The 139,966-nt window shown below is 41.8% G+C and overlaps 2 protein-coding genes and 1 long non-coding RNA gene across 4 annotated transcripts; 1 reads left to right on the top strand and 2 right to left on the bottom strand.

Moving 5' to 3' along the window:
* Positions 1–24,389: 24,389 nt before the first annotated feature.
* On the bottom strand, positions 24,390–51,104 carry LOC133384327 (elongin-A-like). 2 transcript variants are annotated; one of them, XM_061626245.1, is made up of 11 exons: positions 50,946–51,104; positions 45,978–46,034; positions 42,906–43,018; positions 32,557–33,286; positions 31,282–31,378; positions 29,826–29,993; positions 28,664–28,761; positions 27,769–27,949; positions 27,105–27,213; positions 26,278–26,423; positions 24,390–24,805 (listed from the first exon to the last, which is right to left on the bottom strand). In XM_061626245.1, the coding sequence occupies exons 1-11, from the start codon at positions 51,021–51,023 to the stop codon at positions 24,744–24,746; spliced, it is 1,839 nt and encodes a 612-aa protein (XP_061482229.1). In that variant the 5' UTR covers positions 51,024–51,104; the 3' UTR covers positions 24,390–24,743. The 2 variants fall into 2 exon arrangements, with proteins under 2 accessions (XP_061482229.1, XP_061482230.1); XM_061626246.1 differs by lacking the exon at positions 50,946–51,104 and adding an exon at positions 50,038–50,075.
* An 8,404-nt stretch (positions 51,105–59,508) lies between these two features.
* KLHL31 (kelch like family member 31) lies at positions 59,509–78,175 on the top strand. Its single transcript, XM_061622965.1, has 3 exons — positions 59,509–59,684; positions 62,839–64,042; positions 74,166–78,175. Exons 2-3 carry the CDS (start codon positions 62,871–62,873, stop codon positions 74,896–74,898), a joined length of 1,905 nt encoding a protein of 634 aa, XP_061478949.1. The 5' UTR covers positions 59,509–59,684; positions 62,839–62,870; the 3' UTR covers positions 74,899–78,175.
* Positions 78,176–84,626: 6,451 nt separating this feature from the next.
* LOC133384326 (uncharacterized) lies at positions 84,627–112,409 on the bottom strand. Its single transcript, XR_009762506.1, has 3 exons — positions 112,247–112,409; positions 86,286–86,360; positions 84,627–85,997 (listed from the first exon to the last, which is right to left on the bottom strand). It is a non-coding gene; the product is annotated as an uncharacterized LOC133384326 (long non-coding RNA).
* Positions 112,410–139,966: the final 27,557 nt, after the last annotated feature.

The following is a 139,966-nucleotide window of genomic DNA, read 5'->3' as shown; positions in this document are numbered from 1 at the left end:
GAACTTGTCAAGGATTATCAATACCTTGGCACAGTCATTAACCAAGATGGAGACAATAGTCAAGAAATCAGGCTAGGACTGGGTAGGGCAGCTATGAGAGAACTAGAAAAGGTCCTCAAATGCAGGATCATTCAGACCATGGTATTCCCGATCTCTATGTATGGATATGAAAGCTGGACAGTGAAAAAGGCGGATAAGAGAAAAATCAACTCATTTGAAATGTGCTGCTGGAGGAGAGCTTTGCGCATACCATGGACTGTGAAAAAGACAAATAATTGGGTGTTGGAACAAATTAAACCAGTACTGTCACTAGAAGCTAAAATTATGAAACTGAGGTTATCATACTTTGGACACATCATGGGAAGACATGATTCACTAGAAAAGACAATAATGCTGGGAAAAACAGCAGGAAGTAGAAAAAGAGGAAGGCCAAACAAGAGATGGATTGATTCCATCAAGGAAGCCACAGACTTGAACGTACAAGATCTGAACAGAGTGGTTCACGACAGATGGTCTTAGAGGTCACTGATTCATAGGGTCACCATAAGTCATAATCGGCTTGAAGGCACATAACAACAACAACAAAGTAATCAGTTACTTTCAGAGCAATTGTAATTGTAACAGTAATTCCTACATTTTGGGGACAACGTAATTGTAACTGTAATTTTTACTTTCTAAAAGTAATCTTCCAAGCTCTGGAAATACTTTATGCAATTTTCTGAGAGGCAGTCCTGCTGAACTCAATGGGGCTTACTTCTGAGTATACATGTATAGGGTTGCACCATAAGTCTCACTGCGTTCCATAGGGTATGCTTCCAATTGCAGTACCAATCAGATTTTTATTGGTTTCAATCAACCAGGATAAAGTTCTGTATCTTCTTTATATTCCTAATAATATATGCATTGAAAGGTTTAAACAATAATAAAGGGAATGAAAATAAGTTTTCCCAGTGTGGTGTGCATACATTTTTTGTGCTGCTCTAAGGATTAAAAAACAAGAACAAAAGAAAATCAATCAAAAATCCTGATAGAATGAACAGATCTCATTATAGACAAAACAGGTCAGACCAATCCTCAGCTTGCTATTTGAAAGCTGTTGGAGATGAACAGGCATAATCTAAACTATCACCTGCCCTTTGTGGAAAATGAACTGCTTTCTTCTTTTCCAAGAGGGATGCAAGGAATGCTAAGCTTGTTTGTTATTTAAAGCCAGTCACATAATACAGAGAGGGAGCTTTAAAATGTGACCAGTTAACAAGAAGCAATAAATAAATAGAACTCATAGTTATCTGTTATGACGGTGTGTGTGTCTCTAAGTCAAAATAGTCTGGAAGGCAACTGAATGTAGCCCATGAAACACGTACATCAGCTGTTACTTTCTGAGGCTGTGTCCACATGATGGCTTTTCAGACGGTTTGAATTCATGGTATAGAATTTTTTTTCCTGCAACATATCTGTTCTAATAAATATTCAAACAATTTGGTAAATGTTGCTATTCTGCATGTCAGCATTAGCAATCCCAGATGAATTTTGCAAATGTCTTTGGAGACGTACACCAGTTATGGTCACTGGTCAAAGTGGCTTTGTGCTTCAGTGTGTATCTTGGAAAAGCTTATCATGGAGGATAAGGCTATCAATGGCTCCTAACCATGATGGCTATGTTCTACCTTCGCTGTCTGAGGCTGCATACCTCTGAATGCCAGTTGCTGGAAACCACAAGAGGCAAGAGTGCTCTTGCACTCAGGTCCTGCTTGTGGGCCACTGTGAGAAGAGGTTGCTGGACTAGGTGGGCCTTTGGCCTGATCCAGTAGAGCTCTTCTTATGTTAAGCTGGACCTTGCTCCCAACAGCACAGTCAGAATTGCTGCAATAGACATGTGTACATTTTTATATAATTGTCATGGGTACTTTTTACCCATGATAAGTATCACCTCACCTGTGTGCAAAGCAATAGCCTATTTATTGTTCTGACTAAAGGTCATGGCACAAGAAACTAACTATCAGCTTAGGACAAAAAACACTCTTTCATACCCAGCAGGTGTGGGGAACCTTTGACCCTCCAGATATTGCTGAACTACAACTCCCATCAGCCCTAAAAAGCATAGCCAATGGCCAAGGATGGCAGGAGTTGTAGTTCAGCAACATCTGGAGGCCAAAGGGCTTCCCCACACCTGATATACAGCTTTTCAGTTAAAGAAACATTTCCACTCTGCAGTCAACACTTGCAGAATAGATTCAGACTTAAATTTTACCCATCTCCATGGCATAGACATGCTCCAATTATTTTTTATTATTATTATTAGCAGCAGCAGCTACAACCAGGGCAAAGATTTCTTAACCTGCATGCACACTGCAGATTTGCAGCTATTCTAGAGTAGCTGCTTTGCATGGATACCTATATCATTTCTTTGTACCTACCTTTCCCCCCTCTCAGCAGTGCCCTGCAATTCAAGAACATTTCCATCCGTCTTCCTCAATCCTTAGAAGTGGAACGGAGAGGACCAAACGTTCTTTGCAATTCAGTTGTTGATTTCACTACCCTTATATAGGACCTCTGAGGCTAGAAGTAACTACAGTACATGTCGGAAGCTCCCTCCCTCCCCCAAGTATCTGAAGAGTTATCAAGCTATCAGTATGAGATCTGGCTTGCATCACTGTAGCTTTTTAAGAGGAAAGTATCTAGCACTACTCTTCCGGACTGATCCTTTATGGCAGTGGTTCCCAACCTGAGGGCCAGGACCCCCAGGGGGGCCACGAAGTAATCCAGAGGGGGCCACAAACAGTAAAGAAATGAATTATTAATTTTTTTAAAAAAGTCTTCATTCCCTCTACACTGTATGCTTTCCACTGCCGCTGCAGATGATACCTCCCACTTGCTCCAAACAAGAGGGGAAGCCTTTGGCTGAAGCGCCAGAGCATCTTTCAGGCGCAATAAGGGCAGGCATCTACCTATAAAATACATGGCAGATGCCAAAGGAGGCTGAGGGTGGAGCTACCAGGAAGAAGAGGGGATTACTATCACTGATTCCCGTCTCCTTACACTGCCGCTACTGGCAACACCCTTACTTAGAATGAGAGGAGAGGGCTTCTTGTGAAGCAAAAAGAAGCAAGCCTGCAAAGAAAGGCTGCTTTCCCCCTTCCTTCCTGGCAGCCAGCCTGCCTCCCTGGGGGGAGGAGGTCACAATTTTTGTTCAGCTTATAAAGGGGGTCCCGTGCTCATAAAGGTTGGGAACCACTGCTTTATGGTAAGCCTGACAGTTACAAAGCAGGAAAGATGACATTTTGTATATATTGTTCCCTGTGACATCATATGGTAGCAACTGTATAATAAATGTAGCATATACTGTGATTTAAAGGATTTTTACTCAGAAGTAAGCCCCACTGGATTCAGCAGGACTTACTCCCAGGATTGGGTATCCAAGCCTAGAACTGCAGTCTTAAGCATAATTTCCCTGGATGCAAATCTCATTGGGTTTAATGAGATTTACTTCTCAATAAATTCACTGTGTCGGTTGCAGAGAGGAAATAAATATAAATAGTAAATATAAAATAACCAAACCAAATGCAGCTACATTAGCACAGGTATGTATGACAGGGGAGCTAGTGACCCAATTTATACTGAAATAAAATGATTTCCTTTTTTCAGTTTCATATATCTCTGTGTCAGGTAACATGCCTGGCTGAAAGAAGCCTCTTCAGTTAGGTGAATGGAGAAGTCAATGCATTGTTCATATAGACTGGCTGTCTGACTGGAGCATAGCAGTCTTCTTTGCATAGATGAAGTGAAACTACTTTTCTTCCCAGGAAAGTGTTCTCTGTCATTGAACCACATGTATTTTCATACCCCAAGTCAGCTTCACAATATTACTTTATTTCAAACAAGTAAGTATTAATTTTGGTAGCACCATAGCAAAGGCTCAAATGTGCCTGAGTTGGTAGAACATGTGTGTGCTATATATAGCCCATTGTTCTCAAAGTGTTCCTGTATTATGAGAATGTAACCCTGCACTCAAATCTGCTGTGCTGTTTTCTGCTTATCAGCATTTGCCCATTATGTTGTTACAAGGTAAGGTGCCAGGGGTGATGGGAGACTGCAGCGGCATTTTCCTTGCTAATGGCATGTTAAGAGAGCATTATGCAGATCACAATAGTAGTTATGCACTCTTTTTAAGGATTCATATGTTGAAACAGGGACAGCCAGTTTCTGTATTCTGTGACCCTCTATTCTCCAGATCGGGGATGGAGAATCTGTGGTTCCCCAGATGCTGTTGGACTCCAACTACCATCAGTCCCAGTCAGCATATCCAGTGGTCAGGATAATGGGAGCTGTAGTCCAGCAACTTCTGGAGGGTCACTGCTCTGGGGATCCTGGCTACAGACCAATGGTCTTCCATTGATAGGTTATGACCTGCACCTGGTAGCACCCTGACCTCAGATGGGTCACACTAATTGTTTGTTGCCATTCCAAGTTTTCTTATGATGAGAAAAGGGAAGACAGAAGGGGTAGGGGGGTAAGAAGAAGAAGAGAGAGATGGGTTCCATATTGGGAGATGGGGGAAAAGTGATCCTGATTCTTAAAAGAGAGAATAGTGCTGCTCTAGACAGTGATCTTAGGATGAGAAATAGATTACATTGCACAATCAGTCTCTTTCACCAGTAAGATACTCTCTTCACATGATACTCCATAGTCATGCTAGGGTCATATAGCACTAAGGACATCCATTATCATGGAGCATATTTTCTTAGACTTGGCTAAACTGACGCACACAAAGGTCACACAGAGATTAATTTTAAAGCTATTGATTAACTTTACAATAGCTTTCTACTTCTTGAACAATTTATATATATATATATGAAACTGCCTTGATTAAGATTTGGAAGTGCCTCTGAAGATCAGGTAAAACTACATCCAGTCCACAAGCTAGTTGGCTCAAACCTGAGTTGTAAGACACCCAAAGAGATCATTCTGGGTTTATCATTCAATACATAAACCCAAAGTTAACATGAAATCAGCACATGAATGTAGCTTCACATGTTCAACTACTTGGAAGAATAGTGCAATCCCATGAACATAAACTCAGAAGTAAGCCCCTGTTAATTAATTTGGATGTATTTCCAATTAAATGCATATAGGATTGTTTATATGTCTACTCAGAAGTAAGTTCCACTGAGTGTAATGTGGCTTTCTTCCACATAAACAGGATTAGGATTGCAGCCCTAATACCTATAATTTTATACGATTTCTTTTCACACAAAGAAATATGTGTTTTAAATATTTAAGCCATGTAATGGAATATAAGTTAAAACAAATGAGGTAGAATCCAGCCAAATATAAGCACAGTCCCATTGAGACTTGAACATGCTTTATAATGCCAGGGATGCCCATGGGATGTCATTAAAAGCTCTTTATAGCAGTTTCCTTTAGTCTTCTGTGAAAAGAAACATCAACATCATCATCATGATTTCATTTGTGAATAACTTCCTATTAAGCATCTCACAGCAATTTCACTGTGCAATAAAAGCAGATATAAAACAACTGCATATATAAAAGCAATGAAAAAATACATCTCTACATAATTTCCCTTGTGTACCTGACAGCACAGTCCTGCTCATAAAAGAGAGAAAGGATGCTTCAAGAGCTTGCTCCATTCCCTGATTCTGTAATTATTCATGCCATGCAAACATATAACTGGGTCCCAGGTGCAGAACATGGCCATGCTGGCTGGGGCTGATGGGAGTTGGAGTCCAACAACATCAGAAGAGCCAGAGATTCTTCACCCCTGGCCTAACGATGTGATTGGCTAGGATTTCCAACGGCCAAATGGGAAGAGCTTCAGTGCCTGCCATAGCTCTTTGCCTCTCTCTATTGTAGACTTGAATCAATTCATACAGAAGCAAAAGATTATATGCAGATCAACTGAATTTACATGGCACATGCAGACTACACACAACCTTGCCCTATGGATGCAGAACTAGGCACAGGCATAATATGTTAGACTGCAGCCACTTCCATAATCATTTACCCATTCTTAACAGATGACGATGATGTCAGATATTATTATTATTAAAGCATTCATACCCCAACTTGTGCTTCATGGAGTCTCCAAGACAACATGGTTAAAAACTAATAAAATAAATAAATAAAGAACAGTATCACAGCAACAAAGACTGAAACAGGTTGACCTACATACGGAAAGCAAAGCAAAGAGGGCTCAGAAGGGGTACAGAAAGGGAACTAGTAGAAGAAGAGGAGCCCTAACCAATTAACTAGCTATCTACAAAAACGAATGAAGTTATTGAAAATAATCCTAGTTATGGAGATGCCAAGTCCTTCCAAACAAATTAAGTCAAAAGTGTTTCCCAAAAAAACCTAGTGATAAAATCTTGGAAGGAGCTGCAGGCCAAACTTGGCAGGTTTCCAGGATTAATTAGCAGACACAATAATCTTTCTTTTCCAGCTGACCACTGGCAAAGAAGTTCAGTCAAAACCACTTCAACCATTTTGCCCCTTTAGTGCAATATGTTGCTCCAAAAGCAGCACGTACAATGTTAATGCATTTCTCTGCTTGGTTTGCAAGCAATGCAAAAATCCACACTGCCATTTTTGTACAGAAGTAGTCCCTAAACTTTTTTCTTCATGGACCACTTGAAAACTGCTGAAGGTCAGGGATCCTGTTGAAGGAACAATGGGGAAAATGTGAATTTCAGTAGTTGCATCTTTTCTATGCTCACCTACAGCCCTATGGCACTCCAAGCTACTCTTTCCAAAAATTCCCTTTTGTATACAGCTATTATAAGTGAAGGAGCCCCGTGCACTGTTGCAACTGGTCATCCTAGGGAAAGAGAAACTCGTGCTGAACCATCCTAACCATATTTACTCAGAAGTAATACCAGTGTGTTTGATAGGGTTCGCTCCCTAATAAGCATGTGTATAGGTTTGCAACCTAAAAGCCCAATCCTGTGTTTCTTTACCCAGAAGTAAACCTCACTGAGCACATGGGGCTTACTCCCAAGTAAACATCTATAGGACTACAGCCTCAGTACAACAGCCTGGACCAGCAGAGACCTGATGACCATGTATCAGGGAAAGGAAGAGGATGGCATGGCTAAGCTACTGAAGGTCTGGGATTTCCCTGCAGGATAGGGAATGATGAAACTGCCAGATGAAGGAGCCAAGTAGGAGGATGTAATGATCAGCTGTCCAGAATGAAGTCAGAGAGGACCTGCGTATAGCTTGGGGAGAAAGGATGTTTAGGCTGCATGCACACTTATCCATTTGTAGCACAAACATGCAGCTTTCAGTCTAGGGGCCTGTCTATGCGACTGTATAACCTGCAGTGTTATAGCTTTGTGTCTGCATTAATTCACCATCGTCCATATGACATTGCAAGCTAGTATGGATTTTCGCGTTTACAAATCCACATTAGAAATACCACCAAAAACCAATATGGTTTCCTAAAGCAATAATCAATTGCATTAACATCCGTGCACTCAGATGCAATGCCACAGACATTCCTGCAATAGGCAGTCCATGGACATTCCTCCATCATATGCCAAGCCACTTGTCTCCTTCCCACCTAACAGCACATCCACAAACCTGTGCATGCGTGGGAATAAAAAAAAGATATACATTTCTGCACTGCTCCGAAAAGCAAACAACCGTTATAGACCAATCACTGAAAAGAGGGGGGACTTAGGGGAATGGCCAATGCTAAAGCAATTTATACCCAAAAAAGCCCATGTCTGGATGCTTGATAACTGGGTTTTCACAATAATCCAACCACAAACAGGTTATGTATGGATCTCGAGGCCACCAACTCATTATGGAAAATACGGGTTTTGTGGTTAGGTTTGGATAGGCCCTAGACTGATTGTAAATCTGACCATCAAGACAGCTGGATGTGGTTACTTGATATGTGTTTGAAAACCCTTCTGTTGATTACACCCACTGAGAACAACATTGGGCAGGTGTGGGTACAGCCCCCATTGCTGAGACTGCCTCCATCTGTTTTCAAATTAACACACTGTGGAATAATGCAGAATCAATCTGCAATGATCTTTTATTTTTGGAATGGAGCAAGAAGTGCTTTTCAGGGACAAAAAATATGCAACAGATCTAGATCAAATGTGGAGCAGGTAGAAATAGCAAAAACTCAGTCTAGATTCAAGGATAAAACGTTTCAGATACATAGCCTTAAAGTAGCTTAGTACTTTCCTGTGGCCTTTAATAGTTGTTTTGCAGGCAGAAACTTAATCAGCACCATTTCTCCCATCACTGCTTTATCATGCTTGGCACGGTTGCGCCTGCTGACTATCTGGCCACTAAAAGCTGAGGAATGTACAGGATTCCTACCATAAAAAAGGTACCCTGGTTGAGCAAACAGGGAAGGGTACACACAGCATAGCCTGATGTGAGGCTGACCATTTGGTCTTCAGTTGCCCAGCACAACTGATGCTGTACAGGACAGGGACTGCACAGATGACAGCAGTCGAGTGCACTTTTCTAATGGAGAATCTAAGCCTCGGTTAAAATGAGAATTTTTAAAAAAACATTCAAGGTTCCAATTTGCTACTATTTAACCTCGTCAGAAGACAGCCATAAACAACAGGTTGCTTATTCTCTTAGGTGTACAGAATAGGATTGCCAGCTGACCCTGAAAAAAACAGCCTGACTGACCCATGTGCCATTAAAAACAGCTTGGTCTGCAGAGGTGCAATATCTCCTGCTAATGTCAACAGACAGCACAGCTGTCAAAGGCACAGGAAATAAAGCCAGTAAAGCTGGCAACCTATATGAGGAGGTTTGTAGGAACAGAGGAAGCCATTTTGTACCACGTCAGACAGACCATTGGTCCATCTAGCTCCATATTGTCTTCACTGACTGGCAGCAGCTCTCTAGGGTTTCAGGCAGGGGTTCTCTCCCAGACCTACCTGGAGATGCCGGGGATTGAACCTTCTGCAGGCAAAGCAGATGATCGACTGCTGAGCCATGGCACTTCCCCATGGTTTCTGCTGCAAAGAAAATAGTTGTCTGAGGCAGAGCATAACCAGCTATATTAAATTAGGAGGTATGGACAGGTACCCTTAGATATACTGCCCCTGCCAACAAAGGTTGTTGGCTCAGGTTAAAGTTTCTGCAATAATCGCTGGTATTCCAACTGTGTGCAAGTTCAGTTTACAGTCCCTCACAAGCCTCTTCAAAAGGGGCCACATACAGTATGCACAAACCAGGCAGCACTTAATTGAACAGGTTGCGTGTGAAATGTAACAATTGTGTACACTGTCTTTCAAGAAATCCATACAGATGTCCTGGTGACATAATAAGCCCCATAGCAAAACTGGCGTGGCCAGTGCCGTTAACCGTTGCATTTAAGGCTATAAATAGGCATAGTATTGAGCTGTTGTAAGGCGTCCCTTGCCTTGCCTTCTCCATACAGGGAGCGATTGTTCATGTGCAGCCCTGGCCTTTGTGCTAAAAAAAATAATAAAAAAATATTTGTAAGTCACATCAGGTGGCTGGTCTTGGATTTATTCTGATCTTAATTTGATTCATGGAGAATGGCAAGAAGCATGCCTCGCGCCCACCCCTTCTATGCTCTGTTAAATTACATGCATTTTTAAAAGGGCCATTTCTACAGTTTAATGGCTGTAAAAGCAAAGTGGGAAAACTCAGCATTGTAACACACAGCAGTGGCGATTGCTCTGCAGGGAGTCTGAGGCACCACCTCTGCAACTCCTGAAATTTTTAGGGAAGGGCTATGGCTCAGTGGCAGAGCAACTGCATTGTATGCAGAAGGTTCCAGGCTCAATCCCCGGTATCTCGAGGTGGGGCTGGGAGAGACCCCCGCTTGAAATGCTGGAGAGCTGTTGCCAGTCAGAGTAGACCATGCTAAACTAGATGGACTGCTGGTCTGGCTCAGAATAAGGCAGCTTCCCATGTTCCTTTATCCTGAACCTCATGAGAAGGGAAGCAGATGAATGACTAAGAGTCAAGCTAAGGGTGTGCAACCATGTACACACCTACTTAGGAAGAGAGTTGGAGGAGAAGTTCAATACAGTTTGCATTTAAAGGCGAATCTATCAAATCGACACTTTCCAAATGTGAGAACTGAAACACAGCCATCCTTAGAAATTTGCACATATCCAGATTTTCCAATGCAGTTCTCCAGACAAAGAACGTTTACAAAAATGCATGTTAAGGGACAGTGTGCAAGCATATGCATGCGTGTGTGTGTGTATATATATATATATATATATATATATATATATATATATATATATATAAAGTGAAAAGAGCATACAAAATGCATTACGCTAGGAGAAATTGCCTGCAAAAATGTGTGCATTAGTTAGAACTGCATACAAAAACGTGTGTTAAGAGAAATTTGCACTAAAATACTGAAGAACTTTCATGGCTTTTTTAAAAAAAGCTAATTGCTGCAGAAAAGTGGAGAACTGAGTTTAAGAGTGGGACAATTAGAAGCTGAGAGAACCAAAATCGAAGATCCTTCCATCCCTACCTAGCAATAAGCCCCATTAAACTTAATGGTCCTGACTTAGGAACATAGAAAACTACCTTATACTGAGGCCAGGCCATGGGTCCGTCTAGCTCACTACTGTCTGCATGGACTAGCAGCAGCTCTCCAGGGGTTTCAGGCAGGACTTTCTCACAACCCTACCTGGAAATAGCATGGATTGGACTTGGGAGTTTCTGAAAGTAAGCCAGGTGCTTTACCACTGAGTTTCAGCCTCTCCCCATGGGCCAGCTCTGCCCTACAACAGAGGGGAATGGCCAGGGAGCTCAGGTGGGACAGCCAGGGGAGGTGTTGTTACTGCCTCAGCATTTCCCATTGGAGGTGGTCATGTCACTCTGCCTAATGACAGGGCTGGCCTCAGTAGGAGAAGCGCCTTTGTTTAAGAAGAGCTTTGCGGGGGTGGGGTGGGGCTTAGCACCTGTAGACACCTCCACTATTGGGTAGATGGTGATTCTGTTGGAGCCTCAGAGTCAAAGGATGGCCACACAATCTCCTGTGCTGGAGCTTCTAGAGCAGTGGGGACTGTCATGGCCAGCTCTGCAGACAATTCCCTCTCAGCTGACAATTCCTCCTGCAAGTTCACAGCCTCATTCCCCAAAGAGTATAAATCAGATCCCCAGGTTTAACATGTGGTGACCTTGGCCCATTACTGTATCTCAGCCTAACCTACATTACAGAGTTATTATGAAGCTAAAATGGTGCAGAGGAGAATCATATACACTGCCATGGTGAGAGGTGGAATATCATAACATTATATGTTTTATTTAGAGAAGTCCCAGTTCTCCAACTTACTGGGGAGCTCTATTTCTGGCCCTGCACAGGCCGTGGTGTTGTCCAGTTGTATCCCAGCTGGTTGCACATGAGATGGGGCAAGTCCCACACCCTGGGAGCCAAGGAGGTGGCTTCCTAGGAGGTGGGACCCAGAAACTAAACAGAGTGAAGATTCTGCTTGGTCTGCCCCCCCCACCTTAAATGGACAGCAAACCCACTCTCCTCACCACAGTTAGTTAACAGGAGAGGCATTGGACTGCATCCCTAGAAGGGACCGACAGGGGAGGGGCACCCTGCTTCATTCCACAGTGGGATCCCCTTAAGGGATCTTAGAAGGGGCCACTTTCAGAAGCCCAGCTCAGGGGCTAAGGACTATAGCATGCCCACCATGAAGCCTGTTGGGGACCACCTCAATCAGTCCATGCCATGGTAGAGCCCAAAATGCATCAGGACAACCCCCCTTTTCCCAGGGGACCTGGCAACTGGGTCAAACATCAACTGGCAGACCGGTTGCTCGATTAAAGGAACCATGCCCCATGCCACGCCATACTTTCTCTTAACCAAAATAAAATTGTGGCCCAATTTTACCCAACATTTATCTCATGGTTGTTTGCTACCAGACTCCATCACTGCACATGGGCCTACAATGTACACCTGTATATTTGCATCAATGACTCTAATTCTGTTCACACAAAGAGGAGCACTGGAGAATGCAACACCCTCAAATCCCGACTTCTGGAACTCCTGGTGAAATACTCTCCCCCTCTTGGCTTGACTCTCTACCCAGGCATTCCCTAGGCATTTTAAAGACTGTGTTTGCAAACATAAGGACAGAAATGTGGCCTTTTTCAAAATGAAAGCTGAAGATTCTCATGGTGAATCTGCTAATTGCCACCAATTTCAAGGGGTATGGCTTTTGTGCTAACTTGCCGGCCCATTAGAGTGAATGGAGAAATGCCCCATCAGCCTCATTCAAGCAACTGCCACCAGCCTGTCTTCTTACTTACAACCAGTCCAGGGGGTGGCACTACCTGTCAGCTTCTACACCTTAGTCTCAGTGTTGCCCTGGTAGAACTAGCAGGAAGGAGGATGGGGACAAAATTAGAATACATTGGCTCTGCCTATGGCTCCACCAATTGTTCTCCTTGCCTTCGACTCTACCGGTCTCAATGGCACCAATCTCCACCATTGCAGCTTACAGGATACACACAGCCCTGGCCAGCTCAATTTTAGCCACAACCAAGGATTGGCACAGCCCATGCTGTTTAGTAACACAGGAAAGTAAATGGCTAGTGAACCTACAACTGACTATGATAAACAGGAAAGAAGAAAAAAGCTTTAGGTTTATAACATCAGCATAAGAGAATAACATGCTTTAGGAGACCCAGTTGAGGAGTGTCTTGTTATAGACTTCAAATACAGTTCTAACCATGCTTTAAGTCCTAGTGAGCTCAGTGGGACATACCCCCAAGTGTAAGGGACTGCTGCAAGGCAAGTGTTTTATTCAAATATGTACACCCAGCAGACAAAATATTTACATCCACATGCACCAGAGAGAAACTTGCTGCATTTCATAATTCTGTTTACATCCCACCAATTTACAATGGGGAAAAATTAAGCACATGCTCCAGGGTGTAATCCTAACCACACTTCCTAGCGAATAAGACCAAGTTTTCCAATTGCTAGTGTTTTATAGCAAGGATTAGATATGATCCCCAGTCAGGCCTCCTTCCTCTGACAGATGACTGAAGAATGTCCATATTCAGGCCTCTGTGCACCTCCTGCCATAGTTAGCAAAGAGAGCCATATAGGGCTCCAAAACTGCAGTCACTGACTGCATGCCATTGACCATCTCAGTTTAAATAAGCTAAGATATGAACAAGCCTTTTGCCTGCCCACAGCCCTTTGTGCAGACTGGCAAAGCAACCATTAAGTATTCTATTAACTATAGTCTCTGATTTCATCCAAACTAGGAAATTATGGTTATACGATTTCTGAACAAGCCAGGAGATTAAGCCCACTTTAAACTGTGGCTTCACAGCCTGGCTTGTTCTGAAGCAGTGTCCTGGTTTAAATGAAATGGAGAACTATAGCTAATGGAAGACTTCTTGGGCTGTTTGCTTGTTTGTGCAAAGGGAGAAGCCAAGGGGCAAAAGGCTTATTCCTGCCCCAGTTTAGTAAAATGAGATATGATATCTGCATTCTCCCAACATTTCCAGTGCAGGCATAAGCCTTGAACATTATGTCACGTGTCAACATAATGCCACTAAAGCTATTTTCCATCCCGCTGCTCCTTCATATTCCTCAATTCCTCTGGGGGGGAAATCCCTCAATCTTATGAAAATTATGGCTGCTTTGTTGCCTTGCAGGAACTACCGTCAGCAGCATTTAAATTAGTCATGAACATATTATATGTGGAACAAAGGAGCAACCTACATAGGATTATTATCTGTCAAGTTAAATAATTCTTGAACCCATATTTAGCCATGATATGAACAGTCTTCAAAGGATGTGAGAACTGGGAGGGGGATTACATTTTTCTTGAAAAGTGTTTGTAATCACTTGGGGGTGGGGACCTGGTTGTAACCAAAAATATAGGTTAACAGCACCTAATTAGGGCCACTTCTAATGCTACATATTTGAAATGACAATGTTATACTCACTTACCTGAGAGTAAGCCCCACTGAACTCAACAGGACTTACTTTTGAATAAATATGTATAGAATTGTGCTGTAAAGTACTAAAGGCAGCTGACAGAAATAATGAAATATCTATATCATGTCACAAAAAGTGGAAATGATATATACAGTGCCTTGCAAAAGCAGTCAGACCCCTACCAATGCTTATATTACTGAATTACAAATGGTACATTGTAATTTCATTCTGTATGATTTTTTATTTTCAAACACTGACACTCAAAATCAATTATTGTAAGGTGGCATTGGTTTTATGTTGGGAAATATTTGTAAGAAACATAAAAAACTGAAACATGTTGCTTGCGTAAGTATTCAACCCCTGTGCTGTGGAAGCTCCCAGGAGGAGACTTGTGAGAGAAGCCACAGAGGCCAACAATCACTTTGAAGGGGCTACAGAGTTCAGTGGCTTGGAGTGGAGTAATGGTGCACCAGTCAGCCATATTAAGAGCTTTGCATAACATTAGCCTGTAAGGGAAGGTGGCAAAAGAGAGGCTGTTACTCAAAAAGTACCATCTGAAAGCACACCTGGAGTTTGCCAGAAAGCATGAGAGTGCCCCAGCTGTGATGTGGGTAAAGGCTTTGTGATCAGATGAGACCAAGATACAGCTTTCTGGCCAAAACTCAAAGTGCTATGTATGGCACAATCCTAACACAGCCCATGCGTCAAGAAACACCATCCCTACAATGAAGTATAGTGGTGGCAGCATTATGCTATGGGGCTGCTTCTCATCAGCAGGAACTGAGCATCTTGTTAAAATCAAAGAAAGAATGGATGGTGCAAAATACAGGGAAATACTGCAAGAGAACCTGCTTCACTTCACTAAAAAACTGAGGCTTGGGAGGAAATTCACTTTTCAGCAGGGCAATAATCCCAAGCACAAGGCCAAAGCAACACTGGAATGGCTCAAGAACAAAAAGGTGAAGGTCCTACAGTGGCCCAGTCAAAGTCCTGATCTCAATCCCATTGAGAATCTGTGGCGCTCTTTGAAAATTGCAGTCCACGAGTGACGTCCGAACAACCTGAACAACCTGGAGCAAATTCGCCAAGAAGAATGGGCCAAAATCGCTCCAACACTGTGTGCAAAGCTGGCACATACCTACCCCAAAAGACTTAAAGCTGTTATAGCAGCGAAAGTCCATTTCTGTCACCTCATTTTGATTTAGGAGACTAAAATGTCTTCCTATTGATCCACAGTGGCTGACATGTTTATAGATGGGGGGAGTTATATGATACTCTTCATCCAATCACAGATCCTGTAATAGTAGGTCCTCTATTACAAACCCAAGACTGATGAGGAAATGCCATTATTATGACTTCACTAATCGATATCCATTTATAAATAAACTAGAGAATATCCAATGGGGCATCCCAAAATAATTTAGACTTTGGAATACTCTGATTCTTTTGGGTTTTTAATAGCTAAAATGCTCCCCTCATATGGACTCTTTTCCTAAGTTGCCTGTCAATATGGAGGGGAAACTTATGTTCCCACCATGTTGCACATGTGCCAAGACAAATCATCAAGGGTAATGTACTCGCACAGATGAGGAAAGGGCTATTGAAGGGATGTGTTGTACAGTATAACTTCTGAAATCATTAAAGGGGTACAAGAAATCTTTTAGAGAGGGAACACATGTCCCCTTTGGGCCAATCTGGGGAAGGAAGCAATTGAATAAATTTTCAAGAAGTTTCTAAAAATTAAAAAAACCTCTATAACAGATTACACCATTGATTGAATGGAGAGGGAAGACCAGGCCTCGCCTTTAGTTACAGCAAGTTATATTTTAGAAAGCTACAGGGCAGGGTGACTTGGCTGAAGCTGGAGAGAAATCAGTGGGTGGATTTCATTAATGTCCCCTTCCCTCCAAGCAGTGGAGGCCTGAAATAGGATGTGGAAGCCAATCACCCCAAACCTTCATTCCATCTGGAGTAATCAATCAGTTACCTTATAACAGCAAAGGGGGGAGGTTAACTTTTGCTGAAATCTTTAGCATTAATTGGGTTCTTCTTCCAATTATAGCATATCTTTCAGGAAGTCATCATGGTGTTACTTCTTACTATTTTTTTCTCCCTACATTGCTCTTTGCTGACTGGGAAGAAACTTCTTTTGACCTGCAACACAGTAAATGTTTGAGCCCAATCCCCACACTGAATATATTCTAAGGGTCTCAAAATGTACTACACATTCATTCACAACAGCGCTGGGCTTAAAACCAAAGAAAAATGTTTGCATGAACATTGGAGGGTTGTGTGGCTCAGTGGTAGAGCACATACTTTGCATGCACAAGGTCCCAGGATCAACTCTCCAAACAGGGCTAAGAAAGACCCATCTGAAACCCAGAAGAGCTGCAGGTGTTTAGCACAGGCAGTACTGAGCACATTCATACCATACATTTAAAGCACTCTTATACCAATTTAACAGTTATGGCTTCTGCCAAAGAATCCTGGGAGCTGTAGTTTGTTAAGGGTGCTGAGAGCTATTTGGAAACTGTAATTAATGCTTAACTCTCAACACCCTTAACTACAGTTCCCAAACAACTCTCAAAACCCTTAAAAAACTACAGCTCCCAGGATTCTTTGGGTGAAGCCACAACTGTTAAAGCACTCTTATACTAATTTAAATGTATGGTGTGGATGTGACCTTGAAATGGTGTGAATTAAGGCAGCTTCCCATGTTTCTTTGCATGAGGAAGTGCCAGATTCATAAAGTGATTCAAGAACATGGATTCTATATGGCAGGCTAACCCATCTCAAGTCTCCCAATCAAATCTTTCTACTCCCTAAGAGTCTAATGATTTTGGCAGCGACAACCAATATATATTTTAAAGTAATATCTTACTTTAAATAATCTTCCTCCCAAAAGGAGCCCAGGAAGACAAGATACAAGTGATACAACAATACAAACATCTTTTTAAAGTTTTTTAAAACAACTTACAAACAATTCCAATACAGATGCAGATTAGGATAAAGGTATCAATTTAAAAGGCTTGGTGAAAGAGGAAGGTCTTCAATAGGTGATGAAAAGACAGAGACAATGCATGTCTAATATTTATGGGGAGGGAATTCCAAATAGTAGGTGCCACCACAACACAATACTAAAGGCCCAATTCCTATGTTGTGTGGAACAGACCTTCTAATGAAATGGTATCTGCAGGAAGCACCAGCTGCATCTTCCAGACCAACCTCAAGGGCAGCCACACATCACAGTAATTCAGTCTGGAAGTTACCAGAACATGGACAACAGTAGTCAGACTATCCCAGTCCAGAAACAGCTGCTGCTGACTCACCAGCTGAAGTTGGTAAAAGGCACTCCTAGCCACGTAGGTCACCTGGGTCTCTACTGGCAAAGATGGAACATCCCTAGAACAGACCTGGTCTTTCTGACGAGTACGACCCCACCCAAAGCAAGCAATTAACCAATTATCCATACTCAGGAACTACCTACCTACTCACAGTCTCTCTGTCTTGCTAGGATTCGGAGTCTGGTTTTTGGCCCTCATCCAGCCCACCACTGAGTCCAGGCACTGATCCAGTGCTTGTATAGCCTCTCCCAATTCAGATGTTACAGAGAAGTAAAGCTAGGTATCATCAGCACACTGCTGACACCTTGCCCCAAATCTCCTGGTGACTGCTCCCAATGGTTTCATATAGATGTTAAACAGCATTGGGGACAAGATGGTACCCTGCGGCACCCTACAGAACAACTTCCAGGGGGAAGAAAGACAATCACCTAATGCTATTCTCTGAAACCGATCCTGGAGATAGAAACAGAACCATAGTAAAAAATTGCCTCCAATACCCATCTTGCTATATTGGCTCAGAATAATACCCTGGTCAATGGCATCAATAGCTATGGAGAGATCAAGTAAGATTAACAGGGTTGCACTCCCCCTGTCCTTCTCCTGATAAAGATCATCCATCAAGATGATCAAGACTAATTCAGTCCCATAAACCAGACAGTGTTGGGGTGGGCAAAGCCTAGCTCCCTGATGCAGATGCAGTTTGCTCCCGTCCCAGTCATCAGATTGAGCATTTGGTGAGTGGGGAAGGGGAGATATCCCCCCTCAGCTGAGGAGGGATGCTGTGTGTATGTGTGCACCTCAAAACATTTGCAGGGGCAAAGAGGACTGAAAGCAGGATCACGTATAGCTGCCCCAGTATCATGAGCTCAAATCATCATGAATGCACAATGAAAAGGACTTCTAGAGAGCCCTAAATGACTCCAATAGTCCATAGTTTAACATGCCCTCCCATCACAGATCTGGTTGCTGCAGGCCCTGAGGGGTTTTAGGCATCTTTTTTATTTGCTCAGGCATTTGGTTGATTTATTGGGAAGCAATGCATTTTTCAATTTTACTTAACTGTTTTGCATTCTACTGTTCCAGTTTGTTTTAAAACTGTTTTCTTATGATTACATAATATGTTTCGATATTGTTTCCTACTCAGGGGTTTATTTTAATCAGGCTAAAAGTGCCAAAAATAAAAAAGGGCTTGCTTAAATTTTGCTAATTTTTGGCATTATGGATCTTTTCAAATTAATAACCATTATGGAGAGGAGTGCATATAGAAGTTCACAATAAATCAACTTTGATAATCCTTGGAAATGGCAACATCTAGTGGCAAAATGTGGGAAGCGTTCAGATATCCAGTAGTGGCCTTTCTGAGAGACAGATACATACACCACCAGAAAACTTGCACTAAGTTCCCTACACCACATAATCTTGACCCCAGCTTCTCTCTATGAATTATATGGGCAGACTGAGAAATGGGCTTTGTCCCCCCATCATAGGAATGACTATTTAAAGATCTGCTTAGGTGGAAATAAGATAGCTTCTTATGAAAGTTGATTTGCATTTCTACTTTTGGAGTCAAAAAGGTTATCCAAACAGAGCGGGATAATCCACTGTTTCCTATTCGGGTTGTCAGCTGATAGTCCTCACTTTGCCTTTCCCCCCCGCTGTTTCCCATTGGAAAAAATGCTTTTTTTGTGGCACAGCGAGATTCCCAATTTCAAACAGCAAATCGCATTTTTGCCGGTATTGGAAGGAGCGGATTTAACCCGGGGAAATGTGTAACACCACACGACATCATTTGGACAACCGGAAAATAATAAACACACATAGCGCGCGTGTCACACATTTTGCGGTCGTCTGGATGAGCCCAAATATTCTGGAAGTAAAGCAGCCCTGTAGCTATAAATTACTAAGATCAAAGATTAAGCCATTCCATATATTCTTTTTTTATTATTTTTTATAATTAATTTTATTCAAATTTTCCAACAAAACAAAACAAAACAAAAAAAACAAATTAAACAATAAAATAAAATGTTGACTTCCGATTTGTCGCAGATCAGTTATAGGTCTATGATATATAACAAACCTGTCTCTTAATATATTACAAAATCACTTTCCTCCAGTAGTTATCTTAATTAATCATCAAATCTCATTAACATCACTTTATTCTTTCCGCAAAAAGTCAAAGAGAGGTTTCCACTCCTTGAGAAATATATCCCTCGATTTTTCTTCAAATAAACATGTCAATTAATCCATCTTATCAAGTCTACTAGGACCAATAATTTCAATAGCCATTTTTCCATTATCAGTGTTAATTCCATCTTCCAACTTCCATCCTTGCACCCATAATAATCTTGCTGTCATAGTCATATAGTAAGAGTCTGATGGGAATTTCCTTCATCACAAATATTTCCTTGCCATCATTTCTGAATGTGTTGGTGAAATATTGTTGTAAAGTCATATCTCTGTTCCTCTTTTTTACGAAATGCACTAGCACATCTCTTGAGAGTTTTTCCATTGTCACATATCTGGAATTAATTCTATAAATTTTCTCTATTTCAAGTTCCATCAAATCATTCCAGTCCAGAAATTCCATCGAAACATTGATAGCTTTATCTCTGATATCTTCATCAATTTCTCCAGGGACAACGCCGAATTCCAAACAGTAATCTTTATCTCCAGGATCCACAAACTCCAAATATTTTTCCAGTTCCACACTTGATAAATCTGTTCCAATCTCCAGGACTTGCATCCTCCCTTCAATTTTTGCCATAAAGTCCAAATCTTTTTCCAATTCCATATTTGATATATCTGATCCAATCTCCAGAATTTGCTCCTTCCCTTTAATTTCTTTTTCATATTCTATTGCTTGTCCATCTGCTTCTTTTCTCATATAATCCTTTATTTCTTTCAACTCCTGTTTCACTTTACCAAATTCAGTTGCCATCTCTTGTCTACTCTGTCCCAGTTCTTGTTTCGTTATCTTAATCTCATCCATTATCTTCTGAAACATATCCAGAGGGGAAAACCCTTCCAGGGGTACATCCAGGGTCTCTGCCACTTCTTTGATTGTCATTCTTAAAGCCAAAAAAAACCCCCTTCAAATTTCCATTATAGCCACAATTCCCAAGCAAAGAGTAATTTGCTTCTTTTTCCAGCAATAAGGGAGTTAATATTCCAGGCCTGTTGACATCTGGCCAGCACAGTTCTTATCTCCCGCACCTCCAAGAATGCAAAACAAATTTGGTTCACAGCGCCGAACAATTAGTAACATACACGAACAGCAGATTCGTCTAAAGAAAGTAGTCCAAGAAAAAGTAGTCCCAGACATATATCAATCAAATAATCATCTAAATCATATTTTCTCTTCGGATAAGTTGCCCCTCATCCATTTTAATCTTTATAGTTTCCAAATTCAGGCCTGCTTTTTGCCATAAAAAATAAGATAAGCTTTTTAAATTTTCTTTCCTCCTCCTTAATTCCTTGTATAAAAGAGAGAAGTGTAACTCACCCAGGTATCTTAATTGCTGATTCTTAAACAAATCCCTTTTACTGTAGTAATTTAAGCCAAATGATAAGATTAGACAGAAGAAAGCTTGCCCGTTGTGGATCGTTTAAAAGAAAAAAAGTCTCGCTTTTTTTCAGCCCAGCTTGCTGGAAGTCCTAACTCCGTCCTCGGCTGCTAGGTATGCCTTCCTTTCCCAGGGAATTCCTGATCAATTCCAGCCACCGACAGCCCAACGAAGTTTCTGTGGATAATCTATTCGGTTCACCCTTGCCTGGGAGAACATTTACACCAGTCAAAGTTCCATTTTGACTGATTTTAAACTGAAAAAAGCTTCCTCTGAGACAGAGCTCTCTCAGAGGCAGCCACAGGCGGAGCAATCTTCCGGGAAGTCAAGCCATTCCATATATTCAAGCTATGTATAAATTTTTTATTATTCTGCTCTGGAGCCCAAGGGCCTCTAGATGAGGGTACAATAAACAAGCAACTACAACACTTTTAAAAGTAGAATAGCATAAGCATTCCAATTCTAAAAGGCTTGGGGGCAGGAAGAAAAGAGAGAGGAGAGAAGTGTTCACCTGTCACTGAAAGGAAAAAGAGATTCAGCATCAAGCAAACCTATCTAGGTAGTGCATTCAAAACTCATGGTTCTAATTCACCACCCAGCATGTGCTGTACCTCCGTCACGCTGAACCACACATTTGTTCCTGAGCTAGTGAAAGGCACTGTATGTACTGATGAAGGTCACAGAAAAATGTACTTGTCTTCAAGAAATTTATTTGAAGATTCAGGAGAGAGAAAAGGAATTATTTCTTCACACAGCGCATAGCTAAACTCAGAGCTTGGAAGTAACTAGTTACAAGTAACGAATTGAAAATCATGTGCCTCAAACTGGGCTTCTGTGCAGTGTCGCTCTTTCCTTATGCTCTGTGGATGGGTAGGAGGGAAAAAGGAGCCGGAGGGCAAGGACATGGATAAAGGAGGAGGAGGAGGCAGCAGCAGAGTGGAGATAAAGAACTGTGGAGGTGAAAGATGACAACGTGTGTGTGTGTGTGTGTGTGTGTGTGTGTGTGTGTGTGTGTGTGTGTGTGTGTGTGTGTGTGTGTGTGTGTGTGTGTGTGTGTGTGTGTGTGTGTGTGTGTGTGTGTGTATACTGTGTTTGCACATGGCACACAAAGTGGCCTCCACCACCCTCTCTGGCTACTGTGCTGCATTTGCAGTATTTTAACTTTTTTGCATCTCATGTTTGCTTGAGTGAATGTCCCTTAGTTGGTGGCAAATTGGGGTCTGGGAGGTGGTTAAGTGAGAGAGATTGTGCTGGCTGGCTGAGTGGGAGAGGGGGTTGCACTTGGTTTGACGTGCAAAGATCTGAGTAGTGGCCTCAGCCTCCCTCCCCACCACCCTTACCAGTGGAGAGACCACCATTGTTATCTTATGAATAAAAATAATTATTCAACTACCTCTGTATGTGTTTGTTTATTTTTAATGTTGTTTTAGGCAGCAGCCAAGGCCAGCACCTTGTAGGCTTTTTTTTAAGTAACTGAAATGTAATTGTAGTGATTACTTTGGAGGAAAAGTAAAGTAATCAGTTACTTTCAGAGCAATTGTAATTGTAACAGTAATTACTACTTTTTTGGGGCCATGTAACTGTAACGGTAATTTATTACTTTTTAAAAGTAATATTCCAAGCTCTGGCTAAACTCTGGGACAAGCTATCACAAGGTGTAGTAATGGCTAAGTTGGTAGTAATGGCTACCAACTTAGATTGCTTTGAAAGGGGATTAGACAAATTCATGGAGGATACGGCTATTAATGGCTACTAGCCACATTGGCTACATTCTATCTTCTCTGTCCAAGGCATTATGTCTCTGCACACTAATTGCTGAGGTTCACAAGTAAGGAGAAAGTGTTGTTGCACCCAGGTTCTGCTTGCAGGCTTCCCATAGACATCTGGTTGGCCACTTTGAGAATAGAGAGAGGTCTAGATGGGCCTCAGCCCTGATCCAGCAGGGCTCTTATGCTCATTCAGTGTTTAAACTTTTCTTGTTGTTGGAACTCGCAGCCATCCTTTTGGCAGGTGTGGAAATACTCAAGCCCAGTGACATCTTTTGCTGCATGTGAAATTCTGGGTTGAAGCCAATATATATTTAAGTTTAAAGAAAGGGAATTATCCTCTGTCTTATCTGCTCCTTAGTCTTGATTAGGTTTGACAGCCAGCGCTAACCTTCCAGTAGCAAATCACCCTTGTGGTAAGATGGAGCGACTCCCTTACGAGGAAAGGTTGCAGCATTTGGGGCTTTTTAGTTTAGAGAAAAGGCGGGTCAGAGGAGACATGATAGAAGTGTATAAAATTATGCATGGCATTGAGAAAGTGGATAGAGAAAAGTTCTTCTCCCTCTCTCATAATACTAGAACTCGTGGACATTCAAAGAAGCTGAATGTTGGAAGATTCAGGACAGACAAAAGGAAGTACTTCTTTACTCAGCGCATAGTTAAACTATGGAATTTGCTTCCACAAGATGCAGTAATGGCCACCAGCTTGGATGGCTTTAAAAGAAGATTAGACAAATTCATGGAGGACAGGGCTATCAATGGCTACTAGCCATGATGGCTGTGCTCTGCCACCCTAGTCAGAGGCAGCATGCTTCTGAAAACCAGTTGCCGGAAGCCTCAGGAGGGGAGAGTGTTCTTGCACTCGGGTCCTGCTTGCGGGCTTCCCCCAGGCACCTGGTAGGCCACTGTGAGAACAGGATGCTGGACTAGATGGGCCACTGGCCTGATCCAGCAGGCTCTTCTTATGTTCTTATGCAATTTTGCCCCAGCAAACATGTTTTCTAATTGTATGGCTTAACAGTAACTGAAGGCAAGAGAACTTAACCCTTCCCCCATCCATCCATCCATGACCCCTTTTCCCAAGCCCCCCCTTTCACAGAGCTTATTTCAGCCTTTGAACCAGCTGGGAAAACAGGGGCAGGATAGGGCACTTTTTTATAAAGAATAAAAATTGAAACAAATTACCATCGTTGATTTCAGGAGACCATCTTCACATTGGATGTCTGGGATCTCTTATACCTTCAAACATTTCATACTGATTTAATTTGAATGAAACATTAAACTTCAGCTTAGTGTACCTGAAGGAGCCTCTGGTACATGTTCTCTCCTCTTCTTTCTCCTCCTCTGGCAAGGCCACGAGGAGAAGCTGCAAGCCTTCACTTCCATTTTAGTCTTAGTTAGTCTTAACCATGGTTTAGGGAAAGCAAGCCAATTTCAGACTGTGGTTTGTGATTCCAGCTTATTTCGGGTTCAGATGTAATGATAAAATGCAATTAATTGAAAACAGAAGTGAACGCTTCCAACCTCCTCTTCACAGATGCACTGGAAGGAAGTGAGTTACTCTTCTTTCTTCTAGGGCAGAATTGTAAGGGCCACATGTGGGAAATGTTGGGGAGAGGGTGTGGCAGTACATGCCATCTCATACCTTATGCATGAGTTGGGGAATACCACATTCAGGAATAACACCTGAGCAGGGGGGAAATGGTCACTGGCAGTAGAAAGCATGCCACTGAGGTCAGACAATATTTGCCACAAAGACCTTGAAATGTTATGTTTATTCCTTGCATTGCACTTGATGCTTTCCAGGTATCTTACAAAGTAGGTTTAGCAAATCTCAAAACTGTACATATACCACAGTTTTGAATTAGCAAAAAAAAAGAGGGGTAGGGGAAGATTTACTATACAATATTGAAGAAAAATCAGGTCAAAATATTCATAATTTTAAACAAAAACCTACTCAAAAAATTAATACTTACAGAGTGATATTTTATGTGCTCAGTTATTTCAAAATGTTATTACAATACGCAAAAAAAACCCCTTCACTACACAGGATATTGCAGTGTTCATTTAAATCTGGCGTAGCTATGTTCATCATGTTGTAAATATTCATTTACCATGGTCCAACTCGGTTTTTGAAGGCTCTCACTGATTTTCTCATCATTGGAGCAATTTCTGAGATAAACAAGAAGAAGAATTTATTTAGAAATGTTATGATCAACAAAATTGGAATGAACTAATCCATAAATAGTAGGCTAAATAACAAACTGAAAACTTAAGGGTGGTACTCAATTACTGGGGTAGGATGGGGAGAAAAAAGACTTACTCCCATTTTGGATCACTTGAAGCAATACATTTCATGTGGGTCTGTCTTTGATTCAGTCTTCACCCACATCTGAAGGGCTCCAGGTTGCGGGACTACAACTCCCATCAGCCCCAGCCAGCACAGGCAATCTCAAGGGCACCAGGTTGGGGAATGCTGGCCCAGAACCTCAAGCAGAACTTGTCATGAACTTGTCAGATTGGTTCAATGTAACATGGCTGTGATGCAGTGAATTGTGGGGGACTTCATCTTGTGCAGAGATGGGCCACTGAGTGAGTGGAAAAACCCAAGTTTCATTTCTCAGCTACAGTTAAATAGGAGGCCTGAGAAGATACCCCTTTTTATCTGATGAGAGTCTGGTACCAAGGTCAAGCAGGCCTGAGAACAGAGGGGAGGATGGGCCTGTTAGGCATGAAGACTGGAGAAGCCTCGAGAACCATTACCTCATTAGAAAGCTCCCTGATTGGCTAAGATAGGATGGTCTGTTGCTAGGATCTTTTCCTTAAGTATAGAGGGGTGAAACCTATAGCTTTTGTTCCCCTGGGTTCCATTTAGACAGGTGGTCACCTGAGTGGGGTTTCACTGCCTTTCACTACCCAACTTATGCTTCTCCGGGGAGAGGCGAGACTTTCAACGACTACGTCTTCAAGTAAGTAGAACAGGCTAGTAAGTTTTGTTATTTTGGTTTGTATCGGAACTCTCTTGTATGTTTTACCTAAGCCCCTGTTTGGGTATGGGTTTTAAGGAATTATTTTGCTGCTATTAATTGTGCACTTATATTTTATTCAATAAAGCTACTTCTTATTTACCCATGTGTGTTCTTTGCAGGAGGGGAAATCTGGCTCTGAACCTGGTACCTTGGCCACTGACCACTGACTGCCATGTTTTGGGGTTGCTTGGGGCTTCAGGATGAGGAGTGCCTGTTTGGCTCTTGTCCTTGGAAATCCCTGGCAAACCTATTTCTGGCCTCTGGGTTTCCCCTGCCTCAGAGTGGTTATTCAGATTAAGGGATGGTGGCAGCTTAGTTCCTACCTTGCAGGGTTGGTGTTGGTTTGCTCAACCTTGACAAGGAGAGATAGTATGCCAGGATCAATTGCCCTGGGTTGGGAATTGGGTCCTGGGGATCCACCTAGCACCTGTTGGGTGGCACTAGGGCATGACAGAACTAGTATCTATTGTTATTTGTCTTAAAATGTATAAGCTACCACACATGAGTTGCACAAAACAGCTTATAGCAATTATAATCACAGTAGACACAACTAACCAATATCAGCAGTATCTAGTTCTGTTTTAATTAAGCAAGTTAAGCAATGATTTTTCTTACTTTTAGAAGATTTCTTCAGATCTGGATTTGGTCCAGTACTAGTACAGTATATGGAAGAACTAGAAGATGTTACATTGATGTCTTTGTTGGCACTCAAGCCTGAAGAAGTGTTACTTGTTCTCTCTTGGTTTTCTGTATTTTTGGACCTAGCCAAAAAGAAAGACAGACAATTATTTGCAAACACAATGGCCTAAAGTAGTGACTATGCGAGTACTTATGAACAGAAATAGCGTTTTTTGTGTTGAGGAGGAGAAAGACTGGCAATCTACACAGGTATGTTTTAACACACTCTCAGCCACAAGGTATATTCACAGAAGTCAACATAATGCCCATTTTGCTTAACATGCATTCATTTCCTCAGACTGCAAGTAAATTATTAAGTGAAGGAAATGGAACTACGGAAGTACCCTTTTGTGTTGGAGAATACGAACATTCTGCAGCATCATTGGCACTTCTTCAGGATGCATCTTCAGCTTCATTTTTCCTAGGCATTCTTGGCAAATAAATGGTAGTCCCACACATATTTGCCAAGATTCAGGAAATTTAGAGGAGGATCAGTAGAAAGAAATCTTAACCACTCCCACACCGAATTCTCCCCAGCAAATGCCCCTCCTCAAGACACTGTTTCTGTTCATAAATATCAAAATCAATGTTGTTACCTGTTTTGTAATTTTCAAGCCATTTGCTGATAGCTGCTGAAGGTTTCTCTGCAATGCATAACTGCAGGAAGTGTTGGGCATGTTCCAAGATGTATTCTTGGTTCACACAGATGCGCCCATCATGTCCAGCTCTGCCCAAGTAGGGCATATATTGTAAGCAGTACTCACTCAGACTGAAGTTGAACAACAAGCCCTGATGTCCCATGGATTCCTTGCTTGGGGCGAATATTTCTGGGTGCCTTTATGCCATGTGCAAGTGCAATTTTAACTTGGCGGCCTAACAAAAAAAAAAACTTCAAAAGTTTGGAACATTTGAAAGGGCTACTACCCTTCCCATGATTTAGCTCCAAGTTTCTACAGACAACATCCAACTACTACTAGCACTGAAATCTTATTCTCAAAAAAAGAGGAAAGTTTAGGAAGACAGTGAGATGGCGCAGATATAATGAGAAACCATGGGTGGCAGCAATGGCTGAGCCAACACCATCAGACAAACCAAGAATTGTGAGTGACCATCAAACCAGGATCTCAAACCATGGTTAGAAGTTGATTTCTAAACACTTTGAGCAAACTGATCTGGCATGGTATCCAAACTGACAAAACCATGGTTTGATACATTATTCCATCCTCAGAGACCACTGTTGGGAGAATGTCTGGGATTTACTAGGAAAGGAGGAAAAGGTAAAAAAAATGGTTTGATGGCTGGAACACAAGTCATGGTTTGCAGTCTAAACTACAGTTAGCACAAACCATAGTTTGGTGGTACATCTGAACCAACAGAAGTGTCTTCAGTTGATTAAACTAATTGTGTTGGAGTTCATGCATACCTTACCTTTAGGTTTTTCAGACTGAGCTGAAAGAATGCTTTTGGTGAGAGACTTCAACTTCTCTTCCCACTGATTGGAAACCCTTAAATACATTTGACGCCATGATTCATATTCCAAGAGCTGCTCATTTCTAAAGTCTTTTTGACAATGCCTCTTCCATAAGTGGTCAGACTCTTCTACAAAAGTCTATTTTAGGCAAAGAAAAATGCATTAAGACATTCCAGCATGAACAGACACAATATAGGATAGGGCCCATGTACTGTCTAGAAGTGAGACTCTCCATATAGGGATGGTTACAAAATTCATCCAAGACTGATACACTCTTGCTCCCTATACAGTCAATGTATACAATATTCTGCAGTCAACCTTGTGAAGATTCCTAGAGTTCTTTGCTGTGGGATCTATGCAAGACAACTAGCACGCAGTAGGGACATACTCAGTGGTAAAGTATCTGCTCTGCATGGAGAAGGCCCCAGGTTTAATCCCCAACTTCTCCAAATAGGGCTGGGAGAGACCCCTCCTTGAAACTCTAGAGAGCTACTGCCTGCTATTGTAGACAATCCTGAGCTAGATAGACCAATGGTTTGACTCAGCATAAGGCTGCCATCATTGGAAGAGAAAAACAGATCCTACTCATGTAACATTCAAAGTAGTAGGGCAGGAATTGGGCTATTGCTCTTTTTCAGAGTTCTGTTACTTCCTCTTAGCAGGAGCATTGCAGAAACTACAGAGAGCAACATTAAGGACTGCATCCTTCACTACATTGTAACTAACAAACGCACTGCAACTGTACTTCTTAACAGAGCCTTAAGCATCATCGTCCTATGGATAACCAGAATTAACTTTAAAAGCACAGAGATGCATGACATTTTAAAAGCGGGACGGAAGAGAAGAGTTTACCGGATTGCAGCCCTCTATTTGAAACAATTGTGCTGGGGTACAACGTGCCAGAACAGGCTCCAGGATTTCAAAAGGGACTCCTCCGACTTCATGTAGTGCTACAAAGAAAGAATATCTTCATGACTGGTTTGTTCCATCATCCCACTCCTGCTACAGCACAAATCAAATGGTAATCTGAAGCATGTTTACTTAGAAACACATCCTTAGAAACACATTCGGACTTATTTTCATTTATTATTTCCATAGCACTATTAGCATGCATGGCTCTTCTTCACAAGGCTTCCAGGAAGGAGCTTAATATTACAAATGGGTCATTCAGTAGACTAGTCATGACAACAGAGGGTGCATGGTGCTTTCTGTAGAAAATCGTAGCTCCAGATTAAATGAAGCAGTGGAGAAAATTCATGGTGGAGTTTACAGTATTTAAGTCAACACAGGGAAAACCAACAGAAGAAGTGAAGTGGAGGCAGGGGTACAGAGGGATGAAATATGGGGTTGTTTTTAGTTGCATGTGCCTCTAATAAGAGCATTTGGAATTGCAGCCTAAATGTGGCACCCACCAGTCATTAAAATCAGTGGGACTTTGCCATTGTTCAAACAGAAACGGGCTGCAGGCTTATTTGCACATAAGAAATAAATGGACATCACCAAGATTTTTGTTCCCTGTACTTTCGGTTTAATTTATACTGTGTAGCTAAAACCAGTGGTTTTCTTCTGAAGACTTAACCATGGTGCTATGGCCTGCTGCCTAATAGAAGGCTTTTGGAAGGTAAATCCTGGGCTGTTAAACCAACAATGGTTGACTGATGAAAGCCAGTGGCTAGAAGATGGGAGAGATCTCTTGTATTTGAACGAAATATCAATTGGCATTTGGAGAAGGTGACACATACCACAGCAAAGGGGAGATGGAGTATGGGAGCAGAGAGACGCAATCTGATGCCTTGCAGAATGCCTACTGTTTTGTCTCCACTCGCGCTGTACTGGTATATTTGTAACTAAAAGCAAGTGCAAGAGGCACACCACAAAGAATGCAAACCCAAGTAGCGTGATCCTCTGAACTTTTCACTATGGGGGTCATACAATATTGTAGAAGGCGAAGCAGCAACATGCTACTCACCCAGCTAAATCCCAATTCAACTGTAAAGGCAATTCCAGTACTTACAGTCAATATGATTTTGAAGCACACGGATACACTGTTCATACAGTGTCAGCATTTCTGAAAGATAGACCATTTTAGAGCCAGAGTACACTTGCATCTTGGAGTTCGACCTGCGTCCTGTGAACTGAGTGGTTTCAGTTTTTTGCTTGGGTACTTCCAAGTCAGGTGGAGCTACAGAAATATGCAAACACAGGTGTTTCTAATAGGCTTTAAAGTAAGAAAGGCTGGCCCTTCTACAGTCTGGCTGTCACACATCAGCCTAATTTCAGGCACAGCACATACATTTAGTTTTATGATAATTTGGTTCAATATATTATTTATTTATTTATTTATTTATTGCACTTGTATACTGCCCCATAGCTGAAGCTCCCTGGGTGGTTTACAGCAATCGAAAACATTAAAACAAATACACAATTTAAAAACATATTTTAAAAACAATTTAAAACACAATTTTAAAATTCAAAACAATATAAAAACAATTTTAAAACAGATGCTAAAATGCCTGGGAGGAGAGGAAAGTCTTGACCTGGCGCCGAAAAGATAACAGTGTTGGCGCCAGGTGCATCTCGTAAGGAGATCATTCCATAATTTTGGGGCCACCGAGAAGGCCCTCTCCCTTGTTGCCACCCTCCGAGCTTCCCTTGGAGTAGGCACCCGGAGGATGAATGTCCCATTCCTCAGTGTCCTAGTTTTTAAGAGGCACTGAACTTTTTCTAGTAAGAAATTTAAGATTACTTATATTCTAAGGTTTTTTGGAAGCTTTAAAACAAATAAAAAAGAAAAACCCTGTGATATATTCCAGGTCATAAAGTCTACTGAGAAGTAACCAATCTTCCAGAGCAATTGCCAATAAATTATGGATGTTTCGAACAGTGTAATTTTACTTTTCTGTCACTTTACTTGGAACAATCCCCTACCGAAAAGATACTCCAGATCACCTCATGACCACAAGGGCATCAATCATCATCAAATCATCAAGCATTAAATTACCGTTGCCTTGAAGGTGCACTCCATTAGTGCCAAAGATACATGAGGAACATAGGAGATTGCTTTATACAAAGTCAGATTATTTGACAGCCTAGCCTAGTATTGTATATTCCGATTGGCAATGGTGCTCTCTTATTGCCTGGTTCCAAATCTCTTATCTTTTTTTCCTGGAGAATCCAAGGATCAAACCTGGGACATTCTGTATGCAAAGCATGGGCTCTTCCACTAAGCTGTGGTCCATTTCCTAATTATTGGATGCAATGTGATCACAATAGCTAGTAGCAGCTCCTTCAGACACTTCTCTCATTCACTTTCTCAAGGACTGCTGAGGTAAGGCGGACCCCCCACCCCAAGGAATCAACCAAGGTAGTGCTTTGGCTGGTGAATCTCATAAACTCCTGGAATGACACACAATTACTGTGTTAACAACTTCTACTATTCTAATCACCCCTAAGCAATGCTGTTCAGTTACCTTTAGTTTCTGCTGCATAGTGAGGAAAAGATATTGTTAACTCTGGCAAAACTTTAGGAAGTGGAATATTCAGTAGATCCTGGAGTGATATCTTGGCCTGTTTGTGATCACAGACATGTTACAATGCCCATTATTCATGCTTCCAAAAACTTTGTGTTAAGAAATACAGAAACTTCAAGAAGTAACACAATCATATTAGACACATTTGGATGCCATGCTAAGTCATTGGGCACAGCTCCTCATTTTAATTGTTTTGTAAAAAATTAACAATAAAATATGATTTAACATGGTCATTTTTCTTTTTATACCATGTAGTTCAAATCCTGCCATTTTCCCAGGAAGTAAACGCTGCCCTACTAGAAGAAACAAAGAACATTTTACCTAGTCCAACATTCCATGTCCACTAGTGGCCAGCGAGCTGCCTCTTACGTGTACACAAGGCAATAGCTTTTTCCTGCTACACAGAGATAGACTGTCTTTGTAAATGCAAGTTCCATTCAGCTATTATGGGTGATAGCTATTGAGAGATCTATGCTCACAACCCTTAAAAGTGCAGCCTAAACTGGTGCTCATTACTACATCTCGTAGTAGACCCAGGGGTTAGCTAGATTTCTAAACCAGATCTATTCCACTAGACGGGGTGGGGAGTATGGAGAGAGAGAGGGCACTTTTCCTCTCTGCCCACTCTGCGCTACATACCTCCAGTGATAGTGGACATCCACACATGGGTTTAATGTATTATCTGTCTACAAATGTTATGCTCAAATGGGTTTTAGTCTGTAGCATCTAAAGTGGAAACAGAGGTACCAGATGGGCAAGAAAAGAAAGTTTGCTTTTGCTCCTAACCATATAAGGATCCAGATAAAGAAATTCTCTAATCCAGCCACAGACATAGCTGTGGCCACAAGGTCAGTTTCCCTGGCTAATGTACTTGTCTTTAAGAAAGATATCTGTATAAAGTCAGAAAAATGTATATGTACTGCCTTCAAGTTGATTCCGACTTATGGCGACCCTATGAATAGGGTTTTCATGAGGCTGAGAGGCAGTGACTGGCTCAAGGTCACCCAGTGAGCTTCATGGCTATGTGGGGATTCGAACCCTGGTCTCCCAGGTCGTAGTCCAACACCTTAACCACTACACCACACTGGCTCTCATAAGTGTGCACTAGCAATAATTTCTGCTGATGGCCTATCTTTCTCAAAACTTGGACAGAGGATACTGAAGTGAATTTTAAAAACTCAAATGCCTGCTGTACACAACAGTACAATAGCTTACCTTTTTCCTGGGCGTCTCTAAGTGCTTCTCCAGTTTTAATTTCTTTCTTTCTTTTTCATCAGTGGCCAATGCAACACTTTTCTGAGATGCATTTGCCACTTGCTGGTCTGCAGGGCAAGTCTTCCTCTTCCTTCTACATAAAGAAGACCGGTCATCATAATTAAGGTATGATTCAAAAGACATTGTGGGAAGCTCAAAATCTTCCCCAGTGGCAGTAGGTGACTTGGCTGGGCTTTTGAGCCTCGAATTAGTTTCCAATGATGCTTTCAGCCCAGTGTCCACTTGCATGGTTGTGGGATCCTTTCCACATTTCTCCCTTTTTAAAGATGAGGAGATTTTCCTGCTGGATGTAGAGGCACAGCTCTGTTTGAAACTTTTGTCAGTAGCTGGGGAGAAGCTGTGGCTTTCTAAAGATTTCTGTCCATCATCACTCCCTTTGTAGATGCACTTGGACTTACTGATTACTTGTCCACTAGATGAATCCTTATGCACACATTGGCTTTTTGCTTCACTTTTGTGACCACTAAAGGAGCCAAACTCTTCATTTCTTTGCTTATCTTTTAAGCTCTGTGCTTTCTTCTGCTTATCAGATGAAAAAGACATTTTGCAACTCAATTCAGAGGACCAGGACTTCTCAGAGAGTTTATTTGGTTTTGAGCTCAATGTTCTTATCTTTTTATTTGAAGTTTCTTTTTCAGTTTTGGACTGGCTTTTTCTTTTGCGGGGCTCACTATAAGGCAAAGAACAAAAACCACAAACAATTTCTTTCTGTATGAAATGCTTATATCGGCCTTTGCCCAAAGGCCACAAGATGGTTTACAGCTTAACAGCAATATATCTACATAACATAATATCCACAAAATGCAAAAATTAAAAACAGTTCTATAAATACAGTTCATAGTAAAGCAGCAATTGCCCCATGATCACTTGCTGTCTGTATCAAAACCATCCAAACTTTTAATAAACTTCTCCATTGCTTCTAAATAAGCAAGAGCCTTCTATATAAAGTATAATCCACTGATCCATTATCAAGATTGAAGAGGCAGAATATGAAAGCAAGGCTTACAGCTTCCTACCAGTGGTGGCTCCATGTCAGTGGGGCAACTGAATCCACTCTGGGTTCTAGTCCAAATTTCAAGGAGCTGAAGCACCTTGGACTGCTTCTTGAAAGTTCAGACTAAAACCTGAAACAGATTCCATTGCTCAACTGACATGGAAGCACCACCCACCACTGCTTCTTACTATATGCCAATTGGGAAGAAGCACTCTAGATCACTGCAACATATCTGCAGCTTCATTTTGACATATTCAAAACAGCAACCCTATCATTCATAGAAGATCGTCATTATGTTCCCTCTCTGTGCCTGAAGAATGTGTCCCTCATCTGATGTCTACATTCATCACTGCCTGTACAAAATGGTTTAACTAAGCTGCTCAACAATAAATTCTCTTGAATAGTGGGATATTGGAATGAAATACTACAGAAGGGGAGGGAAAATGTACAACATGTTGCAAGTATTGATGTTTGGTATGTATATATTGCAGTGGAGTGCAGGAATGAGTATTCTGGTAAGACTAGTGGCTGAAAACAAAGAAACTTAAGGTTTATTACTACTGGGAAATGAAGTCATTGTGAGTACAGATATACATGTGGCCATTATAGAGTCATGAGGCTAGAACTCGCACACACAGACACACACCACCACTAACTGGGCTCCTGCTGGGAGGAAGGGCAGGCTATAAATCAAATAATAAATAAATACAAGGAAAATGAAGGAAGATGAAATAAACCCCGGAAAAAAAACCAAATACATGGTTTCTACAGAAGGAATCAGTGAGAGAAGAATAGGTTACCTTTCTATCTATTCCTCCCACCCCGCAATTCAGGTAATTTGTTAAACATTGGTGTTTTATTCCCAACCACAAGAAGATGTCTGCCTTGAAGACTGAGATATAGCAATTAAGTATGTACAATTAAGAAATAATGCTCTATTTTGAAGACCTGCTCAACCCCTGCATCCATTTCAAGGCAAGAAGATGCAACATGGATTGTAATATAGTAGCTGAAATGGTAAGTCATTAACCCTGCATTCTTCTAAATCAGTGTGGTCTTCTCTGGCTTAAATTCAAATCTAATCAAGTTCCCTTCCAAGCACGTCATATGTAGAGAGAATAAAAACACATTTGTGAAAAAAGGAAACAAGTGTATTTTTTTTATTTCAACCATTCAGCAGACAGATGGCATATCATTCCAGAATGGCACACTGTCTTTACTCAGATACCGTAACACCACACTGAACTGAAAAAATATAGGATAGAATCTGCAGGGCTCCACAAGGAAATCCTCAAGAGAAAGTGAGCAGCCACTGATTTAATTTCATTTAAAATATTTTTAATTCACTGTTCCTTTGTTTGAAGTGGCTTACAACAAAAACTAGCATACACAAGACAATTAGGATCACCAGCTCATGACCTCTCTCTGGAAAGGTTGCCCAATATAGATGAGCTAGTACATCCAATGGTTGTCCTAAAATACTAACCAAGTCCTACAACTACGGCATCAACATCTATCAATTGTATCAAAAACAAGCCAAAGTTTTAATACAACTTTTGATAATGTCTTCGTGTATAGAGATAGTCAACCTATGCTCCCAGGCTATGGTCTGAAGGCACATGAGGCCACCACCTTGCTGAAGCTAAGCAGGTCTGGGTCTGGTCGGTGCCTGGATGGAAAACCACCTCAGAACCATATGTATACCTCCTTGGGTTCTATGATGAAAGAAAGGTTGGGTATAAATGTAACAAATAAATCCAAGTCCAAACATGTAGTGTGCATCCTGTCCAAGACAGGGGAGGTGCACAGTGAACAGATTACAATTTACTTTATGTAAGGTTTCCTTACAATTCCCTATAATCCCTGACCATTGATCATGCTGGCAGGGCCTGATGGGAGGTGGAGTCCAACAACATTTGGAGGGCTACAGGTTCCCCAGTCTTGGTATTAAGATATGGACATATTCCACAAAGTTTTATCTACAAAAGGGAAGGTTACACATAAGGCCGCAACTATTTGAATTATTGAGCTGCAGCCAGACCTCCCAAATGGAGGCCCCACAGTGCAGGAGAGGATTGTGATGTTCCTATATTAATGTATATATGGTAAGTGTTGTTGTTTTAGAAGATACATGGTAAGTGGAGTGAAAGAGGAGGGGGAGTGAATGGGCAGTAGAATGCGAGATGATTGGCTGAGTGTTTAAAATGGCTGAATGTATAAAAGGAAGAGTGAGAGTGGAATCAGGTGGGGGGAGAAGAGAAAGAGTGGATTGCTTGGTGGGGTTTAGAGAGTTGTTTGCCAGGAGAGATTGGAGAAGGAGGGAGGTGGAGTTCGGATTAGTATTGGGTAAAACCATATGCTTATGTGCCTTAAGAAGAAATCTTGTTAATCTTGTTAGCTTTGTTATCTTTAATAAATACTTAATTTGGTTTACCAAAGGCCTGATCCTTGGCTAGGGTTTCACAGACCAGAAGGGAGGGTAAGGTAATGACCAAGGCTGAAGGGGAACTGTAACAAATGGTGGCAGCGGTGAAGAGAATAACAATACCAGTATTCTGAGTCTCTGGGAATACTAGTATTGGGACGTTACTGGTGGTTGCCTAGCAGGGGGATCTGTTGAGATCTGTGCTAGAGCGGATAGGTAAACCATAAGAGAGTGCGGTCCGGACTGGTGGAGTCCCTGGTGGTGCCTAGAGACAGGCAGTAACCACGAGCAGGCAGGAACCTGACAGGGAGAGCCAGGGAAGGACGCCTCACATGTGGTGTCAGTAGCGGTGGGATACGAACAACAGAGAATCCCTAATAGTTGTGTGGCAAACAGAAATAACAAAACAAGATTACTTGTGAGAGTGAGTGGCAAAGAGTGTGTGGCAAAGAGTGAGTGAACTCAAACACCATGGCTGAATACATAAAAATGAAAAGAGAGGAGCTGGTGGAGAAGTGCATGACATTCAATTTACCTCACGAGGGTAAAGGGGTAGATGAATTGAGGGTAGCACTTATAGGATTTGCAACTGCCCAGCAAAAACAACCTGTCAGGGAAGAGACCCCAGAAGGATATTTAAGCAATCCCGCTTATATAGAGTACTTGAGAGAGAAGTTAAGATGGGAGGCTGAGGAAAAAGACAAGCAGAGGGAGTTGGAAGCTGAGAGATTGAAGATGGAAGCTGAGAGAATGAGATTGGGGTTTGAGGAGAGGGAGAAGCAACGAGCAGTGGATGCCGAATTACAAGTAGAAAAGTTAAAATTTGAAAGAGAGAAGTTTCATTCTGATGAAACAAGAAAGGACAGAGATGGAGCAAAAATAAAAATTACTCCAAAGGACTTTGCTGTCTATGAGCCTGGTCAAGATCCTCAAATTTACCTCAGCACCTTTGAAAAAGCAGCTCAGTTGTGGGGGCTACCTGAAGATAAATACATGCAGTATTTATCAAATCTGATTAAAGGGGAATTGGCTGAGGTATACCAATATTTCCCCTCAGACAGGCCCGTCACCTATGCTAAATTCAAAGAAGCAGTGTTTAAAAGATTCAGACGGGGGCCTGATCATTTTAGAAAGCTTTTCAGAAATTGCCAGATACAGACAGGGAGGTCTTTTGTGGAACTGGGAGCAAAGTTGATGGATATATTTGGAAAGTGGATGAGTAGTGCCAAAGCTCAGTCAGTGGAAGAGATGAAAAGCCTCATGATACTGGATCAATTATACCATCAGTTACCATCAAAAATAAGGCTCCTGGTCAAAGACCGTTCCCCTACATCTGTGCAGGAGGCCGCAGAGCTGGCGGATCACTTCGCCTCCAATAGAACTGGCTGGGTGGGGAAAACTTCAAGAGAGTTTAAACCCAGACCATATAGTGCTGGCAGAAGGGATGTGGTACCACAGCGAGTGAGTCCTCCATTAAAATCTGAAGGGCACAGGACACCCCAGAGTGGATCTGTGTACCCTAAAAGTGAGGAGAAATTATGCTACAAATGTGGTAGACCGGGGCACCTACGTTTTCAATGTGAGGTTGCCAACCCCATTAGTAATCCTGCTCAGACAAGGGCAGTGAAAACAGAGCCCAAGGCTTTAGAAACAGCGAAAAAGGTTCAGTTTTGCCAGATAAACTGGACAGAAGTAACAGACCTTGATTCAAGTCTGAGAGAGGAAGCGAGTGTACAAGGGGCAAATTATTGGGCATTGCTTGACACTGGTGCCGCTCAGACGTTACTGAGGCCAGATTTAATAAAATCTGAAGAAATATTACCTCAGGAAACAGTGACTATCCAAGGAGTGAGGGGTCAACCAGAAAGTTTGCCTGTGGCCCTGGTGGATATGACTTGGAGAGGCCGAGAGGGCTGATATAAAGTAGGCATTAATGCCCAGCAACAAGAACCAGTAATACTGGGAAGGGATGTAATGGGCGCCCAAGGAAAGATCTATGTAGTGACCAGACAGCAAATTGGCAGAGAAAAAGAAGCCATATTAAGGGGGGCTGAAACAAACAGGGTGGAATCTGTTAACCAGCCTCAGGTCACCATAGCAACCACTAGCAGGCCTGCTGAAGAAGACAAACTGTATCAAGTGGTCTCTGGGGAAGAAGCAGATCAATTCAGGGAAGAGCTGCATAAAGATATAAGTTTGAAGCAGATAAAGGAACAAGCCCTGACCCAACAGATTCCTTTCACTGACAAACTGAGGAATCAAATTGTGTGTGAGAATGGGATTTTATATAGACTGTGGATGCCTGCTGAGAGAAAGGATGAATGTGAACCACTGAAGCAATTGATAGTACCTAGCAAATACAGAGCCAGATTGCTAGAGGTAGCCCACGATGTCCCATGTGCAGGACATCTGGGAATAAAAAAGACCAAGAGGAGATTGGCTGCACATTATTATTGGCCAAATATCTCCAAGGATGTAAAACAACATTGTCTATCTTGTGGAATATGCCAAAAGGTGGGAAAAAGTGGAGTAAAGACTAAGGCACCCTTAAAGCCCCTTCCTATAATTGGACAACCCTTTTATAGAGTGGGAATAGATTTGGTGGGCCCTTTTTCCAAACCCACAAGGCATGGCAAGAAATATCTAGTGGTGGTGGTGGATTTTGCCACCAGGTACCCAGACGCAGAAGCACTGAGATCTGTAGAAGCCCCTGTAGTGGCAGAGGCTTTATTAAAAATCTTTATGAGGCTGGGTTTCCCTCATGAAGTGCTGACAGATCAAGGCAGTGTATTCATGGGAGAAGTGATGCAATGTATGTGGAAATGTTGTGGTCTAAAACATCTAAAGACCACTACTTACCATCCCGCCACTAATGGGCTAACTGAGAGATTCAATGGAGTTTTGAAGGGCATGATCAGAAGCTATGTTCAAGATCACCCACAAGACTGGGATGAACGTTTGGGATGCTTCTTATTTGCATACAGAGAAGTCCCTCAGGAGTCAACAGGCTTCTCACCCTTTGAACTAATGTTTACTAGAAAAGTGAGGGGACCTTTGGAACTGCTAAAAAATCCATGGGAAGGAACTCTGGGAGAGTACAAACTTCTGTAGTAGATTTTGTATTGGAATTCCGCAATAAATTAACATCAATGATGGAAGTAGTGAAAGAGAATTTGAGTCATGCACAGGAGAAGCAAAGTTACTGGTATGACAGAACAGCCAGAGAACGTGTGTATGATGTGGGAGATATGGTTATGGCGTTCATACCCAGGAAACATGACAAATTACAGGCTAACTGGGAAGGACCATATACCATCAGAGAAAGGCTTGACACAGTGACGTATGTAATTACCACAGACCAATTAAACAAAAGCAAAGTGGTTCATGTAAATATGTTGAAGCCTTACCATACCAGGGATGCACAGGTGTTGCAAGTTACCTTATTCCCTGAGGGAAGTGGGCCTGAACTTCCAGATTTGGTACAAGAAAGCAAAGACAAAGGAGGGGTAGATCAAGTGGAATGGTCAGAGGAGGTGAAGGAGGAAGTAAAAGAGGAGATTCTGAGAGTTCTGAAAACCTATAGGAATCTCTTTAGCAACAAACCTGGCCGAACCAGTATAGTTATACATTCCATTGATACTGGAGATCATGCCCCAATCAGATCTGTTCCGTACCATGTGAATGGGAAAGTTTTGAATGAGATCAAAAAGGAGGTGGAAGAGATGCTGGAATTAGGAGTGATCAGGGAATCCATCAGTCCCTGGGCCTCAAGTATTGTCCTGGTTCCGAAAAAAGATGGAATGACCAGGTTTTGCATTGATTATCGGCTAATCAATAAAATTACTGTCCCAGATGCGTATCCTATGCCTAGGGTAGACGCTATGTTAGAGTTATTGGGGGCAGCAACCATTATCTCTACACTAGATCTCTGTAAAGGATTTTGGCAAATGGAACTAGACGAGCAATCCAGAGCCAAAACTGCCTTTAGTACACCAGATGGGTTATATGAGTTTGTGACCTTACCCATGGGACTAAGGAACTCACCAAGTTCATTTCAGAGGCTAATCAATACTGTGTTGCGAAGCATGTCAGATTTTGCAGTGGCCTATATCGATGACGTGGCCATTTTTAGCAAGTCGGTGCCTGAGCATGTCCAACACCTGACAACAGTATTGGAGGCCTTAAGAAAAGCAGGCCTCACAATAAAAGCTAAGAAATGCCAGTTTGGACTAAAGGAAGTAATCTATTTAGGACATAAGGTGGGGAGTGGGAAAATCACCCCCTTATGGAGTAAGGTGGAGGCAATACAAGCGTGGCCGATCCCCTTAACCAAAAAACAAGTAAGGGCATTTCTGGGTGTGGCTGGATTTTATAGGAAGTTTGTGAGAAATTTTGGGAAAATAGCAACCCCCTTGCATGAATTAACAAAGAAGAAGTGTTCTGAGCATGTGGTATGGACGGATGAATGTCAGAAGGCTTTTGATCTACTGAAGCAAGCCTTGTGCCAAGGACCCATATTAATAGCACCAGACTATGAGAAACCATTCATCGTGGCTACAGATGCGTCGGACCTCGCGCTGGGAGTCGTCTTGCTACAGGAGAGAGAAGGCACCAGACATCCAGTGGCGTACCTGAGTCGCAAGCTGACGCCGAGGGAGAAAAACTATTCGTCGGTCCAGAAGGAGTGCCTAGCGGTCGTGTGGGGACTGAACAAGTTGCGCCCATACGTGTGGGGACGAAGATTCACAGTGACTACGGATCATCGGGCCTTGTTATGGTTGCAGACTATGAAAAACCATAATACTATGCTGCAGAGGTGGTCCTGGGCCCTACAGGACTATCAAGTGGACTTCCAGTTCATAAAAGGCAAGGACAATGTACTGGTCGATGGACTTTCCAGGCAAGTGGCTGGGACTGCAGTGACGTGACCAGACAGAGGAACAAAGAAAGACATTTTCCCCATAGAGACTTTTATTTGTTAACGCGACGTATAAATCCTGGAAAAGGAATAATACTCTGCTGTTGTTTAAGGGGGGGCGGAAATGTGATGTTCCTATATTAATGTATATATGGTAAGTGTTGTTGTTTTAGAAGATACATGGTAAGTGGAGTGAAAGAGGAGGGGGAGTGAATGGGCAGTAGAATGCGAGATGATTGGCTGAGTGTTTAAAATGGCTGAATGTATAAAAGGAAGAGTGAGAGTGGAATCGGGAGGGGGGAGAAGAGAAAGAGTGGATTGCTTGGTGGGGTTTAGAGAGTTGTTTGCCAGGAGAGAGTGGAGAAGGAGGGAGGTGGAGTTCGGATTAGTATTGAGTAAAACCATATGCTTATGTGCCTTAAGAAGAAATCTTGTTAATCTTGTTAGCTTTGTTATCTTTAATAAATACTTAATTTGGTTTACCAAAGGCCTGATCCTTGGCTGGGGTTTCACAGACCAGAAGGGAGGGTAAGGTAATGACCAAGGCTGAAGGGGAACTGTAACAAATGGTGGCAGCGGTGAAGAGAATAACAATACCAGTATTCAGAGTCTCTGGGAATACTAGTATTGGGACATTACTGGTGGTTGCCTAGCAGGGGGATCTGTTGAGATCTGTGCTAGAGCGGATAGGTAAACCATAAGAGAGTGCGGTCCGGACTGGTGGAGTCCCTGGTGGTGCCTAGAGACAGGCAGTAACCACGAGCAGGTAGGAACCTGACAGGGAGAGCCAGGGAAGGACGCCTCACAAGGATGTTTAAGGAAAGCATTAAAAAAAAGGTATTTCCCACAGAGGGCAGCAGTGACCAAGTAGTATCTGCTATTCATTATAGCCGCAGTTCTGTGGGATTAGTAGCCAAATTCCTCCTATTCTCTGGCTCATTTCTCTGGCATGTACTGATCAGTGTTTATACACTAAAGCTTTGTAGACACCATACAGTTGTGACATACTCTAACATCTAACCAGGTAGTCCCAGACAACTGTATCTTATGACAAAGAAGCAAGGGAGAAATCCATTATTTATATATGAAAGTCTAAAGTTACAAGCCTATTGAGAGAGAGAGTACACACTTAAACAGCAGGAATGAACTAAGTGATGATTGATCTAGACTTCCCATTGTAGAGTATGCCTTGAAGATGTAATAGACAGACCAGATGGAGTTATTCTGTGCAAAGGTATTTATGACAAATTATTGCCATCATCTTTTATTTCTGTCAGAATAAGCTTCTCACAACAGAGCAGTTGTTTAATAAACTTTTCCATGACCTTCAATAATAAAAGAGAAATAAATACAACACATGCTGGAAAAACAAATATTTTATATCTGAGTGGTACAAAAATATCCAGAGAAATGAAGCTCCTCATAATTAAATTATATCCTTTCCTATAGCTATTTACAAACCCAATCTGGTCTTTGTCTTGACCTGAGCAAGTCAGTGCAAGCCTAACCATGTTTATTCAGAAATAGATCCTACTGAATTCCATGGGGCTTATTCCCAAGTAAATGGGGTTAGGTCTGCAGCCTAAGGATACTTCCAGTTGATTATTTATTATGGGATTGCTTGTGTTCATGCTTCAAATGCCAGCCCAGATTCCACTCCCACACCTCAAATAGAATCTGGTTTTTCCTTTCCAAGGAAAATTCAATAAAGTTTGAAAAAGTTATCATTTTCAATATTAAGCCCCAATTCTGGAAGCACCCTTTAATAAGGAGTAAGAGTTTATAGCTTTAGGGTTCTATAGTAACAAATTTGCAAAAAAACTATTTATTATTTACTGACTTACAAAACATATAAATTCAGAACATATTTAAACCAAACTAATAGAGAAAGGATCCATTAGATAATAGTTTCAGCAACTTTAATGAAATTGCTATGCTTAGATTTCACTTACCTTGCATTATCCAGATGAACAAGTTTTTTCCAATGACTTATCAAGGACTTAGCTAGATTACCCACACTGGGATGTTTTCTAAAACTGTTCACCGTTTTCCCCACTCCCGTTTCCTATTTGAAAACAATGGAGAGGACAGCCATCTCAATATACCATTTTCTTTCATTTGTCTTATAAAGCTTTTTCAAAGCTCCTTGCAAGATATTATGCACAAATTAATAAGGAAAAGCAAGCTTTTGTCAGAATATCCACCTTTGGACATCTCACTTCCAAGTTCCATTTGAAATTCTATCAGAGAGCTAAGCCAAGATTTAATTATCTGCTATATTTTTCAGTAAGTTAACTAGAAAAGTTGGGAAGTGTTGGGAAGGAGAAAAGGAGGAATAGAGAGTCCCTTGCTATGCTGAGCAGCTATTGCCATGGAGAAAGGTAAAGGCTTGTCCACCCACCCCTTCCTTGCTCTGTGGCAGTAGCACTGATGTCAGAAGGGACCCTACAAAAGGAAGCAGCAAGAGACAGAGTGTGGAGGGAGTGCAAAGAGACAAATGACCTCCTTACTATCTCTTGGACAGACTCGGGGACAAACTAGATGAGATTTGTCATGTAGCTTGCCCCTTGTGTGGTGGATTTGAAAAATATAAATAGGCATTGGTGTCACCAGGAGCTGTTGTCCCATTGTGAATAGGATACACAGAAGGGCCAATTCCGATCAGGACTATGGTGCAGGCAAAGGGTTAAAAAAACCCATCTCCGCACCATGTTTCTGATCCAGCTCCACACACACTTTTTAGAAATCAGTTATGAGTGTCACATCTAGTTTGACCTGAGGATTCTATTGTGTGGATGCCCACTAGATATCAGTGAGCACACTACACAAGAGTGCAAACCTGAACAAGAGACCAAATGAATATAAAATAATTTACTTATGGGTGGCACACATGAGTTGTTGTTTTTTTGTACTTTGTGGTAGTTGAAAACAATAGTACAAAATACATGTGTGTTGTATTCTTGCTCTGTGTATGTGCCACACACAAACACAATTGGGAAAGAACTGGATTTCTGTATCAATGGCTACTAGCCATGATGGCTGTGCTCTGCCACCCTAGTCAGAGGCAGCATGCTTCTGAAAACCAGTTGCCAGAAGCCTCAGGAGGGGAGAGTGTTCTTGCACTCGGGTCCTGCTTGCGGGCTTCCCCCAGGCACCTGGTTGGCCACTGTGAGAACAGGATGCTGGACTAGATGGGCCACTGGCCTGATCCAGCAGGCTCTTCTTATGTTCTTATGCAGCTAAAGATGCACCTATGCACAGTTCAAATATGGTGCATGTCTTTTGTACGCAAGTCCAATACCAGAGTACAAAAGATTGCATTTGAAGCAGCCCCCCAGAAATAGAAACTTTGTCTTATAGTTTGATAATCTTACCTCATGTTCCACATAATCACACATAATCAGTGTTCCTCCCTCCAAAAAAAAGCCTCTTTGGGAGGGGGAGATTTTGAGTGGAGAAACAGCAACAAGGTGATAGGGGGTGGCCGCATGGGGCTTAGTTCAGGAAGTAGATTTTGGTGACTTTACTAAAAGAAAAAGTCAATTTTTCTCTTCAGATCACTTGAAATGAGAGCCATTGTACTCTGGCATCAGTGCTTAATTGTTGCCTTACCTACCATCTCTCTGCTATACATAATGCAAACTGTGATAGGAACTAAAGCCTTCAAGATTGAGGCTGCTTAAAAATACAGACCACCAGCTTAAAAACACAGCTAGGTCATTCTTTTTCTCAATTCAGATTGAAGTTGGTTTGGGGAAAAACACACCAAAATGCAGTATTTCATAAGAAACAAGAGGATAAATACAGGATAATATTTTACCAACTATGGCCGGTATGTCAACTATGGCCATTCTTGGACAGGGATAGTCCAGGCATAGCAATTCTTCACTGGTAACCTCAAGACTCAATTATTGCAATGCGCTCGATGTGGGGCTAACTTCGAGCCTGGTCTAGAGGCTCCAGCTGGTGCAAAATGCTGCAGCTAGACTGTTGGTGGGGACAGACTATCACTAGCTTACAACTCTAGTGCTCAAAAGCTTCTACTGACTGCCCATATGCTATCGGGCCAGATTCAACATTCTTGTATCCATTTACAAGACCCTTAACGACTTGGATCCAGATACCTTGAGGACCACCTGATCCCTTGTATGCCCACTCGATCACTTCAAAGGAATCACTTTTAGTGGTCCCCCATGGCTCAGATGGTCCCCCATGGCTCATATCCACTAGGAGCCATGCATTTAATACTGTGGGTCTAATTTTACAGAACTCTCTTTTAGTTGATGTCAGACAGGGCCCCTCCCTGTTAAATTCCAGTGCCTACCAGTAGTGTAGTGGCAAATTCAGAAGTGCAGTGTCCTTTCATAATAGTCACAGCTATGCCCCCTCACAGCCATGCCCCTTCTAAGATTATACAACCCAATATTATAGAATAACCTGAATACAGAATACAGCTTTCTGCTTCTCTGTCCTTGTTAATGTCTTCTCCCACAACAACAGTCCCTAGGAGCTAATCAGTATGAAAGGGGAGTGTGTTAGATGCTGAGAAGAGAGGCTTTTCACTAGCTGACTCACCTCCTTTTACTCCAATTGGCTCCAACCAGCAGGAAAGGACAAGGAAGCATGTTAGAAGATTCTTCTCCGTGGCTAACACACTTTCCTTTCATGCTGATGATAGGATGTTGGAGACATAGGGACCCTGCTCCCCAAAAAGTAAAGGGTCTAAGACCCCCAAAACCCTGGATGACTGCACCCTTGGTGCCTACTGAATATTTTTTTTATTCCAGCAGGCATTTTAACTGAAGTCTGATTCTATAATTTTGATTTATTTTTACTTCCTTTGTATTTTATTTCTTGTACAGCACTTAGAGATAACTGTAGTTTAGTATATGAATTGTCTAAATAAATATGGATTATGGCTGACATCATGTGTACACCATTTCCCAAACCAGCCGTGGGCAAGCACTGAATGCAGAGTAAACACTACAGCCAAGGTGACAACACAGGCTTGTTTAATCACTTACCACAAGGATGTCTAGGGATATTTCCAAATCCTGAAGTCCCTTAAATGTTTTAATTATCTGAAAATAGAAACAATCCATGTACATATTATTACTGAATTGTTTGATGCTTCAGGGCAGCTTTACTAAGTTTGTTTACTCATCAAGAGAGAGAGAACACTGGAGTCTTACATGGCATTTCACATTCTCTCTCTGCAATTTTATGTGTTGAACAGGTAATGGCAAACTGGTATAAGGGCAGAGAGAGAGAGAGAGAGAGAGAGAGAAGGAGGGAGGAGAGAGCTAGACAAAGCACAAGTTGGGCCTGAAAGCAAAACACGAAGTCAAGCATCCAAAATCCTTGGGTCAGCCTGAAACCTCTAAGCAAATTTCAGGGGGGGAAATCCAACTTTTCTCTCCCCCTCCTCAAATTTAAAACTTCACCAACTTAATTCCAGTTCACATTCTAGATAGGTGCATGATGCAACACATTCCAAGAATGCACAATAGCTACCACCCATGAGAACGTAATGCCGATCAGAGTCAAGTGCAGGATGTTCCAAAACCTATGGAAAGCAGCCATTTTGCCTATTCAGGTTGTCAGCTTGCAACAGAATTATTCAAAAACGGCAACTTGGTATAGTAAAGGCAGACTTAAAAGACTTATTTTCCCCATTTTAAAAACATTTGTTAAAGATCCAGAGGAGAGCTTTGTGCATACCATGGACTGCAAAAAAGACAAATAATTAGGTGTTAGAACAAATTAAACCAGAACTATTACTAGAAGCTAAAATGATGAAACTGAGGTTATCATACTTTGGACACATCATGAGAAGACATGATTCACTAGAAAAGACAATAATGCTGGGAAAAACAGAAAGGAGTAGAAAAAGAGGAAGGCCAAAGAAGAGATGGATTGATTCCATAAAGAAAGCCACAGACCTGAACTTACAAGATCTGAACAGGGCGATTTATAACAGATGCTGTTGGAGATTGCCGATTCATAGGGTCGCCATAAATCATAATCGACTTGAAGGCACATAACAAGAGATCTCAGTGACATGGTAAAGTGTAATCATGTGGGCGTTCAACCCATATTCCAAATTCTAAAGGATCATGCATGATGTAGAGCAATGGTAGAGGCTCCAGGTTCAATCATTACTTCCTCTTCAACCTTCAGGCACTAACCCCTACAGACCATTCCTGTGAAGAATATCCCACTCCTCTAAGCACCCCTAACCCCCTCAACCATCCCCGCAGGAGCCAAACAGGGGAAGGCTCCATTGTTTGAACTAGGCTTATTGCATTGTGTGCTTATTCTCTAGCTAGGTAATAATATAATACAAAACAAAACTATCAATTACTTAAAGCCGCATCATATTGTAACCTCCTCAATGTTAAGCTGCTGCCATCCTTTCCTTTTTCCTTCCATTTCTTGGGAATGGATCTTTCCATTTTTGTGTAGCACCTCATAAAATTATAGGCTTTTTATTAAAAAGCATATATTTTCTGAAGGGGGGAACAGCAGGAAATGACACTGCTGCCCTCCCCCTCCCTCAAATAACCAGCTGCCTTTTTGTGAGTTCTTTGCTAAGCTTAAAAAAAATAGTGCTACAGCGTTTGTCCTTTTCCTCTCTCCTGTGGTGGAATGCTCATCTAGCATGCACTCTAATATAAAACTGTATGAGGGGAAGATTTATGTCACATCCATTCCAAATAATCTTCGGAACTATAGTTTGTTAAGGATTTTGGGAATTCTAGCTCTTTGAGGGGTAGGTACAGTTCCCAGGATTCTTTGGGGCAAGCCATGTACTTTCAATATATGGCATGGATGTACTCTTAAGGACTTATTTCAAAGTAAGAGTGCATAATGTTACAACTAATTTGGGTTGAAGAAAGCAATATACGGCTTCCTCTTTGACCAATAAGCAGCAATCCTATGTAGTTTTCTGAGTAAACATATGCAAAGGATCAGGCTGTGAGCATTTGCTCTATTAAAAAAACTTGCCTTGTGGGGTTGTTGCTGTTTTTAAAAGCGGTTATGAGTAATTTGCTTCTGAAACCACGGTAAGGTAAATGGCAATCTACAATTGCATGATAACCTTCCAGTAGAGAAGAGACTTAGCAATTTGTAATGAAAGGACAGGTGGCAGTAATCCTTGCTGTGAGGACAGAGATTTCAAACACACATGTCCCTATTTTCAACTCTGAAATGTTAGGAATATGTTCAGGACCAGGGTCAGCACCTGGCATCCTTGGATAGCTGCCAGGGCCCCAACAGTGTTGATCCTGCCCTAGATCCCCTAACAAAAGAAATCTGGCCTGACACTCAGATACAGCCACAGAATGCTACTTAAAGCACTCTTTTGAATTCCCACAATGTTCCCATCAGCCCCTGGGAGTTGTAGTCCCAAACACCTAGAGAGTACCACGTTAGGCAACATCAGCACTAGGTTGGGGGCACTATGGGAAATTAAAAGGGTGGCTAAACACAGCCATTTAGCACTGCTTTGGGCACTGCTGCCATCACTAGGTAAGCCCACCAGGACCCTGGAAGGGGCCCCACCCAGAGAACAATTTGCTCAGTGATCCCTCAGACCAGTCTTGGGTATGGTTGTGGGTGTGTGTAAAGCAGGGCTATTGTCACCACCATCCAATGGACCTAATTCATCCAGAGCTTGAGCTTGTCTTTTCTACATATCTCATGGTTGAAAACAAGAGAATTCTAGTTTGCACAATCTAAATGGCAAAAACCTGCTCTCTGTTAAGAACAATGCCCCCAAACATTAACACCAATGTGCTGAAATTAAGTTTATTGATTGGTTGCCAAAATTTAAAAACAGAAACTCACAAAGCTCCACGTAGCCATATTTCTGGTTAGAATAGCAATTTCCATGTAGAATATTAGGAAACATTCTCCATCATTTGCAGCTTGCTCAATATTTCAGTCAGATTGAATTTTGCATAGCTATTTTTAAACTGGTTAACTACAGACAAGATGAAGGTTTTATGCCTAGAACTCCTCTCCCAACCCCCAACACACAATAAAGAAAGAATAAAGGGGGTGGGGAAGCAAATGAAAAAAACTTCAAGAAAATGTCAGAAGCAAGCAGCAGCCTGGGAGAAGTGAGATGCCTACATTGTTTTTAGCCTACTTAGTCAGGGCTTCTCAGAAGAACTCATACAAGGAATCAGCATTTCCTAGATGCAATTGCTTTTGCAGTGACTGCAGAAACAAAGCTGAAATTCTAATTAATTTCAGTATATAAAGACAATTTTCCTAGAGCCAACAGACCTAGATGGCATTTTAATTTTAGACCTTGAAGGTATGCAACTTGCATTCCAAAAGTAATTGGTCTCTCCACCAGCACCCTGGCACAAGGTGATTTCTTCTCCTTCTAGTTTCTGAGGAGTCAGCAAGTGTGCTGCTGACAAGATTAGTTTGAAATCCACACATCCTTTCTAAACAAATCTGGGGTCAGAATATAGAAGGAAATCAGCAACTGGGCCCCCATGTTCTTCAACCGGTCCCAAACTACCAAGCCCAGAAATAAAAACAAGTGAAGGTTGATTTGGCTCATTTAGTTCATTATATTTGTTTTATGGTCATGTGAATAAGGATTGGTTATCTTCTTGCATGTTTAAACATATCATTAAGGAACAACGACTAGCATTTTTTGCAACAGGGCTTGGTGACAGACAGTCTGGGCGGGAGTGAGGCACTGACCCCTGCCACTCCCTCCTTTTTCAAAGCACCCCTCCAGCAAAACGAGGTGTACAATGTGAATATACAACAGAGAAACCCAACCAAAGTTATTTAGAATACAAGCAATGTTTTTATTCTAGTTTTTGTCAAGACATTGATTAAATCCATAACATTGTTTGGTCACTCTCATGAAGTTCAGAGTGCCTTGGGCAAATCTTAAATCCCATGATAATCAGACCCCCACATATCTCCAGCAGTTACATTAGGGGTGGGCCAGGAAAAACTATCCCCACTATTATTAACAGTTGGCTAGTTACTCACATGGATTTTCTAGTTGAATTAGTAAGCTCCACACAGAATAAAACAAGATTCCCTCACCATCCTTTTATGGAAAGTGCCTCCTGCGCACTCTCTAGAAAGCATGGGATAGCTGAGTCGGCAATGAGATCAGTTGCTATATATGGGAACACCACAGGACAGACATCTCCATTTACATTGTACTATAAATGGGCAGTGTAAATGCAAGTTGCTAGACTGGGCAAAAAAGGCTGACCTCACTCTCCCAACACACAGGAGAGACCAAAACCTGAACAGTACCAACAGGACACTCAAAGGCCAGGCTCACATACATTTCTCACACAGAAGGCACTTCCATGTAGAAAATCACATGGAAGCTTTGTTTGCTAAAATCCCTGAGCAGTGAGGGAGATGTAGTCAGCATCTGCTTAATGACACGTCCAGCTACTTTCATCCCATCCATCTTAGGTGTGAACCTTAGCTTTGAAAACAGATGCTAAATCTCATCCTTGGTACAAACTAAGGCCTGCTTGACCAGAAACTATGGCCACAGAAAATTGTTTTACTTAGACCAACCAAGGAAAATTAGCTGAAGGAGAATTGGGGAGAGGAAGGACAGTTAACAGAACAATCCTACATAGATCTACTTAGAAGCAAGTCCCACCAAGTTCATACTCCCATGCAAGCATACATAGATTGGAGCCTATGTTTAAGGGGCTGGCCAGTTTGAACTCTGTCAAAACATTCAGTGCAATAAGCCATCAACAAAACAACTTTACAAGTCAGAATATACAGTAAGACAGCACTTCCTACACTAAACTAGTTGCACATTCCTACCTCAGACAAATCTTCTTTTGGTTTCCTACCATATACTACCTGAACACAACTAATGTTGTCTCGTAAAGATCAAAACAGATAAACCCTTTCCAGTAAACTATATTTCTTGGACACATAAGTGGGAAGTGATGCAGTACAAAACCATTTGGTACCTTTTGTGGATCTTGAGCATAGCTGAGACATTCTTTCAGCTTTAAAACTCTTTGAAGGACACCCTCAGGGTCTGCCATAGTCACAAAGTCTCCAAGCCCAACCTAAAGAGCAGCTCACACCACGGGGACAGCTTAAGAAAACCTGCATGTCTCTGTTAAGCCTCCACCCCAGCTGACACCTCTTATAACAGAGCATTTAATTCTATATATATCTCCTTGCCCCAACCTGATGCCCTCCAGATGTTTTGGAGTCCAACACCATCATCCCTGATCATTAGCTAACAATGACCATGTAGGCTGGGGCTGATGGGAGCTGAGGTCCAAAATGTCTGGAGGGTACCAGGTTGGGGATAACAGAAATAGGGTTTTGTCTAAGCCTCTCATATCTCCTTTAAATGAAACTCGGGTGAAAGAAATAGAGGGAGCACCTGACAACTGGGGGTATTTAAGTGGTTCTGTGAAATAAATCAGTTCAGCAAAAGATACAGGAGACTCATCTACTTCATGAGTAGGGTTGCCAGGTTCAGGGCCTGAGACTGATCCTGTATCTTTAGGAGAAGAGAAAGTCAGCCAAGTGCAGGTGTTCTTGCAACACTGTAATAGGAAAAACCGCAAGGTGGAATTCTTCCTTCCCCCTGCACAACTTTTAAAGATACAGAAGACCTCTTGGTTGCCAGGTCCAGCCTCCATTTCTCTGAACAATACTTATGTAGACACTTGAATTATATGTTTGGTACCAAAAATTAGCCAAATAAAGGTACAGTAGTACTGCTTAAGCTCCTTCAAGTCTTAACCTTTTACTTTGTTGTTTTATTTTTTAATGGTTTTTTTCTGGCCATGATTGTACTTTGCAGGTATTTCACTGGATACTAGGTTACTGAAAGTTTTTGCAGGACTGAAACTTATGGATGGGCTATTACCATTGAGCTCGATGGGTAGTAAATTATTCACAGACATATCCTAGCTGCATCCAAGTTTAACCTCCCACCCCAGGTTGGGGTTAGATTCTATTCTAACATCATTGCTTGGGAGTGATTTTGGTAGACAAAACACATCCCCATCCATTGCATTTCATAATAATATGAGGCTCTGAAACTTTTGTTTCATGGTTATTCAGTTGTTCTGGAGGTGTCCTAAAGTTCCTTGTTAGAAAAAGCTATATGTTTCTGACCATGATAAAAGCATGAAAACAGACTTGATGGACTAGCCCATTGACTCAAGCAACCTGACTCCTGTTGTGCCCAATGGGGAAGCCCACAAGCCAGACACAAGGGCAATAGCATGTTGCCTCTGAACTCAGAGGTAGCATATAGTCTCCATGACCAGCAGTCACTGACAGACTTTTCCTCCATGAATTTGTCTAGCCCCTTTTTAAAGCCAACTAAACTATGGCCATCGCCACATCTTGTTACATCATGCACAGTGCACATCAGGCACTGTGTGAAATAGTTCTCCTACCGTTCAGATTTACTGGATGATCCTGGATTCTAGTATTTTGAGAGAGAAAGAAACTATTCTGTATCTTTCTCCACAACATATTTATTTATTTATTTATTTTATTTTATTTCATTTATATACCGCCCTAAACCTAACGGCTCTCTGGGCGGTGTACACAAGAGATAAAAGCAGCACAATATATAACTACAATAACACAATAAAGTCAAAAACCAAAAACAAACAAATAGCAACAAAAAGCAAACAGCATCATAATACAACATAAAAAGTACAGTTAAAATACACTTTAAAAACAGATTAAAATACACTTTAAAATGCCTGGGAGAATAAAAAGGTTTTCACCTGATGCCGAAAGGATAGCAGCGTCGGCGCCAGGCGCACCTCATTGAGGAGACTGTTCCACAATTCGGGGGCCACCACCAAAAAGGCCCTAGATCTAGTCACCACCCTCTGAGCTTCTCAATGAGATGGCACTTGGAGGAGGGCCTTAGATGTTGAGCGCAGTGTACGGGTAGGTTCATATTGGGAGAGGCGTTCCACCAGGTATTGCAGTCCCATGCCATGTAAGGCTTTATAGGTCAAAACCAGCACTTTGAATCTAGCCCGGAAACAAATAGGGAGCCAGTGCAGATGAGCCAGAACAGGTGTTATATGAGCGGACCTTCTGGTCCGCGTCAACAGTCTGGCCGCTGCATTCTGGACTAGCTGTAGTTTCCGAATTATCTTCAAGGGCAGCCCAACGTAGAGCGCATTGCAGTAGTCCAATCTAGAGGTTACAAGAGCATGAACAACAGAGGTGAGGTCATCACCGTCCAGATAGGGATGTAGCTGGGCTACCAAACGAAGATGGTAGAAAGCATTCCGTGCCACCGAGGCCACCTGGGCCTCCAGTGACAAGGAAGGATCGAAAAGAACTCCCAAGCTACGAACCTGTTCCTTCAAGGGGAGTGTAACCCCATCGAGAACAGGATGAACATCCACCATCTGGGCAGGGGAAGGACTCACCAACATCGTCTCAGTCTTGTCGGGATTGAGCTTCAGTATTCATATTCTATCTCACGCCTCTTCTTACTTGCTTTTTTCCCCATGCTAAAAAGCCACAAATGTTGTAACCTTTGGTTGTAGAAAAATTGCTCCTGTCACCATATCATTTTGATTTTCTGCCCTTTCCTTCCCCCTTCTCCCAATATCCTATTTGAGGTGTTGCAACTAGAACTGTCTGCAGTATTCTAAGTGGGATTCAGCTCTAAAATGTGCAAGAGACTACGAGAGGAAAAATAAGCGTAGTAGAAAACCTAGTTAGAAGGAAAGGGAGTTTATTTTCTATTCACAGAGCCAAGTGTGCAGTGGACACTGTAGCCAAACCAACATCTCTGTGCCAAACAACATCATTCTTACTCTGTGGACCCATTCTATAGGTGAAAAGATTCTCTGTCCATTCAGTTTGCAAAACTGTCAACGCTAAGTGTGTTTTATTTGTTTATGTTTCATTCACATGTTCACTGGAAATTAAATTCAGTTTACAACAGTTGCTGAGCAAGCAAATGGTTCTCAGTAGCTTGCAAAGAAATGGTCATAGTCTGAGTAAAAGTGCACTCGACCTGTATTGACCTATGAAAAACAAGGCATTGCCAAGACCTACTTAAGTGCTGGCTCACATCCTCTGCTACCGAGAGACCTCATGATTATATCTTGATGGTTTCTGTTAGCTGCTTAGAAACTCTTGGCATAAATGCCCCAAAGATTTGCAGCACCACAGATAATTGTCAACAAACAAACTTCTCTTTGGCTATTTACAGCCATAACCTGTTCAGAACCATTTTGTACAGAACGAAAGTGGTTTAAGGCTGAATTCTTCTTCAGTAACAAATGGAGGAGAGAAACGTTTTTACTTTAAGGACAAGATGCTGGAGAAGGGGAACTCAAAAGGGGTGCTCAAAGAAATTCCCATCAGGATTTTGCGTAAGAGAAAAGACTATATGTTTTTGACAGATAAACTCAAACAAAGTAATATCCAATTTCGATGGGACAAACTGGAAGGTGTTATTTTTATGTATAAACACCAGCGGTTCAGATTGAATACTGTACAGAAAGCAAGAGAATTTTTGGAAAGATTTAAAGATAGTATGGAGAAACAACAAATGAAAAATATTGAGTAAGCAACAGGAAGGGACTTTCTACCATATGTGGTGGACATGTAAACAAGCAAAAACGTTTTGGAGTCAAATATTTAAATTAATGCAGAGAATTTTAAAGATTAATATTCAATTTAAACCAGAACTCTTCTTGTTGGGCTTGATGGACGTACAATTGGAAAGGAATCATGGAAGAGTGATTCAATATATGGTTACTGCAGCTAGATTACTATATGCGCAAAGATGGAAGGATACAACATTACCAACAATTCAAGAATGGCTACTAAAATTAATGGACCTGGCAGAAATGGATAAGCTGACATGCCTATTGAGAGAAAAAACAATAGTCACATTTCTCAAGGACTGGGACTCCTTTTTGAGTTTTTTGCGAGACACAGAAAATGAATTGGTGATATTGGGATTTGACGATTAATTAGATTATTTAATTGAGAAAAAAAGGAGATTATGTAATTTATCAGTGAACAAGGTATCTCTATATGTATCTGTTACAGCCGATCGAAGATAGATCAGAAGTCATCTGTTTTTGCATTTTTCTTTTTTTCTTTTTCTTTTATATTTTCTTTGTATTTTATTTTCTTTTTAAAAAAATAAAAAAATTATATTGTAAAAAAAGAGAGAGAAGGGGAACTCTCTCCAGACTGTTCAGGGGTAAATGGTCTGCAGAAGCAAGGCCAGCCCCTTTAATAGGGTTTCTTTCTTTGTTAAGGACATGTATAAAATTGCTTCATATTTGAATATATTGAAACAGTATACAAAGTATGACATAAATAAACCTTAAAACATATAAGCATAAGACAGTTTTTAAAAAATCTATAAAATGTTCAATAACATGAAGCAATCCTGGTGTCCCCAACATGGTGCCCATGTACACCATGGCATCCTCAGACAACTTCTTTGGCACCTGCCCCAGCCCTCTGCCCCTCTTGATTTTTATTTAAAAATTGAGGGGTGTGTGTGGCATTTTGTTGTTTTTTGGTTGGGGAGCTTGCCTTTTTCTTTTTTTAAGGTGGCCTTTCTGCCTGTCTTTTGTTTGTTTTTGAAGTATTTTACCTATTTGGCTGGAGGGGGGTGTCTGAGTATCACGTTTTTCTTCTATGAAGTTGATATTTGTAGTGCTCATGGTAGTTTCTTAGATTTCCACATATTCTTCTGGGCTCAGAAAGGCTGAGGACCCCTGCAATAATCAGTGGTAGACAGAGCTGGTATTAACAATCCAAGAATGCCAAAAGTTTTAAGACAGCACGGAGAACACTTTGCAGTTAGTGCCTGTTGGATCTAAAGCGGAAGAACATGGTCTGCAAATGATCTATCATTAGATTATGTGTAGGAGCCCCACAAAAAGTATCTGACTAAAACTTTCTTCACATATGGGCCACACATACAACACATGTGTGGAGGTTGCATGACTGGGCATCACAGCCACATATTGAGCTTCATTAAGACATATGAAAAGGCAAGCCTACGCATATCTAGTGGTATATGCATAGGTACCTTAGTCTGCAGACTGATACATTATTACCTAAAACTAAGCCTCACTGGGCACAGCCAAACCTGCTGCTGAGGAAAGATGCATAGGTTTGGGCTGTGTGAGCCTATAATTTTATCAGCTAGGCTTTTTATTATTTATTTATTTGATTTATATCCCACCCTTCCTCTGAGGAGGAGCCCAGGGCATGTGTTCTGCTACATGCTAATTATACTGTTTGTCTATAATATTCATATTAATAGTCACATGTAGCTTTGGGAGCCCTTCAGCAGAGATGGAGTGGTGACTCTTAAATACTATTTCAAATAAATAATGATTAAAAAAGAGAAAGACATATGTAGCGATTGCCAGATCTATTTATTACTAACAGGGCTTTTGTGGCTTGAACAATTTATTTATTCAAAATATTTATACACTGCCTTTGAACTAGGAGTTAACAAGGCCATGTACAACACAAGACAATCCTCTAAAATACATTACTAACACCATGACAGACCAAACATTTACATCTGCCATATCTAAGGAACAACAAAAGTTGGTTTGACATATCAAAGGATGTCAGTATGTTTATTTATTAATTTTACTTGCTTTGCAGATTTATAGACCACTTCAGAATTAAAAGCAGCTCTGGAGATCACTGTACGAAAAGATGTTTTTAACTGTAATTGTTTTTAGAGTGTTTTAACTTTTTAAAAACCATTCTCAAAACAGTTATGTGTTTGCCGCATTGAGCTCCTTTGGGAGAAAGGGCAAGATATCAATTCAACAAACAATAAACAATAAAATAATAATAAATATCAAGATGCTAGGCATTTGCCTAATTTCAGTTAGTAACTATTCCCGGGGGCTGGAGCTACAACACTACAAGCCTGGTTTATAGTACATACTAAATATATCTCTGGGGCATACGGTACTCTCAGTAGTGCCCCACCTGAGGAGTGCAATTGCCAGGCAGAGATAAATGGGGTAAGGTGATGCCTTTAGGTAACCTGATTCAAAGTTGTTTAGGGCTTTAAATGCTAAAAGCAAAACTTTTACCTGTGCCTGTGCATTGACAGCCAGTTCAACTCTCTCAACAGATGTGCTATATTATACCAACGGGATGCCCCAGTCAACAACCTAGCTGCCAGAATTCTGCCACAGCTGCAACTTCTGGACTAAACTCAACAGAAGCCCCACAAAGAGTGGGGTAATCAAGTCTTGGGGTTACTGAAGCTATCTTGGTCCAGGAATGGCAATAGCTAGTTTACCAACAGAAGCTAGTAAAAGGCATTTCTGGTCACCCAGGCCACCTGTACTTCAAATGACAAAAATGGAACCAGGAGCATGCCCAAACTACATACCTGTTCTTTTAGAAGGAGGGCAATCCTGTCCAGAACAGGTATCTCCTGGACTCAGGAAGCACTCACCCACAGGGCCTCCATCTTGCCAGGGTTTAAACTCATTATTGGCCCTCATCCAGCTGACACTTGCACCAAACACTGGTACAGAGCCTGGGTACTTATTGTTTCATCTTTGTCACTAGAGGCTCAAGTGGCTTCAGTAGCTAGGGATGCCTTCTGCCAGCTTCAGCTGGTACACCAGCTGCAGCTGTTTCTGCATAGGGATAGTCACCGACTCAGTAGCAAATTGGCAGCCAGTGCAATTTGTGACAATTGCGCGCCTAGCAAAAATTCAGCAGGTGGCACTTTGCTCAGCAGGAAGATTGTAGTCAGTAATAGGGAAAGCACCACTTTCCGGTTGCTCAGGGCACACAGGTGCCCAGTCAGAAAAAAAAGTTGGCACATTTATATGACAACTGTGTGCATATTTTCAAAGAAGAAAGTCCCATTCAGTTCAATGGGGAGGCATCATAGCTCAGCAGCAGAACACATTCTTTGCTTATAGAAGGTCCAAAGTTCAACCCCTAGCATTTCCACTTTAAAAAGGAACCCGGTAGGAAATGATAGGAAATGCCTGAGACTCCGGATAGGATATGCCTGAGACTTTGGAGAGTTACTGCCGTTGGAACAGAGAATGCTGGGTACTGGCAGCATCAGTACCTGGCATTGTTGGGCAGCTGCCTAGGCCCCAGGACCCTAGAAGGGCTCACTGTTGAAGTCTGCTCATTTTTCTGTTGCAACACTCCAAGCAGCAATGCATGGGTATGTTTAGCCACCCTTTAAATTTCACATGCTTCCCCTGACATTGCATCATTCTAGGACATAGCAGTAAATTGTAAGGGTGGCTAGACAGAACCATCCAGCATTGCTTGAAGCACTGCCCTCATAGCTAGATAAGCCCATCAGGACACACTGACAGTAGAGGGCCCCACCAAGGACAATTTGTCTGGGTCCTCTCAAATCTGGAGATGATCTTAATGTTAGACTAGATGGACAAACAGGAGGCTAGACTACATTCCCTAATGGGGCTTGCTTTCAGGTGCACAGGATTACAGATGTAAAGGTGAAGCTAGGAGAGAGATGAAATATTGAATTGCTCAAGCCCATTTCTGTCAATGTTGCTAATTTATATTTTTTTATTTATTTATAAAATGTATATCCTGCTCCTCATCACATGTGACCTTGGGGGAGGTCACAACAAATAAGACAAAACAATTGAAAACCATAAATGTTATATTACAGTCTTTCAGTCTGGACATGAGATTATACAAAGGCTCGCCAGAAACAGGAGGGAAGCCTTCTGTAGGAGTCAACTGAAGTTCAGAGGGGTAAATTTTTAAATATGTAATTATCCCATGGAGCCTGTTTTTAGCCATTGTTTAGGGCAGGGGTTCCCAAACTGTGGTCCATGGACTTCAGGTGGTCCGCCACATGCCCACAATTCATATTGATTTTTAATTGTATTTCTGTTGCTTCTTTTCTTTCTTGTATTGTATTTAATTGTACTACCATTTGAATTCCAAAGACTTCTTAAGATATAAGACATAAAGAAGGAATAGAAATATGTTTAAATTCATACAGCACCTAGCAAAGCGCATTACAGCTATTACAACAGGCAGAAAAATCATGAAGTGGTCTGCCAAGACCCTCAGCAATTTTCAAGTGGTCCAGGGGGGAAAACGTTTGGGAACATTAATTTAGGGTAATATAATAATAGGTTGTTTATTTATTTATTTTATATCCCACCCTTTCTCCCAAAGAGAGGCCAGGAGAGCAAACAGATAATAAAGCACTAAACACATCTTTAAAACAAACCATCTTAAAAACATATTTTGAAAACATCTTAAACAATTTCAGTCAGATGCAGTCTGGGATAAAGTTCTCTAGACACTCCGGTGCAGGACTGCAGTTATGGAAAGATTGTAATTACGAGGAGTTTACCCCTCTTTTTATTTTCCATGTAGACAACCAGTTAAGTTGACTTCGGATTGAAAGCCAAGCAAAGATAGGAAACATAAGCCCTTCTGGGTGACAGGAAAGGGTGGGAGGAGGGGTCATTTCACTGCACACCAGAGCACAGGCTCCAGTCTCTCTCATCCACAGTAGCAGCAGGGTCACACTAGAAACTTCAGTTGCTAGGACTTCTCATGTGAAGTCTGAACTTCCATTTTCCCTCCCCCTGTCTTTTCTCTTTCTTTTCAAGAAATATTCTCGTAGACATTGTGTTGGTCAGCTCTGGGAAGGCTCTTTCCTGAGAAGGGTAAGGCTGTTCTAATCCTGTTCTTGTTGAGTTGATCTCTGTTAGCTTTCCTAGGGAAGGGGGTTGTGAGTTGGGGGTTCCTTGTATTTAAGAGCTGAAATGTCCTTTGAGATGAATTACCTCTAGGCTACAAACTCAACATGACCAGCTACAGCTATGGGGAGGCGGGGGGGGGGGGGAGGCCTTCAAAAAATCAAGTTAGCTAAGACTTTTCTTTAACTGCGCTTAACCCTGTAGAGTTTTTGCCATTTAACTTGTTGTAAGGTTTGTTCAAAGAAACACATCTCGTTAACCACGAAACCTTTTGCTACTAAAATTTCACGGGGCAGGCATTTCCCCACGAATGTGTCTCGATTTGTAGAAAAATAACGAATGATTAAAATATTAATAAAATTTGTATTTTTAAAAACTGAGTAATGGACCTTCAAACAGACCTCATGTTAAGTTTTAAATATGTAAAGGATACCTGGCCATATTTAACTGACCGTTATACTAGTTGCCAAAGGAAAATCAGTGTAGCAAGGCAAAAGAGAATTCAAATGCATCCAAAGAATGGGAACTATTCAACAACCTGTAACAGTGAAATAAATGGAAACTGATAATAACTGAGCTGAAATGGCTGCAAATGTGTACCTGATTTTTTTTTTAATTAAAACCTGAAGCAAGAAATGCACTTTAACTGGATGTGTCTTAAAATGGCAAGTGGCTTTGAGAGACCAGAGAGAGCATTGCTATTCTTGGAAACGATGCTGATAGATTTCAACAGATGCAGCTTGAGGAATGCAATTGGGGAGGGTGGCAAGCAGCTGACCCACCACTTTGGCAAAGCAACATTCTGGGATCTTTCCTCATTCTGGCATGCGGGCCATGCTGACACTTCTGACACACACATGGCCCCTTTGCTTGCCTGCACATAGCTGTCACTTAGCGCAGGGGGGGCAGGTAGTAATGGATACCATGCTCCTGAACGAAGAACTAACAATTCCTTTCTAAACTTAAAAAGCTGACTAGCGCATGCTTTTCTTTTCTTTTTTTTAAACTCAGTCCAAAGGGCTTCAACAAGAAAGCACTAATGCAGACCTTACTGTGCTACATAACATGTTTATCCTTGCTTCTTTCAACACTTCCTTGGGGATACATAGGTGCTTCTTCAGGGGTGCAAATGCACTAATTGTTTAACATGTTTATTAAATGTTGATCTTACTCTCTCTACAAAGAGCTCAAGGTGGCATATAAGGACCCCCTTTCACCTGCCATTTTATCATAATGACCCTACTATGCTTAGAGTGACTGGCCATAGCCATCCAGTATGCTCCAGCGTAGATTAGGACTTGGGTTCAAATCCCCTCTAGCACTTTAACCTCATACAGATCAGGGCTTCCTGCAGATACCATCTTATCAGGAGGTCCATTCTGCACAACATAGGAAGCGGACCTTTAGTGTGGCGGCACCTATCCTGTGGAATTCCCTCCCCTTAAATATTAGGCAGGCTCCATCTCTGCTATGTTTTTGGCACCTTTTGAAGACTTTCCTCTTTCAACAAGCCTTTTAAGTTGAGACCTATCCCAGTCTGTGTCTGTACTGGAATTGCTTTTTAAGATTTTTTTAATGGTTTTTTCCAAAAGATGTTTTGTTTTAATATGTTTTTAAAGATATTTTGTTTTAATATGTTTTGAAGTCTTTTGTTTTTAAGATGTTTTACAGTGTTTTGTTTGCTGCCCTGGGCTCCTTCTGGGAGGAAAGGTGGGATATAAATGTAATATAAATAAATAAATAAAATACGGAAGAGCCAAATTCCGTAGTTAATATAATTGGATACTTTAGTCTGTTATTGGTCCACTACCAATCTTGCAGGCCTGAAAAGGTGATAGAAAGACCAATGTGGGCTCTGGAGCCTGCTTAGCTTGCTTTCTGCTCTTGGCATATGGTAGATTTGTCCAGCATGGTGCCCTCAAGATGTTGTTGGACTACAATTCCCGTCCTCCCTGACCATTGGCTATGTTGGCTGGGGCTGATAGGAGTTGGAATCCAACACCATCTTGAGAGCACTAGATTGGGGAAGGCTGGCATGGGAATTCATATGACGAGGAGATGACTGGATTTTTCAGGCAAGTTTCTCATAGTTCTGGTTATGTGACAGAGTACCCAGCAGGAAGTCTGGATACATTCAGGGTGAAATTTTGAACAAAAGACTGGTTTGACAAAAAAACAGAATGCACCAATATGCCATGCTTTGGCAACAATTGGAAACTGGGCCTGTAGGTAATTTCTCAGAGATCAGTCCTGCTGGTTTCAGTGGGACGCGTGCAAATAAATCTGGAATTTAACAATAAGCATTCTCCCACCACCACCACCAGGAGGTTGTTTGTCTGCCTGCACTCCTAGTCTGTCCTTTCACATGAAGGACAGGGACAGCCTTAGAGTTAAGTGAATAAACAGGCACATTCCCAATCCCTAAACATATTGACTTTATTGAAGTTCCAAATCAATATGTTTAGGGATTGGGAATGTGCCTATTTGTTACAAATCCACTGGGATGTGTTTCAAAGTAAATGTGGTCAGGATTGGGCTAAGAATCCTGTCTATTTGTATGTTTGCCCATGCCACACCAAAACCTAGGGGCCCAAGTACAAGATATTCTTTTCTCATGTTATGCTCCTAGCACCCCTGTGATGTAAATTAGTTCAGAGGGATGTAGGTCATCTGTTCAGTATGCTTCGTAGCTAAAGAAGGATTATGAGTTTCACATATAAGACACTAGAGCTGCGTATACGCCGTACATTTTTAAAAAAACCCCAAGAATACTGGGAACTGTAGTTTGCCCACCACAGAGCTGCAGATCCCAGTACCCTTAAAAACTATATTTCCCAGGATTCTTTGGGGGGTGGGGAATGCACTTTAAATGTATGGTGTGTATGTAGCCTGAGTAGATACAGACTACCATTTACCAAGTGGCATTTATTTACTCAGCATCAGATGCCATACATGTCTGTGGCAGTGGAGTTTTCTGTATTCTCCTGCAGTTTCACGACTTCTTAATATTTTGGTTCCATTTGCTGTCTGCAAGGTTGCTTTGTGTTCATTTTCAGTGAGATGCTTAAAACTATAACACTGAAATGTGGATCTAAATATTGTCATTTTCTTCTCCTTTTAGCTAGCTCTTGGCTGTGATACTATATTGCAGTCATGGCGCCTAAGAAGAAGAATGTCAAAAAGACCAAGGCAGATATCAACGAGTTGACCATCATTGTGGACGATGGGCCACTGAGCAAGCTAAATGGTTTGAATGGCCTTTTGGAAGGAGGGAATGGCTTCAGCTGTGTTTCATCTGAGGTTTCTGATGCTTTCTATAGTCCCAATCTTTTAGAAGGACTGTGCAGAATGAGGCTGGAAAACTTTCTCTGTGATCTAGTCATTGGTACCAAAACTAAGTCCTTTGACGTCCACAAAGTGGTGATGGCTTCATGTAGTGATTACTTTCACAACATCTTAAAGAAAGATCCATCTACTCAAAGAGTGGACCTCAATGACATATCTCCACTGGGCCTAGCTACTGTTATTGCATATGCCTACACTGGGAAGCTCACTCTCTCACTGTACACTATAGGTAGCATCATCTCCACAGCCATTTATCTTCAGATCCATACCCTTGTGAAGATGTGCAGTGATTTTTTGATGCAAGAAATCAGTGTGGAGAATTGTATGTATGTTGCCAACATTGCAGAGACATATGGACTAAAGACTACCAAGGAAGCAGCACAGAAATTCATTAGAGACAACTTCATTGAGTTTTCTGAATCGGATCAGTTCTTAAAGCTTACTTTTGATCAGATCAATGAACTTCTTGCAGATGATGACTTGCAGTTGCCTTCTGAACTTGTTGCATTCCAGATTGCAATCAGATGGCTGGAATTTGACCAAAAAAGAGCAAAATATGCTTCTGATTTGTTGAGCAACATTCGGTTTGGTACCATCTCTGCTCAAGACCTGGTGAACTATGTTCAGACTGTACCAAGAATGATGCAAGATACAGATTGCCATAGACTTCTAGTGGATGCCATGAATTACCACTTACTTCCCTATCACCAGAATACATTGCAGTCTAGAAGAACAAGGATTCGTGGAGGTTTACGAGTCCTGGTTACAGTTGGGGGACGTCCAGCTTTAACAGAGAAATCTCTGAGCAGAGAAATTTTATACAGAAATCCTGACAATGGATGGAAGAGGCTTACTGAGATGCCAGCTAAAAGCTTCAACCAGTGTGTCACTGTGATGGATGGATTCCTCTACGTGGCAGGTGGAGAAGACCAGAATGATGCCAGAAATCAGGCTAAGCATGCAGTCAGCAATTTCTGCAGGTAACTGGTTATTTACAGAGGCAGTATGTTCAAGAAAGAACAGCTCCAGAAAGGGGGAGAAAGATGCAGATGCAGAATTGAAGAAAAATCTTTATTAAGGTTGCCAGTATGGTGTGGAGAGCCAGTGTGGTGTGGAGAGCCAGTGTTGTGTAGTGGTTAAGGTGTTGAACTATGACCTAGGAGACCAGGATTCGAATCCCCACATGAAACTCACTAGGTGGCCTTGGGCCAGTCACTGCCTCTCAGCCTCAGAGGAAGGGAATAGTAAACCACCTCTGAATACCGCTTACCATGAAACCCTCTTCATAGGGTCGCCATAAGTTGGAATTGACTTGAAGGCAGTCCATTTCCATTTTTTTTGTTTGCATTGTTGTTTTTCATAAGTGCCTGTGGTTCACCATCCAAGCCAGGCAAAAAGGGGATACTTGCAAGGGACTTCTTTTTTTTCTTTTTTTTGAGAAAAAAAATCAGGCAGAAAAAATTGCCATTGTGCCAAAGTTAATTTAACAGCAGTCCTATTTGGGTGTTCTTAGTGGGGCTTCTGTAGGCATGCAAAGAGGAAAGAGCATGCACAAGCATGCTAGCTCCACGCCCTGTTCCCACTGACTTCCATGTGTTCAAGGGTGACTATCTCCAGCAGGAAACCTTCTTGAACTTATGGAGGACAATGGGGACAGAATTAGCAGGCTCATGCATGCTTTCCATTCTTTGTGTGTTTAAATCCCATTATGAAAACCTGAATAGTGACAATGTCTTGGATGATACACATGTTAGATAAGGTGAGAAAGTTTCTGAATCCAAGAACTGCTGATGCCTTTAAGGAAAATATCACAATCATTGTATTCATTTTAAATAGGATTAGGCAGGCATATTTTTGTTCTGTTTCCTTTTTTTCCTTTTCATTATTGTCATAATAAGGGGGGGGGTTGCCTGTATTAAATAAGTTAAGACATATCACTTGTGCTATAAAATGTTTCTGAATAGTGGCATCAAGTGCATTTGCATCATTACCCTACAATAGAGGTGGAGAACTGGATTCACCTGGTGGGCCAGTTCCTTGTCTCTCCCCACCCTAGGTGGGCCAGATTTGACACTTGTCAATCGCCTGATGTCACAATGATGACAGGCGCCTCTGTGGATGATCAGCTGGTTGTCAAGGCTTGCATAGCACGGTGTGCACCTCTTTACGAGCCTCAATGATTAGGTGATTGTCGGGACTTGGAAAGAGACTACAACATGGGCAAGGCCACTTCTGTTCTTGGGGTTATATTGCTAACTTTAAAATAGCCAGTAGGCCATACTCAGGAGAATAGCTGTACCCCATCTTTACTGTATACACACCTGCGGGCTTCTGAAAATGATGTTAATATGGCATATGGTGGAAAGAATTCCACTGAGTGTGACCAGGCAGCCAGAGCTGGCTCAGATGCACTTGTTCCCCATCTTGCTATCCTATCTATATACATCCCTCTCCCTCTGGGCTTAATCAGCACCACCTCCAACAGAGCGAGGAAGACAGAGGAGAGCACAAAGAGTACTTGTTCCTCTCTGCTCACTTTACCAATTCTTCTCTTTGCTCCTCCCTGTTCACTTGCGTGGAGATGGCAGGCAAACCGGTAGAAGAAGCAAAGAGGAGGAGGAGCAGTGCTAGGAGGTTTCAGGGGTTGACTGTAGCCCCCTACTGGAGGTGTGGGCCTTAACAGGTGCCCAACAATGCCAACCCCTGACACCTGGAATTTGACCTCTCTTTCTCATATATGGGAAGTCAAAGGGGATGAGGAAAGGCTGTATAGGGAATTAAAATCTGGTGTGTGTGGGTGGAAGAATATGTGAGCAAAGAAGGAGTGGGCCACATCATCTTCTCCCTGTGGAGTGTTCTTCTCTTGAGCCACACTCAATAAGACAAGAGGGATCCATGATTTGATCTCATGTTGCTTTGCAATAATCTTTCATGTCGGTACTTCCTGCTCCTCTCCTAAAGAAGGAAGGAAAAAGAGAGGGGAGGAATGGGGGGGAGGGTCTACACATGTGAGAAAACTTGCTAGCAGGCCAATCTAGGAGGTGGTTGATGGCCTTGGCCCGCCACATCACCACACCCCTTTCAGAATGGTTGTCTGGCAAAATGTGACAAGTAGGCCTATGTAGTTATTAGAGAAGTTAGATTGTATGCCCTATCTAGCCTTGCACACCTTGCTCATTCCAGAAAAGTCAGCACAATTTTAATTCACAATATATTTATTTTTGCCCGTATTGCTCCAGATTTAGTCCTATCCTTAAGAAGTATCTCCCTGAGACTTCTTTCTGTTGTAAGTTGGTTTGAGCATCAAGAAGGGTGGGTTCAATAAATGCGTGACACATTTAAATTCAAACATGATAGAAATGATGGACATGGGTAATAATTCAAACTTTCCCCCCTTTTTTTCTTACTCCAAGGAGCTCAGGGTGGTATACTTGATTTTGTCTCTCCCTCCCTGCATTTTATCTTCACAACAACCCTGTGAGGTAGGTTTGGCTGATAGTGACTAGCCCCAGGTCACCCAGAGAACGTTATGGCTGAAAGGTTTGAACCAGCTTTTCTCTAGTCCAATCCATCACACTAACGTTCAGTCACATGTTTGTTCATTACGTGTATTCCATTCTTCCTCCAAAGAGCTCAGAGTGACTTACATATGGCTCCCAGGCAGGGGCAAGGTTAATTCAGTACTGGAAATGCATTGTGTACCTTTTTTGTGGCATATTCATGCAGCACATATGGAATAGAAAAATACATCCCTTCACAGCTTCCCAATGTATGTATACATAGCAAAACAGGGAACATGTGTGATCTATCCCATGTGTCAATCTGTAAATTGTTGGGGGGGGGTTACTTCACAGAAGTGCTATCCATATTTGAAGGGTCCCCTAGTTGAGTCTCTAATGGAACTTTAAAATTGGGGAGAGATTGTAGCTCAGTAGTGGAGTGCACGCTTTGTGTTAGTAGAGGTAGGCTGTGGATCAGCAGCAGCGCAACAGACTGAGTGTGAGTATGTGTGACTTTACCTGTAAGGAAGCAGACTTTAACTCTGCCACAAAAACGGAGGCTTCAGACTTTCATAAAATAAGAAATGCTTACTTTATTGAAGGAAATGCATAGCAGAAGGAGAGTTGGAATGTGTGTTCAGCTTCCCTAAGAGTATCAGTTTACAGGAAGGAAGATTAGCAGATGAGCAAAGGCCAGGTGCAGCCTAGCATCCTGGAGGACTGCTCTCTATCTCCCCTCACACATGCAAATCTCAACCCAATTTGAGGTGCATTCCCACAATTCCAACCCTTTGCAGGCAAAAGGGCCGGGTTCCATCCTTGGCACCTCGACTTCAAAGGATTGCAGAGCCCCTGCCAGAGCCATTTCCAGCTGGAGGGGACAAGGCTGGGGCAGATGGGCAAACAGTCTGACCTATAAGGCAGCTTCCTAAACGTAAATCTGTGAGGGCACATGAGGCCACTCCTTACTTCTGCAATCCATTCTGCATTGCTATGAACATTCCATCATTTCTTCCATGTATTTATAGGGATGTTAGAGGAAATTGCTCACTGAGTTCCGTGAATGGATGCCACTCTTATTTGAGGCTTATCTAGGAGAAGGTGCCCTGGTGCCCAGATTCTTATGGATTCTGGGGTGTGACAAAGGGAGCTGGTTTTAAAGTGCCCTCCTTTCTTATGTCCCACTAGTACCATAAACATGAGAGGCATTTTGTACTCTCTGATACTGTTTTCATGTGCAGACATCTGTCATTGACCTCAGTTGTGTTACCTCCAAAGTCCTCCACTCACCATAGTTGACAAAAGAGACAAATTTGCCACCCTGGGCTCCTGTTGGGAGGAAGGGCAGGATATCAATGAAATAATAAATTTTAAAAATCAGTTTCTAATAGCTATGCAGAAAGGCTTTACATTTTCTTAGCGCCAAACTAGGACTAAATGCATCATTACAACAATGTATGTGTCTTTTAAAAACCAATAGCAGGCAGCATTTGGGACTGCAGCATTTGGGGAAGGGAGGTATAACCCTTTCTTCCTGTACCATGATCCTAACAAAAAACACACCCCACCTGCTATTAATCCCTGAAGGAAAGCGCCCATTGGCATCAATGGATATTAATATTATTCTGAGTTAACTCCATAGGTTTGGCTTCTACTGTTTCATCTTCCTTTGTTTTCTTTAATGTACCAGTGAAGATCACAAACAATGTTTTTGCCTGCAGAGAGCAAGACAGTGGCTCAGTACTGCTGTGCAGAAATGGATAGATTAGTATCTTTTCCAGGTCCATATCAGTTTTGTAGGAGTTCATTCACAAATGTGTTCTATTTCTGCACCATGCTGTTTTGTTTTGTTTTACAAAAAAAATTTTTGCAACCAAAGATTACATGCATTTTACCCCAAACTAGCCACTACTGTACACATTGTTATCTAAAAATACAGACCTTTTTGATATGCATATTGGTACTTTTTTTGGAGCCAAGAACCATATTGCAAAATTCAGAGAACTACAAAAACGGAACAACTGTTTTCCAATCCATGTAATAGTTCAGGAAGTGCAAATCAGGTCAGGTTAGTTAAAAATGGCGAATGAAGCAAATTCACAAGCATCTGTAAGTATAAGAGCCTTTTACAGTTTCATTGACATGCAGTGTGGACTTCCTGGTGTCTAGGATTTGGTCAAAATGCTAGAAAATGGGGGGGGACGATGCCTAGTGCTGCTGATAATGTTAGTTCTTATAAAATGCTTTAAAAGTTACAGTTCATAATGTCCTGCTAGTAGGCCTTCTCCATCTCTTTCATCATGAGAAGTCTACGCATTGCTTAAGATAAGAGCTAGCAGAGCAGCTAGCTAAGAGCCAAACCAGCTCTGACATTCTGTAGGAGATCCTCCTTGATTAGCATCTTCTGTGATGTTTGTTTAGCTAATTAACAACCCTGCTTCTGAAGAGTTTTAATTCTCTCCTCCCATGCCATTCCCTGCCACTGTGTGTGAACTGCCCCCCCCCCCCTGCAACCTGTTATTAGCTCTGCAGGGTGGAGGGACATATGGGCAGCATCTGTACTGGAGAGACAGGGTTGAAAAGCAGGGCAACTGTGGTTCAAATTTCACTTCTGCCATGAATTCAGCGGGTCACTTTAACCAAGCTGATGTCTCTCAGCCTTGGCCATTGTTCATTTCAACAACTGCATGTTTCCAAAAGCATTGGTTGAGGCCCTGTTGCCTTGGCAACACAGCAGCATCCAAAGCTCCACAGTCCTCTTCCTGTATTGTTTTACTACTTTGATTGCTGCCCTGGGCTTCTTTGGAAGGAAGGGCAGGATAGAAATATTATCATCATTATTAAATAAATAAATAGTTCAGGTGAAAGCAACAGTGTAATCTCTCTCCGGGTGCTTCTGTGCAACCTGTTTAATGACAATTTATTCTGATTTGTTTGAGGGGAGGTTAGATGCTGCTGCGTCAAAGCAAGCATTACCTCACACTTTCCAGTGCATTTTCCAGTCACTTTCCTAATTGCAAAAAGTCAGGACTTGTTGCATGAGCAGTATTTGCCTGGTCAGCTTAGGCGTTACATAGCCTTTAAAAATCACATGTTGTTAAGTACTCCCCACTTCTCTAAGTGGTGAGAATGTCAGGGGAAGTAGTGCTGTGAGGTTTTCATTTCCTTTGTATGAAATGAAAACCTAACAGCACTACTTTTACGGTACCTTTGCAATACCAGTTTTATTTACAGATATACAGAGCATAGCACAGTAGAAGCTGCCTTCCATAAATGGGAAGCAATTGTGTGGTAGAAGCATGTTACACACACCCCCTTTTAGCAACAGGAACAACACAGGCAAACACAGACTTATGGGTGAAGTAGGGCCAGGACTTTATTGATTAGAGCGAGTAAAGTGGGGTTGGCATGGCCGTAGGGCAAGGATCCGCTTCATTCCGTCAGCCCTTGCTACAGGAATGCTAAGTCAACCAACAAGCAGTTGGGAACTACTCTTGGGAGTTGGCCCACATTAGACCCAAGTGAGGCATGAAGCCAAGGCACCTGTGGTCCCGCTGACTTACCAGTGGGGGGACTATGAACAGGATAAGGCAACAGCCCTCCTGAGCTAGGGGAGTGGCCATTGTGTGCCCCACTGGACCCTTTATGGGAGTTCCCCTTATGATTGATCCTGCCGAATGCCATTTCCGCCTAAAGTTGTGACAGAAGTTAATGAACACCTAGCAAGAGCACAGCAAACCACTGAGGGAGTGGTGAAAAAACCTGTTCAACAGTGAGGCCAGATTCGTTGAGAGGAAAAATTCTTATCCAGCCCCGTCAACCACAGCTGATTGATGCCCTAAAACTGCAGGAGGGTGGGCCTGAAAGCCAGTGTGCAATGAAAGAGGTGGCACTTGGCAGGCCGGGGCCTTTTAAAGGCCCAGGACTGGCTCTGCCCTTCAGGTGCTCTTGCAAGACTGTCTGGACACAGATGGGAAGATACTATCTCCTCCCTCCTGTCAGTGTCTGGTGGCAAGCTCCACCCCACAATTGGCACCTCAAGCCAAGGTTCATGGCTTAGTAACTGTTAATCCTGATTCAGAGTCCACAAAGCGACAGAATGGACCTCTGACCTGGCTGATTCCATTACATCTAAATTTACACCTCTTTCTTGCTCTCTGTCTCTGAGTGCTTGCAGACATCACTATTTTCAGGTGGGATTCAATTGCATACTGGGAAATTCAAGTTGTGCAAGTAAAGCTGATTTGGTGTCCTTGTGCAACAAAGCCACTCCTCCCCCCCAAATCTGAGTTTTCGTGATAAGGAAAGTGATGATAAAATGCACTGGAAAGTGTGGGATAATGACTGGTTGAAACAATGTTGTATAATCTCCCTGCAAAAAAATTTAGAATGAATGCTCAATAAATAGCTGGCAAAATTGTACAAACAAATCAGGATGCTTGACAGACAGGTTGTCTGGAAGTGGTATCTGTGTCCAAATTAAAATGATTATAAACTCTTTTTCTGTTCCTAGCTGGAGGCAGAGGAAAGAGATGTCTAAACATCAAGGAAGCATTATTATTATTATTATAGGCTGTTGCAAGGCTACGAAACAACATGGCTTCTTTTGAATTATTATAATTCTCACTTTTTATAATTTACAATACATAGTAATGCACAAATATTCATTTTCCCACATCATGGCAAATGCTAAGGGTGAAGCCATGTTAGTCTGTTTCAGAGAAAAAAAGCATACAGTACTATTTTGTGGATCCTTTAAAAATATGCAAGTTTATTGTAGCATACGATTTTGTGGACTAGGGTCTGCAACAAATTACAAATCAGACTGGCTAGCAGCAGCTGTACTGTAATTTGAAGATTCTCTTACCCCAACTCTAAACATTTGGGCTAGCATATCTGCCTGAGTTAGTATAAAATCAGAATTTTAATCCTATACTGCCTCACTGCCATTATGAGTAGTGCTACTGGATGCTTTATGATTGGGGTGAAGGAATTGTAAATATGACTCAAGAGGTCAGCCTTGTTTACATTCACAAGTTATCTGTTAACCTCAGTGGCCACAGGAATGAGCTCTTCAATCCCAGGTCTGAAATCTTGATCTCGTCAAAGTCAACAGAAAATGTTTCCTTATACTTTGGTGTGATCCAGACTACATTTTATATTTCACAGGCCAGCTAATATAATAAAATATAACAAAAACAGAATATGTTAATCCACAAAGTGCCATTTCAAAACCTTTCCAATATTAGATTTTGAGTTATGTAGTTGTGACCACATTATCAAATAGTAAGAACATTCTCCTAGGGAAAAGTTCTCTTTTTTGTATGTGTAAATATGCATAAATGTTGTTTTAGCATTCATGTACTGCAGTCACTGGCTATTTTACATGATTAAATATTTCTGTAAATAACAACCAATGACAAATGAAGTCAGTTCACTAAGAACAGTGAGATTATTTTAAATGCCAATTCAGTTTGATTTTATTAGTTAGCAAGCAGCAATTTAATTTTTCACATACCAGAATCAAAAGAATAGATACAACATACATACCAAACTCAGGTTCTATCCAGTACAAATTATTGGATGATATCAAACTTTAGTCATACTCAGAGTGGACCCATTAAAATCAGTGGTCTGAAGCCCATGGATTTCAATATGTCTTCTCTGAATATGACTTAATTGGATATCACCTACTGAAACATAATGAAAAATAAGTAGTGAAGTACATAATAAATAATTTGGAATGTGCATATTATTAAATCTAGTTTTATAACTACAGAGGTTGTTGAGCCTCAGCTCTCCGAGAAGGGACAGGAAGGGGGGGAGGCATGAGTTTCACGAGCCTCTGCTGCCAGAAGACACAGAAGACTTGGGAGTTGTTGAGTCTGAGCAGGACCTTGGGGGGGGGGTGGAAGTGAGCCTGAACTCCAGCCAGTTCCCACGGATGGCACGATCCCTGAGGAGGAGAGCACACCACCCCCAGTTGCTGCTGAGGACCTGTTGGCGGAAGCTCCAGCGAAAGTGCCAACTCCTCCCTTACCAAGCAGTTCCCAGGATGCCACCAGCGTGACGCAGCCCCCTGACCTTGAGCCCGTTACTCAGGAGCAGGTGTCTTCCGATGAGCTGTTAGAGACATGCCCCCCATCACCTTGCTCCCGCCACCACGAGAAACGGACAGGGCAGAGACAGGACTTGTGAAGAAGTCAGAGATTACGATCAAAAACGTTCCCTACTTAAGCTTGCCGCTCACAGTGGGGAGTTGCTGAGTCAACTTCCTTCATACGCCGCAGAGCATGTCTAGAGTGTAGTTAGGGACTTTTAGTGAGTTAGTGCAGGTTTTTCTATGAAGCGCAATGCCTTTGATGTATCCATTACTTTAATAAAACGAGATTTAATTGCACCCGCGTCTCAGCCTCATGGTTCCGGCTCTAGACGGGACAGAGGTGTTGCCAAGTGAGACACAAACATCTTAGGGAGCCCAGCTCTATTTCTGAGTATATCTTAACTAATTGCTGTTAATTCCACATCACAGTAATTTAACATCATCAAAGTCAAATGGATGATTTGAATCATTGCCTTTCCTCTTTTTTTCCACTGATTGACCTATGGACTAGTTGAGCCACCCCCTGTTTAGTGCAATTGTTTTGCTTTCCTTAGGACCATTCTTTCAGGCGTTAACTCCTTTTCCCATTGATTTTCATACCTATGTGCCTGGTACCAAGGTAGTGCTAGCCAACTGAGATATCATAGTTGTATTTAGAAAGGTAAAAACCACAGTAACTAGATCCAATATGGAAAGTTGTGTTCCCCAAAGGTAAATGACCACCAAATGAGACAGCTTTAAAGGGGATTAGATAAATTAATGGAGGACAAGGCTACCAACAGCTGCAAGTCATGATAGCTATATATGAGCTCCAAGATCAGAGGCAACATAACTTTGAACATCAGTTGCTGGGGAGCAACAGCAGGAGAAGGCTGTTTGCCCCATATCCTGCTTGCAGGATTCCCAGAAGTATCGGTTTTGGCTGCTGTGGGAAACAGGAAGTTGGAGTAGATAGGTCTTTGGTCTGATCCAGCAGGGCTCTTCATGTGTATATGAGGGTGGGTGGGCGGGTGTGGGACCACAGTACTGCAGATGGAAGGTTTAACCATAAGAACATAAAAAGGATCCTCTCCTGCCTGCCATTTTCTGGATCTAAATTGCCTACCCCTGCCCTGAAACTGCTGTTTGCTCCATACATTGAAACATACAGCTACCATGTGGAGCAAACCACAGCTCTGGAGCAGGTTGGGTGGGGATGATTTCAATAGAGAAAGCCGTACAGGGAAATGAGAGTTAGGCAACCCTCTCTGCCAGCAAAATGGCCCTGCTTCACTTTGGGATGGTGACTGCTTTTAGCTTTGGAAAAAGCTAAGACAGAATGATGGGTTCACATCTAGTTTCACCTTTAATAAGGGCCACTATAACAATGTTTGGGAATCTTTGATTTTTGAGAGATGTAGCAAAACAGAGAGTAGCAGCTTCAGCAACTGCCAATTTTGTAAATGACGTTATTTTTGGATTACATCAATAATCCCCTTTTCCCCTCTCTGTTCCTTTCAGGTATGATCCTCGCTTCAACACATGGGTTCACCTGGCCAATATGAATCAAAAGCGCACCCATTTCAGTCTGAATGTGTTCAATGGCCTCCTTTTCGCTATTGGTGGCCGTAACTCTGAAGGGTGTCTCTCTTCAGTTGAATGTTATGTTCCTGCAATTAATCAATGGCAAACAAAGGCCTCACTGGAGGTGGCTAGGTGCTGTCATGCTAGTGCAGTAATAGATGGTAGGATCTTAGTCACCGGAGGTTACATCAATAACGCTTACTCCCGCTCTGTTTGCATGTACGACCCTGCTAGTGACAGCTGGCAAGACAAGTCCAGCCTGAGCACCCCGAGAGGATGGCACTGTGCCATTTCCCTTGGGGAAAAGGTCTATGTCATGGGTGGGTCCCAACTGGGAGGCCGAGGTGAAAGAATCGATGTGCTCCCCGTTGAGTGTTACAGTCCTTACCCTGGCCAGTGGAATTATGCTGCTCCTCTTCCAACTGGTGTGAGCACTGCTGGTGCTTCCACCCTTAATGGGAAAATTTACTTAGTAGGAGGCTGGAACGAGATAGAAAAGAAATACAAGAAATGCATTCAGTGCTACAACCCTGATCTTAATGAATGGACCGACGAAGATGAGTTACCTGAAGCCACTGTAGGAGTGTCGTGCTGCACCATTGCCATGCCCAACACTAAGACCGGGGAATCCAGGGCTAGCTCAGTATCTTCAGTGCCAGTCAGTATTTAAGTATTTCAAAATGTAGGTTTAGAAGAGCTAGATTCAACTTTTTTTGTAATGTTTACACAGCTGTGTTGTCATCCCTTTAAAGAGCCTTACATGCCTATAGGAAGGGATTGGGGGGAAGTGGAAACATTTGCATGCCAAGTCATTTCAGTTTTGCAAAATTGGCCAATTTTCATGCCATGGAACATGCATGGTATGACCTAAGGAATTTAAAATATAATGAATTTGAAAAGTAATGAATTTGCTAAGTCAACACAAAGCCAGAGGCCTCTGACTAGTCCTCAGGCCCTTAAACCTTATTTAGAAAGACACCTAGCTTCTTCCAAGATCTATTCTCCAGGTTACACAGCTTATTTGGACGAAGTTCTTGAGATCTTGACAGGCAAATATAAGAGGGCAGGCAAATATATCAGACATATATTTGATAAATATAGTGCTAGCATGCCACATAAATCTAAAATACAATTATTCTAAAACTATTTAAAAAAATTAAAGCATTTGTAACCCGCTTAATAATTAAACATCTCTAAGGGATAATTTTTGCAATGCTCAGGGCTGTGGCAAACATTTCATAAATCAGAGTGCCCAAAACAGACTGCATACTTGCATTTTCACTAAATTTCCTTCCTTCAACTATTTTTCATGCATGTGTGAGACAGCACAACTATGGAAGTTCATAGTTCCAACTCTGGCCTTTCCAGACATTGGCCAGTTTTCTCCAATTTGGAGTGATATAAAAGGTAACATCATTCTCACATTAAAAATGCTGTTATTGGTTATTAAAGACAGTCATTATTTGGGGTTGCAAGTGACTTTTCTATAATAAGCTTTTGTGAACATGTCTCACGTTAAATATTTAAGGGAGCTTTAAAAATGTATTTCCCAACACTCAAAAAATACCCTCTGTTATAAAGCAAGCATTTTTCTCTGCATGCACAAACCCACACACCGAGTGTACTGCCTCTGTCATACCCTCTGGAGATCCATATAAACTCTCCAGATATTTGTTAAGCTCTCCTTGAGCTCTCCTTTTCCAAAGTTATGTCTTACTGGCGTAGACTTATCAGTTGGCACAGTTGACTCTGTGTGCACAGTCCACTGTTGCACAGGTATATTTCTCTTGGCTGCTTCATTATAGATGAAGAGTTTAAATTAAGTACAGACAGTGCACATCCTTAATCGATAACTCATGAAGCAGCGTTCAGCAGAATAATACTCCTGAACTTTTACTGCTTCCAGAATAGAGTCATACATCAAAGCAGCCAGCGGCGTCACTAGCAGGAGTGCGGGGGGGGGGGTGCGGACCTCCGGCACGTGCCCTCCCAGGTGCATGGATGGGGGTGGCTGGTCTTGCGTGCGCGTGTGCACACACACACACACACTCACCACGCGCTCCAGGCTGGTGGTGGAAGGCCCATCCCGGCTTCACCGCCAGCGAGCGGGCGCCTGCTGTTGGTCTCGCCTGCCCGCCTCCGAGAAGGAGTTGGCTGTGCCGACCTGGAGCACTTCTCGGCTCCTTTGCCGGCCAACGGTGTGGGGCGGGGCGGCTCTGGGTGTCACCCCCTCAGGGTGTCACCTGGGTGCGGTCCACACCCTCTGCACCCCGGTAGTGACGCCCCTGAAAGCAGCAGTTGCAATATGCATGTACCTGTGAAAAATCAAAGGAACTGCAGCTAATCTTTTTGTAACTATATTTTGGACCATATTTGGTTTAGTTTTAAGCTGAACCCCTTTTCTTGTTGGTTTTGAACTATGGGCTCCTTCTGGGAGGGAGGGCAGGATATAAATCAAATAAATAATAAGTAAATAAATTTCACTTGGACCCAGCCTTTCAGGGTTTGGAGTAGATACAGAAAGTGGTTCACATTTTCAAATGCAGCATACCAAAGAGTAGTAGTATACATTTATTTAATACAGCCTTACCCAACCTTTGGGTCCCCAAATGTTATTGGAGTACAACTCCCATCAGCTCCAGCCAGCATGGCCAGTGGTCAGGAATGGTGGGAATTGTAGTCCAACAACTTATGGGGACCCAAAGGTTGGAACAGACTATTTTAATACAGAAGAAAGCAAGGATTGATCCAGGAGTACAAAGCTTAGCTTTCCATAGGCCTGATGCATTAAGCGAATCGCCCTGTAATTGGTTCCACACCAGTCTATGCAGCTGACAGGGATCCACAGAAGAGTGTGCAGCGTGCATTCAGTGGTGCTATTTTCAAGCAGAAGAACAGGGTCCCACTCAGCAGGATGAGCAAGAGGGCCCCCAAATGCAGCAGGGCTGGTCCACCACATTTTGAAACAATTTACATTGCCATCTAAAGAGGGGAACCCTATTAATTAATACCAGAGTCTAGTGTTAGCTTACTGCACCACTGTTGCATTGTTAGACTCCTTTAGTGAACAGACACCATCCCTGAGAGGATTATAACTGACTTTCAATCATGTGTGCATGCATTCTCTTACACTGTGAAGCTCCTTTTCCCAAATTGGGGTTCTCAAGGTGTTTTGGACTACAACTCCCGTCAACCACAGCCAGCTGTGTTGTAGACAAACATATCTAAAGGAAACCAAGCTTAGGAAGGCCTCTGTATAGTATGGAGGAGAGGGGGAGTTGCCAAATAAAACTGTTTGTTGCCGAACAAAACTTCACTGTAAAGGAAACCACATCCCATTGAGTTAATGGCAAAGCTCCCATTGATGAAAGGGCTCTGGATTGTGCTCCAAGAGGTTAATCCTATGCATGCCTATTCAAAAGTAAGCTCCACTGAGCTTAATGGAATTTACTACTAAGAAAGCGTGCACAAGTTTGCAGCCTAAGTCTGCATTTAAATTCATCTTGACCATACCATGCAGCAAACTGAAAAAAAAAACTGGGAAAAATGATTGCAGCAGTTTTCTTAACATTTCTTAATTAGATCCATGGTTTGTATATTACTTTTTAAAAAAACAACATTGCCCTTCATATGGTATTCTAAAATATTACCTTTATGACTCATAGTAATAGGTAATCTGAAATTGGAAACATTCTTAAGGTAGTTTAAGTTGTGTTTAGGTTAGAATGAGAAAAAACTTTGGGGATCCAACACCTTAATGTTAATTTAATAAAGCATTACCACTTGAATTGCTTATATTCTGTAGCATGGAAAAATAGCCAGGTTTCACTAGATGAGTCTGAAAAGCTTTTTTTTTATTTATATACTTGAACAGCCCTGTCATACTTCAGTAATGTAAAAATAGAAATAATATGTTTCTTCACAATCTGCAAGAAAAATGACCCAAATTGTGTTGGATTTTTGTTTATTTATGTGTGTGCGTGAGAGAGAGAGAGAGAGAGAGAGAGAGAGAGAGAGAGAGAATGGGTAAAAAGATAAACGAGAAACTAGTCTATGGACCTTCACCAAACTAAGTACCACAGTGGGCATGGGGCTACATGTTCTAATGTGTTTAAAATCAGGGGCAGCAAGAAGACAGCTTGCAGTTCAATGGTAGACTGGTGGCCAATGTCTGGTGATCCTTCTGGTGTCTGGTGCCTGCCAGTTGCTGGGATTCTTGCGAAGTGCTGGACTAGAATCCTTGTCTAATCCAGCAATGCACTTCTTAAGCAAGAGTCATGTTCAGCAGCAGCTGACATCACTGCCCAGGCCTCCTTTTCCAATACTCTGATGAGTGCTGGGCAGCTGCCATTCTAATTTTCTCACAATGCCCCCAACAACACTATGTCACTGTGGGGTTTTGTGGGCAGTTATAGTAGCATCTGCCCCATTATTATCAGTGGTGCCCCACTGTCCTCCTGCAGTGGCAAGCCTGCCAACTTGCCCGTCCATCCAGGTGGAAATCAAACAGAAGAGGAGAGGGACAACCTTCCAACTCAAGGGACTGTGCTGACATGGGGAGCCCAGAAGGTCTCCTCAAATCTGGATCCAGCCTTGGCAAAAATGCATACTTGAGATCATGTATAAAATGTAGTTGTTCCTTAGATGAGATTGTCCTCAGTAAGTACACTTGCTTGGTATTATTGATGGATCACATGAATTCTAATTAAAAAAAGAAAAAGCAGACGATAGAAGTCACCCTGCCCTTGATCCAATGCCGTCCCCCATGTTGAGGGCTAATGATTGCATATTATTAAAAACGTTATATGCTTGTCTCTTTTTGATGTTAGACTGCATGCAAGTTGGGAAGGGGCATGGTCACCAGCCCTCCCCACATTCTGTATACTCGGGTTTCCTGAACAGGTGTGCATAGACCCTCTGTGAGTAAAGGATGTATTGAGCTAAAGTGAAAGGTAAAGAAGCTGAATTTTGCAATTAAGTCTTGAGTCTGGTGAGGCATGCAGTCATTCTTAATTTTTTGTCTTTCTGAATTTCACAGTCCAGTTTCTGATCCTATAAAACGTCCCATTTTCACTAGGTTCTTGTTTCCAGATAGCAGTTTCCTTAATATAATGATTTGTAAGTCCCTACTGAGGTCATGTTGTTGGATGCAAAATTGGAAGGTGAGAAGTCTTGAAAGAAAGGCAGGCTGGCTGGTAGCAAGAAAGTTTTATTTTACAAGGTTTTGCACAACTGCCCAACACCTCTGTTTGTAGAAAGTGGAGCCCTAGGAAAGAATGTATTCATAACAGCTTCTGTGGGCCAGAGGGCTTTTTGTCCTGTTTGAAGTTCACTAGGTTCGTGGCCTTATTCTAGGCAGGAGATGTAGTTCTCAAGCATGAAAGGAAATTCAATCAGAGAAGACACATATGGCTAACTTTGATTCTAAAATGATGAGATTCAGGACAGACAAAAGAAAGTACTTCATACCACACATAGCTAAACTGTGCCACAGTATGTGGTGATGGCCACCTAGATGGCTTTAAAATGGGATAAGACCTATAGGGGTGTTCACATATTACTCAAATCTGTGTACAGAACAGCTGAATTTTACAGATCAACAAGTGCACACTCTTCCACACAAGCACTTGTTCATGGTATATGAACAAGCCTAAAATCACAGAGAATTGGTGATTTGCCATCAGTCAATTGCTATCTGCCATGATAGATGGCTATATGAAACTTCCATGTTTAGAAGCAATATGCCACTGAACATTTGCTGGTGACTGTTGCCTTCGAGTCCTACTTGTGGGCTTCCCATGGGTATCTGGTTGGCCACTGTGGATAACAGGATGCTGGACTAATTAGACAATTAGTCTGACGCAACAGGGCTCATGTTATGTTCTTAGACTACACCTTTTCTCTCCTCATAAAGTGGCCCTTTAAAACTCCAAGCCGTTTAAGTGTCATCATGTAAGGTTTTGGAAAACAATTCATGAGAAACCTTCTGAATGCCAAAATAGAACTCAGTGATCTATTAGTGGTTCCAGAAGGTTTGTATTAAGGGCCGCTACAGATATGATGGTGGTGGTATTTTAAGCCAATACTGCACTTATGGCCACAATTTCAGTAGTCCCATCAGTTTCACCCAGGGTACATACTTCACTATCCTGGTGCCTTCCAGGTGTTTTGGACTACAACTCCCATCAGCCCCAGCCAGCATAGCCTTTAATGTGCTCTTCTGTCCTGTTCTTACCAGGCTCTTAAAGAGGCAACAGACTTCCCAGCAGAAACACATGTGAGGGCAGCACAGGGGCAGTAGCTAGGGTCAGTCCAAAGTCAGAGTCCAGAGTCTACCACAACAACAACGGGGTCAGGCACAAAGCAGGATCAGAGTACTCCCCAAGCAACACAGCTCAGAGGCAAGGCAATAGACAGGTTCAGAGTAGCCCAAGGTTGGGTCTGGCATCAACAGTCAATCCACAGACAGGGCAGGTACAAAGCTGGTGTATAGACACTGTTCTAGCAGCTCTTCCAGAAGAGCACTGGGGTTTTATGCTGGAGCTGCTGAACCACACCACAAACTTCAGCTGACTCCCATTAACCCCCTGCAACCAGACCTTTATTCCCAGACAGTCCTCTACTCCCAAGGAGAACTTTACTCCCAAGGAGCCCAGGCTTGACTCCTCCAGATGGGCCGGTGTCTTCATCTGGTGTTTGAGGTGATGCTTCAAATGTATTTATTTTATATCCCATCCTTCCTCCCAGTAGGAGCCCAGAGCGACATCTCTTGAGCTCAGGGGGCATTCAGCTTCAATGTTAGACGCCGAACTTACCTTGAGTGCCCACAGCCTGTTCTGGGCCTCGTCAAAGGGCCCTACCTCCTCATCCTCAGATGGAGCTTGAACCAGGGCTGGGTACAAGACCAGAGCCTCCTGGTCTTCCTCCGATGAGGACTCCTCTCATGGGGAGTCCCCTGGCTGGGACCTGACATCTTCCCCGTGCTGGATGGGGCTCATGGGAGTTGCAGTCCAAAACACCTAGAGGGCAGCACTTGACGACAAAGCTAACAGCTTCCAATTGTGTAGCCTTCAATCCCCATAACTCCATATTCATGTCACTGGAGTTAATAATACTTTTTCCAGTTAAATTGTCTGAGATTGTAGCATTCTTTATGAAGAATGATTGTGTAATACCATTTGCTAAGGGTTACTACCTTCTATACAGGTCCTATTTCTGTGCCACTAACAGAAACGTGACATGCAGAAATTGGGCAAAAGGTTTTCCTAGCAGCTTCAGCTGCTAATTTCTCTGGGTCTGGCAGCAGCTCAAACAGGGGTAGGAAACCTGTGGCCCTCCAGCTGTTGCTCTAGCTCCCATAATCCCTAACCACTGCCCATGCTTGCTGGGACTGATGGGAGTTGAAGTATCTGGAGAGCCACAAGTTCCCCAAATCCCCTCCTAGAGCTAGAAACACAGGAGCTGGAGGTTGGCAGGAACCCTTGTCCAGAGAGAAAAAGCCTACAACATGTTAACAGCTTTAAGCATGGTAGCAAACAATGAGGACGGATGGGTGTTATTTGCAATAAGACAGTGTGATGCTGCTTGCACCGTTATATCTGGAAGATCTAGAGAGAGTAAGGGTAAGTGAATGTTGGACAAAATACCTGGATACTTGTTGTATGATAAGAGAGAGGTTACTGTCAATGAAAATTGAAAATTACACTAATAAATCTATTGATGGTTCACTGATTTATTTATTTATTTATTGTATTTATATACCACCCCATAGCCGAAGCTCTCTGGGCAGTTTACAGTGATTTATGATTGCAGGGAATAAAATGATTGCAGGTTTCTGATAATGAGAATGTGATTGGGGAAAACATTACTGTTTGGTGCAAATTTGTTCGTTTCTTCTTTCTTCTTCATTGTAGATCTAGAACTTCCGCATAGAAATTAATGTTACTGAGTAGTATCTGATATTGTGATACCCATAGACATGCTTTTAAAACAGGGATGGGGAAACGGTGATTCTCCAGATGTTGTTGGACTCCAACTCCCATCCTCCCTGACCATTGGACATGTTGGCTGGGTCAGATGGGAGTTGGGAGCCCAACATCACCCGGAGGGCCACAGGTTTCCCATTCCTGCTGTAAAGTGATAAGTTAATAAAATAACACTTTCAGGCTGTAATGCAATAGCTATAAGGGAACACATATTTCTTTCAGAAAGATGTACACATTTAGCGTAAGAATGTTATTACTTAAAAATGTGAAGAGCTATAGTGGAACAGATGCTAGTGATAAATATGTTAGCAGCACAACAAACACAGTCTCTCTATTTACTCATAAAGCCTTCAGGGCAATATCTATCATAATGTGAAGTCAGTTGAAACAAAATCCATCTCCACGGAAGTAATACAAGTAATCTGACCATAAAAAAAAAATGTTTAATGCCCCTTGGTGATTTTTCTCCATTATGTAGTACCGGGAATGTTTGTCTCATATCTTGTGTATTTTATGGGAAGCAGTGTCAGCTGTTAAGTCCTTAATTTTTTTATTACTTGCATGAAAATACAACCCATCACTTTTATTATTTCAAGGCTTTGGGGTGTTTGGGGAACTACCAATGCAATATATCACCTGCACTGAGATATACACATCAGCAAACCTGTACCAGTAAGGTACACTGAAATTAATGGGATTTAACTTTTGAATTGCACTGTAACATTTCAATTATTTTCCTCTGTGATGCCCAAGGAAAATCTTGAATACAAAAGAAGAAATCATGTTTGAGGGTTTTTTGTTTTTGTTTCACCTTTAAGTCCTACTTCAGCTAACATTATCAGTCATGGCTTAGACCCACTGAATAGAACAATTTGGGGGTGGCTAACTGATGCTTTTTGTGGGATGTGCAATATGAAGCCTATTGATTCAGAACATCCCGTTGAGTTCAATGGATCATTCTTAGTAATTATACAATCCTAAGCATGTTTACACAAAAGTAAGACCCATAGAGTTTAATGGGGCTCACTCAATTAAGTGTGTTTCAGATTGCAGCCCTAGTCATGAATGACTTTAAATATATTTTAGGACTTTTCAAATGGTAAATACACCATTAAAAAAACAGCAATGCCAACTCCAATCCTAAACAGACTCACTTAGAAGAAATCCCCATTGATTTCAACAACACATGTTTTCAATTTAATGTGATTAGGATTCCAACATAAAAGATAGGATTTATCAAGTGCTGGGCCAAACTTACTGTTCTCATATAGATCCTCACAGGAACAAATGGCACTTTCTAAAGACAACAAAGGCATCCCATAATGAAGTTCCCAAATTCCCAGGTTATGTATTAAAAAACACATCTACTTTCATGCATTAGTCAGTCTTGCATTGACACATCATGTCTCCAACCCTGTTAATACAGTGTCAGACCTCTTGGGATTATCATATATCACATAGGACAGCTGAAGAAGCATGGTGCTCTCCAGATATTGATGGACTATAACTCCCATCATCCCTCAAAATTGGCCATGCTGGCTAGGGCTAATAGGAGTTAGAGGGCACCACAATGGCTAACCCTAGCATAAGGCATGTCTGCACTGGTGGCAATCGAAGATCAGCAGGGTCAAAACTCTTCTCTTATTACGCAGCAACAGTATTTATTTATTTATTTATCGAATTTGTTAATCGCCTATCTGGCTGACCATCCAGCCACTCTAGGCAATGTACAAAGCAAAATGATACAAAAATGACAACAGATCTAAAAAACTAAACAATGAAATAACACCTAACCAGCATTAAAAATAACAGAATACAACCAAACAAAACAGTAAGAACAAGGAATCTTCCATGATCTTCTTCTGATCTTCTTCTCCAGGTGACCGCAAGGTGACTCCAAGTGAGACGCTAAGTGAGTTGCAACCATTTGTTTTATTTATTAATCATAGGAAGCGACCTTACACTGAGCCAGACCAACAGTCCATCTAGTTCAATATTGTCTACACTGAATGGTAACGCTCTCCAGCATTTCAAACAGGTTTTCCCAGCACTATCTAGAGATGCTGGAGATTGAAGCTGGCACTTTCTGCATGCCAAGCAGATGCTGTACTACTGCGATATGGTCCTTCGCCTAAATGTATCACATTTTAAAATATCACATTTAGATCCCACAACTTCCCTGAGGAGCTCAGATTATAAATGGTTCTTTCCCCATGTCATCTCACAACAACCCTGTAAAGCAGCTTAAGCTGTGAGGGAGTACCTGATCCTGGATTGCATTTTTAAATATGTATTCAGCTTAAAGGTACCCTGTGAAGTATGGTTTGTGCATTTTTTTAAAATAAACTGTGTCTTCCTTAAAGCAAAACACAATAATGAGTAATGTGATGATATGATCATCAGATGATGTTTTCATAACAACCTTTTTGTATATTTTTTGTTTCTGTGTTATTTTTTTCAAAGAAGTAGGATAATGAAGAAGATGAGAATGAGTTATATTACAAAGGAACAAAATGATGCCAACACATTGGAAAACCTACAAATCAAGAAATGCTCTTAAAACTGAAAAATATAATATTGTATTTTTTTTAAAAAGGTCTACAGACTGTGTGGTTGAAAGGTATCAGCCAAATGCTAAAACAGCAAAAGAAAAATGTCATCCAAATTCACATGATCATGGCTAAAATAGGGTTCACACGACAAGGCTTTTCCTTTGAAAAGAACACAAACAGGGTTGCAAGCCTAAGCATGCTTTCAAGGAAGTAAGTCCCAGTGAAATCGGACCAATTAAATATGATTACTTTGTGTAAGTGATTTGCTAGTAAAAGTGCTAGCAAATCATGTGACCTATCATCTTTGCTTGACCTATGTGACCTGCTGAGCTGAACAGGCTACATCCAAGACATTCTGTAGAGCAGGGGAGGGGAACCTATGGATCTCCCAACACCATCATCTCTGACCATTGGCTATGCTGGGTAGACCCAGCAACATCTGCACTACATTTAGAGTAAATATTTCTGAGGATACAATTCCAAAAAAGTGCTTGAATTCATGAGTGATGGTACATTTGGAAAATAACTTATTAGGGGGAAAGAGGAGGGGATTCAGCACATATACAGGAGAGCACATGTATTACAGAGTGTGATTACACAGCATAAGGGAGCATAGCCCTTCCCCAATGGCTGGGCATTCAGACACCAGATTTTAAGCTGGGAACAGTAAAGGAATGTTTTCTGAGCAGAGGTGGAGTTGCACATCACCAGTGGCTACAGAACAAAGTATGCCTGTGGGATACATGATGCTATAATAACTCTGGATTTCCTTGCAGTACAAACACAAACATTTCTCAGTGAGTAGAGTATTAAGATCTTCCCTCCTTCAACCCAATTTTAAAATTGCATGTTTAGTTTATCCATCTAATTTGTGACTCTTGGAATAAGAGGGCCCTAGTATGCAAAAGGCCCCAGGTTCAATTCCAGGCATCTCCAGGTAGGGCTGGGCTAAGAGTGTCCCCTGTCTGAAGAGCTGCTGCCAGCGAACAATACAGGCTAGATTCAGTATAAGGCAGCTTCCTATAGAAGGTCAGAGGTTCCCTACCCTGTTCTAGAGAGAAAGAGAACTAATTCATAAAATGATTGTCAGGTTTAGCTGATGTTTCCTCCAACAACCATTGAATGCTCATTCCTTGACTCAACATAATAGATTTGGTTTGTGGTCATGCCGCTGCTGCATTATAAAATCCAAAAGGTGCGGTTCTTGCCTTTGATGACTGCATCCTTCTTTGCTAGGAAAAAAGATTATTTTTAAACATGTAACAAAGCCAACTGTAGCCTTCATATGTTCAAGAGCTTATTGTCAACAGCATCTCCTCTGCCTGACCTTTACATTATTAACCCCAAATAACTCTTTGTGCTGTGAATATACAAGCCACTCCTTCCTATAGAAATGGGCTACCAAATCACTACCAAAGTGAGCACTAGAGGGCAGCAATGGAATTAGAACAATCTATATGTGTTGTCACTTGTGGCAGTGAAAATGGAAATGGACTGCCTTCAAGTCGATCCTGACTTACCTTTGAAATATATTAGTTCAGCCCTTCCTGGTATGTCCAGTTGTTCAGGGAACCAAACAGTTTGAAGCCCATCTTCTATGAGGGAAGGAAAAGTTGTCAGCATAGCTAGTTGTGGGTCAGGAAGCCAAGGAAGAGTAGGATTACTAGGTCTAGATCCTAAAAGGAAATTCTGTCAGCTAAGGCTTCCACCATTAATGTAGTATTGTGGCCTGGCAACCTAAGGGGATATGATGGTGAAGAACTTGAGCAAGGGGCTGAATTTCCTACATTTCAATTCTTTGACAGAAGGCTTAATATTATATTTTGCCAAAATAGATAGTTTGGATCACATAACCCATCTTAAGTGACAAAGATAAAAATGAGTAAGGACAGAAATAAGATTAATGGATGAAGAACACATTATTTTCTGTTGTGAATTGCTTGACTCTTATAGAGAATCAAAAGACCATCCGTAGGCTCTTCAGAATACTGTTCCTTCAACAGGGGTCAATCCTGCACCCATGCCTGTGGCACTATAATCCTCACTCACCATCATGCCACCCACATCCTCTCTTCTGTTCATGGCTGGACCATGACCTTTTGCCTGTGTCCTACTTTCCTAAGCAGTTGTTTCACATTCCCAGAGACACTGGAAATGGAATCATGCACTGTAGCTCAGATGCTGGAGGCAAGGCTGTAATCTACCAAACAGAGCCTCCTTATTGGTGACTTCTCCTTTGTAAGACACCATTCCGAGAAAACCCAACACATCTGTCCTCTTGCCTTCTCGATGCTTACTGGTGTGTGTATGTGTGTGTGTGTGTGTGTACACACACATATACACACAGTTTTCCTTTTATTGCCTACAAAAGGTTGATATGCCCTCTAGTTGATATCCCCATTAGTGGGTTCCCCAGTGCTTTACTGGTGCACTTCAAGGCTTACCAGGGGACAGATGGGAACATAAAGACAATCAAAAATCAGTAATTCAATATACAAATATATGAGTTAAGATCCTGTTGTGAACCTCCTTGGTTCTCAGGTAAGTCAGTATCTCTCAGCTAAATCAGCCTCACAGACTTGTTATGAGCTTAAAAACAATGGTCTGATTTCAGGGCAGGGTGGGGGGAAGGCTAATATAGCAGATAAATAAACACTGCATGAATAAAGATCCATATCCTTTCTTTCCACAACAGCCAGCTAACTGCATATAAAGAGAAGTTCATGCTGAGAGGGAAATTCAGCATATTTCCTGTTTTATTGTGCAAAGTTCATAGTCATGAACATCACAAGCACTGTGAAGAGCAGAATTCATATCTAGCTTTTGAACCGACATGGAGATAGCCTGCCACTTCTGAGGAATGAAAACCAAACATGATTGGGTTTGGGTGTTGTCATTTTTTTGCTGTATGAGGTAAAGGACAAGACAGTAGTAGGGGGGTGCATTGGCTCTGTATGGTGAATGAATAATGAGATGAATTGAGGCCTTTCCCCTCTACCAAGCCAAAAGCATGATACCATTAACACACACTAACAGGCCCCCAAAAGCTTCATGTTGCTCTGTTGTTTCTATACCTTATAGCTCTATGTTTTCCAGTATCTCTAGATCCATGGATTTTGCAAGACTGTTCAAAATGTTACCTCGAGAGCACTGAAGTCCTCTGAGTTGTTTTATGTTAAAACACAGCAGAGGATTATTTTTTTAAAGTTAAATGCTTCAATAAGTGTGTGTGTTAAAAAAAAACTACACTGCTGTACATAGAAAAACGTCAGAACTCTGCAGGCAACATTTTGGAAAGCCTCATATTGTAAGCCCTGTTGGAGAACACAAGGATCAGAAAGACTGGTGTGAATGTTCAATTTTTTTAAAAAGTATACATCTGACTTGGCCAGCTATTTATTATTTTAAAGGTAAGAAACAGCAAGAAACAAACTCCTGTCCTCCCCATAACTGATTATGAAGGAAATTGAATCCCTTTTCCTTTCCCCACAAAAAGACCCATAACTTTGCAATTTGGCATGCATAATTCACTCTGGAGGAGCTCCTGTGCTTATAAATTTCATTCACTTTGGCACAAAAGGGAAAGAGTTATAGCTTTCCCATTATAGTGAAAGGGGAACATAGAGATTCATATTATGCACAGTGGCTCAGTATCCAAAACACAGATGGGAGTGGAGAGAGCACAGAGCGACTCAGAAACAGATCAGAATTTTAGAAAACATGCTGATACAAGATGGTGCCTCCCCCATTCTGCATATACAAGCCAACTAGTCTGGCAGCTGACTCTGCTTCAACAGTGGCGAGGGGACAGAGTTCTCCACTGTACCTGAGGGCATCAGGCTAGGTTAAGGGGGCTCAGGGAAAGCTGCATGTCTCACACAGGCCCATCCACTCTCTGCCTTTCAGCATTTGCTGCCTGAGGAGGGAGCCTAACAGTAAGGTCAGCCTTTGGTGCTTTCTCTCTTGCAGAACCAACAGAGAAGTGATAGGAGGGAACCCTTCTGTTGCTCGCCAGTTAGGTTTCCTCTGTAAACTCCTCTCTTCATCTGCTTTTATCCCTATGGGGCTTCAGAAACATGTGTGAATTGGGAATGGAACACTGGCAGCTACAAAAAGCAGCTAGTAGGAGAAGAGTTAAGAACTGCCTTCCCTTCTGATCCTTCTCCCATATAAATCTCTCCCTCTCATACCTGCTTTGTTATGGAGAAAGGACCGAGTGGACTTTGTTATACAAAGCTACCGCATAACTTCTGCCTGAATGTGTGTGTGTGTTTGTATGTGTGCACACAACACATGGTCCAAGCAAGATGAAGACCATTTAAGCAGTTTTTAATGGGCTACCACTTCTGCACATTGTGGAATCAACATGATTTAGCAAACTGCTATTTCATTGCTGAACACCTCAGGAATATTCAGATTTTGACTGAACATCAGGAAAAACTTCCTGTTAGAGCCATACGACAATGGAATCAATTACCTAGAGAGGTAGTGGGCTCTCCAACACTGGAGGCATTCAAGAGGCAGCTGGACAGCCATCTGCCGGGAATGCTTTGATTTGGATTCCTGCATTGAGCAGGGGGTTGGACTTGATGGCCTTATAGGACCCTTCCAACTCTACTATTCCATGATTCTATGAAACGAAAGAGGATCCTAGCATTCTTTCCACATAAGGAGTATGGCACAATCACCTTTGGAAAGAAGTGCAGGGGAACAGAGCTCCAACTTTGTTAAAGCCAAACAGCCCTGTTTGCATGGGGAGGCATGGGGTGGTTTTTTTGTTTGAAGTTACCCTGAAGGAATCGCTGAATTCTTCTGGTCTCCTCTGCAAAGGCAATTGCCATCTAGCACCCATTATGAGTGCTAAGCTTATGGGAAATTGTGCAGGCAGGTACACTGAACAATAGGAAATTTTACACATGTGTAATCTTTAAGTCAGAAGCAAAGTGCTTAGAAAAATAAAATGCACAATTTTTAATTTCAGTTGTTGTGGGGGCACAGGAGGGAGGAAGGGAGATCTAGATGCTTTTCTTCAAGGTGGTTTTTAGGTTGTTATCCCATCTTCCTAACAGTACAGCGACAGAGAAATATTCCATCACTGGGAAATAGTAATTCTCTCACACATGTTAATTCATTTTATTGCCATTAATGGTGCATATGTGATGGGATTGTGCAACTATTTTTGTAACACTGGTGATGTTACTTGTGGTTGTTTGCCACAACGCACATGCCATTTATTTAAAATTTGACTTTTTCATTTGACTTTTTAAAAGGTCATTTGAAGGCCCTGTACTTGCCCACTTTTACCATTTATATAACCTTTTTCTGAAGAACAGGGAACACAAGTTTACCCTTCCCCTCTCCTGCCATGCCCTGTTATTTCGTTAACATTTAAGATCTTTTAAGGGAAGAATATGCACTCTCCCATTCCAACACTTAGGCACATCAACCCTAATATTTATTATACGTACATATGTATATGTATAGTGTGAAAGTAAGTTTTAGGCTGCTATGTTTAATCAATCAATTAGTGAACAGATTTTTTTTAAAAAATACAGCACAATGTTATAAGTCCTACTGAGTTCAGTGGCACTTACTCCCAGGTAAGTGGGCACTGGACTATATTGTTAACCAAAAACAGTGTCTGTAGTTAATCAGGCAGCAGCATTTTAAAAAGACATATATTAATTTTAAAACTGCAGATGGCAAGCACCATCTTTAAAGCGGCATTCTTACTTTTCTTACACTGTCCCATCCCACATCACATTATTTTTGTTTGTTTTTGCAAACAACTGATTAGCGGACCATATGCTCACAGAAGCACACACTTTTTTAGCTGGATCAAGAACTGCATGCAGAAATGGGTGCATAATTCTCAGCCACGGCTGATCTCACATGGTCATAGTCAGAGATTTGCAATAGCACTGATCAGCTGTTCAGGTTGGGAGGCAGAGAACTGGATCTGGTTCCCCCCCCCCCGTCTACTTACAGCAGTGGTTCTCAAACGTTTTTGGTTCGCGGTGCACTGTAAAACATATAAAAATTTTCTGGCACACTTAGTGTACAAAATTAAAAATAATATATTTTAAACTATGAATAAAAATAACTTAAACTATAGAAAACTATTACTTACCCTATACAAATGGGTTTCTTCTCATTTTTAAGATATACTTTCATAATATTTGAGGCACACCTAGCCACCTCTAGGGCTGGGCGCACCATTTGAGAATCACTGACTTACAGAATGGCTCATTAGTAGTATTAGTTATATTTATTAGCTACTTTCCTCACCAAGCACAACAATAAAACATTAAATCCAATTGTAACAAATAAACCCATTAAAATCAACAAGAACACCACAAAAACCTGGAAACATACCAGTCTTGCAAGACCTGCCACATTAAAAGAGGCTGCTGATACCTGAAGCCCTTCAAATTAAAGGCCAAAAGCCTGGGTAAAAAGGAAGGTATCTGCCTGGCTCCTAAAAATAAATGACGGCAGTGCCAGGCATACCTCCCTGGGGACACCATTCCTCAAGCAGGGAGCCATCACTGAAAAGGCCTGTTTTCATGTCACCACTCTCCACACCTCCCTCAGAAAGGGCACATGGAGAAGGGCCTCAGATGAAGGAAGCAGGGTCCGGGTTGGTTCACTATTGGGCATGCCGGGCTGCAGGTGCTCATGTGCACCCCTAGCCAGCTGATGCATAGACATAGCATTAGCTCACGGCTATGTATCTTTGTAGCTACTCATAAACCTACTAGATTGTCAGTATTTTAACAAAAATATGTATTCCTTATTTGTATTCTCACTTAACAACATGTTGGCATTAAGTAAAATGTTAAAACTATTTTTATGGACTTTTGACACTTAGAAATGTTGCAGATTTGATCAAAAAAGTAAGAGCCCAAGTACTCTAGCCATGAATTCATTTCTGTCAATTTTACATGAAGTGTTCGCCCCTTTCAGATATCTGTCTATCTATCTATTTATTTATTTGTTTATTTATTTGATTGATTGATTGATTTGTATCCCGCCCTTCCTCCCAGCAGGAGCCCAGGGCGGCAAACAAAGCACTAAAACACCTTAAAACATCATAAAAACAGATCTTAAAATACATTAAAACAAAACAGCATTAAAAACATTTTTAAAAAACAACTTTAAAAAAGGGTTTAAAACATTATTAAAAAACATATTAAACAATTGTGACACAGACTGGGATAGGTCTCAACTTAAAAGGCTTGTTGAAAGAGGAAAGTCTTCAAAAGGCGCCGAAAAGATAGCACAGATGGTGCCTGCCTAATATTCTATTAGCCAAATGTGGAACCTAACCAACGTTACCTTCAACCTACATTCCAGAACTCACCCTTTGGACTTTATTTGAAGCAAGACATTCTGTTTAATTACACAAAGCCAAACTGTCCTTAAATGATTTCTCACTTGGCACCGGCTAGAAGGCCAGAAGATAAGACTATTTATGGGTTAACCTATCCAAATACCACAAGTCTCACTCAAGGGATGTGAGCTCTAAATAAACACCTATCAAAGAAAGTAAACTTCCTAGATAGGTCAACACTAACATTTATGCTTCATGGCACCCTAATTGTATTCATGTTTACTTGGAAGTTAAGTTCCACTGAGTTCAATAGCAATTGCTCCCTAACCTATATGTTGTGGATTTGCTCCCTATTTTGTAGATTGCATCCTTTGCCTTCCTGGGCTCCTTTAGGAGAAAAAGCAGGATATAAATCAAATATGAAATAATATTAATAATATGAATAAGGAATACGAGAATGGAAAGTCTATTCAAAAACGAGTCAAAAACATATTAGGCTAGAGAAACATATATAGGAGGAAGATCAGGTTTTCTTGTGAGCAAACTAGGGTGGCAAGGTACACACTGACAGAAGAGAATTTGTGTCACACACAAAAAGAGGACACCAATTAGCATATGGTAATTTATATCTACAAGGGTACACTTAGAAATAAACTATAATTCAAATAGAAATAGATATTATCAGTAGACGTGGGGTTGAACTTACCTTATTATTGCAAGGTGGTTCTGGGTGGTATGTATGCTTTTGTTTCTAGTAAGTATTTATCCAGCATTCTGCTGTTCCCCTGGCTACCTGAGCTTTGACTGAAGTGTGGGAAGATGGAAGGTTAACCCTGCACTTCATCCGTGAGTTTCACAGATATTTCCTCTTCCCTATCATGATTTTCAGAAACAATTTCTTTTCTCATACAGATGGAGAATGGGTAAACACTTTAAAGTCACCATAAAACAATCAATTGTTAAAACATATCAATGAATGACAAATATAGTAAACATTCCAATGCAATCACATGTCAGCAATAATATAACCAGGAGCCACTGCCTGACAGTACTATACCAAATGGTTCAAAAGCTAACAAAGGATATAAAAAGTTTCATAGACACTAAAAACGTAGAGTGCACATAGCTCCTAGCGGCTTGACTATATATTACAAAATGCAATAGCAGCACCTTCTTTTTCCTTTGACCCAAATGCCAGTCAGAACTCTCCCAAGAAAGTGCCCAGAGATGGCTCAAGTGTGGCTGGTCTGGAAATTGAGGGTCAGTGTCATCTCCCTTCACCTGCACTCTTGAGTTGTTAGAAAAGTTCCAAATTGTAACCCAGTCAGATAGAGTGTGGTTGCTTTATACTTCCTGCTGCCTTAGTTTTTTTTTTTAAATAAAAGCCTATTAGGTCCCTCCCATCATTTATTTATTTATTTATTTATTTATTTATTGCATTTGTATACCGCCCCATAGCTGAAGCTCTCTGGGCGGTTTACAACCATTAAAAACATTAAAAACAAATATACAAATTTAAAAACACATTTTGGTGAAGGAGGAGGGAAGTTTTAATCTTGCTGACCCAGAAGTCCTGCCTCCCCCCATCCTTCCTCCTTGCCACAGTTGATGCTGATGGCTGGTGGTGAAGATGAGTCTAGACTAGAACCTCTCAGAGCCTTTCACTATGTCTCCTTGAGAAATGAGGGGGCAGAAATGGAGCTGGCTACAGTATATACTTCAAAGTTGTTACCCATCCTGAGACTTTGAGAGAGAGAGGAGACTTCAGATCAATTCTACCTGAGGCCTAAGCCTAGGATTTCAGCACATGGACAGACACATGCGTCCTGACACACAGGAGTTATGCATGCAAAACTTTCCCCATCACTTCCTCTCCACTCCTGACAAAGGTTCACTGCTAAATATCACTGTAGAAGGCTACTGCTGCCACAGGTAGCAACCCTAATTAAACCAGGAGAGTTATCAGCGACAGTTAGCACCAAACAGAAATCTAACCCTTTCTATTGGAATGCCTCTCCTTTTATTCACTTGCCCTTTACATGGTTAGAATGAAAACTACTTAGCTGCTGTGGAAGCACCATGTTATGACTGAGACATCTGTTTTAGTTGGCTGAAGCATACAACTGAGATCTTTCAAAGAAAGGATTACAAGCAGTGAGCTACCGGGCACGAATTAATTGCTGAATGGTTTTGTGGTGCAATGAGGCATAAGTGCTGAAAGATGATTCCACTACAGTATTGAGCCAAACACACAACAGTTTTTTTTAAAAAAAGCTTTACCTGCGTCATTGGATCAATACCTGTCATTCTACCCTCTTTATCTGCTGTACAGAGCAAGACTCCAACTGTGGCAGCAGGAAGCAAAGGTTCCAGATGATAAAGAAAGCCCCATTTCTTGGCCAGGGATGGGGAACCTGTGGCCCTCCAGGTGTTGTTGGAATCCAACTCCCATTATCTCTGACTATTGGCCATGCTGAGCAACACAACAACATCTGGGGGCCATAGAATCTCCACAAGTATGTGGAATGGAGGACACTATCTTGTATTTAACCACAGTCAGCAAAATGTCTTGGGCTTGCTCTACCTGAACCTGGGGAAGTGAAATTAGCAGTAAACCACTAAGGGAATATTAGATAGAAAGGGCACACTTTGTATGTGACGAAAGAGAACTCATGGAATGGAGATCCTAGCCGTTGAGCCCAGGTAGAGAGAGTCTGAAAGGGGGCAGGTGATTTGGGAATCACGTTTGATAACCAGAATATTGTTCTTCGGGTGATTCTAATAAATGCTGGATTAAGATGTAGGGTGCATCTAAATGCTATAAACGTGAGCTGCAATCCTAACTATGTCTACTCAGATGTTAGTTCCATTGAATTTAATGGGGCTTTCTTCTAAGTAAGTGGGGTTAGGTTTGCAGCCTTTAATTTGTTTGATAGTTATTCCTCTCTTCTAGGGCTGTGCACATGCTTCCCAATCTGATTTGTGGTTCTGATTTGTAAATACAGATCAGGCCCAATCCAGCCTGGACAGATTCAGATGCGATCCAACCTGATTCAGAACTGGATATTACAAATCTCCAGAAATCCCACTGACTTACACTGCAGAACTGAAATGGCCATAACCTTTTTTTTTAACCTAGAAACATGGAATTTAGAGACATGGTAGCTGCTATACAGGGGATTAAACCTGCCAAGTTGCAGGTGAGTAGCTCCAGGGGTTTTCATGCTAGCCACCTTTGAAATTTAAAATGTTTTAAAATTAAAATGTACATAATGGCTCTGTTTTTTCACACAGGGACATACAATCTGATGACATGGTAGCCCCTATAGATGGAATTAACCCTGCCAAATTCCAGATGGGCAACTCCAGGGGTTTTCATGCTAGCCACCTTTAAAATTTGCTTTTTCCAATAAATATTTTTTTAAAGACCCTGTAGGGGCCAACAGCAGTAGTGAGGGAGGGGAAAATAAAAATTCTATTTAATGTTAATAATATTCACTGTGGTAAGCAATTAGAAATTTATTATTATTATTATTAACAACAATAATAATAAAACTCAGAATGCTGGCTAATATGCCCACAAGGTTTGGCTGGCTGGCTGGCTGACTAATAATAACAACAACAACAACAAGAATAAAGGTGTCACAACAAAAGCTGGCTGCTTCTTATTGTTTTGTGTGTAGCAACTGGAAAATAATAATATTGAATTCAGAAAAATCTGGCTAAATATGCCCACAAGGTTTAATAATAATTCTTAACAACCAGAATAGAATAAAATATATAAAAAAACAGTTTTTTAAAGCAATATGCAAATAAGGATGGGACTAGGATAGATTTGGAAAGAACAGACATACATAAGCTGAATAAATGCTACCCAACCCCCCACCAAACATTTCTAAAGACAGAACTTATAAAAAATTTCCACAATTTAAGACTTCATCTCTTCCAAGCACTGTGATTTGAGAGTGTTGGGGTGATAGCATCCTAGCCTTCCTCACTCTGTCCCCACCCTGGTGTTCTCTTTTATGGTGTTATAATTGCTTCATTTCAGAGACATCCTGTCTGGGTTCATTACAGACTGTTTTGAGCTACAGATCTGTACAAATCCCTACCAATTTATTCGGGACTAGCCAATCCATTCTGCAGCAATTTGTAGCTGCTTCAACCCTATTTGGACAGGATTAGAGTTGCCAGGTTCAGGGCCTGAGACTGATCCTGTATCTTTAGGAGAAGTCAGCCAAGTGCAGGTGTTCTTGCAACACTGTAATGAGAAAAACCACAAGGTGGAATTCTCCCTTCCCCCTGCACAACTTTTAAAGATACAGAAGACCTCTTGGTTGCCTTTAAAAGTTGTGCAGCGGGAAGGGAGAATTCCACCTTGTGGTTTTTCCCATTACAGTGTTGCAAGAACACCTGCACTTGGCTGACTTTCTCTTCTCTTAAAGATACAGGGTCATTCTCAGGCCCTGAACCTGGCAACCCTAGACAGGATAGAAATAGGCCTTAATCAGCCCTATTGGTTTGGTATTTGTGATTTGTACAAATACAGTGCACAGCCATACTCTTCTAACAACTGTGTTTCTGTGATAATGTCTAGAGATCTCTAACAAAAATTCTCAGTACCTTCACCAGAGTACATGGATGGGGAACTCTCTTCAGCCCAGGGGATGCATTCCCTTCTAGAAAACCTTCCGAGGACCACACACCAGTGGTGGGTAGGGCCAGAAACATAAGTGGGCAGAACAACAAATACAAATTTTGCCTTTGTACAACAGGCTAGTTTCTACTCACACCTCTCTCTCTATCCTTCAACAGACAAGCAGGAGACATTATGAGAATTTGAGAACACATTCTTGAAGGCAAAAACACTCAAAGAGAGTGCAAAGCATAGCCAATGGGGAGCATGTTTTGGGGCAATGAGTGGTGGCAGGGAAGAGCTCCAAGAGCCAGACAGAGAGACTTGGAGGGCCGCACTTATCCCCCAGGCCTGAGGTTCCCCACTCTTACTATAGTACAATCCCAGGATTCTTGGTGGAAACCACAATAGTCAAATTAGTAAAAAATATAAAATGGTAGTTCAACTGTTTGCAGGTAACACTGGCATCTTATCCTCAAGAAAGCACATCTGTTTCAGAAAGAATTCTATAATTTCTCATATAGAAAAGAGAAATGTTGACATTCAGAGTTTATCATGCAGGGTTTAGAAAAGTCCCACCTACCAAATCCCTTAATCTATGCAGCTATTATAAATACAGGAGCCCTGTTGTTTGGTTAATTGTAGAAAAGAACCCAGTGTCACCAGGCAAGCAATCATTTGTACCATCTTCATTGGCACAGTGACAAAGGTAAATGCAAATCCACATAAATGTTGTAATTAGCTGATGTTCATTAGGTGATGTGTTTAATTTATGGCCACAAACAAACTTTACAAGGGGAGAGGAAATTACTTTAAAGGCCGTGGGTTCCTCTATCAGAAGTCGATATAAGTTTAGGGTTGTCAACCTTTTTAATAGCCCTCTGACCTGCAAAAACTAAGCAGATAAAGCTTTCCCCACCATTTTGTCCCCTTCATAGGGGAACAAAAATAATTGCCCAATAAACGTTTATATGTTGAACTACTGTGAAAGGGATGGGAGAAGTAAACAAAGAAACAAAGCAAAGGTGGTAACTCCCATTGAAATAGGAATTTATTGAATATCGGAAGCTAAAAACCACAGGGACATGAAATCAGGGTGACCAGATGCAAAATAGAACATGTCTCCTGTACCTTCAATAGAAGAAGGAATTTCAGCAGGTGATGAGATACTTGCTGAAATTCCCTCTTCTTCATATCTATCTAGGCTGTAGGTATCCTTATATACAGGGCCGGTTCCAAAGGGCGGCCAGGTTGGGCACTGGCCCGAGGGCCCTGCAGCTCTAGGAGCCCCTGGGAGGCCCTCCGCTCCCCTTCCACGATCCCACGGATCGCAAGACGAGCTTCCAAACTGCCCGCCATCCCCAGTGCTTCACCTACTTTTCTCTGCTGTTCGCGCAGAGTTGCCATCAATAAAGATGGCGGCCAAGGTTTCCGTAAGGGACTGAAGCCTCTGCCGCCATCTTGGTTGATGGCAGCAATGCACGCGCTGCATGCCATCAACCAAGATGGTGGCAAAGGCTTCAGTCCCTTACGGAAACCTCGGCCACCATCTTTATTGATGGCAACCCTGCACGAACAGCAGAGAAAGGTAGGTGAAGCGCTGGGGACGGTGGGGGACAGCGGGCGGTTCGGAAGCTCATCTTGCGATCCACGGGATCGCAGAAGGGAAGCAGAGGGGCCCGGGGCAGGCTAATGCCCAAGGTCCCCCTATGACGCCCTTCCCTGGCTCTCCCTGTCAGGTTCCTACCTGCTCGTGGTTACTGCCTGTCTCTAGGCACCACCAGGGACTCCACCAGTCCGGACTGTCCTTTTTTATGGTTTCTCTCCCCGCTCTAGCACAGATCTCAACAGATCCCCCTGCTAGGCAGCACCACCAGTCACGTCCTATAACCAGTAGTCCCAGAGACTCGGCCTGAGTCTCCCTCAATTAGGTTACCTCTGCGACTGAGTGCTAAAGCTGTCCCAATCCCTATGATTTACTCAGACTGCTTATAATTCTGGTTTGCTCTGAATACTTGTGGTGTTATATTCTTCCCTTCACCCGCTGCCACCATTTGTCACTCTTCAGCCTTGGTTATTTACCTCACCCTCCCTTCTGGTCTGTGAAACCCCAGCCAAGGATCAGGCCTTTGGTAAACCAAATAAGTATTTTATTATATAACAGAGATAACAAGATTTCTTTAAAAGGCACTTAAGCATATGGTTACATCTATTCCTGACGTACTGGTCTTAGTATTAATCCGAACTCCACCCTCTCCTCTCAAAACCCACCAAAACAACCCTCTCAAGTCCACCAACGTCCACCCACACCCAGATTTACCTGACATTCTTCCTTTTATACTGTCAGCCATTTTAAACATTCAGCCAATCATCCAGCATTCTACTGCCCATTCACTCCCCCCTCCTCTTTCACTCCACTTACCATGTATCTTCTAAACAAACAGCACTTACCCTATTTACACTAATACAGGAACATCACACCCCCACATTCCTGGAGCCGGCCCTGCTTATATACAGTGCCTTGCAAAAATAATCAGACCCCTGACCAATGCTCTCATATTACTGGATTACAAACGGTACATTGTGCTTTTGTTCTGTATGATATTTTATTTTGAAACACTGAAACTCAAAATTAATTATTGTAAGGCAACATTGGTTTTATGTTGGAAAATGTTTGTAAGAAACATAAAAAATTGAAACATGTTGCTTGCATAAGTATTCAACCCCTGTGCTGTGGAAGCTCCCAGTTGACACAGATGAAAGAAATTGCCCTATCGAGGACACAGTTACCTTACCATTGGCCTCCACCTGTGAACCATTCAAGTTGCTGTCGAATTATCAGGATAAAAACCCCACTGTTGAAGGATTATTGGTCAGGCTGTGGATCAGAAGGAAAATGAAGACCAAAGAGCATTCTATAGAAGTGAGAGATAATGTAATACAAATGCATAGATTAGGAAAAGGGTACAAAATAATATCCAAATATCCCTACAGCTAAGTATGGTGGTGGCAGCATCATGCTGTGGGGATGCTTCTCATCAGCAGGAACTGGGCATCTAGTTAAAATTGAAGGAAGAATGGATGGAGCAAAATATAGGGAAATACAGCAAGAGAACCTGCTTCAGTCCACTCAAAAACTGAGGCTTGGGAGGAAATTCATTTTCAGCAGGACAATGATCCCAAACACAAGGCCAAAGCAAAATTGGAGTGGCTCAAGAACAAAAAGATGAATGTCCTACAGTGGCCCAGTCAAAGTCCTGATTTCAATCCCATTGAGAATCTGGGGCACTCTTTGAAAATTGTGATCCACAAGCTACGTCCAGCAAACATGAACAACCTGGAGAGAATCTGCCAGGAAGGATGGGCCAAAATCTCTCTGACACTGTGTGCAAAGCTGGTATATATGTACCCCAAAAGAATTAAAGCTGTTATTGCAGTGAAAGGTGGCTCTACCAAATATTAATGTGTGGGGGCTGAATACTTACGCAAGCAACATGTCTGTTCTTTATGTTTCTTACAAACGTTTCCCAACATAAAACAAATGTCACCTTACAATAACTGATTTTGAGTGTCAGTGTTTCAAAATGAAATATCATACAGAACAAAATTACAACGTACCATTTGTAATTCAGTAATATGAGAGCATTAGTCAGGGGTCTGATTACTTTTGCAATGCACTATATCAGCTAATGCTATGGAAATGCAGTGCTTACTTTCTCCACTATTAAGGCCAAGTGATGAGGCACAAAGATGGACAAAGCTCTGTTTTAAATGTTGTTCAGTATGTTTGCTCATTAGCCACATCTTGGGTATGTTATTCATTGTTAAAGAGTTATTTTGCAAGTTAGTTTCCCTCAGGCATGTCTGAAAATAATTAGAAAACTTAAGTTTATTTCTCAGTCAAAGGTGCTACTTGTCACATGGAAACACTTTAGTGCTAGGCCCTGTCAAAATGCTTTCCATGCCCCCTGCAGCCTAGGTTTCAGAACAGCAATTTCTTTGACTCAGCCAGGACTTACATTAAAATTAACAGCACATTGAGTAAAATTATTTGTAACAGCCATATTTGCAGGTTTCTGCACTCCATTTTGACAGATGGGAACTGTTGGGGTTTATGGGATAAAATATTTTTGTGGTTCTATCTTTAGCAGAGTAAAATAGGCAAAACAGAATGAGCAGGAAACCAGCCCACTATCACTCTCACACAGTCTAGCAGAATATAGGAAGCAAGCCTTCTATAGTAAGGTATATAAAATAGTAGTTACTCACAAGCTTTCTTGTATACAGTGATACAAGCTCAGCTTATAAATTGGAATGAAGAAATGTGGTTACTTTTGGTCCATAGTTTTCAGCTCCTACCAGAAAGCCATCTTGCTTGCTTCCTCCATGTGTTAATAGAGAATTCAAAAAGGGCAGAGCAAAGAATAAGCAGGAAGGGGAGGGCAAAACAACAACAAAACAGGAAACTACATCACTGAAAATTGAGTCTGGCTAAAGACAGCACTTCTAATTTACCATACTGTACTAAAGTATGTACACTCTGCCCTCTAGTGATAGCATGTGGCTGCCCATTTCCAATAGGAAATGGGTCTCTCACTTGCACAGGAGGTAAAAGCTTTGCCCCTTAATGTGTCTGTTTCTCTTGTCTAGGAGTTAGATGGTTCTGAGGCCCTCTCCTGGTGTTTTGCAGTATAGTTAAGCAAACCAGTGAGGAGGGGCAGTGAATGAGCATGCTAGCTTCACACATACCCATCACCCTAATCAACCTCCATGAGTTGGAGGGCTGTTGTATGAAATGGGGAGCCTCCTGTATTCATAGAGGCTCCCTGGGAGTTTTAGAGTCCTGATTCTTCAGGGTTCTAAAACACCAGTGAGCCTCTATGAGTACAGGAGGCTCCCTGCTTCATGAGACAGCCCTCCAACTCAGGGAAGTTTATTAAAATTGTGACCAGGGCTAAGCTGGCATGCTTGTCCCCTCTATCCCCCATGTGTATGTAATTCCCAATACAGACAGGGCCAACCACGGAGGCAGGGGGCAGGCGCCAGGAGGGCCATTTGTCCCGGACCTGAATCTCAAAGGGGCCCAAGTTTAGACTCTTGTCAATTTTTTGGCATTTGTGACACACTCAGCTTAGAGATGTAAATTTAAGCAAATAAGAGATGTGATTTGGTAAAATACACCATTTTTGTTAACTAATATAAATAAGTTAACTAATATAGATAATGTTTAAAAATATTAATTGAAAAAATTAATATGGCACAAGATTAGACCATGATGAGCATATCATCTCAGAACAAGTGATAATTATGCAAACAAACAACTTTTTGGTGCCTTGTTTTGTGCATTACCTCAGGTAGCTGATGCGGGGGTGGGGTGGGCAGCATCATTGAGAGCTTGGAGAGCAGAGCTGTGCATGCCATGTAGCCTACCCTCTGCTCCCTAAGCTTGCTAGCCTGCAGTCCTCAAGTGTGGTTGAGGGCACTGTCCCATAACCACTGGTGAAATCTAGAAGGGGGGGGAACCATCTTGTCCTTTGTGTCCAGCAACAACATTCCTTGAGTCTGCCCTAGGTATAAGAATTGATATCTGCCCCAATTCTCTTCCTCTACAGCAACCTTTCCCAACCAGTGTGCCTCCAGATGTTGTTGGACCACAACTCCCATCTTTCCTGACTATTGGCAATGCTGGCTGAGGCTGATGGAAGTTGTGGTCCAACAACATCTGGAGGCACACTGGTTGGGAAAGGCTGCTCTACAGGTTGGCAACAACACTAAAGTTGGAGTCAATGCTTACATTATCCATGTTTAATAATATTATATATACTTCTACATTTTCACCTTCCAGTTCTGATAAGCTTATCTTCAAATCAGTGCAAGGTCCAGTCTTGTTCATGTAAAGTAAAACCAGCAAAATACAGACATGAGATTTGCTCTTCTCTGGCTGCAAAATCTAAACATTTAATTCATTTTTAAAAGAACCACCATGCAAATCCTGTGCACGTAGGGTTGCCAGGTTCCTGGCCTGACACTGATCCTGTATCTGTAGGAGAAGAGAAGGTCAGCCAAGTGCAGGTGTTCTTGCAACACAGTAATGAGAAAAACTATAAGGTGGAATTCTCCCTTCCCCCTGCACAACTTTTAAAGATACAGAAGACCTCTTGGAGGCAGCCACCAAGAGGTCTTCTGTATCTTTAAAGCTTGTGCCGGAGGAAGTGAGAATTCCACCTTGTGGTTTTTCCCATTACAGTGTTGCAAGAACACCTGCACTTGGCTGACTTTCTCTTCTCCTAAAGATACAGGATCAGAGTCAGGGCAGGAACCTGGCAACCCTATAGGAAACTGCAGTATGAAAGAGTGATCCCACTTAATGCTGCAGCTCTTACTACAGTCAAACTCAAATACCCTAGATTTTAGTTCTCAGCTGGTATCCCCCTGAATTGCTTCCATCTACACTCCCACTCCCAGATCATATTGGTGTATTTATTTATTTATTTATTTTTAAAACTTATATACCGCCCGACTAGCAATAGCTCTCTGGGCGGTGAACATAGATACAATAAAATACAATATAATACAAAAACATCAGTCTAAAATCAAATTTCACAATCTAAAAACAGCAAAGGCTAAAATCAAATTACAAACATTACAATCATTAACAAAAAATTAAAATGCCTCGGAATAGAGAAAGGTTTTAACCTGGCGCCGAAAAGATGATAGTGTCGGCGCCAGGCGAACCTCCTCGGGGAGACTATTCCATAGTTCGGGGGCCACCACTGAGAAGGCCCTTGATCTTGTCACTGCCCTCCGGGCCTCCCTATGAGTCGGGACCTGGAGGAGGGCCTTCGTAGCAGACCGTAGTGTACGAGCCGGTTCATAGCGGGAGAGGCGTTCCGACAGATATCGAGGTCCCGCGCCGTATAAGGCTTTATAGGTTAATACCAACACTTTGAATTTGGCCCGGAAGCGTATTGAAAGCCAGTGCAAGCGGGCCAAAACAGGTGTTATATGGTCAGACCGCTTCGTTCTTGTTAGCAGTCTGGCCGCCGCATTTTGCACCAGCTGTAGCTTCCGAACCGTCTTCAGAGGTAGCCCTACGTAGAGCGCATTACAGTAATCCAAACGTGAGGTTACCAGAGCATGTACTACTGATGTAAGATCCTCCTTACTCAGATAGGGACGTAGCTGGGCTACCAATCGAAGTTGGTAGAATGCATTCTGTGCCACCGAGGCTACATGAGCCTCAAGTGACAGGGAAGAGTCTAGAATGACTCCCAGACTACGAACCTGTTCCTTTAGGGGGAGTGTAACCCCATCCAGGACAGGATATGTATCCACCATCTGATTGGAAAAACCATCCACCAACAGCATCTCAGTCTTATCAGGATTGAGTCTCAGTTTGTTAGTTCTCATCCAGTCCATTGTCGCGTCCAGGCAACGGTTCAGCACATTGACCGCCTCACCTGAGGAAGATGAAAAGGAGAAGTAGAGCTGCATGTCATCAGCGTACTGGTGACAACGCACTCCAAAACTCCTGATGACCGCACCCAACGGCTTCATATAGATGTTAAAAAGCATGGGAGACAAAACCGAACCCTGCGGGACCCCACATTGGAGTACCCACGGTGTCGAGCAATGTTCCCCAAGCACTATCTTCTGGAGACGGCCTGCCAAGTAGGAGTGGAACCACTGCCACGCAGTGCCTTCAACTCCCAACTCCGCAAGCCTCTCCAGAAGGATACCATGGTCGATGGTATCAAAAGCCGCTGAGAGATCAAGGAGAATCAACAGAGTTACACTCCCTCTGTCTCTCTCTGCCAGTCTCCAGAAGATTATCTCAATGTAAATTGAGGAGGTGTAGGATGGCATGTGTATGGCCTCTGTCCCGATTATTGCCCCAAACCCCTGATAGCTTCTGCACACTGTTATTGCTTAGCATTGGAATCTGGAGAGCTCACAGTGCAGGCTCCATGACACAGAAACAGCATTTGGGAAGTTTCCCTATGCCTGTGTTGAAAAACAACACAGTGTGAGAAACTTTGCTCAAGTAATCAAAACAATATAGCTTGTCCCACACTTCTGCTTTCCAGGTGGGATTGCTTGCAACTTTCTCAAGATTTGAAGGGATAGTGAGCTAATTGGCTTACATATGTTCTCACTTGTCTAATGTAAACAAGTAGCCTGATAGTCAAATCAAGCCATTGAGTTGGGGGGGCAGCTGTGTTCTCAGGCCAAAGCTGTACCACATGCAGAATCAGGAGAGATCACTTGATGATTAAACCTGCATGATGGGAAGATAATGACCTAATAGGTGTAAGGTACCACTCCGGGGATGGGGGGGTGGGGTTATAAGTATGGGACCCCTATATCAGAGAGATTAAGGCTTCAGGGGGCTAACACAGCCTCAAAGTATCATCAAGAAGCAACATCAAAAAGACTGAAGAATCAACATCTCCCAGGCAAGCATCCTCAGTGTGCTGTTGGGAGGTTTCCAGCCAGTGAAGAGCATAAGAGAGGGTGGGAGGCAGAGACCTGCTAGCTATTTAGTTTCATTGTAACTGCTTGTAAATGCTGTTCTAATGAACCTTTAACCTCTTCACCACCAGCAGTGTTCATTATCCCTTTGAAATCTTGAACTTATTTGTCTTGTGCTTGGCAAGGGCTGGGCATTTGGCGTTACACATAGCGATGAAGGTGGGATTTCAAAGGGGTTTGCCCTGGTGGTGTAAAAAAGGGAGGGCTAATGACCAAGAGATTAGCTGCCAAATTCCCAGTTGGCCCAGTAACAGTGTCTGGGGCCCGGTAGCTCAAGTGCTGAACAGGCTAGTGCTACCTGTGGACTGGGAGCCTGATCTGGCAAAGCCTACCCGCAGTGCCTTGTGGAAATGTTTACAGGCACTGGGCATGGGGAGAACAAATGCAACAAAAAGGCAGTAGCAGGGATTGGCTGGGTCCTGCTGACTGCATTGAGCATCATGTCAGAGAGAGTAGAAGCCAGTCAGCAGAAGGTTGAAGAAAAGGCTGAGGAAATTGCTGCACTACAGGCTCAGCAAATTCTCCTGAGGGGCACTTTGGAAATGGCCCAGGGAAGAGGAGAAGAAGCTGAGCAGAGAGCTGTAGTAATGGCTGTTAGGTTTGCTAAACTGAAACATAAAAAGCAGGCAAACCGTGGGAGCGTACCTGACCCATGGAAAGTTAGTGCTCTTATCACATTCCAGGGATGGAATCCTGAAACCTAGGATGGGAACATGTGAGGATCCTCATCGGAGGAGTCTGAGGAAGACTAGGGGGTGGAGAAGGAGGAACATCCGGTAGAAGTAAGGCCCTTAGTGACTAGTAAATCTAAGGGGCCACCTGGAAATCCCCAAGCCTCTCAGGTGACTAGAATTGTGAGGAATTTCACCCAGCAAGAACTGGCAGAGATTGCTAAATCTGTCAGACAGTCCCAGGGAGAGAGATTGAGTCAGTGGTTGTTGAGACTATGGGACCAAGGTGCTGGCAGCATCCATATGACAGCAGAAGAGTTAACTAGATTGGGAGCTTTATCAAATAACACTCTAATTAACCAGTTTCTTAGAAACCCCACTCCAGGGGCAATGGGCACACTACTGGAGTGGTGCATCCTTGCAGTGCAGGCCAGATATCTTGTGCCAATGGACTGCACAACTGATGAGGCCACAGAGCAATTGAGAGCAATTGAGAGCTATGGCCATGCAGGCAGGAATTTATTAGGCTGGGTTTCAGGGACCTGATGCTGAGCTGCTGACTGCTGGCATGAGAGTACAATTAATGAAAGGGACTCCAATTTGCATGAGGGGAGCTTTACTGGCTTTACTGGGGCCTACACAAAGGTCCAGTGTGGGGGAGATGGTTGTCCTGATTGGACAGCTAGGTGACCTCGAAAGAGAAGGAACACAAGCCTCAGGCTAGACGAGCAACTAGAGGGGGGGTAGCTATGAGATAGCCAGCCCCCTCAGAAGGATGGAGTGAACAGGAAACAAATGTTTGCAGATTTATTGAAGGCTGGGGTGTTAAAAGCTGGCATTGATGGGTTTCCCCCAGCTGAGCTGTATCAGACGTGGAAAGAAAAGTGTGCTAATAAAAAGAGTGAGGGAAGGGGTGCAACAAGACCAGGGTGTTACCCCATCAGCCCCACCCGCAGAACAGTTGTATCCTCCACTGGCTAAGGATACAGGGGGGTGGGAGATGCCCCCAGCCTTAGATTAGGGGTGTGGCAAGGCTCCAGAGGTGAGGCTAATAAAGACAGCTACCCCTGGAGACCTGTGCCCACACCTGCTTGTAAAGAGCAACACACAACAAGTGATGGCTTTGTTAAATACAGGGGCAGAAGTGAATTTAACTCATGGCAGTCCAGACAAACATAAGGGGTCTACAGTATACATCAATTCATATAAAGATGGAGAGGAGTGCACTACTATGGTGTGCTTGCATTTGGCATTAGGGCAATTGTCCCCAAGGTGGGCCATTGTCCTCATTGCACAAGTCCCAGGAGGTATTATGGAAAGGGCTTTGTTAAAGGGGCTTGCACAGCAGGTGCAGCTCCAAGGGGTGGTCTGGGAAGGATCTGTGAGACATGTATCTGAGAATGCAATTGCTGCCTTACAGGCTCCAACAGACAAAGTACAAGCCCAGTGCTTGGTGGGCCCGATGAGCTTCTGGCAACAGCATATTTCCCATCTAGCCCAGTTTCTGCAGTTCATTTGCCAAATGACACAGAACAGGGCTCAGTGTGAGAGGGGAACTGCTGTGGAGCAGGCTGCGAGAGAACTTGATAGTCATCCCTTGAGCAGGGGTCTGATACCCTTACAGCAGATGATTGGATTCACAGCACCTATACCAGTTGAACATCTGCAGGTGTGGCAGAGTCAACTAGGTGAAGTGCTTTCCCTCCAGGCAACACCTGGAGTTGATCTCATCATGCCAGAAGGGGTGGTGATACCTGCTGGAGGGCAGGTCCAGCATAGAGATCACAAGGAGCCTATGGGCAAGGTCTAGCCTAGCCCTTAAAGGCATACAGGTGTTAGGAGGGGTGATGGAGATTGCTTTCCAAAGGGAAGGGAAGGTGCTGTTGCATACCACCAATCCAGACAGTGCTAAACTGCACATTGGCCAGGGGGTGGCACAGCTACCCTGTGAGAAGCTAAGTGTACCTGTGCCTCATGAAATAATGGGCCCATGACCCCCAACAAGCAGGGGGGAAGAAGGTTGGATTTACTGGTCAAGATTTTGTTTCTGGATAAAAGGTCTGGATTGTCCACTCAAATTAGCCACATCAAATTAGGGAGATTCTAAGCAGAGGGCCAGGGGCTACCCTCTGGGTGATAACGGCCAATGACACAGTTCCAGTATGTTTGCATGTTGGGAAATTGAGGCAAAGAGAGTAATGCATTGGCATCTACTCATAAGTGGTGGGACAATGGAAAAGAGAAGCTGGGGCACAAGAAATGTGCCAAGGTTAGTAGGGATATGGATGGTATGGTATGTGAGTGAAGGTGAGCAGGAAAGTTGAAGCAGAAGGAGACCGAGGTGAGAGGCTAAGGACTGGATGTGATAAAGTTAGTGCCTTTGTTGTGCTTCTTATATTGTTAAAGCTAGGCAATGCAAACTATAACTATGTTTCTTTATGCTTTTATGTGAGGTACAATTAAAATGTATTGGATCTGGATGCAAGCCCTGATGCCTGTCTGGGTTCCCTCTGGATGCTGAAGGCCAAAGATTTGAACCAAGGACACAACTCCTGTGCTACCTGTCTCAAGGAGGAAGAGATGCAGGAATTTCAGCTGTATACTGTGTTTTGATGTATTGTGGGGAACCCAGGGCAATTATATGGATGTAATAAAGGAAAGGGGAGAACTGTGACAAATAATGATTATAATTTCTGTTGTTATTGTAAAAGCTGCAAATGCTAATTGAATTATATTTTGTATTGCTGTTGTCATTCTGTTAGTGATAAGCAGATTTTTGTATGTACAAACACTGCCTGTGTATAAAAAAGTGAAAAATCCTCCATGAACGGGGGGGGGGAATTGAGGCATGAGGACAGAATAGCCATGACACATGCTAGAGTGGAGTGTATTGCCAATCTCAGGAAGATTATCTCGATGTAAATCGAGGAAGTGTAGGATGGCGTGTGTATGGCCTCTGTCTCCTGATTATTGCCCCAAACTCCTGATTTATGGGGGTGCTGATTGCTTCTGTGCACTATTATTGCTTAGCATTAGAATCTGGAGAACTCACAATGCAGGCTCCCTGACAGAGAAACAGCATTTGAGAAGTTTTCCTATGCCTGTGTTCAAAAACACAGAGTCTGAGAAACTTTGCTCAAGTAATCAAAACAATATAGCTTGTCCCACACTCCTGCTTTCCAGGTGGGATTCCTTGCAACTTTCTCAAGCTTTGAAGGGATGGTGTGCTAATTGGCTTACACATGTTCTCACTTGGCTAATGTAAACAAGTAGCCTGATAGTCAAAACAAGCCATTGAGTTAGGGGTGCAGCTGTGTTCTCAGGCCAAAGCTGTACCACATGCAGAATCGGGAGAGATCACTTGATGATTAAACCAGCTACCTGGGTGATGGGAAGATAATGATCTAATAGGTGTAAGGCGCCCCTCCCAGGGGGGGTTGGAGTATAAGTATGGGACCTCTAGATCAGGGAGATTAAGGCTTCAGGGGGCTAACACAGCCTCAAAGTATCATCAAAAAAGCAACATCAAGAAGACTGAAGACTCAACATCTCCCAGGCAAGCATCCTCAGTGTGCTATTGGGAGGTTTCCAGCCAGTGAGGGGTGAGAGGCAGAGGTCAGCTAGCTATTTAGTTTCATTTTACCTGCTTGTAAATACTGTTCTAATGAACCTTTAACCTCTTCACTACCAGCAGTGTTCATTATCCCTTTGAAATCTCAAACTTGCCAGGCCTGGCAACCAAGAAGTCTTCTGTATCTTTAAAGGTTGTGCAGGAGGAAGGGAGAATTCCACCTTGTGGTTTTTCCCATTACAGTGTTACAAGAACACGTGCACTTGGCTGACTTTCTCTTCTCGTAAAGATACAGGATCAGTCTCAGGCCCTGAGCCTGGCAACCCTATATCCAATATATGTCTAATATCTTTTACGATAATAAAAAAGCTATAACAATCTAATTTCTAAAACAGAATCCTACACATATATAATTTAGTGGTCTGCTGAGTATTGTTCCCATGCTTTTTCCAGACCATTCTCCATCAATTAATGAGAAAACAATTGCATTCTAAAAGTATCAAGGGAGAGAGAAAGTTTTGGTGAAATTCTCATGGGTGGGATGCAGGGTTCTGATGTGCTTATTTTACTTTTGAGGTAGCTGAAGGATATTTGTCACTGTTCTTTTTTCATTCTAAACATCATCTCACCAGTGGTCTGTATTCTGCAGCCTACCTGCGTATCCATGCCTCAATTAATCCCAGGGGAAGACATGAGTTAAGTCTCCCGATGGGCTTTTTTCAGATCAGGAAGCATGGATGACCAGGGTGGCTACAGAGTGCAGATCACTGGTGAGATGATGCAGAACACTGCACAAATGTTTATGGGGGAAGAACCACAAACATCACCCATGGCCACCTCACAATGTTAAAGTAAACCTCAAGATCTTACACCAACCAAAATTCTAAAAATAAAAATCTAAAGTGCCCTGACAGACTGAAAAATTGAAGCTTCTTTAGCAGAGGAAGAAAACAAATTTTAGGAGAGATTTCAGCGCAGCGCTAATATAATTAAATACTATATTACTGTCTGGTATTCTTTATCTCCCTTCATTATTCTAAATGAGCTGTGTGGGAATTAGCCCATTCCTTTTAAACAGACAAAACTGAAGCTAGAAAACTAGCTAGATCAAACATGATCCCATGGATCTGATTAGTCAACAAAAAAACCCAATATGTCCTCTTCTATCCAGCCAATATTACAGCGGCAAGACATGTGAAAACCAAACATGGAAGAATTATGCTACTAAGGTTTTCTGTTTCACATTCAAATGAATTTAATGGTTGCCAGAAGGATACAGATTGTCATGTCTACAGGCTAGTCTAAAAAAAAACCCAGGGAAATTCCATTTGAGCAATTCCCTGAAGTTAAGGCAAGAGGGCAACAATTCGCTAGGAGGAAGTAAGGGCACTGGGTGCAAAAGGAAGCTTCAGCTCCACAAAGAAACTAAATTAAACATGCACGCACAGACAAACAAGTTGGAACTAACTGCTTTGCTAGCATTGCAGGCTAGCTCCTACAGTGGAATTTAAGCCTTAGGAAAAAATGGAAGTTGGCCAGGCCTTAGTAATCTTGGCAGATATAGGCCAGATTTCATGACAACCTCCTACAAATTATGCAGGAAAAATGGGAGGCAACGGACAGAGGGAGTCTGCTATCTACTGTATAGCAAACCATGGTTCTAGTTCCCCCCCCCATAGAATGAGGCCTAGGGGGAGAGTTGGGAAGATCTGCTGAAATAATGAAGGGGAGAAAGCCATGGTTCCTTAGTTTCCCATTTCCGCAGCATCTCTGAGTGGTGGTGTGGCAACCCTAATGAGCCACTCCCAGATGCTCAATGAATGCTTGGAGGGGAAGGGACGAGGTTGCATACAATCCCCACACTTTCATTTGAAGTTCTGCACAGAGTGTACACAATTGGGAACATATAGGCTCTCTCTGCAGACCTTCAGCTAAATGCATCAAGATTGGCAGGGGTAGCATTTGCACTCCTCTCCTCACCCTACCTGTATCCTTCCTGAGTATATGAAGAGGACATACAGTTAGTTTCATTCACTTTAGGTAAATAATCTTGGGACAATATCTAGAGCACTTTCACCTTATCATTCTTCAAAATCACAACAGGGATGCAGAGGAAAAATAGACAAAGCAGCAACTTACCCTAGTTGGCAGTTGCTTGTATGAACTGCAACTAGGGATGGGCCAATTTGTCAGCTCTGGTTTCTCTTGGTTTCTCTTTTTTTCAGTCCTAAATTCAGCTTGCTATTTCTGCATCAGTTTGTGATTTTTTAAAAGCAAGTTCATTTTAGCATGCATTTTGCTTAATATACACATTTTGCAAGCAGTTTCCCCTAATAAAATGCATTTTAATCAATATATGCATTTCTGTGCACTTTCCCCCCGAATATATGCATATTTGGTACACATTTTTGGAATGGAGAACTGCATTGCAAAATTTGGAGAAGTGTAAATTACAGAGGGTACTGTGTTTCAGTCTGCATCTGGTTTCAGAAAGTGCAAATTAGGTAAATCCAAACTGCATTTCTCCCTCACCCCGAACTGTAATAGTTAAGACCTGCAACATTTAAGAAAGTATTCAGGTACCTGAACCATTTTAGCCACTACACATTGTGCTGGGTGAACATCGAATACAAATGCTCAAGTGCTATAGATTTCTTCCCAGATTCCTCTAGACTGAATTCATTTGAAAAACTTGACTGGCTCAAGTACACATAAGCTGCAATCCAATACCTACTTACCTGAACCCAATGGAGTTTACTTCTCAGTAGACATGCATTGGACTGCAGCCTTAGAAAACAGTAAGAACCAGCAGGGGAGTTGTTACAGGTGTGAGGGTGAGAGTGGGGGTGGGCAGGGTAGCGCCTGTGGCCTGAGTCTGAGCCCCAGGTCTTTTGCAGTGGGCCTTAGTTCTCAAAAGTTTGACTTTTGTTTTTGGCCTTCGATAAGAAGGGAGAGAGGTGTATCATTCATCCAATTCCTTCTCCTCTGTGCATATTCTTCAACCAATCATTAACTTTGGTTTGACATAAAGCCTCATTTCTGGGACTAGGTAAGTGAGCTTTCTCTCCAACAGTGCAAGCAATCCAGCATAACTCTTGGCTGCAAAGGTTAGTAAACCAGAAGAAACATGCTTTTGTAAATTCAAACTGATTCCAAGTTCAGGGAGAGGCCAGGAAGTCCTTGCTTCTATGACAGAGAATTAGTAAGAGAATGAATCTAACTGTTATAAGATTTCTTCATTTCCAACATCAGTCATATCATTTATTATGTCATTTACACAGTATCCAAACAATGCATTTACATGTTTCCTATAATAAGCACATAGAGAAACTGGGGCTATGCCCCCTCCCCCAATATTCTGTAGCATTCTTGTTCTTGTGTTATATACTGCTTACATGCAAAAATGTCTTCTAAGTGGCTGCTGGCACTATGAAACTTCTGACACAAGTAGATCATCATAAATCCAAAAATACTCCCACACCATTGCATCGTCAAGTTCACCCTGTGTCCCTACCCCTACATAGTTATCACAGGCAAAACCCAACATGCAAATCCATGGAGGCAGTATCCAACAAAACTGTTCTGCTGGCACAAGGACTCTTGGCTGCACAGCAGAACTTTGCCATCCTCTCCCCCCCCCACTCTCTGAAGCAGATTTGGGGAGGGCACAGGGGACAGGTGGGGAGAGGAGATGCAAGGGAAGTTCTGTTGTGCAAGAGGAAGTCCTTGCAGTAGTGGATCTACTTAGTTGGATACCACCGCCCCCCGATTTGCATGTTGGCATTTGCCTGCGGTAACTACATAGAGACACAAGGGATTGTAAAGCTGAGTTCTCCAGTCCCATGTTTTATAACATTGACATCAGACTTCTGCAGAATGTCACAAATACAGTACTTTGCCCATAGTCGTCGTATCATCAAACTGGCACAGAGGAAGGAGGTCAAACTATTTGGCCCAGCTAGCCTAGTATGATGTGTTAGTGTTCTTGTGTATGTTTTGATTTGCTGCATTATGATCTGTGGTTACATTAGAGATGGGGGAGAAATTTGATTTAGTTCTCATCTTAAAGCCAAATTTTTCAAATTCACACTTTCTGATACGATATGAGAACTGAAACAGCCATCCTTCCAAATTTGCACTTATTTGAATTTTGTGATACAGTTCTCCAATTAAGCAGCGTTTACAAAAATGCATATATTACGGGAAATCGCTCAAAATGTATTGGTGAAAATAACATACAAAAATTACATTATATTAAGAAAAATTGCCAGTAAAAATGTGTATACCAGTTAAAACTGCATACAAAAATGTATTTATTAGGAGAAATTATCATGAGGATTTTTTTTAAAAAAATCAAAAATTGCTGCAGAAATGTGGAGAACTGAATTTCAGATTAGAAAAATGAGAAACTGAGAGAATCAAAACTGAATGATCCTTCCATCCCTAGGTTACATCATTAAACTTACTTACTAACTAACCCAGTATAATCGATTCCGATTGGCAGTAATTCCCCAGGGCCTTTTTTCCCTTTAAAGTGGCGATTCCAGGGATTGAATTTAGGACCTTCAGCACACAGGACATGTGCTCTGCTTCTAATCTATGACCTCTCCCTAACCATGGACCATCATTTTTACTATATATGCTCCAAGATTCATTCCCGTGAGTTTTGCAATATCTGAGAAGGGACGATATAAGAAAACCAGACATTGTTTTTCAGAGTCCAAATGAACCATCTTCTCTGACATAAGTAGAACACACGCTTGAGCACTTGTTGTCTTGTGCATTCAAGAGCATGTTAGGAATGTTGTTCCTAAGATGGCAGCCATCACAAAATGTAGGCTCATTTAGAACTGTGTGGCATTATTGCCACCCTGGGCCCCTGCTGGGAGGGGCGGGAGATAGATAGATAGATATACATATATATATAAATCATGTGAGCAGTCATGTTATGGAATTGCCAGCTTAAATACAAGGAGCTTATCAGCATTAATAGTCTCCAGTGTATACTATTATAAAATCGAAAACCTGGAGAGATTGTTAAATGGGAAGGGAAGGCAGGGCCCACATCTAACAAAAGCCTGTTACATAATGAACAGACAAACAAAGAGAAAACCTGCACAAATTCAATATGTCTCTGAAATATCAGATGACAAGGGAAAATATGTTGGACCCATTTCCTTTTGTTCTTAGATTAGTTGTAGGCCATGTGCTCTTGCACTACAACAATCCCAGTGAGGCAAGGTGAAATCACCCCAGGCCACACCCTGAGGTGCTACCAGCACTAAGACCTGTTAAAGTGGTTTATGATTATTATGGATACTTCCAGATGGGGGGTTAGGAGTGAAAACAGATCATGGGTAACAAGAGTTTTTTTAATGTATTGGATTTTTACTGGAGAGGGAACATATGGATGAAATGGGGGGGATGTGTCCAATCTCCATACATAAAAACATGTGTGCGTGTGGTCAAAGGGAAAGAATGAGTTGTTTATTAGCCCAGTTAACACCCTTTCTTTGTGAATTTCAACAAAGAAGCAAGGGCACCTCCACTCACTCAACAATAAGTCCTGAAGCTTGTACTGCCTTCAAGTCGAATCCGATTCATGGCGACCCTACGAATAGGGTTTTCATGAGGCTGAGGGGCAGTGACTGGCCCAAGGTCACCCAGTACGCTTCATGGCTATGTGGGGATTCAAACCCTGGTCTCCCAGGTCATAGTCCAACACCCACAAAAAAATTAACAAGACAGCTGCTTAAAAAAAGCTTTTGTTAAGCTTCCCTGTTTGGTTGATATGCAACAATTTGTAGTTGCTGGAGGCAATCAGACTATAGTCCTCTTTAAGCTTGAGTATCTGTCTTGCACAGGGAAAACACTGGAGGCTGGTGCTCTGGAGTGCTGTTGTTGAGCAGTGTGGCAAGACCAGCTTCTTCCTGGCAAGTGATGGGTTGCAAGTCACAAGGACTGGGAAGAATGTGTTTGGCTACAGCATGGAGAAATTCATCAGGAGAGCTTTATATTGAATCCTAAAGGGGAGGGAGACGTTAACTTGGTGGTAGCGAATAACAAAGTCTTGTGCACAGTAAGAGGAACTGAGAGAATGGCTCGAATGGGGTAAGAGCTTGGAAAAGTTACTTTTTTTGAACTACAACTCCCATCAGCCCCAGCCAGCATGGCCACTGGATTGGGCTGATGGGAGCTGTAGTTCACAAAAGTAACTTTTCCAAGCTCTGAATGGGACCCAGTAATAGTCTTCATCAAAATGTGGGAAGGAAACCAGGCCATAAATCACATGGTCTTCGCTGTCTGTATACTAATGCCCAAAGTGTGGTAAACAAACAGGGCGAACTTGAACTCTAAATATAGGAGAATAAATATGACTTTATAGATATAACTGAAACTTGGTGGGATGACTCCCATGACTGGAACACAGTGACTGAAGGATATAACCTGTTCAAAAGGAACAGAAGGAATAGGAAGGGAGGCGGATCTATGTTGAAAATATATATCCCTGCACAGAAATACAGGAGGATGAGCTTGGTAACTCTACTGGGAGTATCTGGATTAAAATTAATGGGAAAAGGAATAAAAGGAACGTGGTGATTAGAGTCTGCTACCAACCACACAATCAAGGAGCAGTCAAGGATGAAACCTTTGCAAAGCAAATTGCCAATGTTTCCAAGAGGCATGATGTAGTAGTAATGGGGGACTTCAGTTGCCTCAATATCTGTTGGGAGACAAATTCTGCCAAACACAGCCCCTCCAAGAAATTCCTGAGTTGTGTTGGAGATAACTTTCTCCTACAGAAAGTGGAGGAAGCAACTAGAGGATCAGCTATCCTGGACTTGATTCTAACCAACAGAGATTGGTGGATCAAGTGGCAGTTACAGGAACTCTGGGGAAAGTGACCACACTATACTTGAGTTCTTGATTTTAAAGGAAGCAAAAGCTGAGGGTAGCCAGATGTGTACCCTGGACGTCAGGAAAGTTGACTTTTTAATAAACTCAGAACAATTGTAAGTACGGTTCCATGGCAAGCCACCCTAATGAGAAAAGGAGTCCAAGATGGGTGGGAGTTTCTAAAAAAGGAAATTCTAAAAGCGCAATGGCAAGCAATTCCAACAAAGCAAAAGGGGGGAAACAACAGAAGAAGCCAATGTGGCTTCACAAAAAGCTTAGAGATGACCTGAAAACAACAAAGGACACATACAGAAAGTGGAAGGAAGGCCAGACTGCGAAGGAAGAGTATAGAAAGGTAGCATGGAATTGCAGGGGTGGCGCCAGGAAGGCTAAAGCTGAGTATGAGCTGAGGTTACCGAGAGATGCCAAAAGCAACAAAAAAGCTTTCTTCAGGGACATCAATAGTAAAAGACAGAGAAAATAAATGGTGGTATAGCTACTCAATGAGGATGGCAAAATGATAACAGATGACAAAGAAAAGGCAGAAGTGCTCAATTCCTACTTTGGCTGTCTTCTCCCAAAAGAAGGTCTATGACCATCCTTGGAAACGTGAAGTTGAAGGGGCAGGATTGCAGCTTGAGATTGATAGACAAAAGATCACAGAATAACTAATCACATTGAATGAGCTCAAATCTGCAGGGCCCAATGAACTGCATCCTAGAGTATTGAAGGAACAGTCTGAAGAACTTTCAGAACCGCTGTCAATTATCTTTGCAAAATCGTGGCAGACTGGTGAAGTGCCGGATGACTGGAGGAGGGCTAATGTTGTTCCTATCTTCAAAATGGGCAAAAAGGAGGAACCGGGGAACTACAGACCAGTCAGCCTGACATCGATCCCTGGGAAAATTCTGGAGCAGATTATAGAGCGGTCTATCTGTAAGCACCTTGAAAACCATGCAGTGATTGCTAGAAGCCAACAGGATTTATCAAGAACAAATCCTGCCAAATTATCTAATTTTTTGATTGAGTAACCTCCCTAGTAGACTGTGGGAATGCTGTGGACATAATATATCTTGACTTCAGCAAAGCTTTTGACAAAGTGCCCATGACATTCTCATTAGCAAGCTAGCTGAATGTGGACTAAATGGAACAACTACCGGAAGGATCCACAGTTGGCTACAGAATCATACTCAAAGAGCGCTTATCAAAGGTTCCTTCTCAAGCATCCTTCTCAAGTTGTCACTGGCCCGATGCATAGGGCAGGGCACACCCTCAACGTGAATAAATTTATTTCAATCAAAGATCAGTACATAGAAACATGAGTAATTAAAATCATATAGAATACATAAAATCACAAGTGAATAAAAAGTACAAAATTACAATCAGTACAAATTTCCTATATAAGACCATTTATCATTGTTTTCCGACATGCGATAGCAGCAGCACAGAAACTGGACACTCTTACTGTAACCTGTGGATTCCTATCTGCCAATAAATACATTAAGTAAAACTCGCTAGGTATGACCGGAATGCTTTGTAAAATTGGGGTAATAAAAAAGTAACGGAGATCCCTATGAAAGGTACAATACAATAAAACATGACCTATAGTTTCCACTTCCTCCATTGCACATAGACGGACCCTTTCGTGATAAGGTCTATCTTCCTTCCAGGAGGGTGGATGGAAATACATTGAGCCTGGCAGCTGTAAAAGCTCTTCTATATTTAGCGATATTCAAGTTTGTTAAATAATGCATAGGCACCAGTGCTCTCTCGTTATCCCTGAACTCCAGGAGCCTGCCAGAAAGACTCAAGTGATTTTGTAGTTCTATATCACAAATTTGCTATTGGATAGTAGTTTTTGCTTTAGCATATCCAAGAGTGAGAAGAGCATAAGGGGTAAATCCCAGATTTTGCCATTTCTCAAACAGCGAGCTTTTCCATCTTGACATCTACATCAATTAACGTCAAAGGGGCCAAACCCACAGGAGAAAAGATCAGCTTCAGCCAGTAATGAAGCCTAAGAATCCATGCACAGGTTTCAACCATAATTAGCCCCGCTTCTAAACGAAGCAACACATTAGACGCACAGCTTGGAACTCAAAGCATAGCTCTCAAAAACTTAGGCTGTGTGACTTTGACTTGGTTTTTGTTCCAGATGGAGGAAAGGGTGGTCTGGAGAGGGGGGGATGGATGTCACCCCGTTGTCATGATCAGACCACTTCTTGGTAAAGTTTTGACTTATGGCTCTGATCCTTCCCTGCAGGGGTAGTGTGGACAGATTAAGATGGTCCGCCCCGGGAGACTAATGGAATCCACTGGATTGCTGAATGCCCTGGGAGAGTTCCCAGTAGATAAAGCAGATGACCCTGTTGAAGACCTTGTCATGCTGTAGAACAGCAAGGCTCATCGGGCTGTTGACACAGTTGCTCCCAAGTGTCCTCTCCGGCACTGTGGAGCCCGGTTTGCACCTTGGTACACCAGTGAGCTAAGGGCAATGAAACAGGGTGGACGATGGCTAGAGCGCAAGTGGCAAAATACATACTGTGAGGCTGATCAGGCACCAGTAAAACATCATAACTGTGCCTAATGTGTGGCAGTGAGGGCTGCAGAGAAGGCCCACTTTTCTGCCACCATCGCATCCTCAAGTAGCCATCCAGCTGAACTTTTCTGTATTGTCAGGGATCTGTTGGCATCAACTCCAGGAAATGGAGTTTTAGACCCTTTGGAGGCCCACTGTAAATCGTTTGCAAGGCACTTTGAGGGTAAAGTTGCTCATCTCCATAGCAATCTTGATGCCCCGTCCACATCTACTATAGCCCCACTGAGGTGTTCAGTGCAATGTCTGCTGCAACTTCTTGGGAACAGTTTCCAAATCATGTGAAGTATTGGTTCCCCTCTGTTCGGCACTTGTTAGGCCTCATCTTGAGTACTGCATCCAGTTCTGGACACACTTTAAGAAGGATGCAGACAAACTGGAACAGGTTCAGAGAAGGGCAACGAGGATGATTAGGGACTAGAAACAAAGCCCTATGAGGAGAGACTGAAAGAACTGGGCATGTTTAGCCCTGAGAAGAGAAGACTGAGGGGGCATATGATAGCACTGTTCTAGTACTTGAAAGGTTGCCACACAGAGGAGAGCCAGGATCTCTTCCTGATCATCCCAGAGTACAGAACATGGAATAATGAGCTCAAATTACAGCAAGCCAGATTACAAGTGAACATCAGGAAAAAAACTCCTAAATGTTAGAGTGGTGCAGCAATGGAACCAATTACCTTGAGAGGTGGTGGGCTCTCCAACACTGGAAGCATTCAAGAGGCAGCTGGACAGCGACCTGTCGGGTATGCTTTAATCTGGATTCCTGCATTGAGCAGGGGGTTGGACTCTAGGCCTTACAGACACTTTCCAACTCTATAGTTCTGTGATTCTAAGTATAGATCATTAATTAAGCTGCCCACATCTAGCAACATTGATGGCATCACTGTTGATGGTGGATCAAGCAAGGATATTGTGAAAGTCTGCTTTGTACTCATTTACTACAAAAACATGGGTGGAGCTGGGGGAAGAGACAAGAAAAAAAATGTAGAGTTTGTTCCCCGCTCCTAGAATGGGAAACGTGTTGATACTAGCAAGTGATAGAAGCAGCCTTGTTAACACTCACCCTTGACACACCTGGCAATACACTGCATGCCACTACCTGACTGATCTTTTATGTCGTTTTCTGAATCACACATTTATTTGTTTAATCCATGACAAGCAACAGCAAACACCTTGTCGTTATATCAGTCCGATCTACAGTCCACTGCAGGAATGAGAACTTGTGACCCTCCAGTTGTTGTTACATTACAGCTCCCATCATCCCCATACTGGCTGGGGCTGATGGGACATGGAGTCCAACAATAGGTGGAGGGCCACAGGTTCCCCATTCCTGGTTCACTGCATTGAGAAACCTTTTTTTTTTTTACATTTTGTAGCAAGCAAAGGAAAACAGTTGCTACTTCTCCTTGAATTTGTTAGGCAACTAGATTTTTCTTGATGCAACCAATGTGTCTGACAAGAACAATCACACAAGAAATTCTTGCATTGGCTCATCAGAGTCAGGGCAATGGAACATATATAATGTCGTAAATCTAGAATATAGAAGATTGAGGAAAATTACATTTAAAATGGAAATGACACTTGTTATATCCTCAACATAGTAAAAGCTTTCTTTCATGTTAACCTAGTATCTTACAGTGCCACCCAAGATCACATACCACCAAGATGAAATGCGCTGCGTGAAATAATCATGCAGTCTAAATTTGAATTCCTGGTTTTGGCCTCTCCCCTCAAAAATCCACAATGCATGAGGGATTGTTTTCTCTTCCTGGTCAGTTCCTGTTTGCCCTGGCTTTGCCTCTTCTGCATTGAATGCATCTCTGTGAACATGTCCACATTTCATTGTATGCCAGGACTGGATGCCCATCTTCTCTTCTTAACAGAAAAGAGGTGCGAAGAACTCTGGGAGTGATTGGGGAGGAAGGGCATGCCCTCACCATTTAATGATCCTAATTCTGCTTTTTTAGAAGGGGAGACATTTTATATTATGTCATACAAGCAACTAGCCTTTTTGTGACTGGAACCCACAGCATTTCCTCACAATTCTAAATGTGCTCACTGTCCTAAAAAGCTTGGTGACCCCTGATAGCGTGCTTCTTCTAAAATTAATCCAGAATTCCTTGCCACATGCTAGTGATTGTTTTAGAAAGCGTATTTTGAGTAATTGTCATTTCCTATGGACTCAAGTATAACCAAATAACTGAATACTTTCTGGTGCACTTTCCTTTCAACACATACTGTATCTGTTTCAGCTATCCGTTGAAAGTTTTTAAAATCCTATACTTAGGAAAAGACTCCTTAATTCAGATTCTTACAGAAATTGAAGATACTCCAGGATTCTCAAAATGGACAAGACCTGCATACCTACATAATGACTTCTAAATCTCAGGGTACTTGATACAGAAATTGATCTATCTTTAGTGTAATTGACTCCAGGCAGGGCTCGCAGCCCAAGCTGTTTTACTACCTGAGGTGAAGGACAAGATGGAGCCCCCATTTCACATTTTTAAAAAGCTGATTGGATTGACAGTTGAATCTTATTTTGAAAATGGTAATGGGACATCCTCCACCTGAGGGCAGCATTGTAGCTTAGAGGACAAAGACAGTGAGACAGCCACTGCCTAGTGGTTAGGGTTTGCTTCTTTCTGTTAGTTCTGTGTCCATAAGTAACAAAATGATTGAATCTGTTCAATCACATGCAAATTTAGGTGGCATGTATGGGGTGTGGGTTTATTACCTCAAACAATAACTTGTGCTTTAGAATAATTATCATCCAAATAGTTTTCGGGGCAGTAACTACCTTTCCCAGTTTGCAGTCTGTGTAACTCAGTTTACAGAGTGGCCAAGATCACCACGTTATCAGCATAAAGTAAAAGGGATATTTTCTTTTTAGAGCCTGAAGGAGAGGTTTTTTTCCTCCTTTTGAATTCTGTGTAGCAATTACATTATAAACTATGCAAGAATGCAGCCCCATTTTACACCTCACATGACAGGAAACTTTTTAGGTAATTACCCATGAGATAAAAACCTAACTCTAAAAATGTAGTACAATACAGCACTTGCACTGGTGACAATAAGTGACAGTCAGTGTTGGTAGAAGCAAATTTAGCCCATAGTTTTCCTTTGTCAAAAGCTGTTATTTAACTGACAACTACAGAATATAATGTGATTTGACTAATATTTACATATTTATTTAGTAAATAGTTCAGTGCAAGCAAAGAATGGCTGGGTCAAAATGACTCTTCCAACACAGAGAGCAGAATTTGTCTTGCTTACCTCCTGCCACAGTGTACATGGTTCTCCCTCTGCCTGTGTTATCTTTGCAACAACCCTGTGTGTTAGGTTAGATGGTGAGTTTATACAAAAAAGTTTTTACAATAACTAGGGCTACTAAATCTTTTTGACAATAACTGGGTTCTACTAATCAAGATTAGATTTGAATACCTCACTTGGAAGGAATACCATCCTCACTGACTGGCTGCCAGTTAATTAGTAAGAACATAACTTTAGAATACACCAGCATTACAAAATAAATTGAGAAAGGCAAAAATTATTTCCACTTTGATCTCCATTTTCCTTCAGAACAGCATTCCAAATGATAAGTTACCCTGCAACCCAATTGTATTTGTTGTTGTTATGTGCTGCCAATGCCACAGACTAATTCAGAATCAAGCTCTGCTGTTTTCAGTGGGGGTTGGATAGGATTGCAGCTCAGGAGCTGTAACTATTTGTTCATTTTATTTATTTATTTAATTAAAATTATATACTGCTTGATTGTAAAAAAACCTCTAAGCAACAGACGAGCCCTTGCATAGCCTGTGTTGCTGTTCACACTTTCAGTAGGGAGAGTACATTAGAGGGATAAATTAGATGTTACATTGGAAACTATGAAGAGCCTTCCAGTGGTTAGTTTGTTTTACCTGATGAACAGTCTCAGAGGCCACTATCAGGATCAGAACAGCAGGACAAGAAGGACCCTGCTTAGCATTTCCACTTTTTGCCATTTGTCTGTTCAAAAATCCATTGTTTTGCAGCTCACAGACTAAACGACATGAAGTCCCTAGCTGTGACCCTCCAGATGTTGTTGGACTCCAGCTCCCATCAGCCCCAGTCAGAATTTCCAAAGGTCAAGTGTGATGGGAGTTGTAGTGCAGCAACATCTGAAGGGCCACAGGTTCTCCAGCTTTGCTATAGGAGAAGAGATTGCTAGATGATGAATGCCCTTTTAATAATCTGTGTATGTACAAATGTATTGGCTGAGCAGATTTTACTTTTATAGTTGAGTTGAGGACATTAAACATTATGTCTTACACTGCACTTTTTTATGAAGCAATAAGAGGAAGAATGTGTGATTAGATTGTTCCCAACGTCTCTGGCTCAGAAGTTGAATGGATCACTTCTTTGTTGGCAAATGCATTTCCTTATCTTAGCTATTAAGTGGCCCTTTTTATCTTTGATCTTTTGAAATCAGAAAGAGATCCGTATTTGCAAATCCTTCTTGACGTCTGCTTAACTGCAGTTTTAGGACTTTCCTTAGAATCTGGTCCATTTTTATTAGTATTGTAATTACTATGTGACATTTTTAATTCACATTTATTTTTATTTTATTAATTATTTGGATGTATGATGTTTTAATGCTTTTTTCCAAGAATATTCTATTTCATTTTTGGTATACAAATATCAGTATAGTGTAAAACAATATATAACGCATAACAAAGCAAAAAAATAGCACTGATCTTACTGCAACATCTAAAGAACTCAATTTGTTGTTGATTGTCTTTGTTTAGTAATTGTTCTCTTTTTCATTTTGAGTTTTCTTATACAGTCTTTTCAGAGAGGTCCATGTATTTTTTTTTTTACAATAATTTTTATTCAAATTTTCATAAAACATACAAAACAAAATCATAAAACATTCAAAGACAAAAAACAAAACAAAACAAAAATAATTAAACAAAATAAAATAAAATATTGACTTCCCATTTGTCACAGATCAAATCAGTTATAGGTCTACAATATATAACAATCCTGTCTCTTAAATCATATTATAAAATCACTTTCCTCCAGTAGTTATCTTAATTAATCATCAAATCTCATAAACATTACTTTATTCTTTCCACAAAAAGTCAAAGAGAGGTTTCAATTCTTTAAGAAATATATCTATCAATTTTTCTCCAAATAAACATGTCGATTAATCCATCTCGTTAATAATTATAATAATCTTATTGTCATAACCATAGTCCAAATAAACATTTCGATTAATCCATCTCATCAAAATCTGTTAGGTTCAATAATTTCAATAGCCATTATTTCATTATCCCTATTAGTTCCATCTTCCATCTTCAATAGTCCTGTTAAGTCCAGTAATTTCAGTGTCCAATCTTCCATTATCAGTATTCCATAATAATCTTGCTGTCGTAGCCATAGTCATATAATAAGAGTCTCATGGGAATTTCCTCTATCCCAAATATTTTCTTGCCATCCATTCTGAATAAGTTGCTGAAATACTTCCGGGAAGGGTGACTTCGCTTGTGCCTGCTTTTGGGACGGGCTCCCGCCTCAAAAGAAGCTTATTCAGATATAAATCAGTCAGAACATTTTTTTTGACTGATGAAATTTCTCCCGGGCAGGGAGAAACGTAGAGATCAACCTCAAAAGCCTGTTTTTGTTGGGAGGACTGGATTTCATTAATTTATGAGATAAGGTCCAGCCAACAATGCCAGACGGACTTCCGAACAAGCTGTTTAAGCGATACGTTTATCTTTTCTTTAAAGAGAGAACGGACTAACAGGCAAGCACCCTTCTTTCTATTATTTTTTTTACTTGGTTTAAATTGTTGCAGCAAAAGGAGATTTGTCAGATTGATCGGCTTTGGACAACTTCTGGGTGAGCTATAACTCTTCTCTGTTATTCACGAAATTAACAGCTTATCTCTGTTTCTGTCGCAAAAAGCTGTCCTGGAAGTGCATTCTAAAGATATAAACAGAAGAGGGATTTCTATTCCTGATTTCTATTCCGAGGAATATTATGTTGTCTGGGACTATTCTCTTTTTGGTCTATTTTATTTTGACGAATCTGCTTCTTCACGATGCCACTAACTGTTTTGATGCTGGGAACTAAATTTGTTTTGTATTCTTGAACATAGAGAGATAAGGCAGGCTGCTCTGTTTATACTGTGATGTCATCAAGCCTGGAATATTAACCCAATTGTTGCTGAAATAAGAAGTGGTTCTTCTTTATTTTTGTTTTGCTTTGTTTTCGTGGTTTTAAAAATGGCAATCAAGAAAGTGGCTGAGAATCTGGAAGTAACTATGTTTCAGAAAATAATGGATGAGATTGAGATAACGAAACAAACCCTGCGACAGGGTAGTAAGGAGCTGAAAATTGAACTGAGCAAAATGACGCAGGAGCTTAAAGAAATAGGGGATCCTGTGAGAGAGGAGAATGAGATCAGAGATGAGAAAAGAAAAAATAAAGGGAAGATACAGGCCCTGGAGATTGGAACAAATGTGGAATTGGAAAAAGATCTGGAGTTTATGGATTTTAGAAATAAAATCTACTGTTTGGAATTTAACGTTATCTCTGAAGAAATTAATGAAGATATTAGAGATAAAGTTATCAATGGCTTGGATAATCTTTTGGACTGGAATGACGTGATGGAGTTTGATATAGAGAAAATCTATGGAATTAACTGCAGCCATGTGACAATGGAAAAACTCTCAAGAGATGAGCCAGTGCATTTTGTAAAAAAGAAGAACAGAGATATGACTTTACAACAGAGAGGTCCATGTATTGAGGGCAGTTGCCAATTGTTTAAATATATGTCTGTATATATGCATATGTATATGTATATCCCCCCACATATGCAATAAAACTCAACCAAAGTGCTCAAAATTTGCCCACTGCATTTCTTGAATTATTTCTGTCTTTTTTAAATTCAGTTTCTTAAGTGTACAAATCAAAATATTCATTGAACTATAGATGCATCTCACAGTGTACTAACATATAGCTTATACAATCAAAGCATATATGCATATATAAATTAAGAAAAGAAAAAACACCAAGACGATGATGACAACAACAACAATAATAATACAAAGAAGGGGAGAAGAGAGTTATGGAGATTAAGCTTTAAAAAGCATAAAATTTAATACTTAGAATATAATATTTAGAAATGCACTGTTAGTAGATGGATTCAGCCACAATAAACTCGAGAGACTACCCAAAGACATCCCTCCATAACGAGGCATGAGTTGATGGCTGACAGAAATTATGCTCACCTATTACTAAGCAGGTTATAAACATAAACCATTTAATATGAAAATTGTCTTTTTTATTTGGATCCCGCCTTGCCAACTTTGTAGTGTTAACTTTTCCATCAAAACTATGTTCCATACCTGAGAATACCATAAATCTAATGTTTTAATGCCTATAAATTCTCTTGGATGTATGATGTATTAATCTTCTTGTGTATGTTTTGATTTGCTGTGTTAGGACCTGTGGTTACAACATTAAGATTACTTACATATACATACACATATACACCCGAAAAAGCTTGCTCTTAACCCTAAAATAATTTCATAGCTACTCTGTCAAATGTGGCAAAACTGATTTCAGCCCATGCTCCTAACAGGTTGTTGTGAACATTTCAAATACTTCAGACAAGAGCTTCACTGTATATCTAGCTGCTTACTAAAGTCCATTGTTCTCCATCAGTGACCAGGTCATACCCGCTATATTACAGCACCACATAGGTCATAGCAATATAACTGCTCATTAGAGATTTGATGGTGATAGAGGTGTTGCATATAAAATGAAAGAGTATAGAACAATCAATCCTTGTTTGCAAAATGGAAGTGGGAATCTTAAGATATCATTGCAGGGATGGGCTTCTTAGAACAGAAACACAGGCAGCTACCTTAAACCGTCAGATCATTGGTCCATCTAGCTCAGTATTGTCTACAATGACAGGCAACAGCTCTCCAGGGTTCAGACCCAGGTGTTTTCCAGCCCTACCTGGAGATGCCTGGTATTGAACCTGGACCTTGTGCATACAAAGCAGATGACTCTCTTATTCTAAGAGTCCCCAATTAGAGGGATATTCCTCTGTAAAATAAGCACACGATTTTAATATTTTGAAATAAAGCATTACATCAAAATTGGGTTGGAGAAGGGAAGATCTTAAAACTTTACTCATTGAGAAATGTTTGCATTTGTACTGCAAGGAGATTCAGTTTTTATAACACCATGTGCCCCATAGGCATATTTTGTTCTGTTGCCATTGGTGATGTGCAACCTCTGCTCAGGCAACATTCCTTCACCATTCCCTGCTTAAAATCTGGTGTCTGAAAGCCCAGCCATTAGGGAAAGGTTTATGCTGTTCTATGCTATGTAATCATATACCCTCTAATACATGTGATCTCCTGTATATGTACTGAATCCCCTTCCTTTTCTCCCCTAATGAATTCTTTTTCAATCATGTACCATCACTCATGAATTCAAGCACTTTTTTGGTATTTGGTATTATATTCCTGGGGATACATGGATACACATATGCACATACACACTGCTTAACTGTATTTAGTGAATGCACAATAGCATTCAGCACCTGAGTGCACCTCACATGATAAAAACAGAATGTAACAAGAAAAACAGAGATCCACCATCAGGTGGTTGACCTTCAACTGTAATGGTGGGGCAACATTTGAAGGATACTGTGACCACATTCACACCATGCATTTATTCCACTATTCTACTTTAAACAGTCATGTCTTCCCCCAAAGAATCCTGGAAAGAGTAGTTTGTGAAGGGTGGTGAGAGTTGTGAAGATATCCTATTCCGCTCATACAGCTGTAACTCTCAAAGTTCCATGGTAGGAGGGAATGACAGTTAAGCCACTATGACAACTGTAGTTCTGTGAGGAGAATAAGAGTCTCCTAACAGCTCTCAGCACCCTTCACAAACTACACTTCCCAGGATTCTTTGGGGGAAAAGCCATGATTGTTTATAGTACAATAACAAAGGAATAAATGTATGGTGTGAATGTGGCCTGTGTTTTTCGAAACCATTTGGCCAGATGTGCGTGGACTGACTAGTAATAATGGTAAGAGAAACAAGTTGTGAAGTAATAACTCGGGGAGGGGGAGAGAGACACCACTGAGTAGCAGTAGCCCGCTTTTCTTATCAAATTTGATACTGTTTTTCCCTTTGAGCTAAACTGCAATCCTGAATCCCCCCCATATGGTGAAAATTCTAGGGGTTTTCATAAAAATCCCTCCCCTTCCTCAATGCACACATGTTCAACGTCAGTGTGAACATATCTTCCTTCCACATCCTGGTGTCCTCCAGATGTTTTGAACTACAACTACATCAGCCTCAGCCATCAGACTCAGGGATGAGGGGGAAGTGAAGTCTAAAACATCTGGAGGACACCAGACTGTGGAGGTCTGGCAGAGATATATGTGTGGGATCTAGCTCACTCTCACAAGTACACTGAATGTGTGTGGGATTTGAACAGATATCTTTTCAAGTATGCAGACTGAGCGCAAATTGACATGAGACCAATGCCCCCCACAAGTCCATTCTGGTTACAGGGGATATGAATCACACCTAATTCTGCTAGAACTCATCAGTGCCTTGCATTTATCTGCCCTCTTGACTTCAATAGCTCTGATTATATCATGCACTGTAATCACTTGCATTTTCTTTGCCACACAATTTATATAACTGCTTTTCCTATGGTATCCCTATCTAGTTATTCCTACCATCTTCCAGACCACTTCTTGCATCTGATTGCTTTCTTGCTTGTTGCTACTCATGCCGTAGTTTTTTCCTGTTATAGCAACAAAGTATATCATTAAATTTGTCATCTAATGTAAACTAATCCTTTTCTTGTTTGTGGGATATGATACAAAATGGAAGCATTATTCAAGAGCAGCCTCACCCATCATTAAAGGTAAGCATAAACTTGCAAGTGTACACTAACAGCCTAGGTTTTTCCCGGCCATATCCTGTCACTTAGATTCACTGCAAAGAACTGAACACATACAGCTGAATGCTATACATATTTACTTATAAGTAAGTCCCACTGTGCTCATTGAGGCTTACTCTCAGGTAAGAGAGTAAAGGATGGCAGCCTTACACAGTACAATCCTACATCTGTCTACTCAAAAGTAATCCTGAAATCAATATTATTATTATTAATCATAATCATAATCACTAGAAAAGACAATAATGCTGGGAAAAACAGAAGGGAGCAGAAAAAGAGGCCAAATAAGAGACGGATTGATTTCCATAAAGGAAGCCACAGACCTGAACTTACAAGATCTGAACAGGGTGGTTTATAACAGATGCTATTGGAGGTTGCTGATTCATAGGGTCGCCATAAGTCGGAATCGACTTGAAGTACATAACAACAACAATAATAATTTTATTGTCTGCCTCTTACCTGGAATATGGGTCCCAAGGCAGATTACATAGATTTAAAAATACAAAGCACACAAAAAACATACAGAAATTTAAAAATACAAAAACATTCAAAGAACCATACATAAAAAAATCCATAAAATCCTTAAAATACCAGTACAAAGGAGTAGAAATTTAGCCAAATGTAGTAAAAGATGGGTCTTCAATAGGATTTACTCACAGGTAAGAATGCACAAAGCTATAGCCTTAGTCTCTTTCACTTGTCTCAGGACCCCTTCAGTCCTTTTTATTGTGCATTCATTATTATTTATGCTCATGATGGTATTGATATACTTATGCACAATTCTGCTTTCAATACCATTTCCGTCTGCATAAGTTTCAAGGTGGACATGCAACTTCATTTCCAATCAGGGAATGTCCTATAATTTCCTGCTGACATCCTGTAACTTTTCATACTACAAATGCTCGGGGGGGGTGTTGTCCCACTTTTGTTGCACTATAGTGCAAGAGTGCCCCTCCAGATGGCAATAATGCAGAAATATTGGGGAAGCATCATGGAACAACTAATAAAGTGGAAAGATGTATGGACATCACACTATAAATCTACCACTAATGTTCTCTTATTGTGTCCATGGCATGTTGCAGTATACACTGACAAAAAATACCAGAGGACCTTACATCTCAGTTACATCTTCCATTATGTGTCATTTGTGAACATTGCTGAGCAAGTAGTCCTGTCTTTAAAAACTTGCTTTGCAGTGCAATCCTATGCACAGTAATTCAGAAGTTCCACTGTGTTCAAGCAGAGTTCATTCCCTAGTTCCCCAGTAAGTGGGTTTAGCACTGCAGCCTTAGCCTGCCCTTTACAAGTGACTATTATTGTTGTTGTTAAACTGGTTATTCTGATAGGATGTGGGATTATCACAGTTTGTTATTAGACAAAATGGATTGCAAATCACTCTCTCTCAGCCTCAGACTCTTGTCTGGAATATGGAAATTATAGTAATTTACCTTATAGGTGTTGTGAGTGGAATTATGTTGATAACATTACATAGTGACACATGATGTCACCTATCTCCTAGCTGCACAGATAATTAGGAATTATAAATTACAATCAGATGAGGCTCAGTCACCTGTGATGATTCAATGGTGAGGAAAAGGCTCTACATTCGGAAAATTCATTTCCAACAGGATCTATACATCCTCCATTTTTCTTATACTGTTTTGTATGACTGAAGGTGCTTCCAGCCAGGAGCATAGTATTGCAAACAATCAGATATCTCAAATGGGTTGCTGACAACAGTTGTTGTTTTTAATTGGATTTTCTGTGGAAAGGGGTTAATTCAGATTTAATAACGGGGAGGGAATATGGGCTGGCATATTTATGCCAATGAAGTTGTGTGGACGCTCTGACAAACCGCATGTATGAGGTGCACTGATGCCAAAATAAAACACCCATCTGGAATCACCCTGAATGCAACGAATCTGTACAATTCATCAATGTATACTCTTGGGAATACTCTTTCCTTAGCACAGACATGTATGTGCTATTTTTTCTTAACTGCTGAGTGCAATTGGTATATGCTGCTTGATCTCTAGGTTATGCTTGTAGGATTTAAGACACTGCTTCCAGTCCTCATCTATATAAGTATTTTATGACTTTATTTTTTAGAATACTTTCAAGAGCCATTAGCTGCTCTGCTCATCAGTATATGCACCTTTTCTTGATAAATACGAATGCTTACTGGTAAGCTGAGAGTTGTGTGCAATTTTTAATGTAAAAAACATTTTTAGTGACAAATAAGTTGCAAACCAGAGGTGATGTTTGTCATGTTACTGGGTTTTTTTAAAAACAAACAACAATAGCCAACATAGAGGGGAGGAGGGACATGGTTTGTATATGGTTCCTTCCATTACCCAAAGCTGTTCAGTGGTGCAATTATTATGAGTAACCTGCTCTGAGCTAGCTATCTTGTATGCCAATGGCATTGGAAGAAGGCTTATTTCTTTGGGAAAGGAGAGTGAAACAATACCGTGATCAAAAACTACATCAAGCCCTAAATCAAACTACATCAAAAACGAAATCAAACGAAATCAAATAAGTAAGGATGATACCATTCCTGAAGAGAAGCCAACAGCATACAAAAACCTTTGTCTTTAGTGGAGGGCTAAAAATAAAACAAAATGAAATCATGGCCCAATTTGTGTAAAGGAAAGCATACCCAGAATTAATATATTAAATTTTATTCACATGTTCCTCCACAAAGAACCTGTGCTTTGGCCTGTTTCCTCTAGAAACTGTTGGTGTCAAGCTTTTCAACAAGCACAGAATCGACAAGTGTAGAGGGGGCGGAGGTCTTTGGCTGTAGAGAGAACTTTGGGGTTTGCTGTTTGTAGACCAGGTTCAGTGATTCAGAGTGCCTGAGATTGCAAGTCTCATAGGAATTGTATCAATCTCCCTGTTACATTCGTTGTTGTTATTATGCGCGTTCAAGTCAATTTTGACTTATGGCGACCCTATGAATCGGTGACCTCCAATAGCATCTGTCATGAACCACCCTGCTCAGATCTTGTAAGTTCAGGTCTGTGGCTTCCTTTATGGAATCAATCCATCTCTTGTTTGGTCTTCCTCTTTTTCTACTCCCTTCTGTTTTTCTGTATTGTCTTTTCTAGTGAATCATGTCTTCTCATTATGTGTCCAAAGTATGATATGTGTCCAAAGTCAGAGGAAGGCAAACCACCTCTGAATACCTCTTACCATGAAAACCCTATGAACAGAGTATCCAAAATGCTGCCACTTTACAGGACTGATTTCTTACTAGAGCAGAACAAGTACTATGTGGCACCCATAACATGGAAAGCACAGCTTGAACTTGGCCTGGTAGCAAATCAGCAACCAATGCAGATTTCAGAGCAGAGGTGTTATGCGCTGATAGGATCTCACTCATGTCAGCTATCATGCGGTAGCATTCTGCATTAACTGACTGGCCGCAAGGATTTTTTTAGTTTTGGTTTTTGGTTATGAATCCTGACTGGTTGTGGGATGCTAAGTTGTCTGCCTTACTCATAGGAATCTTGTTGTGTTTGGTATGGTATTGCATTTAGGAAAGCATCACTGAATTTTGTTTTTCATTTTCTGTTTGCATTTCATTTACCTTTAACCTTGCATCCATAGAAGCAACAGCAGTGGTTGAATCTGCTCAGCTCCACCCCCTAAAACCCATTGATGATGCACCTTGTTGGTTGCATGGCAGTTTGTTTTTTGCCCAATAGCAGTAAAAGAGAATTCTCATATTTGGAAGTCTGGCTGCAGTTGTTGTTCCCAAGCTGCTGCCTGTGAATGTAGACCAAACCATGTGTGTTTTCTCTCTGTCAATTATTACTCACTGGAATTGGGTTGGCTGTCAAAGTGAGTTTATAGCAGCCCACAAGCTAGACAGAAAGGGTAGAGAATCTTCTTACTCTTACTCATTTCTCAGACCTCTTTCTGAAGTGCAGGGTCAAATTTGTAAAGAAGTTTGGAGCAGCCACATTAAAAGATAAGGGCAGGGCATTCCAGGCAGGAGGTTGCCAACCCTGCTTGGATATGGATGTCTTTGCAGAGGATCCCTAGTCAAGCTTTACCAACAGCACAATCCAAACTATATCTACTCAGAAGTAAGTCCTGTTGAGTTCTATGGGGCTTAGTCCCTTAGTACGTGTGTTTAGAATTGCAGCCTTCAGGGGCATCCATCTCTACTCCCGAATGCTCCCATCTAACATTTCCACAACACTAGGCTCCTTTCTTCCTATAGTGGCCTTCTGGTGACTTGGCCTGGCCTGAAGGCACTTAAACCCTTCTTGCCGAAAGCAAGTAGGCTAGATTAAATGTTCCCTATCCAGGCTCCATCTATTAGCTAAGATGTCTAGCTTAATTTCCAGTCAGATTTTTTTTTTCATTGTACGCTCCAAGTAACTTAATGTATCATGCTTAATGACATCACTTGGGCCTGCCCCATGACATCACTTGGGCCCGCCCCTAAAATCTCAGGTTTTGGGATGCTTCTGACCTGGCAACCCTAACATTGTCACCTGCTCTGTTCCCAGATCAGGACAGGAGGAGTTGTTCTGGGGAGTTGCTGCTCTTCTAGACAGCCAGATTCTGCATAGACAGAAGTATATAACTACATGATAATCACTGTAACTTTAAGAAGTTGTGCTTCAGCTTGCTTTTTCCCTCCTCCCTCCTTTTTTCCTCCCGAGTCATGTGTTTTCACAATCCTGTAAGCCTGAGGGCAGGGCCTTTCTTACTGTTGATTTTTTGTAACCCACTCTGGGAGCATTTGAGAGCCACTGTTTGCACAAGAAGGCTGCACTAATTGGTAGCAACACCTTTTCCACCAGGTCAGCTTTGAGGGTATCATGCAAAACCAGATCATTTGAGAAACTGAGCCTGGTATTAGCAGTCCTTATCGTTGAGCACCAACAGAGCCTTGTCTCAGCAGAGGACCCACTACCAGCTGGACCTAAACACACAAAACGGCAACACAATTTTTTGGACCTGTTTTCATTCTCGGACACGTAAACAAAGTTACAGAACCCCTGCTATAAGGCTGCTACATTGCTGGGCCTCCCCAAGAGAGAACGTGAAAGGGAATAGAAGGGACCAGTGGCGGCCTCCTATACATTAAAAAAGGTCACCTCCTTTGCATTTACACACACACTCCTATTTGCATCATCGTAGCTGCAGTCCCTGTTCTGTTTGTTTTTTAGAGGCTTGCCCCTAGAGGGCCTCAGCGAAAAGAAAGAGGGGGTGGGGAGAGAGAAAAGGGAGAAAGAAAAACCAATGGAGGTAGGAAAGCAGGGAGAAATGTTTTATGGGCCCGTAAAAGCCTGGCCCTACAAGAACCTGTTATCTAGATCATGGGAGAACAGACTTAAAAGACTTTGTTTTTTACTAGAACCCCAAGATCCACCAATCGGAGCCAGATGCAAAAGTTAGAATCCAGTTAGAATCAAAGAACTGAGTGCTTTGGAGCACATTCCACCCCTGATCTAATGCAATCTTACCTTGCCTTAAGGAGGCAAGGGAAAACAGTTTTATGAAAAGCTGGCCCTTTTCATCTGACCATTTGCTGTCCTTTAATAGTGTCCCCAAACTTACTGCCTGAGGCAGACTGTCTCTCGCTTTACCAACTGATAATGCTGGCCCCTAACTACATGCAAATATCTTCCACAATCCAGCCCTTATCTCAGGAATTCTGATGGAGGATTGGGATGGAGCTGGTGAATTTTCAGGGGACAATGTAAAACATCTTTTTAAAAGGGTTAAAAAACATATTGTTTTTTTTAAAAAAACATATTAAAAAGCAATTCCAACACAGATGCAGACTGGAATAGGTCTCAACTTAAAAGGGTTGTTGAAAGAGGAAAGTCTTCAAAAGGCACCGAAAAGATAGCAGAGATGACGCCTGCCTAATATTTAAGAGGAGGAAATTCCACAGGGTAGGTGCTGCCACGCTAAAGGTCCATTTCCTATGTTGTGTGGAACATAGATAAGATGGTATCTGCAGGAGGCTCTAACCTGTAGAGCACAGTGATCGACTGGGTATATAAGGGGTAAGACGGGCTTTCAAGTATCCTGGTCCCAAGTTGTATTGGGCTTTGTACACCAAAGTAGAACCTTGAACCTGGACCGGTAGCAAATGGGCAGCCAGTGCAATTCTTTCAGCAGCGGGGTGACATGTTGATGATACCCTGCCCCAGTGAGCAGTCTCGCTGCTGCATTTTGCACCAGCTGCAGCTTCCGGATCAACCTCAAGGGCAGCCCCACATAGAGCGCATTACAGTAATCAAGCCTGGAGGTTACCAGTGCATGGACAACACGGATCAGGCTATCCCGGTCCAGAAATGGCTGCAGCTGTCTTACCAACCAAAGCTGGTAAAAGGCACTCCTAGCCACTGAGGTCACTTGGGCCTCTAGCGACAAAGACGGATCTAGGAGCAGACTACGGACCTGCTCTTTCAGAGGGAGTACGACCCCATCCAAAGCAGACAACTGACCAATTATCCGAACTCAGGAACCACCAACCCACAGTGCCTCCGTCTTGCTAGGATTCAGGCTCAGTTTATTGGCCCTCATCCAGCCCACCACAGACATTGTTAAATGCAATAATAAAAGCATCCATAAGTACTGCATTGGTTGGAAAAGAAAATTCATATTTAAAGGCACGTTTAAAAAGTTTTACTTTCTGGAGATGCCTGAAAGAAAGAAGGGATGGTTCCTGCTGAACCTCTATTGGTAAGAAGTTCCACAGGGCAGAGCTCAGTCCCTGGTGAAGACCAACCGAACCTCAGGGGCATGAGGAATCACTAAGAGTGCCCCATCAGATGATCTCAGTGATCAAGATGGAACATAAGGAGTCAGGCAGTCCTTAAGATATTTTGGGCCCATTTAGGGCATTGTGAATTAACACAAGTACCTTGAACCTGGCCCGGTAGCAAATTGGCAACTGGTGCAGCTCTTCCAAAAGCAGGGTAAGATGTTGCCAGTATTTTGCTCCTGTGAGCAGTCTGGCCACTACATTCTGCATGAGCTGCAGCTTCCGGACCAGATACAAGGGCACCCCCACATAGAGGATGTTACAGTAATCGAGTCTTGAGGTTACCAGTGCATGGACAACTTTGGTCAGGCTACCTCATGGGAGCTGGCAGCTGTCAAATCATCATATACTGTAGTTACCTCACTCAACAGCTGAGCAATCATGACATTTCTTCTGTCAGAATGACATGGCCTTTTTTTTTTTGTCCCAGGATACTGGAGTTGCATAACTTCCACATAATTTGTATGCTGTGTGCAGAGGTCAAGTGCTCACTGACTTTGTCACAGTGATCTTTCCTGAGAAAAAGATGTGAAAATTAAGTGGATAATTGGGTAGTAGTTTGACACCACAAAGCTGCCTCTCCTATGACGGTTACTACAAGACAGATTTGGACTGCAATCCAAACTTACTTACCTGCGAGTTACTTCTTTTTCCAGAAGGGTAGGCATACTCTTTTAGTTCATTGTCTCTTAATGAGCCTGCTGTCACACCCTGACTGTGAAACGTTATCTTCAATATGCAGATGTAAAAAAAAGCATGCTTTTCTATTTATGCAAAGGTTCAAAGTACATGTTTTACTCCACCCAATGAACAGCCCTTGGCATATGTGTATAAAAATATTAGGATGCAGTAAAATCCCTGTAGGCCTAACTTTTTCTCTTTTTCTATTTGTTTCTGACATTGTCATTGTTTGATTTTTATTTTCCTTGATATATGATTTGCACTGTCACTTTGTGCCTTGTCCCTTTCTCTGATGCCCCCTTATCGTTGCTGTTGTTTTGCTATTGATTTTTAAGCTTATTTTATCATGGCACTACTGTTATTTCCAGAGCTTGGAAAAGTTACATTTTTGAACTGCAACTCCCATCAGCCCTAGGCAACATGGCCACTGGATTAGGCTGATGGGAGCTGTAGTTCAAAAAAGTAACTTTTCCAAGCTCTGGTTATTTCTTATGTGTGAGGAAATTCTTATATCAATTTTGTTGTTATGTGCCTCCAAGTCGACTACGACTTATGGCGACCCTATGAATCAGCGACCTCCAAGAGCATCTGTCATGAACCACCCTGTTCAGATCTTGTAAGTTCAGGTCTGTGGCTTCCTTTATGGAATCAATCCATCTCTTGTTTGGCCTTCCTCGTTTTCTACTCCCTGCTGTTTTTCCCAGCATTATTATCTTTTCTAATGAATCATGTCTTCTCATGATGTGTCCAAAGTATGATAACCTCAGTTTCATCATTTTAGCTTCTAGTGATAGTTCTGGTTTAATTTGTTCTAACACCCAATTATTTGTCTTTTTTGCAGTCCATGGTATCCGCAAAGCTCTTCTCCAACACCACATTTCAAATGCGTTGATTTTTCTCTTATCCACTTTTTTCACTGTCCAACTTTCACATCCATACATAGAGATTGGAAATACCATGGTCTGAATGATGCTGACTTTAGTGTTCAGAGATACATCTTTACACTTGAGGACCTTTTCTAGTTTTCTCACAGCTACCCTCCCCAGTCCTAGCCTTCTTCTGATTTCTTGACTATTGTCTCCATTTTGGTTAATGATTGTGCCAAGATATTGATAATCCTTGACAAGTTCAGTGTCCTCATTGTCAACTGTAAAGTTGCATAAATCTTCTGTTGTCATTACTTTAGTCTTTTTGATGTTCAGCTGTAGTCCTGCTTTTGTGCTAAAATTAGGTAGATAGATAATTTCTATTTAGGATACAACATTATTATCTTTTCGGCACCAGGTTAAAACATTTATCTTCTCCCAGGCATTTTAAGCATTTTAACATTTTTAACATTTAACATCCTATTATATTTTACTATTTAATATGCTAGTATATTGGTATTTTTAATGTGTTTAAATTGTTTAATATTTGGTTTTAATTGTATTTTGATGTTTTGCTTGCTTGTTGTGAACCGCCCAGAGAGCTTCGGCTATGGGGCGGTATAGAAATTTAATAAATAAATAAATAAATAAACCGTATACTGAAGATCTCCCAGTACTGCTCCTCCTGCTCAGCTCAAGTGTGCTGGGGGGGGGGGGTTTCCCCTCTTTCCTTGTGTGGAGCTGTACCCTGGATTTGACTCTGGGAACTCCAGCATGTAAAGCATGAGCTATTCCAGCCCGGTAGGGGCCCATGTGCATCTATAACTGGATTACTAGTTTTAAAAGAGGATTAGAGACGTTCATGGAGTGCAGCTATAACAGGATATTTGGTCAGGTGGAAGACAAATACCCCATGATATGTCTGATTGCTGTCTGCTGCTATGGCTGAATGGTTAGGGAACTGCTGTGTGGTGTATGCAATGTGGATTTGAATCTCCGAAGGTCCCCTCTTTTGCTCCTGGCATCACTGTTGTTTTTTTAAGACCATGAAACATGTAGGTGGGGTCATGTCACACACACACCCATTCCTCTGGTGGGGCTCAAATCTCCAACTCCCTGCTTGCCAGTCCAGTGTCCTAAGGAGTAGGCCACTGGACATTGTTGCTATCAGTCTGTATGTATTCTTGTCCCTGTGTCCCTGCCCCTTTTCACTTGGCTGCTTGACCAAAGAACCTTTTCCCACCCTGGGTGAGTCTTGAACCTTTGTCCCAGAAAGGATGTGTGCACTCTCTTGCAGTCATCTTACCAAGAGCACTCACAATAGTGTGTGTCTTCTCTTTCCTCATTTGTGCTGTGCTCCCAAACAATGGTTGTGAGAGCATAAGGGCACCTGGACCTTGGCCTGAAGGAATGTCTGAAGACTAGCACTAGCAGGGTCATTGCTGGCTAGGCCTTTGGGGTTAAATACATAATTAAGAGCCCTGCTGGATCTGGCCAAAGGTGCATCTAGTCCAGCATCCTGTTCTCACAGCAGCCATCCAGATGCCTATGGGAAGTTCACAAGCAGGACTTGAGTGCAACAGTGCCCTCCCCACTTGTGATCCACAACAACTAGTATACAAAAGCATACTGCCTCTGACAGGGGAGGCAGAACATAGCCATCATAACTAGTAGCCATTGATAGCTTCAACTTCCATGAATGTATCTAATCCTGTTTTAAAACTATCCAAGCTGGTGGCCCTTTGTCTTGTGTGCTGTCTGCGGTGATGCAGGCATGGGTGCTGGGGATTGGCTTGCTTTGTATGGGGCATCATTGCTAGTACAGTCTTTGAATGACAGGCACTAGCGGAGTTTTCAGGGTTCCTGGGGATAGGTCTGTCAATTTTATGTCCACTTTGTTTTCTACTTATGTACTTTCCCCCTCCCCAGCTGTTCTTCTGGAGTAGCAGGGTAGATCTCCAGTCATAGGCTGTGAGCACACTAGTTGCCTATAGCAAAGCACTTCCATTGGCCATACATGGAAAGACAATGGGTTGATCTGCCTATCAGTTACAAAATCTGTTTGAAGCTGAATTTTCTAAAAAAAAATGCAGTTGAACTGATTCAACCAGATTTTACAGTAAAAGGGGGCAGGGTTTTCAGGAAAAAAGGTGGAGGTGCACTGGAACCAGCTCAACAGTAAGTTTGTCTCTGCTCATAGTGTAATGTGAGTATAGGGATGTTTCCAGGCAACCTATTTATTGAGCATTCATCCCGATTTGTTTGCAGGGAGATTAGAATAAAGTTGGCGTAATGAGCATTCACTCTGATTTGTTTGCAGGAAAATTAGACAATACTGGTGTAATGAGCATTCATTATGATTTGTTTTTTTGGAGATTAGACAACATTGGCATAATGAGCATTAATTCCAATTTGTTTGTGGGGAGGTTAGATGCTGTTGCATCAAAGCAAGTGTTATCCCACTTTCCAACACATTTTCCTATCACTTTCCTTGTTGCAAGAAGTCTGGTCTTTTGGAAAAACAGGTTTGCTGTGTAAGATCTCCCCCTCAACTAAAATTGGTGTGTGTGTGTGTGTGTCTTTAATGAAAAGGCTTTATTACTGCTTTTAGGTTTTGCTATGAAGGTGGCTTGG

Source organism: Rhineura floridana, chromosome 4, assembly GCF_030035675.1.
Source record: "Rhineura floridana isolate rRhiFlo1 chromosome 4, rRhiFlo1.hap2, whole genome shotgun sequence".
Taxonomy (NCBI): Eukaryota; Metazoa; Chordata; class Lepidosauria; order Squamata; family Rhineuridae; genus Rhineura; species Rhineura floridana.
This window is presented reverse-complemented; position numbering and strand designations above follow the sequence as displayed.

Coding starts and splice junctions, on each gene's coding strand:
- KLHL31 (XM_061622965.1), top strand. CDS start 62,871: ATGGCGCCTAAGAAGAAGAATGTCAAAAAGACCAAGGCAGATATCAAC. Junction 64,043..74,165: donor GCAGTCAGCAATTTCTGCAG/GTAACTGGTTAT, acceptor TGTTCCTTTCAG/GTATGATCCTCGCTTCAACA.
- LOC133384327 (XM_061626245.1), bottom strand. CDS start 51,023: ATGGCAGACCCTGAGGGTGTCCTTCAAAGAGTTTTAAAGCTGAAAGAA. Junction 46,035..50,945: donor ATGCTCAAGATCCACAAAAG/GTACCAAATGGT, acceptor TTCTATTTTCAG/ATAATTAAAACATTTAAGGG. Junction 29,994..31,281: donor CTATGCAGCAGAAACTAAAG/GTAACTGAACAG, acceptor ATATTTCTGTAG/CTCCACCTGACTTGGAAGTA.